The 144179-nt window shown below is 43.0% G+C and overlaps 5 protein-coding genes across 9 annotated transcripts in view; 3 read left to right on the forward strand and 2 right to left on the reverse strand.

The window, feature by feature from the left end:
* The first annotated feature begins 1022 nt into the window (after positions 1 to 1022).
* Positions 1023 to 34922, forward strand: GRTP1 (growth hormone regulated TBC protein 1). Of its 2 annotated transcripts, XM_084879884.1 has the most exons (8): positions 1027 to 1317; positions 1738 to 1889; positions 9006 to 9164; positions 15061 to 15185; positions 18385 to 18481; positions 29409 to 29581; positions 29663 to 29848; positions 33769 to 34922. In XM_084879884.1, exons 1-8 carry the CDS (start codon positions 1271 to 1273, stop codon positions 33856 to 33858), a joined length of 1029 nt encoding a protein of 342 aa, XP_084736010.1. In that variant the 5' UTR covers positions 1027 to 1270; the 3' UTR covers positions 33859 to 34922. The 2 variants fall into 2 exon arrangements, with proteins under 2 accessions (XP_084736011.1, XP_084736010.1); XM_084879885.1 differs by lacking the exon at positions 9006 to 9164 and having other exon boundaries at positions 1023 to 1317.
* A 1510-nt stretch (positions 34923 to 36432) lies between these two features.
* LAMP1 (lysosomal associated membrane protein 1) lies at positions 36433 to 59015 on the reverse strand. 2 transcript variants are annotated; one of them, XM_084879855.1, is made up of 9 exons: positions 58604 to 59015; positions 52640 to 52761; positions 50574 to 50790; positions 50309 to 50467; positions 42044 to 42357; positions 39085 to 39210; positions 38149 to 38215; positions 37910 to 38080; positions 36433 to 37410 (listed from the first exon to the last, which is right to left on the reverse strand). In XM_084879855.1, the coding sequence occupies exons 1-9, from the start codon at positions 58653 to 58655 to the stop codon at positions 37271 to 37273; spliced, it is 1368 nt and encodes a 455-aa protein (XP_084735981.1). In that variant the 5' UTR covers positions 58656 to 59015; the 3' UTR covers positions 36433 to 37270. The 2 variants fall into 2 exon arrangements, with proteins under 2 accessions (XP_084735981.1, XP_084735980.1); XM_084879854.1 differs by having other exon boundaries at positions 52640 to 52764; positions 58604 to 58848.
* Positions 59016 to 61245: 2230 nt separating this feature from the next.
* Positions 61246 to 69411, forward strand: LOC311618547 (large ribosomal subunit protein uL23-like; the record flags this gene model as incomplete). Its single annotated transcript, XM_084876171.1, has 2 exons — positions 61246 to 61339; positions 68872 to 69411. The coding sequence occupies 2 exons, from the start codon at positions 61246 to 61248 to the stop codon at positions 69339 to 69341; spliced, it is 564 nt and encodes a 187-aa protein (XP_084732297.1). The 3' UTR covers positions 69342 to 69411.
* Positions 69412 to 84233: 14822 nt separating this feature from the next.
* On the reverse strand, positions 84234 to 139989 carry CUL4A (cullin 4A). The gene is made up of 20 exons (XM_084879824.1): positions 139832 to 139989; positions 138699 to 138814; positions 124994 to 125098; positions 122217 to 122285; positions 120882 to 120955; positions 117518 to 117680; positions 116866 to 116955; positions 115397 to 115479; positions 113162 to 113229; positions 110462 to 110580; positions 106671 to 106863; positions 102450 to 102554; positions 102014 to 102124; positions 101822 to 101907; positions 101365 to 101472; positions 94351 to 94464; positions 89460 to 89565; positions 89096 to 89268; positions 87168 to 87320; positions 84234 to 85327 (listed from the first exon to the last, which is right to left on the reverse strand). The coding sequence occupies exons 1-20, from the start codon at positions 139986 to 139988 to the stop codon at positions 85232 to 85234; spliced, it is 2289 nt and encodes a 762-aa protein (XP_084735950.1). The 5' UTR covers position 139989; the 3' UTR covers positions 84234 to 85231.
* Positions 139990 to 140524: 535 nt separating this feature from the next.
* The window catches only part of PCID2 (PCI domain containing 2), a 25667-nt gene continuing 22012 nt past the window's right edge, over positions 140525 to 144179 (forward strand). For 2 of the 3 annotated variants that reach the window (XM_084879870.1, XM_084879871.1), the window contains exon 1: positions 140525 to 140648. In XM_084879870.1, coding sequence (XP_084735996.1) covers positions 140613 to 140648 — 36 coding nt within the window. In that variant the 5' untranslated portion in view covers positions 140525 to 140612. The remainder of the gene's footprint in view (positions 140649 to 144179) is intronic. The other variant, XM_084879872.1, reaches the window with a different exon arrangement.

Consider the following 144179-nt stretch of genomic DNA (forward strand, 5'->3'; position numbering starts at 1 on the left):
CCAGCCAGGAGCGGCTGATCCACTGTTTTTGTTTGGTGGTGCTTTCCTTCAGCAGTGAAAGGCAGATGAAGCTGCGTGATCAGATTGCTGTTCGTTTTGGGAGAGTCCTGGGAGTTGACTCATGCTCCCAAGATTCCGGACACAGCGTCAGGGAGGCCGCAGCCTGGGGAGTGGTGCAGATGCCTGAGCTGTTCACTCCCAGTCACCCCAGATGGCAATCCCGCAGGGCGCGGCCCAGCCCTCAAACTGCTGGGCTGTAACCGCCAAGGCCAGTCCGTTCTGACACCTCAGCTCCTGGCATTTTCCTGGGCCCGGCTCGTTGCAGCTGGGCTTGGGTGGAGAAGGGAGGCAGGAAAGAACAGGGCAGGTTCTCAGGTCTGAGCTGTAGGTGGTGGAGATCAAATTAAAAAAAGAAAGAAAGAAAAAAGACTTGCTTTTTCTGCATAAATCAAATAAAAAAGGTCTCTCAAGTCAGAACTCTGGCCTTTGGAATTGCTGGGCACTGAGGCTTGAAGGAATCTCGGAAGAATCCAACCTGGATGATCCTCTCCAGCCGACTCGACCGGCTCGACCCCGTTCCCCCCCCCCCCCCACACATTCCCCACCCCTTAGCCTGAGGCTGGCGCCTGCCCCCATCCCGCCCAGCACCACCCGCATCCCGCCCGCCAGGTCGCCCCCTATCTCGCTCCTCATCCGGTTCCTGCACCCCCACCCCGATCACCGGTTTACCCCCGCCCACTCCCATTTCCACCCCATCCCCTCCTGCACCCGATCCCCGTTCCCTGGCTCCCAGGCCTCCTCCCTGTAGGCCGGGAGGGAGTCGTGGGCAGGGCCACCCCCTCCCACGCTCCGGGCACCAGCGGCCTCGGACTACGTTGCGCCCTCCGCCCTCCGCAGGGGCCGCGGGAGCAGGTGCAACCCCGGCGCCGCCCTCTCCGCGCGCTCTGAGGCCCCACCCGCCCCTCCGCTCCCTTTTCCCGGGCCCCCGCCTCATTCCCACGCCGTTCCCCGTCCCCCGTCACCCCCGCACTATCTCCCCCGCTCTTTGCAGCACCACCCTCCCCTCCCCTCCTCCCCCTCCTCTGGCCCCGCCCCCTGCACCGCCTCTCCCCTCCCCCACCCTGCACCGCCCCCCGCCGCCGGCCCCCCGCACCGCCCCCTGCGCCCGCGGCGGCGGCAGCGCTCTGATTGCCCCGAGCCCCGGGAGGCGGACCCGGCACCCCCACCTGCCGCGGCCTGGCGGCTCCGGGCGGCCGTCCGCCTCCTCCGCATGGAGCCCTCGGAGCGCGAGCGGGCGGCGCGGGAGCGGGTCCCCAGGTGGGCGCGCAGGGCCGGGGTGCCCCCAGCCCAGCCCGGGGGTGCGAGGGTGGCGGTGCGGGGTTTGGAGGTGCGGGAATGGGACGTGGCGGGATGTGGGGGTGCGGGGAGTGGGACGGGACGGCGGCGGGGGAGCTGGCCCTGGCACGTCCCTCGGCAGGGGCGCCTTCTTGCTGCTCTCCGCCGGAGACCCCCTTCTGCACCGGGAGGGGAGGAGTGGGGGGGAGTCCGGGGCGCGTCCCCCCACCCCCCGCGGGTCGGTCACGGCTCCTGCCTGCCCGCCCTCCACGCCAGGGCCCGCGGGCGGGGGGTGGGACCCCGGGACCGGACCCTGGGCAGGGCCCGGCGCCCTGTGCCACCGGTCCCACGTGCGTGGGGAGCTTGATTCTGGGCTCCAGGGTGTTTCTTTTTGTACTGCAGGATTGACCCGTACGGGTTTGAAAGGCCCGAAGATTTTGATTATGCAGCTTATGAGGAATTCTTTTCCACCTACCTGGTGATCCTCACTAAAAGAGCGATCAAATGGTCCAAACTTCTAAAGGGAAGCGGCAGTGTCCAGAAAAGTATGAGAGGTGAGTTTGGAACATGGTCCACACACACACACACACACACACACTCCACAAACAGGTCACTGGCTGATAGATGCTCCCGGGGGAAGAGGGGTTCGGGATTCCTTAGACACCCCTACTCCAGGGAGGCTGGCTGCCTGGAGTCTGGCGTCTTTCCCGGGGATCCAGAGATTGGGAAGTGGCAAGGCAGGTGTGTGTTCCACGGAAGCTTCACGTGGAGGCTCAAAGCTTTGAATTCAGCTAGAAGTTGCACTTTTTTTTTTTTAATATATTTTTATTGATTTTGTACAGAGAGGAAAGGAGAGAGATAGAGAGTTAGAAACATCGATGAGAGTCATCGATCAGCTGCCTCTTGCACACCCCCCACTGGGGATATGCCCGCAACCAAGGTACATGCCCTTGACCGAAATCGAACCCGGGACCCTTCAGTCCGCAAGCCGGCGCTCTATCCATTGAGCCAAACCGGTCTCGGCTAGAAGTTGCACTTTTAAGGTACAGGGTGTTCTTTCTTTCTTTCCAGAAGAAAATTGGCTTTCTGCTTCTCAAAATGAGATTGGCCAGGGCTCTCCACTTGTCCATGCTTGTGACCAACTCCTCCCTGCCTGCCTTCCTGGACCCCTCCTCACCTGTGCTGCCCCAGCCCCTTCCCTTCCTCTCTCTAGTCCGGGCCCTCCTCCCTGAGTCCTCCTCTCTGTTCCTCCAGCGCACCCCTGGCTAGCACCTGCCTCTCCTCAGGGGCGTCCCCAGCCCCTCCCATCTTTTTCAGGCGCTGACCGGAATGCCACTTCCATGAAACCTTCCAGAGCTCCTGTCTAGAATGGCACTCCCGCATCACACCACGCATACCACTTTTCACCCCTTTCCTGCTCCTTTTGTCCTCGCCTTCTAATGCAATGCGGATCTTAGTTATCTTATTATTTGTTTCCCTTGCTGGACTCAAAGATCCCTCTCTGCTGGCAGGGATTAGTCAGGGTAATTGCTTCAGTGTTTTAATGAATGAATGAATGAATGAATGAGTGAGTGGGTGAATGAATGAATGACGTGTTTAGGTGGTAACTTCTGGGCAGGTGGAAGGGTATTGGTAGGAGTGTGCCCCTTGGTAGGAGGTAAGAGAAGTCAGATAAATGGTGCACAGAGGTGTGTAGGGGTTTCCTGAAATAGGACATTGATGACAATTAAGGCTGAGGACAGAGGTCAGAGGCAAGGGACAGAACTTGTGACTAGAGTATTAGGGGTACACTTAGCAAGGGCCAGAGATGGAGCCAGGGGACCCTGCATGTAGCCACACAGCACCAGAACCTGGCAGACAGAAGCCAACTGTAAAAAGAATTATGAGCAAGGGGATGGAGCGATCAATTTTTGCTTTTAAAGCAGTTAGTGCATCTGCCCAAAGTGGGCCCAGCACCCAGTAGGTGCCTGGAGTATATTTGTGGAATTGACAGAGGGCTGGGTGTAGCAGGTGGGTCTGGGAACTTGTCCGGTAGCGTAGGGGTAGGGGTAGAGAACTTGTCCCTACACCTGGGACAGCCCTCCCTCCTCCAGGCTATTACTGATGGGGGTGCTTAGTGAAAACTCAGGTAGCTCAGCCAGAATGGCTCTTTTTTTTGTGTTTTTTTTTTGTTTGTTTTTTGTTTGTTTGTTTTTTGCATCATCCTGTGCTCTAAAAGGCTGCTGGTTTGATTTCTAGTCATATCTGAGTTTCGGGTTCAATCTCTGGTTGGGGCACATATGGAAGGCAACCAATTTCTGTTTCTCTGTCACATCCATGGTTCTCTCCCTCTCTCCCTCCCTCCTCTCTCTAAGCATGTTCTCAGGTGAGGATTAAAACAACAACAACAACAACTCAGGGAAACTATCATTTCATAAAACTAGCTGGAAGGGACCTTAAAGTTGGTCCTTAGCTGCTTTACAGAAAGCTAATAATCTCCAATGTGCCATGTACCATCCTACATGAAACATGTCATCCCTGCATGGGCCCTGTGTGTTAATGTGTTTCCAGCAGCACATCTGCCTTTGATTTTTTTAAAAAATTCCTCACCTGAGGATATTTTTCCCATTGTTTTTAGAGAGAATGAAAGGAGAGCGAGAGCGAGCGAGAACGAGGGGGAGATCAATGTGAGAGGCACATCCATTGGTTTGTCTCTCGAATGCGCCCTAGGAAACACACCTACGACCCCCATACATGCCCTTGACCCTTGACTGGGAATCAAACCCCCAACCTTTCGGTGAGAAGGCTGATGCTCTACCACTGAGCTACACTGGCCAGGACTGCCTTTAATTTTTCCTTTTGATTTATTTTTAAAAGTTGAATAGTCTTTTTGTTTTAAAAAGTTACATACAAGGATTCAAAAATAGACAATTTACGTGCATGATCAACTGTCTTCACCATACTATTGTAAAAGATGAAAAGTGATACTAAGCTTCTCTCCTGCCGCAGGCTCCCGTCTCCAGTAAAAGTGACTGATCAATGGTGACTGTCCTTCCGTCCCCCAGGAGCAGGATGTGTACACACACGAGGGTGTGCATGCACACATGTGTATAAATGCAGCAGCCACACCCATGGAGCTGCAGTTTGCTTTTATTGCACAAGGCCTCCTGTCCAACATGGTTAACTCTGGGCTACTAAGCCAGAGGCAGTTAAAGCAGAGAATCACAGCAAGCTGATGTTTGTCACTCGATTCTGTCCTATCATCTCCTGTCCTTTGAATAGGGTGGGTCCACTAATTTAAATTTTGTATCACACTCTCAATTTATTGTCTCTATTTTCCAGTATTGGTTTTTTTTTTTTTTGGTTGTTGTGTGGTGCGTGTTTTTTCCACGTAGAGCAGGAATTGAAGCTACCTGAATACAGACTCCTCCCAGATGTTGATTCTTTTCCCCATCCTACAGTTATTTTAAACTGGATTCAAAGATTCAATTTTGCCTTTGCTTTGGGTACCTGTCTCTTTCAACTCTTTCTAAAAATTTAGCTTGGTTTTTACTGAAATAATTCTTGCTTGCTTGCTCTAATATTTCTAAGATGTAAGTCATATCAGTAAAACTGTGTGATTATGGTGACAAGTACCTTTACAGAAAGCTAGCAGGCTTGGATAACAGGTTTAGGTACAAATATGTTTGATTCCTGATGAGCCCTCGGCCGAGGGGATGGGATTCAGTGTCCAGGTGAACTAGAGAGCCTGGTGGCCTGATGTGGTTTCAGGGAATGCACAGATTAGTTCAGCGAGAGCGCGAGGTGTGGCCTCACACGGGTCTGTGATCCAGGATGTTGCCACTGGAGCTTGGTGCAGTTTCCGGGTGTGATAAGGAAGCAGTGAGAGCATGGGCCGTCAGGCATAAACACAGCTGGACAGGTTATTCCAGAATTGGGAACCCAGTTTTCTCCTGTCCTGCATCCTAGGCTGACTGTCGTGTCGTCTGGTACGTGACATCTCGAGGAAGAGATGACATGGAAGGGATGTTGGTCCTGCAGTGACCAAGCACCTCGGTCTTGGAGCCTCATCCTTGAGTATCAGCTAGCACACCTTGAAATCTCCCTTTGATCTTGTGTTTGTTTGTTTGTTTGTTTGTTTGTTTTCCACCTTATCTCGCTTTTGTTGTTGTTGTTGTTCTATATATTTTTTTCTCTTCGGGGGAGGATTTTCATCTGTATTGCCTATCTTAAAATCTTCAGTGACACAAGTATCTATAAATCTTGACATTCAGCCTATGTTCAGGTAACTTAGGCTGCTTGATTATGCTACTTGTGGATATGATGAATATTTTTCTTTTTCTTTGCCTACAGCAAATATCCACTAGGGGCCCTTAAGACAGCTTACTCTTCCTCCCACAACCTTGAAGACCGAGCTCAACAAGCTTAGCCCTGTCTCGACCTAGCTCCTATCCTTACTCCCGTTCACGCCCCATCATGATGTGAAGGGACTCCACAAGCCGAAAAGCCTCCTGGCCACTTGCTTCTTCTGGATCTCCTTCCCAGTGGCTTAGAGAATCGGCACCATATAAATTAGAAATAAATTACAAAGGCACATTTTCAAAGACAAATACCCAAAACTGGAGATTTGCTTAACTTTGTTGGGGCAGACAGTTGGAGGTTCATTCTCTGGGGTCCGGCTTCTTCTTTTCCCTACTGTTTTTCCTTTATATTTTATTCTTCTCAACTGTGCGCGCTGGCCTGTGGGAGAGCCCTGCCCTCGGGAACATGTTTCTGAAGGCAAGGAAACTATTTTCATTCTTTCCTGAAGACACATTGTAAGTTCAGATAGCAAACATCAAAAAGTAGCAAAGACATGTGTTCTCCAACTTGAGCTCTGACTGTATTTCAGGTACGAGGCTGAGTGCTTGACTTATATTTTATAGATGAGAAAGCTGAGACCTGCTCAAGGTTTGAGGCTAGGACATCACAGGAGAGCCAGTGTGTAACTCCATAGGGAGGGGGTTAGCCATTTTGTACTTTCCCTTTCTAAATTGCTTTTCTTTTTTTTCTATTTAAATCTTTATTGTTGAAAGTATTACACATGTCGTCTCCCCCCCATTGCCCCTTCTTAAATTACTTTTTAGAATTTGTAGTGAAATTCACTCTTATTGGTACACTAAGCACCTGTTGAAGGAATATTCCTGCAAGACTTCTGGCAGGCTTCCCTCCTGCCATCACCACCTCTCCTGCCCGCCCCATCTGCCACTACCGCCATTGTCTCTGCAGCTGCTGCACACCTCGCCCTGCCCTGCCCCGCCCCGCGTATGCTGCCAGTGCTTTCCCTCCAGCAGCTGCAGCCGCCTTGCTTTCCACTTTCCCTCCCTCTTCCTTCTATGCTGTCTTCAGCCTTCACTCCTCCCTCCCTCCATGTATGCAGATTAACCACCATCCTTGTTGGGTTAATTTGCATGCTCACTCTGATTGGCTGGTGGGTGTGGCTTGTGTGGTGGAGTGATGGTTAATTTGCGTATTACTCTATTATTAGGTTAGATAGTTCTATGAATTTAGACAAACCTATAGAGTCACATAACCTCACCACAGGCAAGAGTCAAAGTAGTCCATCACCTTCAGAATTGTCTCTTGCTGCCTGTTTGTGGGCAGTCCCCGCCCCCACCTCAGGACAACCACTGATCTCTTCAGCCATCAGGAAATGCGCTATAAGTGGGATCATGCACCTTGTGGCCTTTTGAATCTAGCTTCTTTCAGTTAACATAATGTATTTGAGCCGAAACCGGTTTGGCTTGGTGAATAGAGCATCGGCCTGCAGACTGAAGAGTCCCAGGTTTGATTCCGGTCAAGGGCATGTGCCTTGGTTACTGGCATATCTCTGGTGGGGATTGTGCAAGAGGCAGCTGATCGATGTTTCTCTCTCATGGATATTTCTAACTCTCTATCCCTCTCTCTTCCTCTCTGTAAAAAAAATCAATTTATAAATATTCACTTACAGTGATTTGCATGAAGTTAAGCTTTCATTTCTCTTGGGGGAAATACCTAGTCATATGGTAACGGTATGTTTAATTCTAAGAAATTTCAAACTGTCTCTCCAAAGTGGCTGTACAATTTTGCTTTCCTACCATCAATGGATGAGATTTCCTGCTGTGTCACATTCTTGCCAGCACTTAATATTTTGGGATTTTTTTATTTTGGACATTTATTGTAGGAAAGACTATTCTGTATCTGCATTGAAGTGCCTTTGCAACTTTGTCAAAAAGCAATTGGTTCTATTTATGTGGGTCTGTTTCGAATTTTGTTCTTTTCTTCTTAAAAACAATATATTTTTATTGATTTTGGAGAGGAAGGGAGAAGAAGAGAGAGGTAGAAACAGCAATGATGAGAGGGAATCATTGATTGGCTGCCTCCTGCATGCCCCCCACTGGAGATCAAGCCTGCAACACAGGCCTGTGCACTGACCAGGAATCGAACTGTGACCTCCTGGTTCATTGTTTGATGCTCAACCATTGAGTCACATCGGCTGGGCAGTGAATATTGATTATTGAAGTCACTCATGGTTTTTGGCTTATTTTCCTATATGTTTCTACGGTCATTAGAAAACTACGGATTACCTTTTCACATATTCGTTTTCAATAAAAAAAAATATTCCTCCCAAATGCTGTAGTTCTCAACTTAGAGAGATTAGCTGCAAAACAAGGCAAGGGCATCTGCAGCCGCAGCCCGCCGCTCCCAGCCCGGTGCTGCACACACGCTCACGGCTCCGGACCTGCTGTCCCCTGTTTTCAGTTTGTCCTCTCACTGGTCTCTGCCCCCAGAGGACTTTCCGGAACACCTGTGTGACCTCGGTCCCTACTCCTGCACCATCACCTCCAGGGAAGGACAGTGCATCTGAGCCTGGTGCACGAGGGCCTCAGGGTCTGTCCCTGCCCACAGCTGACCCTCCAGCCCGCGAGGCGCTGCTTGTAGCTCCCAGGACCAGCAGAGGGTCTCTTCCTGTTTCATGTCCCTTCACTTGGTGTGGCTTCTGTCCCTTCAGTTTTTCTGACCTTTCCTCCCCGCTGCAGTGCCTGGGTCGCAGTGACTATGTCTGGTCCACGTTGCTGAGCAGGGGGTCGAGGCTGGGCCTGTGGCTAACCCGTCTCTACATCTTTGGAGTCTGGCACAGTGTGTGTGGCAGGAGGCGAGGAAGGACCAGTGGGTGGACTTCGAAGCCCCTGTCTGGACAGTGAAGAAGAAGTATATGGGGTTATCGCAGCCTCCCACTTGGCTGGGCTAAGTTTGGGAGAGAGCAGGAAGCTAGAATGAGTGTATGTACCAGTTTCAGGGGTGATGTATGGAGTTTTGCATCTTTTTCATGTTTGATTGAAGGAGACAACTGGTGAGCTAAAGGCACTGAAATGAGTGCCATTTGCTCAAAGGGCCCTCTAGGATAGGGGTGTCGAACTCAATCAGAGAAGGGGCCAAAATCTAAAATCCAGCCTAAATTGCGGGCCGAATGGTTTACTGAACAGTCATAAACTGACAATGTCATAAACTGACAGCGGAGTGCAGTGATGACAGCTCGGTGTGGGCCACATTGCAAGGCCTGGCGGGCTGGATTTGGCCCGCGGGCCTTGTGTTTGACACATGTGCAGGAGGTTCTGACCTTGGGCTACGTCTGTCTGTCCTTCTAACACGGTCCCTCCTCTCGGTTTCAGTGAAGCGCTATATCCGGAAAGGGGTTCCCCTCGAGCACAGGGCCCGCGTCTGGATGGGGGTGAGCGGAGCCCAGGCCCAGATGGAGAGGAACCCTGGCTACTACCACCAGCTTCTGCAGGGAGAGAGGAACAACACCCTGGAGGAGGCCATCAGGACAGGTGAGCATGGCCTCCCTCCGGGGGGCCTGGCGCCCAGGCAGGAGGAGGAGGAGGGGCGGGAACCATCCCCAAACTGGGTTCGTACTCGGTCTTTGAAGTCGTGATGTTGACAAAGAAACAAACATGGTTAAAGATGCACCAACTGATTCCAGTTTGAAATTTTATTTTTCTTAAAGGAAAATCAAAACTTAAGTGTTCATGAGGGGAAAACAATGTCTTTTTATATATGATTTCAGAGAGGAAGGGAGAGAGAGAGAGAGAGAAAAGCATCCATGATGAGAGAGAATCATTATTGATGGGCTGCCTCCTGCTTTCTCCACACTGGGGTTCGAGCCCAAAACCTGGGCATATGCCCTGACCGGGAATTGAACTGTGACCTCCTGGTTCATAGGCTGACACTCAACCACTGAACCACACTGGCCGGGTGAGAACAATGTCTTTAATTTATTCAGCAAATATTTGAGCGCCCACCTAGCTAGTGAGGAAAATGACCATGGAAAGACCAGGCTTCTTCCATGAAGAAGCCCTCCAGGGGAATGAGAAGGGCACTGAGCAAGCAGTCATAATACAGTAGGTAACGAGGGATTTGTGCCTGCTGCACATGGGACTTACAGCTACACCTGTATCTTAAAGCCACACACCAGAGTTTTCTTTCTTTGTGTCAAACTCTTAAGACTTGTCTAAGGATGCTGGTATCTAGGGCCTCTGATCTCTTTTTTTTTTTCCTCCACTTTCCTCATAGTTCCATAGGCTCTCTGGACAAAGTTCTCAAAAACAAAGTTTAACCTACATTGAACAATTACACTTTAAGGAAATACATCTGCCATTCTGATTCTAACAGTTTTGGGAAAATAAATATGTAAATAAATAAATAAATATGTAAATATTTTAAAAAATGAACAAATAGTTCATTTAAAAAATTCAATTGCTTTCCGTGCTGGGAGGTTATCACACTGACTTGTGACGGCGAGAGAGTGGTGTGTCCCCAACATAAGGAATGGGGTCCTTCAGTCCTCAGGGTCTCATCTGCGCAGGGTTGGAACCAGTGGGGAGAGCTGGGGGTGCTGAACCCTCTGGCTACATCCTGATTGCACAGCAAACTGAGGTCAAAGGGCTCAGAACAGAAGCGGTTGCTGGCTTTGCAGGCACAGCCTGGGGTATCACTCAGCAGGGCCAGAAATGCTGAGTCAGGTTGGGAGGTCCAAGGCAGGCTGAGCATAGTAAACAAAATAGAGTGTTGCTATTTGTTTGACAAATGAATTTAGAGGCTCTATATAGTGCCGGTATTTTTGGATAGATTTTTTTTTATTGTGGTAAAATATACATAATATAAAATTTACCATTTTATCTTCCCAAACTGAAACTCTGTTCCCATTAAACACTAACTTCCTGTTCCCCTAGTCCCTCGTACCCACCATTCTACTTTCTGTCTCTAGGAATTTGATGACTTTTAAGTGTAAGCGGACAATCCATGGGTCTAGGCTGCCTGTCACTACTTGAGCCGGTTAAGCAGAGACAGGGTTGAGTCATAGATGAGCGTTTATTCCAAAAATGCCCACCGTATGGGAGAGCAGAAAAAATCTGCTCTGCACCCCACCGTAAGCCAGCTGTTTATATTGAGCAGGACAAAGATTACATGGTGACGTAAGAAAAAGTGTATGCCAACTGGGCAGTTTTCATGTAATGAGGGCTGGAGATCTGCAAAGGCCTGCAGGTATGCAAAGGCTGGGGGGTCTTCAAAGGGCTGGCGGCTCTGGTTTCTGCAACAAGGTCCTTCATCTTTCCATGATAATAGGCAGCTCCTGCATGGAGAGGATGGGCCGCATTCCCCGGTGAGCTCCCAGGCCCCACATGCAACTCCCAGTCAGGTTAGAATGCGCCTTCTTTTTCTCTCTCTCTCTTTTTTTTTTAAGCCAGAGATGCAGTTGTTTCTTTATTTTTTTTAAATATATTTTATTGATTTTTTACAGAGAGGAAAAGAGAGAGGGATAGAGAGTCAGAAACATCGATGAGAAAGAATCATCGGTCAGCTGCCTCTTGCACCCCTCCCCCCCCACTGGGGATGTGCCTGCAACCAAGGTACATGCCCTTGACCGGAATCGAACCCGGGACCCTTCAGTCCGCAGGCCTATGCTCTATCCACTGAGCCAAACCAGTATCGGCAAGAATGTGCTTTCCTTAAACAGAACAAAACAATCACAGTTAACAGAGCATGGTTAATATTTCTCACAATTATAGCTGGTCCCCACTATTCTATTTCTGACCCTATCATAAGTACCTTTTATAAGTGGAATCGTCCAGTATTTGTCTTTTTGTAACTGATTTATTTCCCTGAGCATAATGTCCTCAAGGTTCACCCAGGTTATAGCATGTGTAGAATTTCCTTCCTTTCATTGTATGTATAGACAGTTTTGTTTAAAATTCATCCATTTGATGGACAGTAAGGCTGTTTCCATCTCTTGGCTATTGTGAATAATGTTGCTATGAACATGGGTGGGCAAATATCTCTTTGAAACCTTATTTTCAATTATTTTGGGTTTATTTCCAGAAGTGGAATTGCTGGGTCACATGGTAATTCTGTGTCTTTTTTTTTTTTTTTTTTTTTTTTTTTTTTTTAGCAATCTGCACAAATAGTTTTATAGGATTAATAGAGTGGATGTTTCATCCCATGTAAGCATAGTCTGAATGTCCCTGTTCACATTCACTTCCACAATTGAAGGTAGCATTTTCCGTAGAAAGATTTAAAACTATATGAAAAAATTTCTCATAACAAAAAAATATTACAAAAAAAAAAAAAAAAAAAAAGCACAACTAGTCATTGTAGTCTGAATTAGTAAAAAATGAAAACAAGAGCACTCATTTTCTCCTGACCAGTTGCAGTTTTTGGAATGCTTAGAATTCCAGAAGAAGAAAAAAATTTGTGGAAATTAAAAAAAAAAAATCTGAATGATTCAAGCCCACCCAGAGACACAAACAATCGAATGAAAGGAATTTTAGTTAATGACAGCATATCAATTACTTTCATTAATTGTAACAAAAAATGAATCATGCTCATAAAAAATAAAATTAAATTTATCAAATAAAAAATTTTTTAAAAAATGTATTCATGGCTAATCAAACAGAGAAACCCTACATCTCCCTTCTTGGGGATGACATTACTCAGTCCTGAATCATTGCAAAGCTCCTTCTCACTGTCCCTGTAATACTGTCCATCCTTCAGGTTGTCAGATGTGAAAGGCATAGGCCGAGGCAAGGATGGAGAATGAGACAGACTTATGGGGGGCATTTAAAAAAGCAAAACAATTTTTTTAATAGAAAACAATAAAAAATAATGTGCTTTGGGACACTAAGCTTGTTGTTCAGCCCAAATCTAGTTTTTTATAAGCAAAGACAGGCCTGGGGGCCAGAGGATCATTGTTGCAGCTTTTCACAGAGGTTTGTGGACATCATGCTAAAATAGAGGTTGGGCCCTAGCCAGTTTGGCTCAGTGGATAGAGCATTGGCCTGCAGACTGAAGGGTCCCGGGTACGATTCTGGTCAAGGGCACATGCCCAGGTTGTGAGCTCAGTCTCCGGTAGGGGGCGTGTAGGAGGCAGCTGATCATGGATTCTCTCTCATCATTGATATATCTATCTTTCCTTCTCCCTTCCTCACTGAAATTAATAAAAATTAAAAATTATAAAAAATAAACTAAGTAGCCCAGCTGCCGTGGCTCAGTGGTTGAGTGTTGACCTGTGAACCAGGAAATCACGGTTTGATTCCGGGTCAGATCGCATGCCTGGATTGTGGGCTTCATCCCCAGTGTGGGATGTGCAAGAGACAGCCAATCAATGATTTTCTATCATTGATGTTTCTCTCTCTCTCTCTGTCTCCCTTCCTCTCTGAAATCAATGGACATATGTTTAAAAAATAAATAAATAAATAAAATAAGTAAAATAGAGGTTGGGTTTCCTGAGGTATAGAGGGGAGACACCGTGCATGCTTATCTTAGATCATGACAGAGGAAGCTAATGGTTATGTGGGTTCCAGAGTAAGATCTATGAGGGGTATGTGATTTGTTTTGGTTATCATACATAGCACAGTAGCAAACACCATGAATCTAAGTGTGGTCAGTAGAATCAGAAAAGATGCAAAAGTTCACGTTGATATCCTCTATGCCAGTGGTTCTCAACCTTTCTAATGCCGCGACCCTTTAATATAGTTCCTCGTGTTGTGGTGACCCCCAACCATAAAATGATTTTTGTTGCTACTTCATAACTGTAATTTTGCTAACGTAAATACCTGTGTTTTCCGATGATCTTAGGCTCTATACTCTTGCACCTGTCTACAGCATTCACTTATAAAATTCAGCTTTCAAAAGTCAGGCATCGGCCCTGGCTCAGTTGTTTGGGCATCATCCGTGCACTGAAAGGTCGGGTGCGTGGAAGAGGCAGTTGATGAATGTTTATTGATGTCTTGCTCTCAGATTGATGTTTTTCTCTCTATTTCCCTCTTTCTCTAAAACTCAATTAAAAAATCTTAAAAAAAAAAAAAAAAAAGTCAGGCATTGTCTTAGTGACCTCGTCCAGCACCCTTGTCCCTGCACTGGGCCCTGGTGCTCCGGTGTGGCCTGGCGGTGGGAGGGCCGGGCGGAGGAAGTCTGATGAGCAGGAAGAGGCTGGCCAGGAAGCCTTCTTGCAGACAAAGGTTGACAACCCGGGCATGTGCCCTTGACCAGGAATTGAACCGCGACCTCCTGGTTCATAGGTCCACATTCAATCACTGAGCCACACCAACCAGACTGTACAGTTCTTAGTTTTCAGTTTTGTCTGTTTATCTCTGAAAAGGAATCTTGGTATGTTCTGCTTCTTTATGTTTTCAATCTTCAGAACTGGGGAAAGTTTTTAGAGTTTTGTGTTAGATGTCCATCTGTCACGTGTTCTAGAGACAAGCGTCCCCTTAGCTGAGAGGGGGCAGCGGGAGGACAGGTGTGCAGGGTGAAGAAAAGTGAGGGAACATCTGGGCCTTGCAGGGGCCTGGCCTCCCCCAGATAAGCCCACTCTGCTGTCACTGATTTTTTTTTTTTAATATTTTTTTTATTGATTTTAACAGAGAGGAGGTAGGGAGAGAGATAGAGAGCTAGAAATGTCGATGAGAGAAAAACACCGACCAGCTGCCTCCTGCACACACCCCACCGGGGATGTGCCCACAACCAAGGTAAATGCCCTTGAACGGAATCGAACCCGGGACCTTTCAGTCCGCAGACCGACGCTCTACCACTGAGCCAAACCGGCTTCGGCTACTGTCACTGATTTTGAAAGAACTGCTCTTGGGGCCCAGTGTGCCCCCCTGGGTGTGGCTGGAGTGGGACGGGGGTCCTGGGAGTGCCATCCTCTTCCATCCCGATTCCAGTCTCCCAGGACCTTGACTGTAAAGGCTGCAGGTGCTCATTGCCCATGCCCTGGGTGTGGCTGGAGTGGGACGGGGGTCCTGGGAGTGCCATCCTCTTCCATCCCGATTCCAGTCTCCCAGGACCTTGACTGTAAAGGCTGCAGGTGCTCATTGCCCATACATGGGTGACTCAAATGCATAGCCAGGGATGACACCACTCCTTAAACCTGAGACGGAGCCCCGCACTTCACCAGGCGGGGTTTGGCACCTCACAGACGGTTCAGTTCCCACCTCCTGGATCAGGGGTCCTCAAACTTTTTAAAGTGGGGGCCAGATCACGGTCCCTCAGAGAGCTGGAGGGCCGGACTATATGAACTACTAATTTCTACTGTAACACCTCGGCTGCTCTCACTGCCCAAAAAACCTGGCGGGCAGGATCAGACTCCCCTGGGGGCTGCATGTGGCCCGCGGGCCGTAGTTTGAAGACCCCTGTACCTGGATAATCGTGTCATTGATTTCTCCGCAGATATGAACAGGACCTTCCCGGACAACGTGAAGTTCCGCAGGAGCGCGGATCCCTGCTTACAGAAGACCCTGTACAACGTGCTCTTGGCCTACGGGCACCACAACCAAGGTGTGGGGTACTGCCAGGTAAGCCCCAAGAAGGCGGAAAGGATCGGCACCCCACAGACGTACAGCAGCGATACTCTCGGGTCTCTGTGAAGTATTCTTTGTCAGTCTAGTTCAAAACTCCCTAAGTCGGCCCTAACCGGTTTGGCTCAGTGGATAGAGCATAGGCCTGGGACTGAAAGGTCCCAGGTTCGATTCCGGTCAAGGGCGTGTACCTTGGCTGCGAGCACATCCCCGGTGGGGGGTGTGCAAGAGGCAGCTGATCAATGTTTCTCTCTCATCGATGTTTCTAACTCTCTATCCCTCTCTCTTCCTCTCTGTAAAAAATCAATAAAATATATATTTAAAGAAAAAAAAAAAACAAAAAAAACTCCCAAAGTCATAGCGCCCGCACAAGAGGTGACTTCAAACATTTCCCAGTTACCAAAGCAGTGAGACCCCTGAGTAATGATTTCTTTTGGTGTCAGACGGCCGTGAGAGGGGGTGAAGGTGGAAAGTTGGGAAGCAGCTAGGAAGTAACTTAAGGGAACACAGGGCTGTGTTTTCTAGAACTGAAGGGGACAAACAGTGCCTTATTGCCTCAGAGTGCAGTGTGCGTGTGCGTGTGTGTGTGTGTGTGTGTGTGTGTGTGTGTGTTGGTGGGTGGGGGTGGGGGGTGTTCCTTTGACATTATTTTTGGAGGTCAGTCTTCCCTGCAATTAAAGGTAATGGCATGCCTCATCGCCTGCCACTTTGCCATTTTGTTTTGGATTTGCTGCATGAAGCACACGTGAGGTGGGAAAGAAACTTCTTGTTTCTCCCTGAGCAGTTCCGGCTGGAGTGCATCAGAGCCACCCTCTCATTCACAGCAGGGAAAGCAAGAAGCCCTGCGTGAGGAGCAGCTGCGGCGGTGCCCTCTGTGGCTGCTGCATGTGATTCAGGGCCACACTGCCTTTGAGATGGGCCGGTTCTGTCCCTGAGCTTGCTGAAGGCCTGTGAGGCCTGCGCTGCCATTGGAAGGAGCTGCCCACTTCCTGTTACCGGGAATGCTGCTTGTTGCCATGGCTACAAGCAGAAGCCCAGGGCTGTCATGGGAAGAGTGTGGCTCTCCCTGCCTCTAAGGTTGCATGCTTCTCATGCTCCTGGAGCCTGAGGCTCGTCTGTAGGCTTCTTGAGAGGAAGTGAGTAAGCCCATCGTTGTTGTTTTTATATATATATATATATATATATATATATATATATATATTTCAGAGAGGAAGGGAGAGGAAGAGAGAGATAGAAACATCAATGATGAGAGATAACCAGTCATTGGCTGCCACCTGCGCGGCCCTCACCAGGGATGGAGCCCGAAACCCAGACATGGGCCCCGACCATCAATCGAACCTTGACCTCCTGTATCATAGGTCAACACTCAACCACTGAGCCACGTCGGCCAGGCCAAACCCATCTTGATGGGACATATACATCTAACAGTCACGGTCCAGGGCTCCAGAGCGGGTCATACAGGCCATTTGGGTGTCCTTCCTAAGGTTTGAACAAATGGCTTGTGCAGCTGGGGTTGCTTTGCAATTTGCATTCCTGCATGGTCAGCATGTGGCGCGGCTCTGGGCTCAAGGGGAAATGGGAGAAGGAGTGAGGCAGATCCTTTTCAAAAGAGGCATCATAGTTACTCATATTCACCTGAATAATTCATCATTGTGTGTTTATACTGCCCTGTTGCCTGAAGGCAGTGCCTTCAAGTAGATGGAGCTGGGATGGGCTCATTCTTCCAGACAGAATTCCTGCCATTCTCAGCGTTTATTGCTATCATTAACTTGTTCTGAAACAAGGACTCCACCTGCCTTTTGGAGAAGGGAAGCAGGAGGCTGATAAATTGTCCTGAGAGTATTCTAGGTACAGTTCTTGTGAATTTTTTAAATGGCTTTAAAAAATAAGCCACACAATTTTAAATATTAGCATGATGTCAAAATTTTATTGGCTTTTAGCCGAAACCGGTTTGGCTCAGTGGATAGAGTGTCGGTCTGCAGACTGAAAGGTCCCAGGTTCGATTCCAGTCAAGGGCATGTACATTGGTTGTGGGCACATCCCCAGTGGGGGGTGTGCAGGAAGCAGCTGGTCGATGTTTCTCTCTCATCGATGTTTCTAACTCTCTGTCCCTCTCCCTTCCTCTCTGTAAAAAAAATCAATAAAATATATTTTTAAAAAAACTTTATTGGCTTTTCAAATATATGTTGTCTTTGGAATATATATGTACACACATATAAATACGCATACACATACACACATACACATAGATACACACATGCATGTTGTATTAGCTTCCTGGGGCTGCCATGACAATGCACTGTAAGCTGAGAGGTGTGAACAACAGGAATCGTCTCTCTGTTCTGGAGTTCGAAGTCTGAGATTGAGGTGTATGGATGGCTTGTCCCAGGCATCCCCCAGCTGCTGGTCTCAGGCAATCCTTGGCTTTTAAGCACCTCACCCAGTCTCTGCCTTCTTGCTCACATGGTGTTCTCCCAGCCTGGTGTCTCCATGTCCATATTTATCTTGTTGGTTGACAAAAGTTGGATTTCCCCCTTATTATTAGAGAAATGCATACTTATTTTAGAAAATACAGGCAAGCCAAAGAGAAAATGGGAATTCTGAAAGCACGTACCCAAAGATGACATTAACTCACTGTTGTTAAGCGCCCACCACCCTTGGTCTTCCCCCATCTAGCTGCTTCTCTCAGATAAGAGAGTCACATACACAAGTGTTTCAGCAACATCTGCCCTTTGGCCATGAATTTCCCCAAACAGCCTCGGTCACAAGAATCTCTTTCAACATTCCTGTGTGTCAGACTATGTTCCTTATGGACTTTATGAAATATGGCTATTGGGGTAGTGTTCCCTCTGATATAGCTTTTCATGCTATTAGATTAATTTATTTTTTTTTAGAAATCAATTTTAAGTTGCCTTCATAAGGTTGAAGGATTTTCTATTTTAGTTTTCTAAAGCAGTATTCAGAAGAATTTATTTTAATCATTTTCTTTTTCTTCCTTTTCTTGTAGACTAAATGCACCAGATGTCAGATCCTTAGTATCCCCAAAGTTGCACTAAAAGGTCACTCTAGAATTATGCAAGTTTTAGGGAAAAGCAAGGGAAATGGGAAGTTAGTAGTTAGCAGCCCAACGATTACAGAATCTTATGATGTTTTCAAGCTCAATATGGATTTCTGTTTCTCATTTTTCTAATTTCAGGGAATGAATTTTATAGCGGGATATCTGATTCTTATCACAAAGAACGAAGAAGAATCCTTTTGGCTATTAGATGCTCTTGTTGGAAGAATACTACCTGGTATGTTGAAAATCCATTCTGCATGCCTTTCACTGTCTTGTTTCTGGTGTTATCGAAACGATTCAGCTGGCAAGTCAAGATTTAATGAAAATATAACCGAGTTGTTTGGGGGTTGAGGTTTAAAATACTTTGGCAATGAAGTTAGAGAGAAGAAATACATTTCAGACGATCGGCTGCAGCTAGAGCAGCTGGTTATTTCTGCATCTCAGAGCTTGAATCTGGCTGAGACCGTGTGCTTGGCTCATCTGTTCCTTAGTTTGTACTGTTTGTGTTGAGACTCGTTTGGCCATAGCATGTCTTATTGACCAACAAGTCTGCGAGAAGTTCACTTGGTTACATGCATATATTTGTTACTGAGTTTGTGAACCAATGTAAGAGTGAAATAATTGTCAGCTGCTATTATTACTGTTATTAAGGTGAGAATCAGTCTTGTCATACCTTTCCACCTTTCTATTAATTAATAAGTATTGTTTTAATTACTAAATCATTTATTTGTTGATAGTCACCCTCTGATTTTGGTAATGCCCCATGTTGACTGTGAGTTGCAGAGTAGGATCACTTTGGAAAGAGACATGGCCAGAGCCATCCAGGTGGGATAGGGCTCGGTGGCGGGAATTGGAAACACTGAGCCTCACGTTTGTCCTGAAAGACTAGCATAGTTGCGAAGTCCTCATGACTGGAAGGTTACAGGCTTCCTACAGTAGTGAGCCCTGTGCTGGGTTGGTCTCGTTGGTCTTGTTTTCTGTTTGCCTCTGAGTTCCTTTCCTGCTCCTCCCTTCCCTCATGCATGCCTCCCTGAGTCAGGCCAGACCCACCCAGAACAGCGTCCAGGGACTTCCCTGGAGAGTTGGCTCCCATGTCTCCATGTTGAAGACAATGAGCGTGGTGTGCACACAGCACATTTCAGGTTCCGTGCTAAACTGTGCCTGCATTCTCATTTAATCCTCAGAGCAGCTACCCCACATTTACCCAATTATTAAACCCATTTTAAAGAGGAGGACACTTAAGGCCTAGATCCCACAGCTGTCTGCAGCAGAGGCTGGGTTCAAATCCACGGCTCTGTGGCTCTAAGACCTTGCATGTACCTCATGGCAGAGTGAACCTGGATGGCACCGTTAAAAAAAAAAAAAAAAAAAGGGAGGATCTGGAAAGATAGAGGGAAATGGGGCCCTCCCCATGCTCTGGAGCTGCCATTAACAAGGGCTCGGGTGTGGGCATGCAGAGGCCAAGCTGGATGAAGCTGCCCACGAGGAGAGGGAAGGTGCAGAGGTCCTGAGGGTGAGAAAAGAGCCGGAAGAGGAGAGGACTCCTTTAGTCCCAGCCTCCACGTGAAGGCCTGAACTGCAGTGGTGGGGAAATGAGGAGGAAGAGGGAGCCAAGACTTTCCAAATGAAATATCGACAGAGCGTTGTAACATATACATCGTTTGCTTCTGTTGTGTCCTAAGACTGAATTACAAGGAATGTTTATATCCAGGATCAGTTCGGTTCTGGGGGTGTGGGAAACATCAGCGAACAAACCAGAAAAAGCTCTGCCCGGAGGAATTCCCATTGTAGTAAGAGGTCAAACAAGGAGCAACAGCAACCGCAATTCAACCCATAATAAATAGGTAAAATATGTGGTGTTGATATTCATACACGCAGACCTAGGGAGGAGCCCCAAGGCTGAACATGTACCTCAATAAGTGGAGGACAGGGAAAGACCAAAGCAAGAGGCTTGCAATTGATAGAGTGTATTAAATGTAAGGGAAACTCAAACTTACATGTGAGGCATATCTTCTGCAGCTGCAAGACAAAATGGACCCTTGTGCCACTTGGCAGGTGCCCAAGAATTATATAGGGTAAAAGGGGGAATAGTGATGGGTACGTCAGTGCTGCCAGGTACAGGAAATTAATTTACATGCTTGACCAGGTCAGGACAATAACCTGTTCCAGGGACTAGCACGAGGCAGGAGGCAAGGAAGGGGTTCTGATTTATATCAGAATGAATGAACATCGATTACGATCAGAGAGCCTGTAAAGGGGATTTGCATAAAGCCACCTTCATTCTAGCCTGGGTCCAGCTCAAGGGACAGAGAGCAGTCATTTCTTGGAACAGTCTCTCCTCTATAGTTAATAAACAAAATTTAACTGAGTACATTTGATGATCTAATTGGCTTTATTAAATGATTCATGCATCAAGCAGCAACTCATCTAATAAGTAGAGATGCTACGAAGGGTTATATAAGATAGGCTTTTATAGAAAGGAGGGCAGGACAAAGAAGTCAGCAAAAGAAAAGTGAAAGTTCATTAAAGGAAAGTAAGAGTTCAGGTAATGATGGCTTCTCATTGGCTAAGTTGTGATGTATCCATTGTCTGGGCTTGTTGCTGGGCAGGGGGAGAATCTGCTGGAGTATGAAAGTAGTCACGTGTTGTGGTCTGTCATTGACTTTCTTCCTGTTGAGGTCTGCAGGTGAGGTCTTCCTTTTTGGGTAGTTGACCTCAAGTGGTAAGGTATGATAGCTCCCTCAGTAGGCCTTCCCACCACCAATTATAGTTGAGGTTTCCTTTAATTTTTGCAACAGAATATTAGCAGGTAAAAAAGGCTGACTTAGAAAAACATAAGGGGCAAGACTCCAGATTGCTCCTAAAGTGGCAGTGTCATTACAGAGACTTATTTTTAAGTCCATGAAATGTCATTTCCTATCCTTGTTAGGTTCAGTCAGACTAAACTGCAGTGCCATCAAAAACAAAAGAAAATATAAAAATAAAAACGTTAGGACTGTGAGAGAAAAAAGGGATTATTCTTGCCATTGCAGAGCTCTCCAAATGGCAAAGAGGCAGCTGCATGTCATGTTATCTGAATTCTTACTGCACAAACTAGGTCATTTTAATGCCACAGTTATTCTGCTTTCACTTGTTTCTTTTTTAATTATAGAAAAAAAATGCAGATATATTCTCTTTAAAAAGTTCAAAAATATGGTAGTGATTATAAGATAAAAAGTCACAGTCTTCCTTCACTAACACCCATTTCTCACCTACGCAGAGAAAATTGCTATCGTGTTATTATCAACTTGGTATATGTATTGCCAGAGTTCTTTCTATGTGTTTATATATAATGAAAGAGTGAAAATTAAAAACATAACAAACAACCAATAGAAAAGATGAACTGATACAAAAGCTGGTTCTTTAGGAAAACTGATAAAATAGATAAACCTTTGGCAAGATTGGTAAAGAAAATAATGGATAAGGTATTTAGAAATGAAAAATCTGCTGTAATTTGAAAATCTATTAGTTTTACTACAAATAAATGAAGACACAGATACTTTTGAGGAAAAGACAGTTTAACGAAGTTGAATTGAAAGAAAATAGAGCATCGAATGGGCATATGAACAGACATACAAAAATCTCTTCATGTACATAAAATCTCATCAAACTGAAGGGACAGATAGTTCTTATATGTTTTCTAGCTCCTATGTAGAAAATAAAAAATGATAACTACTCATTAATTTATGCTATGAAGCTGGTACAACCTTGTTGTCATGCAAGTGAATCTCACTGATGTGCACAGTTCTACAAATCCTAATTTAAGTAATAAGTTAGCAACTTGAATCCAGGGATGGTGATAGAGTATTATTTTTTATCTAAAGAGAGTTTATCCCAAGAATTCAAGGATGGCTTAATTATATGGAAGCCTCAAGAGCAAAGCCAAGCTAATAAAGGCTTGAAAGAAGAATATGGGAGGTGGAGGAGTGGGGAGAGAAGAATATTGGAGATTTATTATAATGTTACTAGAAGCCCGGTGCACAAAATTCATGCAGGGGGGGAAGAGAGGTGTCCCTCAGCCCAGCCTGCACCCTCTCCAATCTTGGATCCCTCTCACAATTCAGGACTGCTGTCTCCCAACAGCTCGCCTGCCTGCCTGCCTGCCTGATTGCCCCTAACCACTTCTGCCTGCCAGCCTGATTACCCCCTAACCACTTCCCTGCTAGTCTGATCGACGACTAATTGCTCCCCTGCTGGCCCGATTGCCCCAAACTGCCCTCCCCTGCTGGTCTGGTCTCCCCTAACTGTCTGCCCTGTATGCCTGGTCACCCCCAACTGCCCTCCCCTGATGGCCTGGTCACCCCTAACCGCCCTCCCTTGCCAGCCTGGTCACCCCTAACTGCCCTCTTCAGCTGGCCTGGTTGCCCCCAACTGTCGTCTCCTGCTGGCCATCTTGTCACGGCCATCTTGTGTCCACATTGGGGTGGCCATCTTTGACCACATGGGAGAAGCCATCTTGTGTGTTGGAGTGATGGTCAATTTGCATATTAGGCTTTTATTATATAAGATAATAATTAAATTGTGTGATATAAGCGTATTGATATATACATAGAAAAGGGTCCAGAAGTCATCTGGTCTACTGATCTATTAATCTATTAGAATCTATGTGAGATGTATCAGTTAATGGGGAAAAGAAAGACTATTTGAAATATCATTTGGTGACAGTTGACTATGGGGAAGAAGACAAAATTAGATCCTTATTTCTATTTCAGATGGATTCAGACTTGTGTGAAAAAGCAGATAGGCACTTTACAAAATAGGAAACCTGAATGGTCAAAGTTATGAAGAGATGGCCAAGTTCTCCTGTGAGCAAGGAAATGCAGATTTAAACAGCACTGACGTAGGATGTCAAAGCCAGCATAGCCACCCGATGGCCACCACTTCTAGGCAAGTGACACCCCAGTTTCAGAGCAGTTGAATTGGGGTAAAAGCCAGTGTTAGAACCAAAGACAGCATTGTGTTATGGACTCCTCACAGGGCACTCGGAGGCCGAGTACAAAGTCACAGGACTCGTGGTCTTGTGCGCGCCGTGGTGGCCTCCTGCCCTGGTGCCGGAGCCTTTCTCAGGCACTGCCACCTCTAGGAGTTGTACAAAAGTTAAGTCACTCATATAAGGTTTACTTAAAGGACTTCCCTTTTACACTTAAATGCCTCTTCTGGTCCCAAAGCAACAAAGCAGTAGCAAACAATGCATGCTAAACTTGGTCTCCATACATCCACACCCAGAATGCAGTCTCACGCAGACCTCCTGGGACCTCAAGCAGCCTCTTCGGGAACCTTGGTGGCTCTTCTGATTAGGCACCACTCACACCAAGGCATCCAGTGAAGGGGTGCAAAAGAAGAAACAGATTCACTTTGTTTTGTTTTTTTTTCTTTTAAAATATATTTTATTGATTTTTTTACAGAGAGGAAGGGAGAGGGATAGAGAGCTAGAAACATCAATGAGAGAGAAACATCGATCAGCCGCCTCCTGCACACCCCCCACTGGGGATGTGCCCACAACCAATGTATATGCCCTTGACCGGATTCGAACCTGGGACCTCTCAGTCCACAGACTGACGCTCTATCCACTGAGCCAAACCAGCCTCGGTGAAGCAGACTCACTTTGTGGATGGAGAGGATTCCTCCGGAGCCTTGCAGAGAAGCCAGGCCAGGACCAGGCTCTGAGCCCCGAGTGCTAATGGCACCCATCCTACTTTAAGAAGTCAAGGGGGTAATTGCATCCAGTAATGAATCAGTGCAATAATAAACTAATAATATATTAGCATCCTAAAGAGCTGGTCAAACCTGCTTTCCTTTGAGACACAGAGAAACAGGTTGTTAATTGCTCCTCACAGAATAACTCAGTTCGAGCTAGAAGGTGTGGCTGAGATGAGGACTGATAAGGCACATTCTGGGGGCAGTGAGGCCCACAGCCCCTGAGGAGCGGAAGGTGGAGCGGGCTGAGGAACACTGGACTCTCTTCGTCTCAGCTGCCCTTGAGGATGTGTTTCATGTGTTCTCTTGACTAACGTACCCATAGGGTCTCCTCCCTAGTGTTCCATAGCCTGTGCTCTGCCCCTGTGGGACCTGGGTGTGCTTTTTCACAGGCAGACATTCATCCCCGGGTTGAAGAGCATCCATTTGAAAATTAGACTTCACAGGATTCTACCACTTTCTACCCACACCCCCCCCCCTTTTTTTTTTTTAACCAATTCTACCTCTTTCTCCCCTTCACCTTTTTTTTTTAAGATATTTTTATTGATTTCAGAGAGGAAGGGAGAGGGAGAGGGAGATAGAAACCTCACTGATAGAGAATCATTGATCGGCTGCCTCCCACAACCTGGGCATTTGCCCTTGACTGGAATCGAACCTGGGACTCTTTAAGTCCACAGGCCAATGCTCTATCCATTGAACCAAACCAGCCAGGGCCCAGCCCTACCACTTTCTACTCATGTAGCAATAACCACAAGCATGTTTTAAAGCTGTACACCCCATCCCTACAGCAGCTCTCACACCCCAGACAGCACCCACATCCCAGACAGCACCCCAGCCCCAGCCCTGCCCCCGCAGCACCACGTAGTCTTCCAGTGTTCAGACACAGCCACTATGTTGTCTGCAGAGGTGAGTGTCCCCGGGAGAAGCATAACGAGGGGCCCCAGACAGGCGAGGCCAGGTCAGGGCCTACCTGGGATTTCTCTGTTCCTGTGCAGGGTGGAATGTGGCCTGTCAGGTACTCCTCGGCTCAGACAGGTAGGGTTATGCTGCAGGCGGGACGTACAGGGAACTGGTTTGTCTTGCTTACAACATTCAAGGGCAGAATGCATTGATGAGGGAAAATAGGTACGGAAGGTTTCAGGGATCTCCCCTGGTGACCGGCTCAGGCCTGCGGTGTGTGACTTTGACATCTATTTTTGGAAGCCACCGTAAGCGTCTCTGTAACCGAGAAGAAGGTCGTGCTGTGCTCACAGCTTAAATGTCCTTCTGGGCAAATCCTCTTATCACTGCTGCGCCTGAACCTGGCTCCCTCTGAGATGTCCCTCGTATCCCTGGGTTGGCACTTGAGGCACTATGGAACGGAGCACAGAGAAACTCTGCTTCTTTCTTCCTACAGGGAGCAGAAGATTGCTTAATTAAAAAGGAGAAAGAGCCAAAACCGGTTTGGCTCAGTGGATAGAGCATCGGCCTGCGGACTGAGGGGTCCCAGGTTCAATTCCGGTCGGGGGCATGTAACTTGGTTCCAGGCATATCCCCGATGGGGGTGTGCAGGCTGCAGCTGATTGATGTTTCTCTCTCATCGATGTTTCTAACTCTATCCCTCTCTCTTCCTCTCTGTGAAAAATCAATAAAATATATTTAAAAAACAACAAAAAACAAACAAACAAAAAAAAAAAAAAAAAAAAAAAAGGATAGAGTAAATGGCTCCAAGTTTCCAAATAAAGTCATGAAAGGGAAGAATTTTTTAAAATCCCTGGTATCTTATAACCAAGTTGGCTTCTATTAAATTATTTTCAGCGCACTTTAGTATTAAACATAGTTTATTGTAGCCTACACTTTGAAAATTAGCAATGTGAATGTGATACTGTGTCAATATTTATAATGATTATTTTAATCAAAACATTTGGTTTGCCATGGTGAGAGACTAGGGATGCACAAGGCAGCATGCTGAATGTGTCTATTCTATTGCATAGATTACCTGCTACATTTTTATAGCAGAAATTAAGTGTTAAAATTATTATAATACGTCACATTAACATATTAAAAATAACAAGGTATTTTTTTTTTGCAAGGCAAATGTCCGATCAAAAGATGGACATGCTGTTGGCAGTGCTGGTCTTTCTGTCTGCTGAGCGAGTGGTCACGAGCTGTAGGGACCACTGGCTGCCCACTGGCTGCCCACTGGTGCCCAGGGCCCTGATGGGAGAAGCAGAGCGACCATGAGGTTGCCTTAGCAGGTCCTGCTTTCCGTGTTCCGACAGCCTGGGGTCCCCAAGCTACTAAACTATATAGCATAAAAGAAAATTTTCCAAATTAAGTCGTCGGCCCTCTTTGGGAATGAACAAGAACAATTTTAGACTTAATCTTGTCTCTGCCTTCCTGTGTTTAGAGTGGTGGGGATATTTGGCTCCTTCTAGAATATCTAGTAAATAGAATGAAGTGTCCTCCACCCTCAAGTTGGAGAAAGCATGTAGGACTCCTTGAGACTTCAGCGAAGAGAGCTTTCACCAGCAGCTCGATGTGTAGACATTCCCCTGCACAGTGAGCACACGCATATGGGTTGACAGTGTGTGAACGCCCATCAGCCAGGAGCCGGTGAAGTGGGTTATGGCACCACACTATGTACACGAGGATGCAGAAAGGTGCTGGGGAAGACTGCAAAGGAAGGTATGACAGGATCCTCTTTGCGAGATATGTCCGTGTGTAACATGGCATTACAAGTGTGGAGGAGGCCCCTCAGGCAGCTTAGTGATAAGTGGTTACCTAGGGGACGACTTTGACTTTTCACCAGCTAGTCTCCTGTAGTGTTCAACCTTATCAGAGGCATGTATCATCTTCATAACAAAAAAACACCCGTAAAGAAGGAAGAGTGTGTCCGTGCTCAGAGGACCCCAGGATGCTCGGGAGGCATTGGCACGGTGCTGGAGGAGCCATCATAGGTGGGGCAGCCACTGTCCTTGAAATCCCAGGGCCACCCCATCAAGGGCACACATTTCACCAACCAGCTGTGGGATTAGAAATGATTTAGGCCAAATATTTTAAAATAATGTTTTATGGCACTAATTTGTGTGCCGAAACCCTCCACTCTGGGGGAGGTGGTGGGTGCAGAGGGACGATGTAGAGGGACCAGCGGCTTTGAGCCCCACCTTACTCCGTGTAGGTAGGGGGTGGCACGATGGCGCCACGTGGGCACTGGGGCCAGGTTCACTTGTGCCTGCTCCCTCATCCTCCATGGCCAGGCCGTGGACCACCTCGATCCTGAAGCTTCTCTAGCTCCCAGGAAGGACCTTGCTGCAGGCAGTGCTGTCCCTGCAGCTCGGGTGGCCCTGTGCCTGCTCCTCCTGCTCCCCAAGCCTCCTTTAGTCCCGGTGAGCAGAGCCACTGAGGTAGGGTGGCATGTCCATGGCTGCCTAACTCTCCTTCAGTCTACATGACAGGAAAAGGCAGCTGTCACCTGCAGATTTTAAAAGTTTTATTTTTTATTATGTTAAAATATACATAAAATGACATTTATAATCTTTATCATTTTTAAAAGATAATTTATATTGATTTTTGGGAGATAGGGAGAGAGAGAGAAACATCAATGTGAGAGTGAAACATCCATCGGCTGCCTCTTGCACCCCCCTACCAGGATAGAGCTACAACCCAGCCATGTGCCCTGACCAGGAGATGAACTATCAACCTTTTGGTGCACAGGACTACGCCTAACTAACTGAGCCACATCGGCCAGGGCAACAATCTTTACCATTTTTAAGTATACAGGTCAGTAGCATCAAGCGCATTCACATTGTTGTGTAACCATCACTGCCATCCCTCTCCAGAATTTTCTCGAAATCTTCCCCAATGGAAACTCTGTCCCCATTAAATATCAGCTCCCCTCTTCCAGCCCCTGGCATCCACCCTTCTACTTCCTGTCTCTGATTTTGGCGGCTCTAGGCACCACAGATAAGTGGAATCCTGCAGTGTTTGTTCACTTGTGGCTGGCTCTTTTCACTCAGCCCGATGTCCTCAAGCTTCATCCTGTTGCTGGACGCATCAGTTTCCCTCCTTTTAAAGCAGTGATTCCCAAAGTGGTCTATATCGACCCCCAGGGGTCTATGACAACCTGCAAGGGGTCTACGTCAGCGAAAAAAAATTTGGGGGTCCATGAAATGAAAATGGGGGTCCACGATAGTGGATCTCAACATACACTGATAGTACCTATTTACTTACATCATATTATCTTATAATATAAAAACATATAAATTATTTATAAAAGTACTTATGAAGTAAAAAATTTATTATACATGTTTATAAAATTGTGTAAGTTGTAGGATAAAAACCTGCACATAATGATATACCAGTATCATCTTGTTACAAGCATACGCGCAGTAAACATTCTTGCCAATTTTTGTCTCAAAGCTTCGCGAACTTGCACCGACTTGTTCAATTCGTCACTCTATAAATATGAATGTGAGAGCCGAGACCGGTTTGGCTCAATGGATAGAGCGTCGGCTTGGGGACTGAAGGGTCCCGGGTTCGATTCCGGTCAAGGGCATGTACCTTGGTTGTGGGCATATCCCCAGTAGGGGGTGTGCAAGAGGCAGCTGATCGATGACTCTCTCTCATCGATGTTTCTGACTCTCTATCTCCCTTCCTCTCTGTACAAAATCAATAAAATATATTTAAAAAATAAAAAAAATTAAAAAAATATGAATGTGAGAAAAATACGTTCATTCATTTCCTGAATCTTGAATAGGAAAGTGCTGAGAAAATATTTAAAAAATATATAAACTGGTAGTTTATCATACAAATTATAGTGAATCAGTGTTATTTTGTTTGAGAATGCCGGAGAAAAGTAGGTACATTATTTTTAATTAAATTTTAACACTAAACTTCACTACAGTTAGAAATTTACAAAAAAATCAATATCAGGTAAGTAGGGGGTCTACCCCAAACCGAAAAACATGGCAAGGGGTCTACGGCACAAACAAGTTTGGGAACCTCTGTTTTAAAGGCTGAATCCTACTCCGTTACGTGTGCAGACCACATTATCCACCTAATCATCCACAGGCACATGCTTGGTTATGTACTTTTTTGGCTGTTGTGAATAATCCTGCTATGAACATGGGTGTGTAAACACACTCCTGCTTTCTGCCAGCAGATTTTAACCGGTGCCCAGTGGGGCCTCACTGTCCAGAGCCCCAGGAACCCGGGAAAGCCTTGCTTTGGAAATCACTCTCAGGAGTCCCTTTCCCCACACGGCATGGCATCTCTCCCTGGTCCTCCCTCCACCTTTGCCCTCCTCTCCTCTGGAAAGGATCCTACGGGGATAGACCTGTTTTCTGTCCCTGGCTGAGAGGGAACGAGGGACGAGGCTGTCAGGGGCTGTGGTTGTGGAACAAGTGATACACGTTTTGGGGTTTTTCTCTTCATCCCCGTGGCAGATTACTACAGCCCCGAGATGCTGGGCCTGAAGACGGACCAGGAGGTCCTGGGGGAGCTGGTGAGGACCAAGCTGCCAGCGGTGGCGGCCCTCATGGACGGGCACGGCGTCCTGTGGACTCTGGTCGTGTCACGTTGGTTCATCTGCCTGTTTGTGGACATCCTGCCCGTGGAGGTGAGCATGTCACAAGCCTCGCTGGGCCCAGGGCCGGCTCCGATCAGCGTGCAGTGACGCGCCATTTCCGTTTCTCTGCAGACGGTGCTTCGAATCTGGGATTGTTTGTTCAACGAAGGCTCCAAGATTATCTTCCGGGTGGCTCTGACCCTGATTAAGCAGCACCAGGCTTTTATTTTGGAAGCCACCAGTTTCGCAGACATCTGTGAAAAGTTCAAGGAGATCACCAAAGGGAGTTTTGTGACCGAATGCCACACCTTTATGCAGGTGAGTGTGTGGGCGTGCTCAGCTGGTGCTCTGCTCTGCGGTTCCCGTTGCCTGGAATGGGTGTCCCAGCTTTGCACGTCTGTCTGGCAAGGCATCTATCTCTGTGTTTCCTTTGGATCTCTGCCTCCACTCGTCCCTTCACCCTCCGTCTCAAGCAAACCCTGAGGAGGGACTCCAGCCCCTCCAGGCCCTCTTCTCCTGGAGCCTTGTGCCGGAGGCAGGTGGGTGGGGCTGCCTGCCTGGAGTCCAGCAGCTGCTGCCCCTCCTCCAGTGCATCAGCCATGGAGTGGCTTGCCCCAAGGTGGGCAGGGTCCAATGCTTACAGGACCCCTTGTAGGGCCAGTTCAAGTTCCCTGGGAAGCATCAAGGTGTGAGTACACAACTCATCTAATCTGAACTTTAGTTTCTCCGTGTCTGGGGTCCTGGAAGGTGGCAGAGTTCCTGGAGGACTGGAACCCCTCCCAAGCCTGCCGCCTGTGTACCTGATCTCAAGTCACTCCTGATGGCCCTCCTGGTCCTAGTGGGGCTTCAGGCTCTGTAGATGACTCATACCTGGTGAATGAAAGAAGTGGAAGCTGCATTTGACAGGCCTTCTGAGGAGGCCTGGGAGCTGGGGCAGGCCTAGGCTGGTAAGGGGATTTTGGGTAGGCTACTGCAGTGGTTAGTAAACTCATTAGTCAACAGAGCCAAATATCAACACTACAATGATTGAAATTGCTTTTGAGAGCCAAATTTTTTAAACTTAAGCTTCTTCTAACACCACTTCTTCAACATAGACTTGCCCAGGCTGTCGTATTTTGTGGAAGAGCCACACTCAAGGGGCCAAAGAGCTGCATGTGGCTCGGGAGCCGCAGTTTGCTGACCACGGGGGTAGGGAGAAGAGGGCGCAAGCCCGGAGCAGAGCCCAGAGCTCGAATGGCACTGGAGGGAGGTGAGGAGTGCTATCGGAGCAGCCTTGCTCCACGGCACCTGGCCCACCTGGCTTTCCACCTTTCCATTTGAAATAATTACAAGTTCAAAGGAGGATGCAGAGGACATGAAGGCTGCATCCACGGGGTGCGCTGTTCAGATGCCTCAGAAAGCCAGGTAGCAAGCACCTTGCTGGGGCTGTTTTGCCTGGGAGCCACCAAGGGACAGCCTCCTGGGGGCCGGGACTATCTTAGAAAACATCTAGGGCTCTGAAACAGGGATGAGCACCTTGAACTTTCTCCACGCCACTCTGGAGGTGTGCTGGACAGCTGCTGAGAGCGAGAAAACCTGCAGAGGCTAAAGCTGGGGTGGGGTTCTGCTTCCACCTGGCCTACAAGACAGCCTCCCATTTATTTTATTTTTATTTATTTATTTTTAAATATATTTTATTGATTTTTTACAGAGAGAAAGGGAGAGAGATAGAGAGCCAGAAACGTCGATGAGAGAGAAACATCGACGAGCTGCCTCTTGCACACCCCCTGCCGGGGATGTACCCACAACTAATGTACATGCCCTTGTCCGGAATCAAACCCGGGACCTTTCAGTCCGCAGACTGACGCTCTACCGCTGAGCCAAACTGGTTTCAGCTAGACAGCCTCCCATTTAGCTGCTGTGGTGGGGACTAATGGTCATGAGGTCACATGCATCCTCTAAATGGCAGGCGGGTGGGCACGTGCGCTGACATAGCTGGTACCAAGCCCTGCTCACCTGCCAGCACCTCAGTGAGAAGATGAGGATGCTGGATAAGAAATGTCAGACAGAAAGCTGTACCGATTCCTTCGGAGGCTTGTCAGGTAGAGCTGGAGCCCATCACCTAAGTCAAAACTTGGAGTAACTCTTGGCGAGGATGTTATAGAGGAATTCAAGCAGCAGATGGCAGGATCCTGCTTTCTTAGGCCTCATGTGAGTCTGTGATTGTAGGTCGAGGAGTTGGTAGGAGCGGGACACTGAACTTGGAGATAGTCATAGCTTGCGCTCTCTGTATGACTGCTGGCAGGTTTCGGGGTTCTGTTTAGACTAAAGATGCTCATTTATCATAGGAAGAGATAATAGGTCCTGCATCCTAAGGATATTTAGGGCATTTTGTTTGTTTTCATGAGATACAATTCCCATACCATAAAATTCACCCTTCAAACATGAACAGTTCAGAGATATAATTCCACTATCTAATTTGAGAACATTTTCATCACCCTCCAAAGGAACCCCATAACCCCTACCCTCCCTCACCCCACCACCAAACCCTGGGCAGCCACCAGCCTGTGTTCTGTTTCTAAGGATTTGCTTCACATAAGGAGAATCATATAATGTGTGCCCTTTTGTATTGGCTTCTTGCATTCAGCACAATGCTTTCAAGGCTGCTTGGCTCTGGTATTTATGTCAGCGTCCAGCAGAGCGCCTTGCACACAGTAAGTGCTCAGTAAGTGCAAAGGGCAGTGAAGCGACGGCTCTGCCCACAAGCCAGCTGCAGGTGAGCAGCTGGGACCTTGGTGGGACCTTGCCTGCGTTGCTGCTCAAAGGCACTCCTGGGCCCTGTGAGCTTGGTGAGCTCGAGGGAAGCACAGAGGGTCATGAAGACACTGGGTTTTGCCAATCTCCCACATTGAAATAAAAATGTCGTGCATCGGTGCACAGGCTAGATGTAGCCATTCAAGGGAAGTTGGCAGGGAAAGAGCCCTAGAATGGGTGAGTTGCATTTGCTCAGTGATTTCTACAAAACTGTATACATGTCTCCGTATTAAGAGCACATCAAAATAGCAATTGCAGTTCCTACGTCACGTGTCTCTGAAATCCTAAACAAGAACCTCTGGCGGCGTGCCCTGGAGAATAGAAACTGATCTCACACTGGAGCTCAGTGTGACATTCATGGGCCGAGGACAGCTGAACGTCCTGGCACCTCTCGGTGGATGTGACTTACTTCCCCTTCTCAGGAACGTGGACAGTTAACACGCACACCCTCTACCCTGTCCTTAGGTGCTGTGTGTTAGGAAACTACAGAAGAATTTCAGAAATGCAGTTTCTTCTAACAAAACCTTTTTAATGACTAGCCTTTACACCTGGCCTGATTTACAACCGTGAATTTCTCAGCAGTAACTGCACAAATTATTAGATTACTCATAAATGATGCAATGGCGCCGAATCTGGTTTGGCTCAGTGGATAGAGCGTCGGCCTGCGGACAGAAAGGTCCCAGGTTCGATTCCCGTCGAGGGCATGTACCTTGGTTGCGGGCACATCCCCTGTAGGGGGTGTGCAAGAGGCAGCTGATCGATGATTCTCTCTCATCGATGTTTCTAGCTTTCTGTCCCTATCTCTTCCTCTCTGTGAAAAATCAATAAATTAAAAAAAAAAAAAAAGATGCAATGGCACATCCACCAGCTCAAAGTGTTTGTTCTCATGCCCGTCCTAACGCCCGGCCTCTGGAGTCACGCAGCTGTGGCCACCTGCCCGCTGCTCTCTGCTCTGCCTCCCTCCCAGACACCCTCTTCTCCTCATGGTGAGGCAGTTTCGTTACTAGAAATGAGTCTGAGTCTCTTCCTGCTTCCACTTCTCAAATCTGGTTTCTTATGCTTTGTCTGTTTATGAATGGCTTGACTGGCTTCAGAGCTACTAAGGGTACAACAGTTAAAAGGTCTAAACAATACATAAAACTCGGGCAACAGAAGCAAAAATACACACATCAAACTTAAAACCTTCTGCACAGGCAAGGAAACAAACAGCAGAGTGACAAAAATAAATAAATTATATATATATATGCAAATATATGCAAACCATATATTTGATAAGGGTTAGTATCTAGAATTTATAACTAACTACCCGGGGCTGAGGGCTGTCTTCCCTCGGAGGGTGTGGTCTTACGTCTGTCCATCTGCCACAGCCTAGCCTAGCACAGGAGGTGGCTAAGGTGAAAACCTACCTTTGGTTTGCTTTTAAACCATTTCCGTTCCTCTTCCAGAAAATATTCTCAGAACCTGGCAGCTTGTCCATGACCTCCATCACCAGGCTTCGAGAGAGCTGCAGGGCCAAGCTGCTGGCGCAGGGGTGACCTGGACACGCTCCCCTCTGCCCTGACCACGAGGCTTCATTCCCAGAGTTGACCAATTTGTACTGCTTTCCTTTTTAGTGCTGTAAATACTCGATGTCTCTACATTTTAGCCGTGAATTTTTTAAAAGAGCAGTTTAAAATCATGCCATTCTGTCACTGATGAGCTATGAAGTCAAATTCCTGAAGATATATTTTTACCTGAGACAATAATATATAAAATGTGAGGTGTGCGTTTGTATTTAATAAAGTTATGTCAACACCTATGAGTTTTGAGATGAGCTTGCCAGCCGACTGAAAGTTAAAACTAAAACTGTAAACTGTCATGTGACTGATGCCAATTAAATATTATTTTATTCCTTTCTGTGGCAGAACATTTACCTTCCTGTGAGGTTTGTAAATGTACCAAGGGATCATCCTTTAGAAAGGTCATTTTTTTAAAAAGGATTTTTTTAAATTTGATTTTTAGGTTTTTAGAGAGAAGAGGGAAACATTGATGAGAGAGTGAAACATCTATCGGTTGCCTCCTGCACACCCCCTACTAGGGATTGAGCCCGAAACCCAGGCATGTGCCCTGACCACGAATCAAATAGGCAATTTTTTGATACTCCAGAAAATGCCCAACCAACAGCCTCACTGGCCAGGGCTAGAAAGGTAATTTAAATTTTTTTAAAAATTGTCATGTCACGTAAAGAATGGGTACGATCGGAGCCCATGAGGGCTTGATGCAGCACCTTTTCCTGGACCCCTTCCTCTCGGGTCTTGAGGACACAAACCTCCCACCCAGACCCTTGACCCACCCTGAGCCCTGATGGTGGTGCTGCCTGAGAAATCTCACTGCCTGCGTAGACTGAACTCTGCATGGAGCAGGCAGGGGCAGACAGGGACACAGGGACAGGATGGGACAGGGCAGGGGCAAGGGTAGACAGGTGGAGACAAGTGGGGTCCCATGGGAGCAGGCAGATGGGAGACGTGGGGAATTCAGAAGCAGTTGGCCTGCATCCCTAGCACCCGCCCATCTAAGCAGCCTCAAGCTTGCCTGCTCTATTCAGCAGTGTGACCTGACAACACATTTCTCAAAAAAAAAAAAAAAAAGTCCTCCCACTTAATAACCCATCCTCATCCCACATCTATACTGCGATTGTGGGGAGTTTTACCCCCAAAGGGAGGCACAGGTAAGGGACCTGGGTGATGGCAGCCTCACCTGACAGCAGCACCCGGGCCACCCTCCTCTCCAGCCTGGGCCATCACAGAAATGCCTCCCTTCTCCACAGCTACTGATGAAGCTGGGCCTAGACCAGAACGGCATGCTGATGTCCCAATCCACCTTAGACGCTGAGCCTGGTGAGCCCTCCAACAAACAGCCAAGCATGCGCGTCACTGGCATGGGGTTGGCACAGCTGCCCGGAGTGGCCTCAGAGCTCCCAGTCCTGATACTTCACCAGCTGTGTGATCCCTAGCCTTTTGGTCCTAGGAACTGACACACCCACCATGGACAGGATGATGTCAAATTTCTGAAGGATATTTTTGGGGCTGTACCTGATGAACCAGCGGTGGGGCTTTCCCTGAAAGGAACTCAGTGATGGAGGTTCCCCTTCTTGAAAAGCAGCTGCGCCTCTAGGGCATGGTCTCATCATCCGGGCTGTCTGGGATCTTGGAAATTGTTGCCCCTCCAGGACCACACTACTTCTACTGTTCTCTAAATCCTAAAACACCTGCTAAGCCCCGACCCTCAGCCAACTGCTGGCTTCTCAGTTCTGCATCAGGCATAATGTGTCCGTACTGTTCAGACAGGGGAAATGAAAATCCAAGAACCTTATGGTGCACTACGGCTTGAGGTCATGCCGCTGCCTGCAGGCTCTGGACCTCATCCCCAGGCGGCTTTCAGATTGTCTAACTGCAATCCTGTTGCATCTTGGTATTTGTCACATGGCCCAAAACTGCTATGCTTGGTTTGAAAAGGACTGCTACCAAGTTAAGGACCGCCAATGGCTACCTCAGCTATGCAAAAGCAAGTTTCCTTCTGCCCATGTGGACAGCAGATTCTGGGGTGCAGGTGGTCAGGGATACTGCAGTCCAGGGTCACCCAGCAGGCAGGCTGCCCTCAGCCTGAGCCAACCAAGGCCCATAGATCCTTAGAGGGCACCAATCTGCTTAAAAGTTAAGATTAAATAAAACTTGAGTCTTGAGCGCCTGCTCTGAAAACTTCACACACAGCTGGCAGGGCCTGAGGCAGGACCAGATGAAGTCCATCTGCAGCAGGACCAGAGCCGCACGTCCCAAACAGTGCAGCAGTGCAGCGAGGTGCAGCGAGGGAACCCACATTCATTCTTCCCCTCCCCATTCTCACGGAGTGGGTAGGACAGCGCTATGGCTGCATTGTCACAACTGAAGACCGACATTTAGGCTCATGTTCTCAAACTGCCACCAGCAGACTGGCTACACGTCGGCTCTCCTAGAAGCAGGGTGGCTTGGGCAGATTGCCCACTTGCAGTTGTAACTGGCACCACACCACCCCTGCTTACACACTGCTTTCCACCATTCATCCCGAGAGCTGACAAAAGCACAAGGTCCAGACACGGAAAGAAAGAGACATTTTATTAGCATTGTTACAGCAATGCATTAAATGAAGGGATCCTCAGTGCACAGCCCACCCGAGCTGCAAGCGGATAAATCAGAGTGAAACCGATTATTGTACACAAGTGCAGACACAGGATCACCCTGAACCTCAAACAGAAGATTGAAAATCACTTTACAAAAAAAAAAAAAAAAGAAAAAGAAAAAAAAAAAAAAGTAAAAATAACACCCATTTTTCTATTTAAAAAAAATGCCATCTCTTGAATTTAGAGCATGGAAAGACCAATCGCTTTAACGCTCGGCTGTGCAGCCTGTGGGGGCCAGGCCTGTCTTGGCTTCTAAAGCTTAACTTAAGCATTCCAGAGTTTCCTCTTTTGAAGTACTTCTGTTTTAAAATTTTCTTTCTCTACTAATTTATTAACTGTGTCAGTCTAACAGTTAGCCAGCCTTCATCAGTTGTAAGTGTTAAGAACAGAGAACCCCCCTTCGTAAGGCTTATATCTGAGTCAAGAATGAAGAGAAACTAAACAACAGAACCTTAAAAAGTCAAATGATAGTGGAGCCAGTGCCCATTTAGAAAAGCACTCTTACCCTCCCCCCTTAAAGTTCTACTTTGGTAAATATTAACCAGTTAGCAAAATATTTAACCCCATTAGCAAAATTAACACCGTCATTGCAATAGTTACTCTTTGTGCATAGTAAATGTTGCAAGATGAACTTCACATTGGATAAAGCAGATCTGAAAATCAGTTTGCAATAAAGTGTGCCTCCCTCAATATCAACCTAAGCTCAGGGAAATGAACAGAGGGCCCTGCAGCTTCTGCTGGTCTCGGCTAGGCTAAATCGTCTGGTAGCCAGCGTGGCTCCTCTTCCTGCCGATGAGGTAGGCGATGAGGACGATGAGGACCAGTCCTGCCAGGGCCCCGCCCACGGCGATGGGGATCAGCATGTTATTCTCATCCAGCTGACATTCTTCCACTGAGGAGACAAACGGGAGCACACCATGTGGACCCCACAGGGGCCTCTCCCTCCTCTCTACCTCTGCCCGCCGCCACACCCCGCAGCAGGGGAGGATTACACCAGGGAGGGGGCTCCAATCCCAATTAATTATCACTTGGAGAAGCTCCTACAGAGGCAGGGCATTCACGTGGCTAGGAAATTATGGTCAGTGTGCAGTCCTAGGCGCTTGGGCCCTTCTGAACACTGAACTCACCAAACAGATACATTTTACTATCCCAATTTAATAGAGAAAAGAGCCACACTTGTTAAAAGAACTGCCTTTGCTCAAATAGTGACACGCTCACAACTGAGACATGCTGGGCAAGCAAGCTAACACAGGAAGGGGAATTTGCTCTAAAACTTAGACTGGGAAAGGGAACCTGCACTCCCAACCCTCCTTGCAACACAGAAGCTAAACAGAACCGAAGCCTGCCGAAGCCCACTCAGAGTCTGAAACGCTGCCTTCAATGCTACTTACCAGACCCAAACTTGTCGCCTTCTACCTGGAAAGCCTGGACCCACACTTGGAAAATGTTGACAGAAAAGGCATCTGTGACCCAAATGTGCTCCTCGGCGTTGCACTTGTAGGAATTCCCCATAGTGGCCTGGAGTGCTCTCAGCGAGTTATTGGAGGCCTTAAAGGTGGGCTCTGCAAAGGCAGGTGAGAATTAGTGTTCTGAGACACCGGGATGGGCAGGGGAATTGTAGGGATCTTACCTTTGGCGTCAGGAAGAATCATGCTCAACTGGATTTCTTTCAGGAAAAAACGGCTAGAACTTGCATTCTTAAAGAGAAGATAAAAAAAAAGAGAGAGAGAAGATAATCCTTAACCAGTCAACAGATTCACATATTTGTTGTAAAGTTTGGTGATGAATTTGATCTCTCATATTTCTAAGCTTTAGAATGAAACTGAAGAGTATCATGTCTATAAAAGGCATCATATAAATATCAAGAACACAAATTGTGATTTCCTTCAAGATCTTGTTTACATAATCAGATTTTATGCTAAAAGGACTGAGGAAGCCTTATTCTAAAAAGGTAAACCCCGCCCCCCGCCCCCCAAAGGTTTACTGAGCTTTAGGGAAGTTAAACTTTATTATGGGAAACCCAACTGTTAAACAGTTCACCAGCACAGTGCATTATAAGTATTCATACGTTATACTTCTTATTCTTCCCATGTTAACTTTGTGTATGATTCTTCCCAGGCAGGTATAAAGAAAAGAGGTACAGAATACAGAGCTGCTGCTTCTCGTTAAAGGGGTGAGGGAGGCTGACCTGAGCATCTGCCCTGAAGTCGCCCCTTCGCTCTCTGCAGCCAGTGCTAACAGTGGCAACTGGGCACACAGCAGGCACTCTCTAATGCCTGATGAATAAATGAATGAAGGTCCACTTGTAAACAAGAAAGGGGAAGAGGGAGCTAAGGGTCCAAAAAGACTGACAAAGGGAAGGCAGAGAAGACTCCTCCTTCCCAAGGCAGAGCTCTGGGTTTCATTCTGGTTTGCACAGGGTGTGCTCAGCTTAGGGACTGTGGCCATGAGACACCAAGTGAGTGAGCAAAAAGAGTAGGACAAAAACCACAGCGAGATGTGTGCTAAGATGCCAGGCAGGTCTGGCACTGAAGGCCCCCTGAGGGAAATGAACATGGACACTCACCATTCCAAATTGGAAGGCAAGGAAAGTGCTGTTCTCACTCTGGAGCTCCAGGGTCACCAGCTGGGTAGTGCAGCTCCCACCGGCTTTGGTGTTATTTGGGTTAATGTTGAATACTCTGGTCATAGTCTACGGGAGAAAAACAAACAAGTTACCATTCCATCTCCCACCCTGGGTTCCCTATTGTTGAAAAACAAAAGCAATCCTAAAAAACTAACCTCAAGGTCACTTTCACTTTAACCAAAACTGTAAGAAAAACATTAAAAGTTTTTTTAGTGTTTAAAAAACACTAGTGAAGATTTCTGGCACAACAATTTTTAGTGCTACTTCTGGTTGCTACTTTCAAAATGGCCCATACCCAGAGGAAAGGTGTAGTAGGTCCTAGTGCCTTTCTCACCCTGTCTCCCAGCGGTCACACACTTCACCTTCATCACAAGCAAGTTATCTGACACAGCCCCACAGTTTGTCATTAGGGAGAAATATTATTTCAAAGAAAAAGCATAAAAATAACATTTAAGGGGAGAATCCAAGATGGCAGCATGGGTAACACCTAACTACAACCTCACACAACAATTTCAATAAAATACAACTAAAATACAAAATGGACATTACCCAGAACTACAGGAAAGTCGACTGACTGGAAATTCTACAACAAGAAAGAAAGAGAAAACAAGAAGTAAAATCAGAGGAGCTGTAAAAGCCTAAAGTACGGAGACACGTTGCGTGCGTGGAGAGGACGGAGCTGGAGAGGAGGGAGAGGCTGAGTGCCTGGCTGGTGTTCCCTAACAGGAATGAGATAAAACCTCTGGAGTGCTGAACCCCAGATCCGACAGCGCTGAACCCCAGTTCTGGGCCAGACCCTGGGGACCTGGGTTCATACAGAGGGAGCCTGGGCTGTAGGGTGGAGACCCGGGGGAGCGACGAAAGGAGGTCCCAGAGGCGCGCACCATTGGATTGCCTGGCAAGAAGGAGACGGAGGCTCCAGACTGCTCTGAACCCCACTTCCAAGTGCACTGAACTCCAGTTCTGGACTCATTGGGGGAGAGCCTAGACTGTTTGGTAGCAGGCGAAACTCAAGGGCACCTTTCTCTCAGAGTACTGAAGGACCCTGAGGAACACTGAGACTCAGGAGCCTCATAGGGAAACTCCACCCCATCCAAGCTAAACAGAGACTTTTAAGGCTACCAACTCGGGGAAGCTGTGAAAATGCCGAGACAAGGAAACAGATCGCAAACGAAAGAAATGGAGGACAAAAAGCGACTGGATATAGAGTTCAAAACCACACTTATAAGGGTTTTCAAGAATTTCCTAGAAAAGGTCGATAAGACCTATGAGGATATGAAAAGGGATCAGCTAGAAATAATAAGGGATCAACAAGAAATAATAAGGGATCAACAAGAAATAATACATTCTCTGAAATAAAAAATATTATACAGAGTCCTAAAAACAGAATGGAAGATTGCAAGAATCAAGACAAAGATTTGGAACATAAAGAGCCAGAAGATACTCCTCCGCAGAAGCAAGAAGGCAAGAGAATCCAGAAAGTTGAAGATAATGTAAGAAACCTCTGGGACAACTTCAAGCAAACCAACATCAGAATTATGGGGGTCCCAGAAGATGAGAGGCTGCAAGATACCGAAAACATACTGAAAGAAATAGTGACAGAAAACTTCCCCCACCTGGTGAAAGAATTAGACTTACAAGTACAGGAAGTGCACAGAACCCCAAACAAAAGGAATCCAAAGAAGACCACTCTAAGACACATCATAATTAAAATTCCAAGAGCAAAAGACAAAGAGAGAATATTAAAAGCAGCAAGAGCAAAGCAGATAGTTACCTATAAAGGAGCACCTATACGATTGTCAGCTGATTTCTCAACAGAAACCATGCAGGCCAGACGGGAATGGCAAGAAATATTCAAGGTGATGAATAGTAAGAACCTACAGCCAAAAATAATCTACCCAGCAAAGCTATCACTCAGAATCGAAGGCCAGATAAAGAGCTTCACTAATAAAAAAAAGCTAAAGGAGTTCATCACCGCCAAACCAGAATTATATGAATTGCTGAAGGGGGTTCTTTCGAAAGAGAAAGAAAATAAAGATAAAAATTATGAACAACAAATACATCTAAAAACCAAGGGAATTAAAAAACCTGGTGAACAATATTAATTTGAATATAAGAGAATCAGAGGTATGGAAGGGGAGTGGACCGATGACTCTCAGGGAAAAGAGGAGTGGGGGGTGTGGGAAGAGACTGAACATAAACTGTGCACCTATGCCGGGACCGGTTTGGCTCAATGGATAGAGCGTTGGCTTGGGGACTAAAGGGCCCCGGGTTCGATTCCGGTCATGGGCATGTACCTTGGTTGCGGGCATATCCCCAGTAGGGAGTGTGCAAGAGGCAGCTGATCGATGACTCTCTCTCATTTATGTTTCGAACTCTATCTCTCTCTCCCTTCCACTCTGTACAAAAATCAATAAAATATATTTTAAAAAATAAATAAATAAAAAATAAACTGTGCACCTATGGATGAGGACAATGGGAGGTGGGGAAAGGGCAGAGGGTGGGGTAGGAACCTGGTGGAGGGGAAAAAAATGAGGAACTTTTGTAATAATATGAACAATAAAGGTTTATTAAAAACAACAATAACATTTAAATGTCTGAGTGGTAAAAATTATACAAAATTTAATATTTTCTCAGGGGTCAACAAACTTGTTCTATAGAGGCCAAACACCGCACGGCTTATGCTTTGTCTCTGCCACCATGACTTGATTCTGCTGTTTCAGAGGAAAGCTGCCATACTATGACAGGAGTGTGCCTGGCTGTCGCCAATAAGCTAAGTACAGATATATGCATACTGACTTTTATTCCCTCTGATTTATATTCTGAACGGCCATGCACACACACTGAATTCCCACACTGCAGCGCACAGAGAGAAGGGGCTCCTTAGGGCTCAGCCTACCTTGTCGTCCTTCTTCTTGTAGGTGACATTCAGCTGCAGCCCCATGTTGGCAAGCAGGCAGGTTCCGTTGATGCCACTCACGTTGTACTTGTGCACTGAGGGGCTCTCAGGCACTGGGGATGGTGAAGGGTGGGGAGGGGTTGGCGAAGGGTGGGGAGGGGAAGGGTGAGGAGGAGTAGGGTGAGGAGGAGTAGGGTGAGGAGGAGATGTTGAGGGGTGGGCAGATGTTGGTGAAGGGTGGGGAGGGGTTGACGAAGGGTGGGCAGATGTTGGTGTCATTGTTGGGGAAGGTTTATCTTGCATACAGCGAGTTTCTGGAGAAACAAGGAGGGATTAATCATACTGTTCACAGGAAGGAATTCTGATTCCTTAAAAATAAGAGCCACAGGAACCCTGAGCTCCTTGTAAACCACAGCAGACTTTCTCAAATAGCCCCACCCCTCAGAACAGGAGTAAATTATGCAGGCAGGCAGGCACTGTTGTCCCACACAGCAAGCCGAGGGGGGCGGCAGTGTCCAGTTCACCTGTCTCCACTCCTGCCACTGCGTGATGGTTCTAAGTGGACACTTCCATTTCAGCCTCGGGGCAGCCCCATGCTCACAGATCTATCCTCTTCTCCCTGACAAACCTTCCCTTCCTACTGTGTGGTCAAGTTAAAAACCATAACTCTCTCACATGCCAGTGGGACAGCCAGACACACACCACCTGAAATAGCTCTCTGAGCTATCATTGCATGATGCTGGAAACAGGCAGAGAACAGCAGAAGAGTGGCCTGGACCTCACAAGCTCAGGAGGGACAGACAGACACCAGACACACAACCCTAATGCCATCAGCACAAGGTCCATGGGAGAGCAGAGGAGGCCCTTGGAAGGACAGGTGGCAGGTGGCCCTGCAGGCTGAGACTAGAGCTGAGACTCAGTGCACAGGGTCCGTCAGCTGCTGTGGGTTTTTACTTGGGGCAGGGTGGTGAGGGCTGCAGCAGGCACTCTCCTGTAGGCAGAAGGCCCAGTAAGTGTGAGAGCAAAAATCCCCAAAGAGGAGACAACAATCCAGGACCTGAGGGAGGATGGAGTACAGACAGGCCATAGCAAAGGGACCTGGTGACCAGAAGTCAGGTTTGTGGGAGAGGTGTCTGTGGGGAGGCCACATTGTTCCCCCAGAGGAGATGTTGAGGCGTTTGAATGGGATTTTGTTGCTCAGAAATGACCCACCATGATTGTTTACAACAAAATTTATAATCAAAATCAAAACAAATGGAACCCACAGTGGAATAGCTCAAAATTTCCTACAGGGACAGGAAAGAGGTGCTTCCTGTGAAGATTTCAGATTACTTAACATTTTATAACACTGCAGCACTTCGAGGATACCACAATTAGATTCTTTCTCTTACCACTTTGTTTCTGTGGACTACCAACAAGTTGAATATAATATTTACACAATTTTCATCCAAGTCTGACTTCTCACAGTTTTGCTAGGCTGAGCCAAGGAAGCTGGTTCAGACATCCTGGTAGGGAGCCAGTCAGTAGTTTGTGTAACCTTACCCACCACCTGTTTTCACTTACTCTAAATTAAAATGAAACTTCAATGTAACTCTTTCAGTTGCCAATTCTGCCTCCATATCCCATCTACTGAGGGGAGGAGAGAGAGGATACTTCACTTCAAAAAACTGTAACACAGGGAAAATTCGACATACTTTCTGGAAAGTTCAATTCACCCAGTATCCCTTCAATCCCTTCCCACAATGTAATCTTAGAGAGTAAAATGCCTTTCTAGACAGAGAATCCCTAGTCAGAAAAATGCAGAACGTGAGAAATCTGTTAGGATAAAATGCCCTCTTCCTTCTGAGTTATACATGCAAAGTCCACTCTCTAACCAATACCAAAGCCCTTCCTGCAGAAGCCACAAGAGAGATAATCCTATCCTACATAATAAAACACTAATATGGAAATTGACCGAACAGACAAAACAACTGGTCGTTATGATGCACCCTTGGGGGAATGCTCAACACAGGAGCTGCCCCCTGGTGGTCAGTGCGCCCACAGGGTGAGTGAGTACTGCTCAGCCAGAAGCCGGGTTCAAGGTGGGCGAGCATGGCGGTGGGAGCCTCTCCCGCCTCTGTGGCAGCGCTAAGGAGCAGCAAGCAGGTGGGCGGTAAGGAGCGAGGGGTCCTGAACTGTGAGAGGGCACAGACCGGGCTCAGGGGAACTCCCCTCCAACTCCCAACCCCCCATGCACAAATTTTATGCCCCAAATTTCATAGTCCTATATAATAAAAGCTTAATATGCAAATTGACGGAACAGTGGAATGACTGATCACTATGATGTGCAATGACCACCAGGGGGGCAGAACTTCCACTCAGGAGCTGCCCACAGACCGCAGGCCCAAAGCCAGCCAAGGCAGGTGCCAGTAGGGAGCCCCCAATTTCCCCACCAGTTTCCCAGAGGGAGGCAACCGGTGGCAGTGGGGCGCAGGGCTCATGAGTAGGTAGTGCCAGGCTGGCCAAGGCAGGTACCAGCGGGGACCCCCCTGATCACCCCTGATTGCCAGTCAGGCCTAGGGACCCTACTGTGCATGAATTTCATGCACCGAGCCTCTAGTCACAAATAGAATGCACTGAGTATATTTATTGCCACCTGTGGGAAGGCCTCTGGAAAGACTAGGGCAGTGGCCAACAAACTGCGGCTCATGAGCCTCATGTGGTTCTCGAGCCATGGTTTTCTGCTCTGTTGACTGAGTTTGCTAACCACTGGATAGGGCTTAATCACAAGGAACAACAACAGCCTGTAATTACTGGAATTGAGAGTCTAGGTCAGTGGTCGGCAAACTCAGTCAACAGAGCGGCAAACCATGGCTTGCAAACCACATGTGGCTCATGAACCGCAGTTTGCAGACCAGTGTTTCCCAAAGTGTGGTACGCGTACCCCCAGGGGTACGGGAAGAGTTTGGTGGGGGTACACATTGCACCGGAGTTTGGTGGGGATATGCACTGCACCATGCTTAGCTGTGCCTAATTCTATGTTCTCATGAGTACGAGGGGTACTCAGCATTACGAATATTATAGAAGGGGTACACATATGTCAAAAGTTTGGGAAACACTGGACTAGGGGATCCAGAAGTTGCTACTGGGTCACCATTACTTTTCCCCACAAAGAAAACAATGGGAGAGGAGTGTGCAGGGCTGTGCAGATGCCTGCATGGGACTCACCCCAAATCCATTAATCCAGAGTGGGCTTGGGCCCAGAAATCCAATTTTGATTAACAGAGTGAGACTCATTCACCTGCCTTTCTCCAGCCTCCAGACAGAGCATTCCAGAATGATAAACATCTACCCTACTTTTGCAGACCTTCAGGAAAGAAGATACCTGATTTTCTTCAGAACTTATCCTCATCAACAAAACTGACTGGAAAGTCAGAGCAGCCTTGGCTTCTTATTTCCTTTTAAAATAAAATCTCTAAATAGGCGAGTTTTTTGTTGTTGTTGTTTTGTTTGTTTTTTAGGTAAAAATGATACATATGTAAAGGCAAAATGAACAAGGACTTTCTGTTAAAGGCGATTACTACACTACTGTTAAGTACAACCTCAGAAGCCCACTCTAATGACCTGAACATGCAATTTATCTAATAAAAATTTTACCGTGATACACCAAAGTTGTAGGTTCAATCCCTGGACAGGACATAGAAGAACCAACAAATAAATGTATACATGGGTTAAACAACTAATTGATATTTCCCTCTCTCTCTCTCTCTCTCTCTCTCTCTCTCTAAAAGTCAATAAATAAAAAAATAAAAAAAATACAAACTTTACCCAGGCTTTTATAACCAAAAATTTAATGATTGTAAACTTGTTAACCTAACAACTTATTAAGGATCCATGAGTAGAACAGAGTAGGGGATATAAAAATATGCATAACATATTTAGCATGGGATCTTTTCCTTGAAACAGGGAATTTAGTTGACATCACCCTGGCCAGTTTGGCTTAGTGGATAGTGTCAACCGGAGGACTGAAGGGTCCCAGGTTCAATTCCAATCAAGGTCACACACCTTGGTTGCAGGCTCCATCCCTGGCCCTGGTTGGGGTGCACGCAGGAGGCAACCAATTGATGTGTCTCTCTCACATCTATGTTTCCTTCTGTCTCTCTCCCTCCCCTTCCATTCTCTCAAAAAAATCAATAGAAAAATATCCTCGGGTGAGGATTAACAAAACAAAACAAAGTACCTAAGAATCAAAGGAGTGAAACTGGCACAAAAGGAGATAAAAAAATGAGAAATGGCTCAATTCTAATAAAAACCAAATATTTTTAAGCAATTTATGGTGTTATGGTAGTATATGAGGTTAGCTATGACAAATCTACTTTTAGGGGAAATGATGGTCTCTTTAATTACAAAATAACATTAATAGTAACCATTGTCCAAAAACACCCAGTAAGACAGTGAGAATAGACAAAAAGCAGTGGAATGACATACTGCCTTGCTAGGCTCCCAAAGATCAGAATCTGAGTTAGGGTCAAAATAAGTTGGATAACCTCACATGTTTAGCAGTTGAGTTTTTTTGTGTGTTTTTTAAAATATATTTTATTGATTTTTCCAGTGAGGAAGAGAGGTATAGAGAGTTAGAAACATCGATGAGAGAGAAATATTGATCAGCTGCCTCCTACACTCCTCCTACTGGGGATGTGCCTGCAACCAAGGTACATACCCCTGACCAGAATCGAACCGGTAACCTTTCAGTCCACAGGCCAATGCTCTACCCACTGAGCCAAACCAGTTAGGGCAGCAGTTGAACTTTAAAAACAATTCAGGATGCCTTGGCTGGTTTGGCTCAGTGGATAGAGCGTTGGCCTGTGGACAGAAGGGTCCAGGATTTGATTACAGTGCAGAAGGCAACCAATTGATGAATTTCTCTCACACCGATATTTCTCTGTTTTTGTCCCTCTCCCTAAAAAAAAAAAAAAAATCAATGGAAAAATATCCTCAGGTGAGGACTAAAAAATGCAGATCAACTTCATTAGGTATATAAAATGTCTAATAACCATGTTGTACACCTGAAATTAGTATAACATTCCACATCAACTAATTGAAAAGTAAATCTCAGATCATGTTATCAATTACTATTTTATACAGTATAGATAGACCCTTCCTTAGGGAGCATCAGTCCATAGTTGAGATCCAGAGGCTTCAACTTCTCCCCACCCAGCACCTCCATCCTGAACAGCTGCCTACGTATCCTAGGACCCAAATCCCATAAAACAGTGAGTCAATCAAGAAGTCACGGTTGTGTGAGAGGTGATGTAGGAGCAGCTCTTGACTTCCCCAGCCTTCCTGGCCAATGATAAGAGAAGGAAACTTCAATTTCTACAGGATACTCTTGTAACTTTAGGATGCTTCTTAATCCTCCTAAGCCCAGTAGATTTACTAAGGGAATGCTCTAGTGTCTTTGAAAAAGAAGTAAGATTTCCTTCCATTGGCACAGGTGGCTTTAACAAAACTGAATCAAGCTTTGTTAATTAAGAGGGGACCACCACGAAACATGGGGCAGTGGGTACGATGTCTTAGACCCGTCCCACAATGGGTGAGCTCAATGACCAAACTTCTTACCACCAACTTGAAGGAACATGGTGGGTGGCACCCATGAGCTCCAAATAACCAGGACTCCCAGGTTGGAAAGCCAAAACCCTAAAGCCCCAGGTGACCCCATGTAGGACAGGGGCATACCTCTGGGGAAAGGGCTATTGGCTGGGGTTCAGATGTCAGGATAGCCTCACATCTGTACCTTTTCCACTTGGAATCGCATGCATATGTCCTCCATTGGAAAAGTAATTAAAATGTAGGATGTTGGCAGGGGAGACAATGTGCATTTGTGGGAATGGGGGATATGAGAGAAATCTCTGTACTTTCCAATTTTATTTTGAAACTAAAACTGCTCTAAAAAATAGTCTATTAAAAATAAAAAACGAAGTAATTAATTAACTCCCAAACAAAATTAGACTCTCTACTGTCACATCTGTTTTTAGACTAGAAACCATAGTCCTGTTACAGGGCTCCACTGCCCGTGCGAACCCCAGGGGCGTGACACCTCACTTTCAAAGCACCATACTGGGGAGCTCGCTAGGGGAGGCCTGGTCATCTCTGTGTTCAGAAGCCTTCGAAGCAAAAGAAAACAAGTTGGAAAGTAAGAAGCTGTATCTACGGCCACTTTGAGGTCCAATTATAGTGAGGTCCCTGCACTGAACCAGTAAGCCAGAGATGCTATTATTTCCTAAGACCTTCTGACAGTTTTTCCTTTTTTCCTTTTTCTGCTCTTGAGACCTGAGCCAGAAGACTGATGCAACCCAGGTAGTTAGGAGATTTATCATGGTGCACACAAATAACTTGAAGTATTTAGCTTGTTGATCTAACCGCCCCTGGCTTAGCTAAAGTCACCTTTCACCTGCCTGAGGAGGTGGACCTTAGAGTATACACACACCTGGACCTACTGCCTTCAAAAAACACTCACGCCAGCACAAGAGGAAAAGTCCTCGCACTCCATCACCCGTTCCTTGGGAAGACGCGTGCTCACCCAGCCTGCCAGGCCCCGTTTGAGAAGAGGCTGCTTGGTGGGAAGGTCAAGCCCATTTCCTTCAGAATCTCCTGCTGCTCCAGCTTACACAGATCTCCACTGGTAAGCCCTGCACACCACTACTAGTTATACTTTCCCAGTTACACTTGGTTTCTTTTAGTCCCAGCCCTGTTACTAACACTCTTCCCATTAGGTCAGGGGTCAGCTAATTTTCTCTGTAAGGGGCCAGATACTAAACATTTTATTTATTTATTTAATTTACATTGTTTAATTAAATTATTATCTGTGTACATATTTTAACCTTGCCCCTTTCCCTCCCATACATACCCTCCCTCCCCAGAGTTTTGTGTCCATTGGTTGTACTTATATGCATGTATACAAGTCCTTCGGTTGATCTATTCAGATACTAAACATGTTAGACTCTGTGGCTGTTGAGTGTCTATTCCAACTCAACTCTGCCACCATGAACATGAAAGCGGCCACAGAAATAGGTGTGGATGATCATGGCTGTGTTCCAACAACACTTTAGTTATGGACACTGAAACCTGAACTGCAAAGAATTGTCACATGTCATGAAATATTCTTTTCATTTTTAAACCTTAAATTTTAAGCATAAAAACCATTCTTAGCTTATTGGCTATACAGAAACCAGAGGCAGGCTGGACCAGGTCTGCAGCCCAGTTTGGCAGCCCTGCTAAAAAGCCCTGTCTTTGAGGGCTGTAACAAGCTGCACAAAAGGGCCGACTGGTTCATCCTGCTAATTAGCTCTGGTGACGGTGCAAATTAGCCACTCTCCAACAGTCACTCCGAGCCTTCAAGCAAGACGCTAGGGAACAATGCAAATCAAAGGCCCAGCAGGTCTAAAGAGTAGGAGGAGGTTGGGAAGATATATGATGATGGAAGACCAGACTTGGGGGTGGAAAACACACAATACAATATGTAGATGATATATTATAGCATTGTACACTGGAAACCTACATAACCTGATTAACCAATGTTACCCCAATAAATTCAAAAAGGCTAGAATGAGAAGCTGTTCTTAACACACCCTCTATCTAGCAGGCAGAGACAACTTCCCCAAGGCAACCAACTCCTTAGAAAAATAACACTAATCTGTTAGTTGATTAGTAGAATTTGGGGGAGAGAATTTTCTTAAGTCTAAGTAAAATGACAGCCCTATTTCTTACTCTGTGCCAGGCACTGAGAGACCCACTTTGCATCAATTTCCTTTTAAATCCTAACAACCATCTAACACAAGTTATTTTCCTTATTTTACAAGTGATGGAAATGAGAGGTTGACTACCTTAGCCAAGTCCATGGAGCTAGGTTGGCAGGTAGCTCGTGGGGTATGAGTGTGTATGTCATGATCCCCTCAGAAAGGCACTGAGAGTCCTTTCACCATCTGCCCCTAAGGTCTGCCTGAGCTCCCCGGACTCCATTAGCTCTAACAAGGGGACACCCAGAGAGGCTTTCAACTCTTTGCCCTTTTACCCCTTTTTGATCAATTTTGTCCTAATCTAAAGAGGTCATCTCTAAAGAGAAAAAGAGTCTGGTGGACAGCTCTTCTAAGACAGAAGCTGCCTGCTCTGTCCCCAGCTACACAGATGCTCATCCATACCTAATTCTCTCGGGCACCAGAATACAAAGCCGCTTCTGCATTCAGTGAAGTCAGACTAATGACATCAGGGTCAAAGGCAGTGTCTTACCTTCCTTGCTGAAGCTATCAGTTGAAAGGTATGCCTGGATGGTGGCATCAATGAACGTGACAGTTACATTATTCATGTGGATCTGGTTGCTGCTCACACATCTGTATTTTTTATTTATGTCTGCCATGATGTCAGTTATGGATTCTGCAGTCTTGGGTCCTATATTAGAAAGGAATAAAATTTTAATTACTTAGTTAAAAGTAATTTTAGACACTACCCCAAACCAATTTTCTTCACTTCATAATCGGTCAATTTTTGTTCTTACCCTGGGAGCTTGCATTAGGAAAAATATGTGTGTCTGACAAGTTATAAACAAAACGCATCATCTGGACACTGTAACGTGTAGCATTTCTTGCAAAACTGAGGGTCAGTATATGTCCATTTCCAAAAGCAATCATGAGACTGGGGTTAGAAGCATTCCCTTTTCCGCAGGAGCTGCTATTTAATACTTCTGCATTAGGTGGCAGGGTGAAGGTCGAATTCTAGAACAAACACAAGGTTAACAGAACCCAATTAGAATGTAGATTATTAAAGGAATTTAGAAACACTAAATAAAGATATTTTGTAAGTATGGCATAAACTGTTCCTCAGTTCCATCTCAGATGGCACTGTTAAGGTATTTTTAATATAAACAAAAAACCACAAAGGAAATCAGCATTACATTTCAGTAAGAAAAACAATTCAAGCCCGGCTGGTGTGGTTCAGTTGGTTGGAGCATCGTCCCACATACCAAAAGGCTGCCGGTTCCATTCCCAGTCTGGGAATAATATACCTTGGTTGCAGATTTGATTTCTGGTGGGAGTATGTCGATGTTTCTCTCACATCAATGTTTCTTTCTCTCTCCCCCCACCCCCTTCCTCTCTCTCTGAAGATCAATCAAACCATACTCTTGGGTGAGGATTAAAAAAATAAAGGAATTCAAGTGTTAGAAAAGATGACTTAATTTTTCATATAATTACAAAATCTTCATTAATATAATTTTAACTTGCAACAGAACAGAATTAAAACTAAAATTATCTTAGTAAACTCAAATAATTCACATTGGGTTTCAAGATAAAATGTGTATTTTTATTTGAAAAAGGCTATTACTACTTGTTTGCCATAGAAATATTTAAAGAATATGTCTGTTTAAACAAAGAAAAGGTGTTTGCACAGAATTGCTTGAATTTATTATTATATGCAAAACAAACAACTGAAAAGAACCTACTGTCCATCAAAATGAACTGGGCTGACTAAAACAAAAGAATTATGGTTAAGCTGTATACAAATTCTGTCCTAAAAAAAAGACAGAACTACACAAGGTGATGAAGACATGCTTTGGGAAATAGCGAGGCACATGACTGCATATGGATGATCCCATTTGTGTAATAAGTAATATGTAACAAGACAATATTTTAAAAATCAAAGCACAAAATATAGTGAATAGAAATGAAAGTAAAAGGTGCTTGGCCAAGTCTTTAGAATTCGAGACTTTTCTACAGAACAAAACCTTCCCAGTTTTCTTCTGTTTTGACAGAGACTACATTTGTCTCTAGATCAGTACAAATGAATTAATGAGTCTGAGCAGCTGGCACAAAGTCCAGAGTGCGCTAAAGAAACTGCTGATCTCCCAGCAATCCTAGGCCCCGCCATTGCCCTTTGAGTGGTGGTAAAAAGATATGATGCTATTGAAATGGAGATAAAGAAAAATAGGAATTGAAAACAAAATTTGAATTAAGGATATATTTAAAAGAGTACATGGTAAATAAAATAAGTGAAATATCATTAACAGGTAACTGACTAAGAGGAAATACAAATGCTGTTTATTTGTTAGAAATGCAAAAGCCTATCCTGTAGAAGTACAGAGTTGTTTTAACAAAAAAACTAAAAACATTTATCAAATTAGCACAATACTTATGGCATTGCACATCAACTGTTTATATACAATTGTGGAGTGTGATAGTTTATAAAGAATAAATTCAACAGATACACTTAACAGTGGGATGGTTTAACACATAAGGTTGATTAACATAATGAAGTATTACAAAAGATAATTACAAAGAAAACTGTGAAAAAATGCTATACTAAAATAGTGAAAGCAGAGCACAAAATGGTTTGTATATTTTGACTGCAACTTCAGTATACAATACAACATAGGCTACTGAGGAGCTGAGAAGGAACTATGCACACATTAAGATAACTATGTAAGGAGGGATTTTTCAAACATTTACTTGAAATTTTTTAATAATCTTCTCTCTTTCGTGTCCACACACACACACTCTCTCTCACACACACACACACACACACACGCACACGCACACGCATGCACGTACACAATGGGCTGTTTCCTACCTTAGAGCCACTCTGGGTATCATAGTTGGTCACGAACTCAGCAGAGAAGTTGGCCATTATACAAGCTGTCCCGTTGCCATCCTTCACCTCTAAGAACACTGCTGATGTACCGTACACAAGGCCTGCTAAGTCCAGGAGAGACAAAAATTACCAAAAATCTTTAAGAAAATATCTGGGGTATTTCTATTGTCTTCAATTGCAATAATAGATTTTATCAGAATACTTATCAGGAAGTCACATGTTAATTTCTGGGTCACCACTGGTTCCTCAGGAAATTCCATGGGGTCATGGAGGCACAATTCAACCTAAATACTGACCTTCTACAGAAATCTATGGAAGATCTGATGGTATCTTCAACTATGGAATTAGACCGCTATTTAAGGTTAGATATGTTTTTACCTCCCATGGACTGGTGGTGTGGAAGAAAAGTCATGGTCTCAAAGATCTAAGATTTTTGCCCAATTTCAGAAAGGTTGTCAAAAAACAGTCATTAAAGAGAACCTGGACGTGGCTGTGTGATCTTAGGACTTCAGTCAATCTGTCGAGGTAGGGCTTCCATATGTCAGGGGCATGGGACAGAGGGAAAATGTCATGGATCTTTCTAGCTCAGTGTTTTTCAACCTTTTTTGGGCAAAGGCACACTTGTTTCATGAAAAAAATCACGAGGCACACCACCATTAGAAAATGTTAAAAAATTTAACTCTGTGCCTATATTGACTATATATAAAGTAATTCTCTTGAATAGGAATCAAATAAACACAAAGAAAGGATTTTATAATTACTTTAGTATGAAATATTAAGTAAACAAAATAGTGAAAAATTATAAAATTCTTGTCTTGTCTGCACCCAGGCTGTTCTAGCTTGAGAGTGATCACTGCTAAATATACCTCTTTAAGTAAGGTCTCAGAGCCAGTGCCACCTCTGGCTTCTTCATATCCCACCACCCTGATCAAGCTGTTTAGTAGCAAATGTAATCTGATCAGTATGGTTCAGAAGTAGGTAATTTTACAAGTGGTACATTTTGTACATGTTCTTTCATAGACGGGTAAAAATTGGTTTAAAACCAAAGACTGTCAGCCATCGCAGGGTACTATAACATTCAGGAGTGATGTGCTCCTCCCTGTCTCTGCTGCTACAAGCTCCTACATGCCCTTTACCAAGCAAGCATTTCCACACCTGGCTCTGATCACTCTAAGGGCAAAATATGACTTGCACGTTCTGAAGCAGCATACTCATAATAAAAAGTATGCTGCTTTTTATTCTAAAATCCCTTGTCCCTGGCGAAATAAATGTCTCCAATGAAACCAATTCATTTTATCCTTGAGATTTTCACAAAATAAAATCTTTAGAGCCAACAAGTCAAGGCTAAAGTAAAGAGTATAGCCAGAAACCTCACATATCTTCCCATAAGCCTCTGGTAAAGAAAATACCAAAACCTATGTGCATAAAGAAGAGTTGCACCCTAACTGGTTTGGCTCAGTGGATAGAGCATCAGCCTGCGGACTCAAGGGTCCCAGGTTCGATTCCAGTCAAGAGCATGTACCTTGCTTGTGGGCACATCCCCAGTGAGGAGTGTGCAGGAGGCAGCTGATCGATGTTTCACTCTCATCGATGTTTCTAACTCTCTATCCCTCTCCCTTCCTCTATGTAAAAAAAATCAATAATATATATATATATATATTTTTTTTTTAAAGAAGAGTTGCTACACCAAAATGAAGCAAACTATGGTAAACAGGAAAACCTGTGGACATTTTTGTTTTTGTTTTGTTTTGATTTGCAAAATTTTAACCCACCTCAAGAATACTCAGGCAAGATTACCCTAAAAGCATTTTCAATAAATTGAACATTTTACTTAAAATACTTAGAGAAAATTATTCCATAACTTGTTTCTGACACAATCAAGATTTTTTAAAACACATGCTTTCTGAGAGGATGGGTAAAGCATTCCAGAGGGAAAAGCAAGGCTGGCCGGTAGAAGCGAAAGTGTGTGTTAGCGCATGGCGCTGTACCTGGGCCACTGCGTGCCTGAAACACCCTCACCTAGCCCTGGTCCCTCGGCTGGAGAGTCTGTCACATTCGATCACGTGTGTCATGAGCACAGCAAGTCACTGTCTCCCATGGGAGCACACGTAGGTCAGTTCTCATCAAGCTGACCTTTGATAAAACAGTTCCTGAATCATTAAAAAAACAACAACACATAAAACTTTCTACTGACTCAAAGCACTTCATTTGTAAACATTTCACATTAAGTACCTTTCAATCATATAACTTTCTCGTTTGGTAAACATGTTGAGGGGCTGATCTTTCAAAGAAACCAAAGTATTACTAAAACATTATAAGCTTTAGCAGCACTAGATGCCCACATTCATTCTGGAGAGGCCCAGAAATGTTCAGTGATTAAAATAAGAAACTTACCCTAGAAGCCAATTTTGATCCTGAGAAAAATGTCTACAAGAGGATTAGAACATGATATTCGAAGAGATTATTATGTATGTAATGATCATAGTTTATTTTTTTTAAAGAATTCTGTAACAGTGGCAGTTGGTGAAGGAAAAAAAAAAAAAGACCCTTCTCAAGCCAGTTAAAATGTTTGCAGCAATTTGAGGGGTGTCCCTCTCAAAAGTCAGCATCCTGGCCTATTGGCAACTGCTAACCTCTAGCAGTACTTCACTCAGATGAGAACCCGATCATTTCTCTAGGGGTTACATAAAGGAGTAACTTTGTCCTGTTCCTTTAAAACATTCCTAATTGTTGCCCTAACCCGTTTGGTTCAGTGGATAGAGCGTCGGCCTGCGGACTCAAGGGTCCCAGGTTCGATTCTGGTCAAGGGCACATACCCAGTAGGGAGTGTGCAAGAGGCAGCTGATCAATGTTTCTCTCTCATGGATGTTTCTAATTCTCTATCCCTCTCTCTTCCTCTCTGTAAAAAATCAATAAAATATATTTTTTTTAAATCATTCCTACTTGTAGAAATTCCAATTTTTAAAACAAATGCAGCTATGGGAAACATGCCTGCTTGAGAGTAAGAGAGATCTTCATTCTATGATAGACTCCCCTACTACTGTGTGACTTTGGGCCAGGTACCTTTGGTTTATGTACCTGCAAATGGAAATTAGAGTGCTGACCCAACAGGGCCAGTAGAGCATCAAATTGAGCCAAAAACATTCAGAGTGTTCAATACAAGGTATTAGCACTGATTATATTAGCTATTATTTTTTATTCAATGCTATACAGACTTCATCTATCAAGTTCATCATTGAACACAAAATGTCAATTATTTAATAAGCATTTGTAATGCACTTGCTACATGCCAATTATAGCTCCAAGCACATCACTGATAAATTATCACGACAATCTTAATTGGTAGACATATTATGACTCTCCTTTACAGATGTAGAGACTAAGGCAAAGAGATTTTAACTAACAAGGTCACACAGCTAGTGAGTGGTACAGAGCCAGGTCTGCTGACTCAGAGCATGTCCACCCATGCTAGTGTGAGCTGGCTGAAGGTAAGTGCCATGGCTGAACCATACTTTCTCTCCAGCACTCATTGAGCAAGCAAATATGCTTTAAATTATGAAACACTCACTTTTGAAATGAACCACAACCTCTAAAGGCAGGGCATGAGTATGTAGATTTCTAAAATGCTGACTTATGCATGTTTGGTTAGAAACCATTACTGTAAAACTGAGCACTTACTATGTGTGAGGCATGAGCTGGGCTGTAAGATGGGGAAAGGAAATACAAGAGCAAAAATAATCACAACTCAGCTGAATCAATGTTCTAGTAAAAGAACATGCTATAGCATGTAGTCAAGTTCTATGGACACAAACAGAGCGAATACTAATACTGCCTGGAATGGGACTGCAATTTTGTAAATAGTATGTAAATTCAAACTTATGAACCCAAAACATTTCCATCTCAAATCTCAAAGAATTTGGTTGTAAACTTGAGACAATTGACAAAACTCCCACAAGCAAGTGTAAGATTAATTAGCATAAAACCCAATACTTCTTATCAGCAGTCGCTAACCCTTCAAACCTTATGGACCACCAGTTAGGCCAAGGACTACGCCTGGGGACTGCTGTAGTGACAGTTTTTCATTTGGAAAGTGAAAGGAAGCCACCTAGTTGACATCATGGTTTAAAGAGTTACACTCATTTATACTACGACACAAAAGATGCAAGTAGTTTCTACTCATTAATGTAGGCGGGATTAGTAATTTAGAAGCTTGTTCTATTTTTAGAAAATATGCTTTTTAGTGAAATTGTGTATTAAAATAAACATTTTTTTAAATAGACCTAAGCAGAGGGGGAAAAAAAAAACCCAGACCTAAATCCAAGTTAAAGGACCTTTTAAAAAAGATAGATTTTAGTTGAATTTAAAACTGAAAAGATACGATGCAATGGGCATCAAGAAGTTAATCGCACACACAATATCCCAAGTAATTGCCATGTAGAGGGTTATGAACTTTCTTCATTTTTAAGATGAGCTTTTAAACCATGAAACAAAATATTCAAGTCCTAATGCTTGTGAGCTCTTCCAATAAATCACAATGCAGCCGTTCTGACATGACAAAACTTATTCCAGCAACTCCTCTTGTAACACCTGCCAGTGAAGGGCAAGGCTTCGGGTTTACTGCTGGAATAAGGTCATCCCTTGTGGCTCGCCACGCAGCTCAAAAAACGAATTTTACATAACAGGCAACACAAAAAACGGCAAACCAAAATTTACTCAATCACAATAAACAGAATTTTAGAGTAAGATGAAACAAGAGATATTGGAAGAATTTATGGGCAGGAGGAGATGTGTATCTGTATCTACTTAACTCACGTGAACTCCTATCGTATTTCAGATCCTACCACTTAGATAAACCTTCCCGTATTATTTGGGAGTGAGTGAGAAAGAGTGCCATAGACAGATGGCCTCTAAACAGACTTAAAAATCAAACCACGCACTGATTACCGTTTAACAAAACAGCACAGATTCCTCTTTCTTATTAGGCCAGACAAATGAAAATAAAATCTCTCAAGAAAATGCTGAGCACCCACTGACTGCTTCTATGAACTATGCAGAGTGGTGGAGTGCCAGACGCTTCCCAACGTGTTGAGTCCCGCATTTTGACTCACAGGAACCCGCACGTAGAACAGTGGCAGCAGCTCTTTACTAGGATCCACCGGACAGGAGCACTGCCACTGAGAAGCGGAGGCCTGCTCCTACCTCTCATGTTGCCCCCTATGATTTCTCCTAAACTCCTAAAGTCATTCCAGCACAAACTTAAATTCGCGGTAACGTAACGCACGGCAGGCCATGCTGAAAAACAGGCAAAGGTCCTTTTAAACAGGCCAAGGACGAATTCTAAAAGGCCGGGGTCCCCACGCCGCCTTATTCTCTTCTGGTTTAAGACCCGCGTTGGAAGCCGCACCAGGTGGATCGCCCGCCGGCAGCACCGAGGGACCGCGCAGGTCCCGGCGTCTCGGGGCGCAGAGCCAACCCCTGCACCTCTGAGGCCGAACTTGCCCGTGTAAGTTAGAGAAACAAAGCACACCTTCCAGAAACCACCAAGTCACCCAACTCGGAATACACTTAACACCCCAGAAAGCGAGTGGAGTGGCCCCAGGGCGGAACAGGCCCTCGGCTGAGAATCTCCCTCGCCCACCTCTCCGCCAACTGGATCCGACTCCCCAGGCGGCGACCAGCGGGCTCCAGCCCGACCGTCCCCACGTGAGGACCTCGCAAGTGTGCGGGGGGGACGACTCGCGGGCCCGCCCGTCGCCCGGGCCCAGCCCGCAGCCCCCGGACTTTATAGCCCCCGTGACTCCGTGTAGTTTTCCTCCCCCCGGCCCCCGCGAAGACGCCCTCCCCGCAGGCCTCCCGCGCTCCCGAGCCCCACCGCGCAGCCCCCAGACCTCTGTAGTCCGCCCTCCCCGCGGCCCCCCGCTCCTGGCCTGACCCCTCTCTCACCGAGTAACAGCAGGAGCAGCGGCTGCCGCCGGGCGCCACCGGGGGCCGCCATGGGCACCAGGGCCGCCGGATCGGGAGCCCCGAGGGGTCGGTGGTTGGGCCGCCGGAGGATGGGCGCTGGGGAAAGCGCTGGGGGCCGGCGTGAGAGCGGCGGATCCCTAGGTCTAGAGGCCCAGCAGCTGCGGTGCTCGCGGCAGAAAAAAAGAGACCCTGGCGGCCGGCTGCGCCCCGTCACGTGAAGCGTCGCCTCACCCACGCCGTCACGTGACCTCACAGATCTCGCGAGAGCGAGCGGTTGCCAGCGGCCATGCTCGTTCCAGTGCGGGGTCCTCCCCGCGCCCAGTGCTCGCTTCCCATTTGACCCCGGAACCGGGTGCGTGAGACCGCTAGGCAGGTGATCGTGGTGTCACGTGACTCGGCCCGGCTCCAAGATTCCCTGGCCTAGTTCTCCGCGGCCGGAGGCGGAGAGTGGGCGGCGGCTCCGGGTGGAAGAGGCGGTCCCCGGGTCCCCGGGAAGCCTGCAGGTGAGGGAGCCGGGGGCGGGGCTGTGAGGCCTGCATCCGGGCGGAAGGGGTTGGAGGTGGGGCCCCTTAGGAACCAGCTGGGCGGCCGCCGGAGGTTAAGATGAGTTTGAACCCTGCCGAAACCGGTTTGGCCCAGTGGATAGAGCGTCGGACCCTGCGGACTAAAAGGTCCCGGGTTCGATTCCGGTCAAGGGCTTGTACCTTGGTTGCGGGTACATCCCCAGTAGGGGGTGTGCAGGAGGCAGCTGATCGATGTTTCTCTCTCATCGATATTTCTAACTCTCTTATCTCTCTCCCTTCCTCTCTGTAAGAAAAAAAAAAAAAGAGAGATGAGTTTGAACCCAGAGCCGGGCTGAGGGCCGGGCGCGGTGGAGGCACACTCCTCGTAATCTAGTGGCTGTTATGGGGCATCCTCGATGGTTGGGAGAGGACTAGTCCCACCGAGAGGAGTGAGGATTTCCACAGGAACCATTTTTTGGGGGGATTAGGTAGTTGTACGCGAAATCCTGACACTGTTAACTTTGGGACTCCTCTACCCCCGCTATTCTCACGGAGGATGGAAGGAAGGGTTATGAAAGAGGTGAGATTTTTGAACACGCTTTTTGAATATTACAATTCATATTTGAAATCAAAACAATTATTTTTTTAAACACTAAGTGCAGAATTTAAAGCTGAACAAAAATGGTACTTGGAGGAGAGTCAGAGGTTTCAGTGATCCCCAGCTGTGACACCCCACCTGAAGATTGGGGGTGGCATTTATCAAAAAACTTAAACATTAGTCCACTCCATATAATGCATACATTCCACAGAAAAGGAAACCGCAGTCTCTGTTTCTAGAACCTTCCTAAAGCACCTCTCCCCCTCCCCCCCCCCCCCCACCTTTCCCCCCTATTGCCTGAGGGAGGTTACCGCCCTTGGTTTGCCTGTCTTCTGTTCTCTTTCTCTTTCTCTTTCCTTTTCCTGCCCCCAGCGCCCTGGCGACAGTCACACTCAACCTCCTCTGATTCCAGCTTTTGCTGCCTTGCCCCTCGACCTGACCCTGTCATCTACTGACTGTTTTTGTTTGTTTTTAGTTCTTACATTTATTTGCTTTTTGTAGATTTTTGTCAGTTTTCCTTTCCTCCCGCTTTTAACATAGAATCAGCTGGAAAAAGTCATGAAGCTGAGTAGTACAAGAAAAGTGGGAGCAGATGGGCTCTGAGAGAAAGCAAAGACTTGTTGGCTTTTGTTTAATTGTTTGGGGCAGAAATCTGCTCTTAACTAAAGAGTAGATTTGGTGATACCTAGTTTATGATTTCAAGGATCTTTTTGGGTTTTTCGTTTGTTGTTGTTCCAGATGGGGCAATTGTTTAAACAGCAGAATTCCGCTTAGGTGAAGTGCTATCCGATTGAGGAACATTGTAGGAAAGAGAAAATATTCAGTCTAGGGTCTGTTTCTACTTTCACTGTGAAGTAGTTTATGAACAATAATTTGTTAGCATGTAAATATGTGAAAATGTTATTTGAGCCTGGGTTGTCTCTAAAAGTAAACTTAAATTAACATAAATTGGAAAAATTCTAAAATATTTTCATTTTCTTCTGATAATGAGAAGCTATCAAATAGCCCTAGCTGGTTTGGCTCAGTGGGTAGAGTGTCGGCCTGAGGATTGAGGGGTCTTAGATTCCATTACCGGTCAAGGGCACATGCCCTGGTTGCAGACTGGATCCTGAGTAGGGGGTAATGCAGGAGGCAGCTGATCAATGATTCTCTCTCATCATTGATGTTTCTCTCTTTCCCTCTTCCTCTCTGAAAGCAATTAAAAGTTAAAAAAACAAAACAAAAAACCTACCAAATAATTTTGAGTGTAGAAACAAACAAACAAAAAAACCCTCTGAATTGTCATTTCCACCTGAAGCTCCTTCCTATGTTGGGAGAATTACTTCCTTTGTGAATAAGGGTAGTAGACAAGGCTCCTAGTAGAAACTGAAAAACAAACAAACAAACAAAACACAACAACAATAAAACCAAAAACAAACAGATGATCACTTTTCCAGCCTTCCTAGCAGCTAAGGTCTGAACTTGGCCAGAGTTCAGGGTGTTAGACTGAATCAGGAATCAAGTGGTTGCAAAGAAGCTAAATGCCTGAGAATCTGGTGTTTGATGGTGATAGCAGCTGCAGCCTTAGCAAAATGGAATTTCTGGCGGCAGCGGTGAAGTGCTGGATCTCCCTGAGTTTGTAGTATGTGTTTTGCTGTGGTGCTCCTGCTCTCATATCTGCTGTTTCCCTGGTACTGTTCTGCATCCTTTTTGGAAATTCTGTGAACTACTCAAAGTCTTTGCAGCAAGTTATTCTTCTGCTTAGATCAGTTAGTTCCCATTTCTATGGTGTACAACTTAAGAGTCTTTGCCCAGGACATGCTTTGTGTACAGTCTTCTCTTTTAATATTATAACCTCATAAAAGACTAAAAGTAATGTATAGCTGCAATAGGACAGAGTATAAATAACAGAAAGTCAAAGACTGAAAATGAAAGCAAACATTATATGTTGCAACATTTTTTTTATAGAGTATGATAAAATAATATGGTGGATTTTTTATTGCTTGTTTGGTTTTGTCTTGAATCCTTGATATCGGCTGGGATCTAATCTATTTCTGATTGAAGGGAAGACATGGAAAAGCAAACCCAATGAATGACTCCATGTCTTCTGACTTCTTCCAGGGGAGCAGGGAGCTTTTTTTTTTTTTTTTTTTTTTTTTTTTTTTTTTTTTTTTAAATAAAGCAATGAGGGCAGTAAGCAATACAGAGATTTGCTTCAGAGTTGCTTTGCAGAGTTGAGGAGTAAAACTTAGACACTGCTTTGATAATAATGAACAGTATCAACACAATTAAAGACTAAAGCTCCAAAGCTGGGAATGCATATTTCCCTGAAGGCTTGTGCCACTAGGAGAGTCTGGTAACTTATAAATGGGCTCAGTATCTGAATTAGATAAATGGTTGATAGGAAGTAAAATTAAGATAAGCAGGCTAAGCAAGCAGTCTGAGCTTTTATCCTCCCTTTTGCTCCAAGTCACAATTTTTCTTGAGAATTGGTGAGTGAAAATAGTAATTTTGAATAGAGATGTAATTTTTAATTTTCTATTTTTTAAATATAATTTTTATTAATTACAAAGAGAAAGGATTGGGAAAGAGATAGAAACCATCCTATCTAATAAAATAGTAATATGTAAATTAACCATCACTCTGCTACATCCACAGGCCACACCCACCAGCCAATCAGGAGTGATTATGCAAATTAACCCAACCAAGATGGCTGCAGCCATGGAGAGAGTGGGAGAGAGGTTTGGGTTTCCTGGGCGATGGAGGAAGCCAAGCTTTCCGCCTGCCCTTGCTGGCCTAGGCCTCCACTTAGGGCTACAAAGTTTCAATTGTAGAAGATAAATAAATACCAGATACCAGGGCCTCAGCTTGGGTTGCTGGGGGGGCATGGCTGACCTGCAAACCAACACAGGCCCCTCACCCAGGCCACTCCACATTCCAAGCGAACCCCCACCCTGATCCAGGAAACCCTTCAGGGCAAACCAGCTGGCTCCCAACCATTCACAGCAGGGGGCTGTTTCTCTGTTTTCTGTGTCCATCTCCATCAAGGAAAAGGAAACAGTCAGGTTGCTGAGTAGAGGAGCTGGAGATTAAGAAATTGAAGAAAGAAAGAGACCAAGAGGCAAAAGTAGATTCATCAAGCTTGGGTTCTAGGTGGGCGCCATCCTCTCTGATGGAGAGGCAGCAAGCGGCCAGAGCCACTCAGCAGGTTTATTTTATAGGGTCAAAGGAGCTTATTTGCATTCTTAACTAGGCTCTAGCATTACTGGATTTACATATCTAGACCCGCCCCTGCTGACACCTGGACAATGGTAAGTAAAGGATGTCTTTACTTTTGGATGACTTGCTGCACTCCCATACGCCTTTTTACTTTTGGATTCATGTGCCTTCTCAGGTGGCCCTCTACAATGCACCAAACCTCTATCCTACGTATCTAATAAAAGAGTAACATGCAGATATATATATATATATATATATATATATATATATATATGTGTGTGTGTGTGTGTGTGTGTGTGTGTGTGTGTGTATCTGGAAAAAAAAGCAATGAATTCTGTTGACTATTGTGGTTTATTCTCCCCTCCAAACTTGTTTTGCTTTGGATTCTTGCTTGAATATTATAAAACAAACCTCAGACATCATATTTTTCATGTACTTTTTTTATATGACAATGCCATTATCTCATTTAATATAAAACCAAAACCTAATAATTCATTTGTAGTTAGTTTCTAGTCTATGTTCACATTTCTCCACTTGTTTCAAAAATATATTTTTATAGCTCGTTTGCTCAAATCAGATCCAATCTGGTCTGTATATTGCCTTTGATGGTAAGTCTCAAGTCCCCCCTCCTATTTTGCATATCACTTATTTGTTGGGGAAACTGGATCACTTTTCCTATAGGATATTCCAAAGTTTGGACTGACCTGATTGATTTCTTGAATAGTCATCTTTTTCTTTACTCCAGTAAACTGGTCGCTTTTGATCAAGAGGTTTGAGTAGATCAGGCTCGTTTTCCCCTGGAAACATGCTTCATAAGTAGCACTAGACTCTCACCACTCAGTGTTAAGGGTTGAAAGCGACAACCAGGGGGGCTGGGCTGCCTGTCACTGCTTGAGCCAATTAAGCGGAGACAGGATTGAGTCATATATGAGCATTTATTCCAATAATGCTGGCAGTATGGGAGGGCAGCAGGTCATCTAAAACATCTGCTCTACCCTTCCCCATAAACCAAAAATTATGGGGTGAAGGACAAAGATTACATGGGAAAGTAGGAATTACAGGCATGGGAAAGAGGCAAGGTATAAAGGTTACAGGTTATAGGCAGGCTGGGGGTGTTGCAAAAGGTGGGTGCCTCTAGGGCCAGATTATTTTAGCAATAAGGTTGTTAATCCCTCTGAGATGATAGGCATTTATCATCTTCAGAAAAGGAGAATGGACTACATTCCATGTTAACACCCATGTCCCGGGGCATACAACTCTGAACTGGGTTAGACTGTGCTTTCTCTAATCAGAACAGAGCAATCAGGGTTAACAGAGCATGATTAATATTTCTTATAATCCTAGGTATTCCCCAGTGTTTTATTTCTGCCTCTAACATTGTAGGACTGCAGCACTGGATTGGTTTTTTGGTTTTGCCTGAGAGCTTGTTAGAAGTGTACTCTCAAGCCCTACCATGGGCCTGAATCAAAACTTGCTTTCAACGAGCTCCTTGGGGTCTTTACAGGTGCATTCAAGGCTCTGCTGTGAATTTCTTTTCTTTTCTTTTCTTTTCTTTTTTTTTCTGCTGTGAATTTCTGACTGCATTGCATCCAGAGGCATTTGTTATCTGGTTGGCACACTTTAGAGAAGTTGTCAGCTGGCCCCATCTGTTACTGAGGAAGGATAAAGACAGGATAAATGCCTGATTTTGATTCTTTTATTTATCTGTTTTCAGAATAATGACTTAGTGGTGCCTAAGCAACTTCCAAAAGTGAAGTACAACTTAGGAGCAGTGGTCGGCAGAGCCAAATATCAACAGTACAACAATTGACATTTCTTTTGAGAGCCAAATTTTTAAAACTTCTTCTAACACCACTTCTTCAAAATAGACTCGCCCAGGCTGTGGTATTTTGTGGAAGAGTCACACTCAAGGGGCCAAAGAGCCGCATGTGGCTTGTGAGCCACAGTTTGCCGACCATGGACCAAGAGTGAACTCTAATGTAAACTGTAGACTGAGTAATGATGTATCAATGTAGGTTCATCAAGTGCAACAAATGTTCCACCCTGGTGGGAGCAGTTGGTAGTGGGGTTGGCTGTGCATGTATGGGGTAGAGGGTATAGGAAATTCTGTACTTTCCTCTCAATTTTGCTAAAACTGCTCTAAAATATAGTTTATTTTTTTAAAAGTGAACCATAACATGTAGAAAATTTGTTTGTTTTTAAAATATATTTTTATTGATTTCAGAGAGGAAGGGAGAAAGAAGAAGAGAAACATCAATAATGAAAATCATTGATCAGCTGCCTCCTACATGCCCCCTATTGGGGATCGAACCAGCAACGCAGGCATATGCCCTTGACCAGAATGGAACCTGGTATCCTTCAGTCTGCAGGCTGACATTCTATCCACTTAGACAAACCAGCTAGGGTTTGAAAATTTATTTTAAAAGTATTACCATGGCCGGAACCAGTTTGGCTCAGCGGATAGAGCGTCGGCCTGCGGACTGAAAGGTCCCGGGTTCGATTCTGGTCAAGGGCATGTATTATACCTTGGTTGCGGGCACATCCCCAGCGGGGTGTGTGTGTGTGTGTGTGTGTGTGTGTGTGTGTGCGCGCAAAGAGGCAGCTGATTGATGACTCTCTCTCATCGATGTTTCTAACTCTCTATCCCTCTCTCTTCCTCTCTGTGAAAAATCAATAAAATATATTTTTCAAAAAAAGTAATACCATGGATTCTTTTTTTTAAATCTTTACCTGAGGATATTTTTTTCATCAGTTTTTAGAGAGAGTGGGAGGGAGGGAAGGACACATTGATTGGTTGCTTCATGGTTGCATCCCAACCAGCATCAGGGGAAACCTGCTACCCAGGCTCGTGCCCTTGATTGGGAATTGAACCCTTGACCCTTCCATAGGTCCACAAGCCAATTCTCTAACTACTGAGAACTGTGGATTTTCATATGATCGATGTGTTTGAAATCCTTTGTGCTTATTATCATTTTGAAGTGAAAATCCTGTTGTCTTTACTAACGCAGTTTTTCTAGGTATATATACTTTGTGATACTTCTCTCTATGTGGGCTGCCCCCTGTTACATTTCTACCAGCAGTGCATGCACCAAAGTGCCTCTTCTCCCGCAGCCTGAAAGAGTGTTGTCACACTTTTAGATTGTGGCCAATCAGATAGGTAAGAAATTATCTGCATTTCCTTTATGAGAGAAGCTGAACTCCCTTTTATTTTATTTCATTTCAGACAGGAAGGGAGAGGGAGAGAGAGATAGTAACATCAATGACGAGAGAGAATCATTGATTGGCTGCCTCCTACATGCCTCACAGTGGGAATTGAGCCCTCAACTTGGGCATATGCCCAGACCGAGAATTGAACCATGACCTCCTGGTTCATAGGTTGACGCTCAACCACTGTGCCACGCCGGCCGGCCTACCATTACTTTTTAAACAAAATAACCTGCATTTTGTGCCCATTTTTCTATTGGGTTATAGAGATATTTGTGAAATAGGTCACATTTTTTAAGTTAGTTTGTCGTTTTAAAAATCAATTTGTCATTTGACACTTTTACTTGGCTTATGTTACTGTTTTGCAAAAGGTTCTTTTGTTGTTGTTTGAACATGGTTGAATTTATCACTCTTTCCTAATAGCTTTGGATTTTGAGATAGGACAGTCCTTCCTAGTCACAGGTTATGAAAAATACATCTTTTTTTTTTCTGTCAGCACATGCATAAATTCATTTTTTTACATTAACCGTATCTGTGATTCATTATGATAGATCCTCCCGCCCCCCAACTGGTGGTCGGATTATGACCTAACCTACAGCCCGGAAATACCTGAGTGACTAACCATGTACCTTATATGGGCTATACATTAAACCACCAATCAACACCTGTCAAATACCCTAAGCCAGTGGTTCTCAAACTGTCTAATGTTGCAACCTTTTAATACAGTTCCTAATGCCGTGGTGACCCCCAACCATAAAATTATTTTTGTTGCTACTTCATAATTGTAATTTTGCTACCATTATGAATCATAATGTAAATATCTGTGTTTTCCAATGGTCTTAGGCGACCCTGCTAACGATTCTCAACCACTGCTAAGCCCTTGTCCCTAAGTACTTGAGTGACTATGTACATTATATAGATCATACATTAAATCACCAATCAGAGCATGCGAGTTCACTAAGCCACCGTTCCTTCCCATTCCTCCCCTCAAAAGGAGTGCTCACCTCTGTTCAGGTTGCTGTTCTCCCATTTTGAGACAAGTCTTTTTCCCCTAATAAAGCCTGTAATCCTGGTTTTTGGCTCCTGATTGGTCTCTCACATTATCCTAATGAGGAGTGTGAAGAATGTAGATTGCCCCAAGCAAGTGTAGCTCAGTTGTTGAGCATCAATCTATGAACTAGGAGGTCAAAGTTTGACTCCTGGTCAGGGCACATGTCTGGGTTGCAGGCTCGATCCCCAGTGTGGGGAGTGCAGGAGGAAGTTGATCGATGATTCTCTTTCATCGATGTTTCTTTTTTTTTTTTTTTTTTAATATATTTTATTGATTTTTCTTATAGAGAGGAAGGGAGAGAGATAGAGAGCTAGAAACGTCGATGAGAGAGAAACATCGACCAGCTGCCTCTTGCACACCCCCTACTGGGGATGTCCCCCAACCAATGTACATGCCCTTGACCAGAATCGAACCTGTGACCTTTCAGTCCGCAGACCGACGCTCTACCGCTGAGCCAAACCAGTTTTAGTTCTCATCGATGTTTCTATCTCTCCATCTCCCTTCCTCTCTCAAATCAATACTATATATATGTGTGTGTGTATATATATATATATGTGTGTGTGTGTGTGTGTGTGTGTGTGTGTGTATATATATATAATTTTTTTAAGTGTGGATTGTGTTTTATCTTTTTCTATATAGTACTCCAATTATCCTAATACCATTTATTAAAAAGCTCACCTTTTTTCACTGATTTGAGATTCTATTGTATCATATACTAAATTTGAGACAAACTTGACTTTTTATTCTGTTTTAGTGCCATACTTTTATTTTTTTTTTTAAGGGATTTTTTAAATCCTCACCAGTGGGTATGTTTATTGCTTTTAGAAAGAGGAAGAGATAGAAACATTGAGGTGAGAGTAACGTTGATTAGTTACAATTAAGTAGAATAAATTACCAGTTATAAAAATAGTGATGAGGATGTAAAGTACAGCATAGGAAATATAGTCAGTATATGTGGTGTCAGATGGGTACTAGACTTACCAGATAATCACTTCTTAAGGTATCTAAATGTCTAATCACTATGTTATACACCTTGAAACTAATAATATTATGTGTCAACTGTAATTGAAAACTGAAGTAAGAGCAGGTTGGGAGAAGTCAATGGGATAAAAGGGAGACATATGTAATACCTTCAACACTAAAGACTTAAAAAAATAATACCACTGAGAACATCTTTTATACACGTCTTGTGTACATCTCTGATAATTCCTTGAAATACTTAAACCATGGTCACCTTCCTTTTAGAAGGTTATGAAAGAGGATCCCTCTCAAAAAAGAACCAAAACTTATACTTTCTTATAATTAGTAGATTAAGTTAATAGTTACAAATCTTTTGCAGCATGAGAAATTCTGAAATTTTAATTGTGCTCATGTTTCCAATTACTTACCTAGTTGTTGTCTGTGAATTCTGAGAGATGAGGTGGTATGAACTAGCTTATGCTTGTTTAAGAAATGAAATGTAGTTAACCAGAGCCATTGTAGAAGACATAAAATCAGAACTGAAATCAACATGAAACCACTTCAACATTTGTAACTCATGATTATAACTCAGAGGGGACGGAGAGGGTTTCACAATGGTTCTATGCTGCCCGTGCAACAAAGAATTTAGCAATAGGTGGGTGTATCAAAACCTTGTTGAAATTATGGCTGAGAAGACTGAAACAAAAGATCTTCAGACCTTTTTTTCACGAAGAGGCGCCGAAAGCGAAGAAGGAAGCCCCTGCCCCTCCCAAAGTCGAAGCCAAGGCAAAGGCTTTGAAGGCAAAGAAAGCAGTGTTGAAAGGCGTCCACAGCCACAAAAAAAAGAAGATCCGCACGTCACCTACCTTCCGACGGCCAAAGACACTAAGGCTCCGGAGGCAGCCTAAATATCCTCGGAAGAGCGCACCCAGGAGAAACAAGCTTGACCACTATGCCATCATCAAGTTCCCCCTGACTACCGAGTCAGCCATGAAGAAGATAGAAGACAATAATACACTTGTGTTCATTGTCGATGTCAAGGCCAACAAGCACCAGATCAAACAGGCTGTGAAGAAGCTCTATGACATTGATGTGGCCAAGGTCAACACCCTGATCAGGCCTGATGGCGAGAAGAAGGCATATGTTCGACTGGCTCCTGACTATGATGCTTTGGATGTTGCCAACAAAATTGGAATCATCTAAACTGTGTCCAGCTGCCTAATTCTAAATATAAAAATTTTACACTGTAAAAAAAAAAAAAAATATCTTCAGAGAAGTGCTTATATTCAGACATAGATGATATTAATATTTGTTATGATGGTTACATGGTAGCTTTAATCATCAGTTAATCTGGCCATTGTCTGTTATTAATTTTTTAAAAAAGGAGAAAAGTTTAGGACAAAGATAGAAACATTAAGAAAGACCACAGTCACCATGATTACAACTAAGATAAAAAGCCTGGAAAAGGAGCCAGTGTTATCTTGCCTTTTAGTTTCTCCAGGTAGAGCCAGGTAAAAGTGCCCCATTCATTTTCTTTTCTTCTTGTAACATTTACCTTTCCTTTTTTTTCTTTTTTCTTTTTTTTAAAAAAATATATTTTTATTGAGTTCAGAGAGAGAGAGAAGCACCAATTAGCTGCCTCCGTCACACCCCCCCACCAAGGATTGAGCCCGTAACCAGCATGTGCTATGGACCCGGAATCAAAACGGTGACCTTTTGGTGCATGGGTTGATGCTCAATCACTGAGCCACAGTAGCCAGGCAACTTTTACCTTTACCTTTTCAAATCAATTTTATCAAGTTAGTTTATATAAAATTAACATACCAAGGTATACAGTATGATGAGTTTTGACAAATGTATACACCCATGAAACCACCATCTCAATCAAAATAGAAAACATTTTCTTCATCCTGAAAGTTCCCTCGTGTCTTGTTAGTTAACCCCATCTCTAAATCTGGGTAGCCACTGATCTTTGTGTGTCTACAGATTAGTTTTTCATATTTTATATAGATGGACTCACATAGTGCATACTGTTTTGCATTTGAATTTTTTCTTAGCATAATACTTTGCGATTCATCCATGCTTTGTGTACCACTAGTTCATTCATTTTTATTGCTGATACCAGTTTATTCAGTGTATGCCTCTACTACAGTCTGTTTACCCATTCACTTGTTGAAGGACATTTGAATTGTTTTAAGTATTTTATTTGTTACCAATGAAGTTGCTATGAATATTCAGAACCAAATCATTGTGTGGATATATGCTTTCATTTCTCTTGGATAAATACCAAGCATAGAATGGCTGGGTAATATGGTAGGTGATATATGTTTAACTTTAGAAACTGTCAAACACTTTTCTAGAGTGATTGTACTAGTGCACACTCCCATCAACATTAGCTCCACATCCTTGTCAACACTTGATATTATCATTCTTTTCCATTTTAGAAATTATGATAGCTGAGTAATGCTATCTCATTGTGATTGCCTTTCCTGATGCCTGAGAGGTTGAAGATCTTTTTATGTGCCTAATCACTGTTCCCATACCTTTTTCAGGTGTTCAGACTTTGTCCTGTTTTTAAAAATGGCTTATTGGGAGAGAACCATGATGGCAGCGTAAGTAAACGCCAGTACTTGCCACCTCCCATAACCACTTCAAAATTAAAACTAAAATACAGAACAACCATTATTTGGAACTGTCTGAAAGCTGGCTGAATGGAAGTCCTACAACTAGAGAAGTAAAGAAGAAAGCGCACTGAGACTAGTGGGAGGGGAGGAGGCACACAACGGGCTGGGCTGGTACCCACACGGGCCATTATTTTTAATCCAGAGGGAGATTGTCCCTGCAAAGTCCACGGTGAGGAGCACGGGTCCTAGCCTCACACCAGATGCCCCACCCAGGGTCCGAGAGCTTGGAAGAGGAGTCCTCATAATTTTGGGCTGTAAAAACCAGTGGGGAACATAGAAACATGGAACAGACTGACAAATCTCCGAGGGAAGGGGGGCAGTTGGGGTGGGAAGAGATCAACCAAAAGATCTTTTATGCATTCTTCTAGACAAAGATAATAGGGTGGTGAAGGCCTGGGGTGAGAACTGGGTGCTGGGGGTCAATGGAGAAAAAAAGAGAGATATCTGTAATACTCTTAACAATAAAGATTTTAAAATATAAAAAAATAAAAAATAAAAATGGCTTGTTGGTTTTCTTAATTGAATTGTGTCTTTTTAATATTTTCTGGGTACAAATACTTTAATATATGGTAAATATTTTTTTCCATTAAGCTTGTCTTTTTTATTTTTTAGTATTTTTCAAAAAGCAAGCTCTAAATTTAATGAAAATCCAGTTTATCAATATTCTTTCATCATTGATGTTTCTATCTCTCCCTCTCCTTTATGAAATCAATAAAAATATATTTTTCAAAAAAAAATCTTTGCATATCCCAACATCATAAAGATATTTTTCTCCTACGTTTTCTTCTAGAAGATATATGGTTTTAACTTCTACAGTTAGGCCTATGATCAGATTTAATGGTGTCAGATAAGAATCAATGTTCACCCTCTCCCCCCTTTCCCAAATATGATAGCTGTTTGATGAAAAACTTTTTTTTTAAAAACCCCTTACAGTTTGGCTCAGTGCATAGAGTGTCGGCCTGCAGACTGAAGAGTCATGGGTTGAATTGCGGTCAGGAGCACATGCCTGGGTTGCGGGTTCAATCCCGAGGAAGGGAGAGGAAAAGGTAGATAGAATCATTCATTGGCTGCCTCCTGCACATCCTCCTCCTCTTTTAATTAATAACAACAATAAAACCCTCCTTTCTTAATTTCGATTTCACCTATAAAGAAGAATATGTAACAGTGATTATATGTGGCCACCCCTATTCTAGACATAAGGGAAGAGCAAAAGAGTTAGTGCTCTCAGAGTTTCAAAATGGTGTAGCCATTAAAAAAGTGTGCTGTTGAAATTGAGTAATCAGAAAACAAATGCTAATCTGATACAGAGGCCACCGCCAGAAACACAAACCAGAAACAAAAATAGAACCGTGCACTGTGGGTGGGGACTGTTGGTTTTCATTATAAGATCATCTGCCCTATTTGCTTAACAAAAATTCCTCTTAAAGAAAGTGAGAGCAAAAAAGTTTAGGAAGAAGGGAACATTTTCCAAAACAGAAGGAGGTCAGAAGTCTTCTGAGGAAGAGGTTTGCTGAGTCCTGGCAAGACAAGTAAAAATAGGCTCAGATCTAGATAAGTTCTTGTGAAATAGAAAAACACAGGAATAGATTTCTAAAGTTTTGTGAAGAAGAAAAACAGGTTAGTTACAAAATGGCGTCAGGCTTTAAGCTGTAAATTAGATGATGTAGCAATGCCTTCAAAGTTCTGAGGAAATTATTTTGAACCTAGACTTTTATAAACAGCCAAACAATTAAGCATAAATGCAAAGTATCTCAGAAAGTTTGTCTCCCAACATTCTCTCTGAGAAAAACAAGTCAGGAAAATAAGTAAAAGGGAGACTGGGGATCTGAGGAGTAAACCTAAACAGGGATGGAAAGAAAGGAAAATCCAGGACCAGAGCTATGCAAACGAACTGAATTGAAAACAATACTCTATCAGAGTTCTGAGGAAAATGTCTTAAGAAATCGGATTCGACACATATGTAATACCTTAATCAATAAATTAAAAAAAATGGATTCATGCAAATCTTACATAATAAACAGTAATGTGCAAATTGACACTAAAAGCGGAACAACCGGTTGCTATGATGTGCACTGACCACCAAGGCGCAGATTCTCAATGCAGGAGCTGCCCCTTGGTGGTCAGTGTGCTTCCATAGGTAGGGGGAGCGCTGCTCAGCCAGAGCTAGCTCATGCCTGGCCAGTGCAGCAGGCTCCCAGAAGGATGTCTGACTGCCAACTTAGGCCTGATCCCAGGATGCCCTCAGGGGATGTCCAACTTCATGCACCAGACCTCTAGTCAATGAGAAAGTTTTTCCCAGTGATAAGACAGAGCATACATTTCATTTGTCAACTCCAAGGGAAACAAAAAGCTGGACAGAAATACCATAGTTTAAATATAAAGTAAGCTGACATGAGCTTTGGGCATTTGATGGAAAAGATATTTGTCTCTGATGACTTTGAGTTGCACCAGTTTGGCATTACATTTCACACTCTGGGTTAGGCACAATCACTCCTTGCTTCTGAAGTAAATTATGCTATAAATGCTATTTCAATTTCCAAGTTTTAGGTAAAACATAAAAAGTTTAATTATCCGCCAGGACCGGTTTGGCTCAGTGGATAGAGCGTCGGCCTGCGGACTGAAAGGTCCCGGGTTTGATTCCGGTTGAGGGCATGTACCTTGGTTGCAGGCACATCCCCAGTAGGGGGTGTGCAAGAGGCAGCTGATCGATGATTCTCTCTCATCGATGTTTCTAACTCTCTATCCCTCTTCCTCTCTGTGAAAAATCAATAAAATATATTTTTAAAAAAAGTTTAATTATCCTATATAATAAAAGTCTAATACGCAAATAGACCAAATGGCAGAACAACCGAACAATTGGTTGCTATGACATGCTGACCACCAAGGGGCATGTGTGGAACATGGCAGGCATTGGCTGCAGTGGCTTGGTGGAGCAGGTAAGCAGGGGCTCCAGACCAAGGTGGGGCACTGGTTGCTGTCATTGGGGTGAGCCTCTGGTGGTTACTGAAAATTCGTTGCTCCCACACACTGCCGGTCCCACCTGACACTCACACCTGCTGCTGGCACCAGCCCTGCTTACACCTGCAGCCAGCACCGGAGCTGCCACTCGCACCTGCTGCCAGTGCCTAGCACTGGTCCCGATTACTCAGTGCTATCTGTGGGTGTGAGTGGAGGCTGCCAGCCCTGATCGCCCTTAGGGCTTCTTCACCTCTCCCTGCTCCTGAGGGGCGATTGGGGTGCTGGACTCGCTCCCGCCCACTGCTGGCACTGGCCCCAATCACTGTGTGCTGTCAGTGGGTGTGAGTGGGGCTATTTTTATATAAATATGGGTGTAGGGTCAGCAGCCGCAGGAGTGGCAGTGGCAGGATCAGGGGCTGTGGTAGAAGGGGCTGGGCAGGGGCACAGAGGATGGGCCAAGACCCACCCCTGTGCCCACCACAGCCTCATGGCCCACAGTTGCTTTCAAGGTGCACGAATTTGTGCACTGGGCCCCTAGTTTTATATATATATGTATGTATATATATATATATATATATATATATATATATATATATATATATATATATACATACATACATATATATATAAATGCAAAAGTAATCTGACAAGGGCTGTCAGAAATTGGGAGAAAGAAAAGGGAGGAAATCATGGGGAAAATATGGGCCCTTATTTCCTCATTTTCATAGTAAATATTGTTAAAAAACAGTAAATTCCTGGATCAAGCAAACAGAGGATTCAATATATTATTTACAATAAAGGTAAATATAAAAGAACTCAAAATGATACAATTTGGGTTGGTAGATTCCTTGTCTTTTATTGTAGGGACTAGAGGCCTGGTGCATGAAATCCATGCACCGGAGGGGGAAGGGAGTGGTCCCTCAGTCCAACTTGCACCCTCTTGCAATCCAGGACCCCTCGACTATCTGATCACCCCTAACTGCCTCTGCCTGCCTGCCTGATGGCCCTAACTGCTTGCCTCACTGCCTGATTGCCCCTAACCACTTGGCTGCCTGATCACCCCTAGCTGCTTGCCTGTCTGATCGCCCCTCATCGCCTCTGCCTTAGCCCCCACACCAGAAGAACCTGGATGGCTTCACCCAGGACCCTGGGTGGCACTGCCTGGGCCCCAGTTTTGTTAGGAAGGACTTCTGGAAGGCATCTGGTTTATCCAGTCTAATTAGCATGTTACCCTTTTATTAGTATAGATTATTAATATAGATAGGATGCTATAGAATATGGTAGGTGGAGCTATTTTGTTTTTCTTAACAATTTGATTATCTTATATTGTTTTGACCCAAATTTAAAAAGTACAGAAGGGTCAACAATTGAGTTTCCCTCTGTTAATGTAAAAACATTCAAACCTATAAAGAATTTGTGTGCATTTATTTGAGCCAAACTGTCAATTGCTGGGAAGCAGAATCTAAAGGGATTGGGATAATGCTCCAGAGAATGGTGTTTTTTTCCCCACCTATTTTTATACAATGTAATCAAAGGAGGGGATATAGGTGGGTTACATGAAATTCATTGTTGATAGAGAGGCAGGAGAAAGCAAAGCAGGGAAACCCCTGGGATTGGATAAAAAGTAAAATGATAAGACACATACTTAGGTGGGTGCAGGATAGTTAACAGTCAATAATTAACATATGATCTAATAAAAGAGTGATATGCAAATTAACCATCACTGTGCTACACCAAGCCACACCCCTCAACCAATCGTGAGCTATTATGCAAATTAACCCCAACCAAGATGGCTGTGACCACTGAGAGAGCAGGAGGGAGACTTGGGTTTCTCTGGCGATGGAGGAAGCTAAGCATTCCACCTGCCCTCGCTGGGCTAGTTCTCCACTCAAGGCTACAAAGTTTCAATTATAGAAGATAAATCCCAACAGAAATGGCTGCCACCATGGAGCAAGCAGGAGGCTTGGCTTCGCTCAAGGCTACAAAGTTTCAATTGTAGAAGATAAATAAATCCCAGATACCAGGGCCTCCACTTGGGTCACCAGGGGGTGTGGCCGGCCTGCAAACCACCACAGGCCCTTTGCCCAGGCTGCCTCACGCCCCAAGGGAACCCCCACCCTGATCTGGGACACCCTTCAGGGCAAACCAGCCGGCCCCCACCTGTGCACCAGGCATCTATCCTATCTAATAAAAGAGTAATATGCAGATTGACCATCACTTCAACACATAATATGGCCGCCCCCATGTGGTCAAAGATCCTGCCCCCATGTGGACACAAGATGGCCAGCAGGGAAGGGCAGTTTAGAGGAACCAGGCCTGCAAGGGAGGGCAGTTGGGGGTGATCAAGCCTGCAGGGAAGGGCAGTTAGGGGGACCCAGGCCTGCAGGGGAGAGAAATTAGGGGTGACCAGGCCTTAAGGGGACGGCAGTTAGGGGCAAACAGGCTGGCAGGGGAGCAGTTAGGCATCAATCAGGCTGGCAGGGGAATGGTTAGGGGATGATCAGGCTGGCAGGCAGAAGCAATTAGGGGCAATTAGGAAGGCAGGCAGGTGAGCAATTGGGAGCCAGCAGTCCTGGATTGTGAGAGGGATGTCAGACTGCCCGTTTAGGCCCGATCCCACCAGGTCGGACATCCCTCGAGGCGTCCCAGATAGGAGAGGGTCAGGCTGGGCTGAGGAAACTCCCCCACCGCCCCTTGCCTTTTATGAATTTCAGCCTTTATTGATGGTAATAACAAGGAAGGAATGTGTGGTATCTGTTCTGACGCCCAGGGCATTTGGTTCTGCCCTGAGGGGTCCAGAAAAAGGTAAGTTACAAGTTACCCAGACATTTCAAGGATACTGGTAGGTTATCGTAGGTGCAAAAAGAGTGATAAGCTCAGTTAAGGTAAAGGTTGACCTTGTCAGTGAAGATACCAGTCTAGGACATAACTATCCACCATATCTGCTTTAGTTAAAGTTTAATTTTGGACCATCCTTTGTGGTTACTTTAGGTCTGAGTTTGCAAGACTGCCACGCAGGCCTTCCCCGAGCTGGTCAGGTTAGCAGCTGGTCAGGTTAGCATGAAGCCCCTTTCGCCCTCTTCTCACCTGTTCCTAGCCGTCCAGAACTCCATTTTGGAGGGGCAGCTATCATTATATCCTGTCATTCATATGCATGTGTGTATATGTATATATACACACAAATAGTACAATAGTAGCACTGTAGCACTACTATATTGTTCTACGGTATACTGCTGAAAGACAAAAATTTTTTTTTTTTAAATCAATCTTTATTGTTCATATTATTACAAAGGTTCCTCATTTCTTCCCCCCTCCACCAGGTTCCCACCCCACCCTCTGCCCCCTCCCCATCCCCCATTGTCCTCATCCATAGGTGCACAGTTTATGTTCAGTCTCTTCCTCCCTCCCTTTCCCCGATAGTAAATCCCTTTTCAGATAGTAAATCTGTTACTTAGCATTTTCTCATATCAATAATACCTCCACATGCCCAATGATACACTTCACACAAAAGACATTTTCAAATAGGTCAACCAGCCTTATCCAGGCCCCACCCAAGGCACTCACAGATCAACACCCCAGCGCTATACTAACTCAACACATCCAGATCTAAGCCTTCATCGCTTGATTCAGCAGACCCTCAAGTTCCCGCAAAAGTTTCCAGCCATGTCTGAGAGGCAGCCGTGGGCAGGTACAGGCGAGGAGCGAGCTGTTTCGGGCCTGGCTGCTCCGGGCCTGGCCTCTGTTGCTCTGGTTCGTTCCACAACCAGCTGCTCCGGGTCTGGTCACTGCCGCTCCCGACCTAGTTGCTCTGGACTTGGCTGTTGCTGCTACAGGCCTGGCCGCACCCGACCTGGCTGCTCTGGGACCGGTTGCTCCGGTCCCGGCCGCTCCGGGCCTGGCCGCTCCCAGCCTGTCAGCCGCTGCTCCGGGCCTGGCTGCTTCCAGCCTGGCAGCCACTGCTCCTGGCCTGGCCGCACCAGACCCGGCTGCTCCGGGCCTGGCCGCTCCCAGCCTGGCAGCTGCTGCTCCGGGCCTGGCCGCTCCCAGCCTGGCAGCTGCTGCTCCGGGCCTGGCCGCTCCCAGCCTGGCAGCCGCTGCTCCGGGCCTGGCCGCACCAGACCCGGCTGCTCCGGGCCTGGCCGCTCCCAGCCTGGCAGCTGCTGCTCCGGGCCTGGCCGCTCCCAGCCTGGCAGCCGCTGCTCCGGGCCTGGCCGCACCAGACCCGGCTGCTCCGGGCCTGGCCGCTCCCAGCCTGGCAGCTGCTGCTCCGGGCCTGGCCACTCCCAGCCTGGCAGCCGCTGCTCCTGGCCTGGCCGCACCAGACCCGGCTGCTCCGGGCCTGGCCGCTCCCAGCCTGGCAGCCGCTGCTCCGGGCCTGGCCGCACCAGACCCGGCTGCTCCGGGCCTGGCCGCTCCCAGCCTGGCAGCCGCTGCTCCGGGCCTGGCCGCACCAGACCCGGCTGCTCCGGGCCTGGCCGCTCCCAGCCTGGCAGCCGCTGCTCCGGGCCTGGCCGCTCCCAGCCTAGCAGCTGCTGCTCCGGGCCTGGCCGCTCCCAGCCTGGCAGCCGCTGCTCCGGGCCTGGCCGCACAAGACCCGGCTGCTCCGGGCCTGGCCGCTCCCAGCCTGGCAGCCGCTGCTCCAGGCCTGGCCGCACCAGACCCGGCTGCTCCGGGCCTGGCCGCTCCCAGCCTGGCAGCCGCTGCTCCAGGCCTGGCCACTCCCAGCCTGGCAGCCGCTGCTCCGGGCCTGGCCGCACCAGACCCGGCTGCTCCGGGCCTGGCCGCTCCCAGCCTGGCAGCTGCTGCTCCGGGCCTGGCCGCTCCCAGCCTGGCAGCCGCTGCTCCTGGCCTGGCCGCACCAGACCCGGCTGCTCTGGGCCTGGCCGCTCCCAGCCTGGCAGCTGCTGCTCCGGGCCTGGCCGCACAAGACCCGGCTGCTCCGGGCCTGGCCGCTGAAAGACAAAATTTGAGTGAATTTTAAAGATTGCTTTAGTTAATGATTCATGAATTGGGCAGGATTCCATCTATGAGAAAGGAGCTCTGGGGAGCTGTACAAAATGAGACTGACAGGCAGAAGAGAATGGGTTGAGGAAGTTAACTAGCAAAAAGCATATTGTCGCAAGGCCTCAAGCAGATGACCTCACTAGATGACTGGTTTAAGATTCCATTTCCAGGAGAAGCCAAAATTAATTAAATTAGGTATTAAATCCAATTTTGGTGACCTGAAGCTTAGCATAAATGATTACATTTTGTGCTTGCTTCTTTTTTTCTTTCTTTCTTTCTTTTTTTTTTTTTTTTTTTTTTTTTTTTTTTTTTTTTTTTACAGAGAGGAAGGGAGAGAGATGGAGAGCTAGAAACGTCGATGAGAGAGAAACATCGACCAGCTGCCTCTTGCACACCCCTAACCAGGGATGTGCCCACAACCAATGTACATGCCCCTGACCGGAATCGAACCTGGGACCTTTCAGTCCGCAGACCGACGCTCTACCACTGAGCCAAACCGGTTTCGGCACTTGTTTCTTTTTTAACAGTACTTTTCTCACTTCACAATATATCTAGACATTTGCTCTCTGTCAGTGTCTAGATCTCATTTTGGTTAAAGCTTCAGGAACACAGATAGCATCATGCATGCACGGAAGACATCACTATCAGGCCTGCCCATGGACTGTTGGGAATTTTAAAATAAAAGCTGTTATAGTACATGCGTGGCAGTATTTCATAGGATAATTGTCTGGCAATGGAATTTGAGATCCTCCCTTTCCCCAACTGGTGGGAGGAGTATGAGGTAACCTGCAGCCTGGAAATACCTGAGTACCTAACCAGGCATCTTGTTTGGACATGTATATTGACTAACCAATCAGCACCTGCCAAATGCCCTAAGCCCTTGTACCTGAGTGACTAAGTACCTGAGTGACTAAGAACCTTATATGAACCATATATTAAGCCAACAATCAGCATGCGCAGAGTACCCTAAGCCCCTTTCCTTCCCATTTCTCCCCTCAAAAGGAGTGCTCACCTCTGCGCTGGTTTAGACACAGCTCGACAGGATTTTCCCCTAATAAAGCCTGTAATCCTGGTTTTCGGCTCCCGACTGGTCTTTCAGAATTTGTGGGATCTAAGGGCTGAACATTTTCCAATTTATTTTTATTTTATTTATTTATTTTTTTACAGAGAGGAAGGGAGAGGGATAGTTAGAAACATCGATGAGAAAGAAACACTAATCAGCTGCCTTCTGCACACCCCCCACTGGGGATGTGCCTGCAACCGAGGTACATGCCCTTGACAGGAATTGAACCTGGGACCTTTCAGTCTGCAGGCCGACGCTCTATCCACCGAGCCAAACCGGTTAGGGCAGCATTTTCTTTTTTCTTTTTTCTTTTTTTTCTTTTTTTTAAATAAAGCGTTTATTGATTAGTAGAAGCTTGAACAGTTCGCTTAATATTTTCAATACAATGTCTGGAATGATTGGAAAACCCCAAAAGAAGGCACTAGAGGAGGGCATCTTAAGACGGAATGTGTTGGTAGAGGTTTGGTGAGGTGTTTGAACTTCCGGCTGCGGGGTGGGGCACTTGCACCAACCACTGCCATCCACCCTGGGGTCCAAGGCCCAGGCCCCCGGAAAGCAGATCGAGGGGGGGTGCAGGACTGATTGGGGGCCCCACCCCGAGGACCCTCTCCTCCATGCAGCAGGGGTGGGGCCTCAGCCTGACCCTCCCCCCCAGGAACGGGGCTGAGGACAGTTGGCCCCCAGTGACTCACATTTGAAAACAGGCCTGGAATGTTTAGGCTGAGGTGACTTGGGGACTCAGGCAGCAAGGGCCGAGCCACAGCCTGACCCCAAGTCCTCAGAGCGGCTCGGGAGCCGTGACCCTCAGGAGCCCTGAGCTCCCGCTGCGGCAGACAGCTGTACCTTGGAGGTGGCCCTTGGAAGACAATCCACATCAGCTAACCCTGCCCTTGAGTGGGGCCAACGCCCTTAGCCCAGCCCAGCAGGCGGGCACAGGCCGAAGACAAAGGCCTCAGGCCAGCCCGGCCTCCAGCAACCTCAGGGCAGCATTTTCTAATTTAAAATATACTTGAGCCCTGATTGGTTTCTCTCTCTCTCTCTCTCTCTCTCTCTCTCTCTCTCTCTCTCTCTCTCTCTCTCTCTCTCTCTCTCTTCCTCTGTAAAAAAAATTCAATATATATTTATAAAGAATATATACTTGTAAGTTTATCTGAGACCCCATCTCCCCACCAACTGAGAGTCGCTTCCTGAGAGCCTATTAGGTCTGATCCCACTATACACTCTGCTAACCTTCGAGAAGGAGCACAACACTGTCTGCCCCTGTACCAGTTCCCCCTCTTCCAACCATAGCCCTTTCTGCTGGCCTCTCTGAAAGCACAATCGCTCATAAAACCCCCACCTGCCACATGTTTGATAGGTGGCCCTGTTTCCCCAGAGTTCTCAAGGGCCAAGTAGGGCCCAGGCTTTCTCCTTGGGGAGGAGCAGAAGAGCCTGTTCAGGAATCAGTTGCAGGTGGGGGAGCTGTGCCTGTCTTGTTTCTCATTTCAGACTAATCAGTTCTTCTCCCCCCCGGGGAGTGAATGGAAAGGGGCGGAGCGGAGACCAGAGATGCTGGCCAGCAGACTTCCTGCCACAGGACTGAATGCAGCAACACCCCCCTCCTACCAGCGCCCAGAAACCTGTCCTGAGGACCCTGCTTTCCCTGGAGCCCAGCACATGGGCCTGGAGGTGGGGCAGGGGCTTATTTTCTATTCATTGCTATCTTCAAGCACAAACAAGGGGCATCACTTTCCCTCCACATTGCTGTCACTGCCAAGCACTTGGGCAACGCCTATCCCTCGCTGGCAGTTCTCTACGCTGCTTTATCATCACTCTTGATCCAACTTTAGTCTCACTTCAGCCCCCTCTCTTCCCAGATTCTATAATTATGATACTGAGCTCCTTCCAAACCAATTCTTCAGCCCTTCAGTGAACACAGACCTGTTAATCCTACAGTTTCCCCATTCCAAGGTTCAGCCCTCATCCCCACCACTGCCCTCAGCACCTCACCCCATCAAACAGATCTGCCTTTGGCCTTTACCTACTCCCTCTCTCGCCTACCCCCCTCCCCTGGTGCATCCAAGCAGGGAAGGGGTGATGAGGGGCCTCCCCTGTCCTCTGTGCTCCCTTCTGGGTCATAGCTTTTCAGTTACTTCAGTTGCCTCTCTCCAGGATGACACCCAAATACTGGCAAAGTTGCCGAACAAGCTTTTCTCAAAATGATCCCCTTGGATTCCACTTTTCCTCCGTTTCATTTCTTTCTTGAAATCACAGCCCATTACTGTTTCTCTCTCCTGACCCCATTCTTTGAAAAACTAATCAAGAACACCGTCATATTTATCTCACAGGTTGTTGGTCTCACTCCTGCTAACTTGTAATTCTGTACAGACTAAAATAGTTAATATTGTCTTTTTATCCAAGTTTCCAGGCTTTAAAATTTCCCCCCATGTAGACTTTTAGAATGTTATCATTAAAAAAAAATCTTAATTTGTGATTAGACTTTTTATGGTTTCATTTCCTAACACTTAAATCTTTGACTACTTGGGACTTAGTATATTAATGTAAAAAATGAGTATAATCTAACTTTGCTTTTCTCAAGCTTTTGCCAGCATTATTTGTTGAAACGTTTCCTTTCCCTGACATGCCTCTTGATGTCACACACATTCTCAAGTATTTGGTTCATTTATGGATTCTGTTTGGTTCCAGAGATCCATTTATGTGTCAGCAGTATGGTGTTTTAATTATACCATGTTATAGGTTTGAAAACAATATTTGACTATTTTTTGCCTATTTGCTTTTCTGTTTTAACTTTAGGATCACCATGTCTATTTGTGTTTTAAAATAAGGGACATCTGACATCTTAAAATACTGCACAAATATAGAAATAAATAATAATGCTTTTCAGCTCGATTGGTATGGCTCAGTGTTTGAACTTTGACCTATGACCCAGGAGACTGGTTCAATTCCTGGTCAGGGCACATGCTCGGGCTGTTGGCTTGATCCCCAGTGTGTGTGTGTGTGTGTGGGGGGGGGGGGAGGGGAGGGGAGGAAGTGCAAAAGGCAGCTGATCAATGATTCTCTCTCATCACTGACATTTTAAAAAATATATATTTTATTGATTTTTTACAGAGAGGAAGAGAGAGGGAGAGTTAGAAACATCAATGAGAGAGAATCATTGATCAGCTGCCTCTTGCACACCCCCTACCAGGGATGTGCCCGCAACCAATGTACATGCCCTTGACTGGAATCAAACCTGGGACCTTTCAGTCCGAAGGCTGACGCTCTATCCACTGAGCCAAACTGGTTTCGGCATCACTGACATTTCTCTCTCTCCCTTCCTCTCTGAAATCAATAAAAATATATTGAAAAAATAAATTCATATAGCATAGATATTTTCCCATTACTAGGTATTATCAGTTTTTGTTGTTACTGAAAAAATGGTCTTCCATTATATTTTGACTTTTCTGTTAATTTTGTGTTTAATTAAAAACTTAGTAAATTTCCTTTGAGTCATAGATTTTCAGTTACTTCTTAGATTTTTCAGAGAATCATTTATCTGTAAATAATTTCACTTTCTCCTTTCCAATTTTATAGTTGTTTTTTTTTCCTCATTTAAGTGCCTTTTCTTTTTCTATAATTTTCTCTACACTGTTTTACTACATTAACATTTAACTATAGCAAAATTTTAAATGATACTGATGACTGAATGGATAGAAACAAGCACAATAAGAGGTACAGTATGTTGCTCACTGGGAAGCCAGACCAGTCTGCTGCTGTTTTGCTGAGTAGCTTGTGAAAGCGGAAAGGACAGAATCATTACCTGCGAGGGTGATGGGCATTTGCCCGCTTCTGGTTCTGTCTGTTGTATTAGTAATGAATTTCAAGTTGCTAAAGATTTATGAGGAATGCCATCTGCATACCACAAAGTTTTATTAATATAATTTTAAGGCCAATTTAACTAATTTTATTCAGAGTAAGTCTACATTAAATTACAATATTAATGTCTAGAGACAGTGAAATTAAAATATAAGTAGAAATCTATTCGGTGTTTTATAGACCATATATCATAGAACTCAAATGAAAATTTACAAATATAGAAATGATGATAGAGGATTTTCACATGGAAACCCATAAGATGTCATATTTTAAACACGCATGTTTCAAAAAGGCAGAATCTTTGAAAAATTTAGCACAAAACCAAATTATATAAACTTGTTATCCAGAAAATATTGCTTTAAACACTTTACCATGATCAAAATTCCTTTGGTAGTTTTTAATCAAAATGAAACATGCTATTATGTAAAATATAAAGTAGTTTTAAATGTTATCTAAAAGCATCTGTTATAGTTACCATACTAACATAATCTGCTATTCAACCTCACTATACATACACAACATGAAACCAGGTGCCAATGAAATCCTTTTAATCTTTTGACAAAATAACCTCTGCTTCACAATAAAGACTTTAAGTCTCCTATAAAACATTTTACAGTGGTTATGGCACAGAGAATGACGACTGTCCCTGTGCGTGACTGTAAGAACAAAACCAAACTTTATTATACCATTCATACAAATACTGCAATTAAAAAAAATCAAACAGCAGTTGCCCCAATGCAAAGTACAGGGACTGCTAGACTCAATCTTAGAATGGTAAACACAAACACACTACCCCCCCAAACCTTAAACAGAAAATTCACAAATAATTCAGTGGAAATAAAGACGCTGATGGGTTCATTGCTCCAAACACATCAGACCCGATGTCCTCTTGGCACATCAGAGATCTCACTGAGAAACCTCATTATAGAAAAATCAGTCATTAAAGTTTAAAACTTTTTGACAATAAATGAAAAATAGATGCCAGTATTTAGATTGCATAATTAATAAGCCAGTTTTTAACACTGACTTTCTTCTTAATGTTCACCAATTAAGGGTTCTTGTTTTAATCTGTGTTCATGAACTAAAATAGCTTATCTTCAGGAATACCTAAGTAATCTCTGTAGCTAAAGAATGCAGCATTGAGGGTCTTTTTATTGTGCATTCATGATCACACACACACAAACAACCAAACTTTCAGTTTTTTTTGCCACAACACCACCACCTTACAAAGGAACCTCACTTAACCAGTATCTTCTTGTCCAATCCCAATGTCATTCTGAACAGAGCAATGGAAACAACTTAAATGCCTAAAAGAACAAGAGGAAGAACTGGAGGGTGAAAAGATACATATGCCATTTGCAAATCCTTAAGCCTTGTGAAGGGTTATCCAAGAATCATCTCCTTTCCTTCGAATCCGAAGTGTCTGTGCTGGCTCAATCCCAGAAAGCCCTGGAAACAGCACAGAGGTGGTGCACTGTTTTGGAGATACATTCCAGTGTCTCACTGAAAGAAAACAGCTGGCCGATGCATCAGGCCACGTAATGGTACTGATTTGGATTGTCTTTATCTCTCTCCATATAGTCTCTGTCTATGAGAGATTCAATTCTCTTTTTCAAATCTCCAGGCTAAAAAAGAAAAGAAAAAACACACAATTACAGTGGAATTCAATTTACAAACATAGGGGAATATAACATCATGCACAAAATATGTGATTATAATTATGCTTATTTTACACAATTATATAAATATACATATTTATTATTTGTAAGTATAAAATGAATAGACTAAAACTTCCTACTTCAAAGACAATGTTAACATTATTTCTCAATCAAAGTGCTCCATGTGAATTTATTGTCAGAGCAGGGCTTCCTATGGGAAATATGAAACTTGTGAAATGTAAATACATTAATTCTGATCACTAATGAGTATATGTACATGGCAGATCCTATTAAGAAATACATTCTGTTTATTTGAAAGAGAAATCTGTCTCAAGGCACTTTCATCTGTTAAGGTATTTCTCCCTAAGAACTAATATTTACTATATATGCTATATTTATACAGTACAATCACAAATTCTGAGTATTCCTTTGCTGAAAGTAACCATGACATGTCAGCCCAGGAAGAGCGCCCTCTGGCTCTGCTGTTAGGAAGCGATTATGCTGACAATTATGAGCAAGTTTTTTACCTGTGTATTCTTTCTTCCAAACATTGTAACTTTCTAGTTAGTGATAGATCATACATTTTACAATATGTGGCTAAAATCCAATTACCTATCAAAGTAGAACTAGGCGTTATGGCTGGATGCACACCTTACTTGCTATTTAGTCTTTTAATTGCTGGGTCTCTCATCTGCAGAGGGGAAATCAACACTCTTTCTGGCTTGTGGTAGGGAGGAATGGTGTGAGGCAGTTCCACGACTGTGCAGAGCACTGTGGAGCACACATTGCCTCTACAGATATTTGCTGAGGCAGGATGGCATTCTCACCCACCATTTCAGTGACAAGACTTATTAGTCCACCTCAACTCCCTTGGTGAGAAAAAAGGGCCAGCTAATCTTTTATCAAACTGGACAACACAAAAAAAGGGTACTTCCAGCTCAAGAGCACATGTGGCAGGCTTAGTCACTGAAAGGCCAGGTGTTATGAGAGTCCCATATTTTCTAGGTGAATTAATTAATTAATTTTTCTAGGTGGATTTATACATGCATTAAAGCTCTTCATAATGCTCCCCTCACTTATCCTGTATTCCACATACAACAGGACAGGTCTCAGTTTTGGAAATACCCACAGACTGAAAGGTTTTAGGGTAGACTTTTTACTCAATAGCAATGAAGATGTATTACTGAGGTAAAGAATGCTTTGTAGTTTGCAAAATGATTATTAAATTAGCATGATCTCCTTAAAATCCTGGGATATAATTTGAATTGTTTTAATTGATGATAATAAATATCCATTTCCATGTAGTACCTTCTCCCTTCTAGAGTGGGAATTTTAGATATCTATCACTTCTATAATGGTAATGAAGAACATTTGAGATCAAGTTCCTACTATCATCATTTGCCAGGTTTTCTAGACTTAGTATATACACAAAGGTTAATTTGAATTTAATTAGAACAAGATATGATTCTGAAGGTAATGAGAATTGAACATGCTTCGCCATGGTCTGGCACAATACTACAGTGTTTTTTTTAGTAGAGGAGAGAGAGGATAAAGAATTAGAAACATCGGAGAGTCACCGATCAGCTGCTCTTGAAGAGAGAGGGATAAAGAATTAGAAACATCGATGAGAGTCACCGATCAGCTGCCTCTTGCACACCCCCTACTGGGGATGTGCCCGCAACCAAGGTACATGCCCTTTGACCGGAATCGAACCTGGGACCCTTCAGTCCACAGGCCGACGATCTATCCACTAAGCCAAACCAGTCTCGGCAATACTACAGTGTTAATTAAGCCAATATACATTTACCTTTACTGGAAATTTCAGCTGATTATACAATTCAGACACTAGAAGATTATGACCCAGAGTCTTTCTCATTTTCATTATTCTGACGATAGCAGCATCAATCTGATACTGTCTGTCCTGAAACACTCTCTCAGTGGTGCTGACTTGTTCTTCAACCTGCACAAAAAAGGACAAAAGTGAAGTGTAAAGATGTATTCTAGTATTAATTATGTCATACTGTTGACTTTGGCTAGAAACTTTTGATGCCAAGAAAGGCCAAACTTTAAATGAATCCTGTTCTGCTATGCATTATGTTCTAATAAAACCTAGCTTCCAAGGAGTACAACTTCAGTACCAAATACTGAAAAATAATTTTAAAAGTAATAGAAAAGCTGTAAATACCCTATATAATCCTAGATTAAATCCAGGAGCATAGTAATGAAAACAAAACAAAGCATACTAGCCATCAGAATTTATTCCAGAAATGTAAACTTTTCTCAGCATTGGGAAATCATCACAATAATTTCAAGGTTATAGATTATAATCACCTTGATAAGGCATGACAAAATTCAAAATCTATTCTTGATTTAAAACAAACTTGAATATATAAGGAGTAATGAGAAAAAATAAAAGAACTTGAACAGATAAAGAGCTTTTATCAGAAGCAAATAGTAAACACTGCAACTTGGTTAAAAAAAAAAAAAAAAAAAAAAAAAAAAAGCCAACCACAGTTGCTTAGTGGTTGAGCATCGACCTGTGAACAGGGAAGTCATGGTTTGATTCCAGGTCAGGGCACATGCCCAGTTTGTGGGCTTGATCCCCAATAGGGGGCATGCAGGATATATATATATATATATATATATATATATATATATATATATATATATATATATATATATATATGAAAACATAATAGAGGCCTGCAGATCAAAAGGGGGTGGGGGACAGGCAGGTCTGTGTATGTCAAACATCTTAAAAAAACAAAAACAAAACCCTTAAAAAAAGAATGTCTGTTTTCCCATATATTACCAGCCCTGGATATGACAAACTTTTAAACACTTCCCAAAGTGATAGATTAAAAATGGAATGTTACTTTAATTTCACAAAATTATCGGTGAAAATGAACATGTTTTATGTATTTATTGTTTTTTTAAATTTCTTTTGTGTAGTCTAAACATATTTTCTGTAGGCTACTTTGAACACCTCTATGTAAGTGAAGCAATCACTGTCTTCTGCTGGAGGTGGAGAAAGTATTTGATCAATGAAAGCTGTCCTTGTGTTGTCTGAATTGACCTCACTCTTTCAAAAGGCCTCTCTTCAAGTCATTAACATGTACAAGGGGGCCAGCTGGACACCCTGTTTTTGTATATAAATGGGGTGCCAGGGGTGGGCCTGCCCACCTGGCCTGTATGTTTGATAACAGCCCAGGGGTGCATTAGGAAGGGCCTGAGGGCAGTGGGCCAGAACCTGTTCTGGACACGAACCTTGAGAATCTGATCAAAGCTACAGATGCTCCACCTGTACACAGATCACAGATACAATGTCAGTGGGTCCTTGACACCCACAACTCTTACCACTTCCACCCCAGGACCCTGGCTGAGGCCGAGGCTGAGAGAATGGCTGAAATGTGCTGTGCAAAAATAAAAAGACAAGTCACTGGGTTTTGGAAATGACATGCTCTCTCCACTAACAGAATTTGATATAGGAAGCTCTGATTTATCACACCACTTTTGTGAATAACTGTTAAATGCATTTCTTTTCTGATTTTCATGCTTATGGTGAATATAAAGTTAGCAAAAGCTACATTAAAATGAGTACACTAATAAACACTGTATTCAAATTAGATACTTTAGAAATATGCTTCAGAACTCTCACAATCAAGAAATTATAAAAACCAGTGATTCCTTGGTGAACATCCTCCCTGTAAGTAAAGAGAGAAAGTTTATACATACGGTTTCCTTCATCTGAATTTGATTGATCTTTATTCGAAATAACTTGTGCTTGAAATCTCCGTTAAAAATGAATTTGTCTCCATCTTCTACCTCCTTTCCTTTGGGACTTTTAATCAGAACTCGTGCTTTGCCACAGGCCAGTGACTGTAACGTTCTCCGCAATTCACTGTCCTCTGGTTGAGGAGAAAAATGCAGGCACAGATTAGCATTAAAATGAATAATGACACTCAACAAAAATGAAAGAAACCATACTTTCAAGTGTGACAAGCAGAGACACGCAGAGACACAATCTACATCTTCTTTTAAATGAGTGTTTAGAAACAAGGCACTCAAAACCACACATTCATGAAGAGTGTTTTCATACCTATCCCAGTGGCCATTTTAATGTCTTCAAAGCTGAATCCGTCCCCTTCATTGAACATGAGAAGCACCAGAGTCTGGAAGAGGGATACCTGGAACTCTTTCTTTCCCTTAAAGAAAACAAACATATCATGCATGAAGCTATGTTAGCACCATCTTGAAAAACCTTAAGAAGCTCCTTTTTGCTCTCAAACTTTTGGGAAGAGGGTATAAGAAATTACTAATTAGCTACAAAAAAAAATTATGTTACTAATTATACAAGAATAAAATGACCTGGTATTAGGTATTACACTTAAAAATTCTTCTCTTGAAATATTTTTAAAGCAGTAAAAAAGGTCTTCTGTGTTGACAAAGGTGCTTATCATTATTTGAAGTCAGATGTTGCTGACACAAATCTAACAGCACCCTTGGTTCCCATTTTAGCTTGCCGAGGTTCTCTTAATGGTTAGGAATGCCACTGGAATGAGTGGACAGAGTATGAGAAGGCCTAGTGACAAAACCTGTATGGACCGGGAAGCTAGCAAAAGATCTAGCTAACATCACTATTAAAGAATGAGTAATGAAATAAACACATAAATGATCATAAATTGTTGGCCAGTTTCCCTTTATATGTACTTGTGATGTACATGACTAATGTAACCCAGTTTTGGACCTCATTTAATTCCCCACCTTTATTCTTTTAAAATATATTTTTATTGATTTCAGAGAGGAAGGGAGAGGGAAAGAGATAGAAACATCAATGATGAGAGAAATCATTGATCGGTTGTCTCCTGCATATCCCATGCTAGAGATCGAGCCCAAAGCTGGTCATGTGCCCTGACTGGGAATTGAACCATGACCTTATTTCATAGGGTAACGCTCAACCACTGAGCTATGCCGGCTGGGCCCCACCTCTATTTAAAAAGTCCTCATCACAGAGGCTTTCCATACATATTAGTTCTGTGTAGACAACAGAGCATGCTGTGAGTGATTCATCCTCAAGCCTCGCTATGAAAGGGAAAAATCGCAGTCTGGCGGACATTCAGTTCTGAAGCTGGCAGTGAGGGGATCATATCTTAATTTTTATAATACCTTAAAGACTAGTAGGTGTGGCTTTATGTGTATAACCTTGCATAACAACACAATGTAACATAAATGCATAATCGTATATAATAAAAGCCTTATACGCTAAGTGTCCAGTTGTTGATTCAACCAATCAAAGCATAATCCTATCTAATAAAAGAGTAATATGCAAATTGGCCATCACTCCAACACACAAGATGGCTGCCCCCATGTGGATACAAGATGGCTGCCACAGATGGCTAGCAGGGGAGGGCAGTTGAGAGGGACCAGGCCTGCAAGGGAGGGCAATTGGGGGCAATCAAGCTTACAGGGGAGGGCAGTTAGGGGTGACCAGGCCAGCAGGCGAGGGCAGTTAGGGGTTGACAGGGGAGCAGTTAGGCATCAATCAGGCTGGCAGGGGAGTGGTTAAGAGGTGATCAGGCTGGGAGGCAGAAACGGTTAGGGGAAATCAGGAAGGCAGGCAGGCAGGCAGGCAGGCGAGCAGTTGGGAACCAGCAGTCTTGGATTGTGAGAGGGATGTCCCAGATTGGAGAAGGTGCAGGCTGGGCTGAGGGACACCCTCCCTCTCCCGTGCATGAATTTTGTGCACCAGGCCTCGAATATGCTAATAATATGCTACGGCAGCTCAACTGCAGGCTATGATGTGCACTGACCACCAGGGGGTGGTGTAGAACAAAGGAAGGCCCCAGCTGGCAGTTGGGGAAGGGAGGCTCTGGCTGGAAGCCGAAAGGCCCTGATAGGCCCTGATCGCAGCCAGATTAGGGACCCTATCCTGTGTGAATTTCATGCACCAGACCTCTAGTTATAAATAATGTTGCAATGAATAAAAGGGTACATACATTCTTCAGAATTAGTGTTTCAGGTTTCTTTGGATTATATTCCTGAAATGGAATTGCTAGGTCCTAAGATAGTTCCATTTTTCATTTTTTTCATAGAGGCTGTACCAATCTGCATTTCCACCAACAGTGTACAAGGGTTCCTTTTTCTCCACATCCTCACCAACACTATTTGTTGTGTTACTGAAGAAAGCCATTCTGACAGGTGTGAGGTGATATCTCATTGTGATTTTAATTTGCATCTTTTCATATGTATATCCTCTTCTGAGAAGTATCTATTTTAGGTACTTGGCCCATTTATTAATTTCATTGTTTGTTTTGGTGTTGAGTTTTATAAAATCTTCATAAATTTTGGAATATTAACCCCTTATCGGACGTATTGGTGAATACGTTCTCCAACGCAGTCAGTTGTCTTTTTAGTTTGCTGCGCAGACATTTTAGTTTGTTGTAGTTCCATTTATTATTTTTTTCTTTGGTTTCCCTTGCCCAAAGATATGTATCTATCTAATAAAAGAGTAACATGCTAATTGACTGTACCTTTGCAATGCCCACCAGTCAATCAGGAGTATGCAAATTAACTTACCAAAGATGGCAGGTTAATTTGTATACACAGGCACTGAGCAGCCTGGGGCGGGATGCTTGTGTCATCGCTATGGCGACGGCTCAGGCTTTCCGCACCACCCCAGCTACTCCAGGCCTCTGGGCAGCATGAGAAGGCGGAAAGGCGGCTCCAGGCCGGAGTGAAGGCGGTATGAGCAGCCAGGGAAATGAAGGCCCATTCTTACACAAATCTTCGTGCATTGGGCTTCTAGTGTGTGTGTGTGTGTGTGTGTGTGTGTGTGTATGTGTGTATGTATAATATTGCTAAGAGAACTGTCACAGATTTTAGTGCCTATGTTTTCTTCTAGGGTTTTTATGATTTCCAGTCTTACATTTAAGTCTTTAATCCCTTTTGAGTTATTTTTGTACAGTGGTGCCTCACACAACGAACTTAATTCGTTCCAGGAGCAAGCTTGTTATACGAAAAGTTCGTTATGTGAAACACGTTTTCCCATAACAATACATGTTAAAAAAAATAATTCGTTCTGTAGCATAAAATATGCTAAGATGACATAAAAAAAATATGCTAAGATGACATTTTTATTTAGATACATCTAAAAACATAATTTTTTTTTAAAAAAAAACACATTTTTTTAATTTTAAGACAGACTAAGTAGAGTCTACCGAATCTTGCACATCTTCATCCATTTTCTGCTTTTTGGCCGATGGTTTCATGAAAAACCTGTCCAAAGTTCGCTGTGCGAGGCGTTCGTTATGCGAGGCACCACTGTATATGGTGTTCTAAGGTGATTTAGTTTCACTTTTTTGCAGGTATCCAATTTTCCCAACATCATTTGTTGAACAGGCTGCCTTTATTCCATTGTATGTTCTTGCCTTTTTTGTCAAACATAAGTAATCATAAAGGCATGGGTTTATTTCTGGGTTCTATATTCTGTTCCATTGATCTACATGTCTGTTTTTATGCCAGTAACATGGTTTTAATTACTATGGCCTTGTAGAATAGTTTAACAGGTAGCATGATTCCTCCAACTTTGTTCTTTCTCAAGACTTCTGTAGCTATTCTGGGTCTTTTGTGGTTTCATATAAATATTTTGGAATGTTTGTTCTAGTTCTGTGAAATACTCTGCTGGTATCTTGATAGGAATTGCATTGAATCTATAAATCACCTGCCATTTATACTTTTTTAAAAATAAAACCCCCATATAAGTGGACCCAAACAGTTCAAACTGTAGTTGCTCAAGGATCAACTGTATAATTTATGATAGTGTATTATAATAGTCAGCAAAATAAAAATTTTGTTTATTTTTGTTTGGTGTACATAAGTTTATTTATAAAATTGAAGTTAAATTTGAATATGTTTTGTGACATGCTTCTTTCATTTATCAATACATTGCATGCATTTCCCCTTTTAAATGATCACTTTTAACAATAGCACTGCAGCCTTGCTGGTGTGGCTCAGTGGTTGAGCATCAACCTATGAACCAGGAGGGCATGGTTCGATTCCTGTTCAGGGCACATGCCTGGGTTGTGGGCTCGTTCCCCAGAGTTGGGCCTATAGGAGGCTGCCAATCAATGATTTTCTTTTATCACTGATATTTTTATCTCTTTCTCTAAAATCAATAAAAAATGTTTTAAAAAACCATTAAAAAATAGCACTGCAACAGATATTTTTATTCATTAATCTGAGAAAAGGTCTTAAGATAAATTCCCAGACTTGAAGCTAAGGCAACAAAGCATGTGATTTGAGAAGTTTTGAGATACATTGTCAAACCACCCTTCATAAAGTTCATGTTATCCCACCAACAGTGGGCAAGAGTTGCTGTTTCTTTTAATTTTAGCCTTTATCAATTTCATAATCAAAAGCGGCACTTTATTGTGCTTTAATTTGCAACTCTTTGGTTGGCAGAGAAGTGGAACACATTTTCATGAATATTGATTTTTTAGTCTTGCTTTTATGAGTTGCCTCTTCACATCCTTTGCTCATTTTTCAATTAGGTAAATGTTTTTTTATTCCTGTTGACTTTTTTTTTTTTTTTTTTAAATATATACTTTATTGACTTTTTACAGAGAGAAAGAGACAAGGGAGAGAGAGTTAGAAACATCGATGAGAGAGAAACATCGATCAGCTGCCTCCTGCACACCCCTATTGGGGTTGTGCCCACAACCAAGGTATATGCCCTTGACCGGAATCGAACCTGGGACCTTTCAGTCTGCAGGCCGATGCTCTATCCACTGAGCCAAACCGGTTTTGGCTCCTGTTGACTTCTTATTGATTTGGTTATTAATCCTTCAACTGTTCCAATTTTATTGACCTACAAGAGCCAAAGTTGAATTATACTGAATATTTTCCTTTCCTTGCTACCAAAGTTCAATTACAATTTTAAAAATTGTTAACATACTTACAAAAATAAAAAGTAGATTTAACAAAGAACTTACTTCCTTAAACTCTGCTTTTAAAACAGCATGTCCCAATGTAGTCTGCCATTGAAGTTTTCGACCACTGTGCTTTCCGAGATAAAATGTCTTAAATACTTCCTGAAGTTTAATCATCTGTCAAGCAAAGGAAAACAATTTAACTATGCTAAACACCATTAATAATTCAATTTACAATTTTTCACAGCTAAATAAAAAGATCAATTCTGTTCTGACAGTTATTTTTCTGGATTCTATTACTTGTGAAAAATGTTTACCACCTAGGACATAGGGGTTTTCCCTCACACAATGGGATAACACTTGGAACTAGTTTTATGTACAAACAGGTTGTATTTTAATTTTATTTTTTAAAATATATTTTATTGACTTTCCATGGAGAAGAAGAGAGAGGGATAGAGAGCTAGAAACATTGATGAGAGAGAAACATTGATCAGCTGCCTTCTGCACATCCCCCATGGGGGATGTGCACAAAACCAAGGTACATGCCCTTGACCGGAATCAAACCTGGGACCTTTCAGTCCGTAGGCCAACACTCTATTCACTGAGCCAAACCGGTTTTGGCAAACAAACAGGTTGTTCTTTATACCCGCTACACTCCATACCCAGGCTTCCGTGGCTGATAGCATATGTAATGAAGACCACAGTGGCCATCCTCAGAGACACTGTCTAAGGCCCAGGTGTATCTTACCAGGCCTTAGCTCAAGCTCTCATTGACTCTTAATTACTCTTAGGGCCTTGGGATGCCTCATCTCTGAACCACGATCCATGGTAACAGCAAGACCTGGGCATCAAGCTGCTGTGAGGGGTAACATAAAACACTCAGGGAGTGTAACTCAGGAAACAAGACATAAGCTAGTCATTGTTTTCATGGAAGGTTTTTTACATTTTGCAAACTGTCAGCCAATATTGTTATTGCTGATATCTCATTTTAAGCCCCGAGCTCCCCTCTTCCAGGTGTCCACTCCTTTCCCACTTTTGTACCTGTTCCTGTTTATGGACAGACTGCCTTATTCCTCTGATAGTGTTTCTCTAGAATGTTTATGTGCATTACATCTGTTCCTCTAACTTCCTTTTGCTCATTATTTTCTTTAGTTCCTTTCACATGTGCTTTACTCTGCACTCAGGTAACCAGTGATCTGCCAAAACTAATGGCTCTCCTCAGGCTTCATCTTGTGAGATGATCCATTCTCAACAGCTTCCCATGAAGCAGGCTCCTGCTTCCTCCTAGTGTCTATTACACTCATTGCTTGGACTTCCTGCCTCTAGGTCTACACTTTCTGAGGCTTCTTTGGTTTGTCTTTCCACGCACTCCACACATGCTGGGATATCTAGGGCCGCCTCCTTCCCCCCAATTTTGCACCATTTCCACATTCTTCGTAGTAGTAACATTCTTCTGTGGCTTGCTAAGACCCCTTTCCTCTGAAACTTCTGACCTTACTGGCCTCTCCTATGCCTCCCACTCTTGATGCTCTGTAGCCCCATTTTCCATTTCACTGAGCACAGGGTCTCATCCTCTCAGGCTCTCTCACATCTCCTCTACCAGATCTGGGAAGCCACTTTCCTAATAATACCGACTCATTTTTCAGAACTGCTTCCTCAGAGAAGCCTTCTCCAACCACTCTCAGCTCTGATAGTAGTTACTGCAATTTGTGACTAGCTCCTCTGGACAGAGAGCTAAAGAGGGCAGAACCAGGTCTGAAATCTTTATTGCTGTACACTCTGTATAAAATACTTGTGAGTGCCTCTGTGCTTCTGACAAAGTGGTGTCCTCTGTTAGAAATGCCTATCTGTGTCATATCTATTTGGCAAATTCCTCTGCATGCTTCTAACTCAACTCTATAATCATACCCCATTACCCAACTTCAACATCAAATCCCAGGCATGGAATAATTTCATTTCTAAGCATTTTAGTGGATATTAATTTTTAACTATTTTATTGTATATCTAAAAGGACTCTTTTCAGAAAACATATCTACTAAATCAAACCATATGACCTAAAAATTAAGTCAGTAATGTGATAAAAATCAATGCATACCTTTCCTAAAAATTATTTCCTTGATATTAATTCCTAATGTGTTAATGATAATCATAATCATAATATGCCACTAAAATTGGGTGTTTACTATGTGCTAGTTTACAACTGCAGGCTCAAAATGGATCAAAGACCTAAATGTAAGAGCGAAAACTATAAAACTCTTAGACATCTTGGATTTGGCAATAGTTTTTTTTAGATATGATACCAAAAGTACTAGAAACAATAGAAATAACAGATTAACTAGACTATAAAAATTAAAAACTTTTGTGCAGAGGACATTATCAAGAAAGTAATAAGACACCTCATAGAAGGGGAGAAGATATTTGCAAATCACATACCTGATAAGGGTCTAGTATATAGAATATATAAAGAACTCTTACAGCCCTAGCCGGTTTGGCTCAGTGCATAGATAATTAATTAGCCTGTGGATTGAAGGGTCCCAGGTTCAATTTTGGTCAAGGACACATGCCTGTATTGTGGGCTCAATCCCCAGTATGGGGGTTGCAGGAGGCAGCCAATCAGGGATTCTCTCTCATCATTGATGTTTCTTTCTCTCCCTCTCCCTTTCCTCTCTGAAATCGATAAAAATGCATTTAAAAAAAACAAAACAACAGTTCAACAATAAAAAGACAACACAATTTAAAAATGGGCAAAGGGTTTAAATAGACTTCTTCAAAGAAGATCTACAAATGGCCAATAAGTACATGAAAAGATGTTCAATATTAGTTCTTAGGAAAAAGCTAACCAAATCAAAATGGGATATCACACTAAAATGGCTATAATCAAAGAACTGAAAATAACAAATACTGAAGATGTGGAGAAATTAGAACCCTTGTGTGTTGCCGATGGAAATGTAAAATGATACAGCTACTGTGGAAAACTAGTCAACAGAATTATTGCATGACCCAGAAATTCCTACTTCTAGGGATATATCTAAAGAACTGACAACATCTATTCAAACAAAAATTACACACAGCAGCATTATTCAAATTGCTGAAAGTGGAAACAACCCAAGTGTCCATTAACAGATGAATGGATAAACAAAGTGTGGTATATCCAAACAATGGAAAATTATTCAGCCTTAAAAAGGAATGAAGCAGTGACACATACTACAACATAGCTTAACCTTGAAAATACAGTTAAAGAAGTCAGACATAGAGGACCACATATTATATGATTTAATTTATGTGAAATGTCCAGTATAGGCCAATCCATAGACAGAGAAGGGATTAGTGGTTGCCAGGGGCTGGGGCAGTGTGTGTATGGTAGGGGTCGAATGGGAATGACTGATTAATGGGTCCAGTATCTATTTGGGATGATGAAAAAGTTCTGAACTAGACAGAGGCGATGGATGTACAATTTAATGCCACTGAACTGTACACTTTAAAATGACAAGTTGCTCAGCTGACATGGCTCAGTGGTTAAGTGTTGACCCATGAACCAAGAGGTTACGGTTCCATTTCCGGTCAGGGCACATGCTCAAGTTGTGGGATTGATCCCCAGTTAGGGGTATACAGGAGGCAGCCAATCAACAATTCTCTCTCATCATTGATGTTTCAATTCTCTCTCCTTCTCCTTTACTTTCTGAAATCAATAAAAATATATTAAAAATAAAATAAAATGGTAAGTTATATATTACCACTATTTAAAAAATACAGTATGGTAAGCCTCAAACACCTTTTGCCAGAAAATTAAAAAGTACTCAAATATGCAGGGGTGTTTTAAAAGGATAAGAAGGCAGCTGAAAAGTGCTCCCACCAGCCAAATAGGGGACAATTTTGGCATCAAATAAGTAACTAAGATTCCATGAATTCATACTCATAATGACAGAAAAAAAAAAAATCACTGTTCATCAAGGTAAAAATGGATTCAGGCAGGAATCAAGCCGGTGAGAGTCTGATGGGAAATAAGAGGTTTACATAGTCTTAAAATATCTCCCCATAATTTATTAATAATCACCAAAGGAAAATACCAGCAGTAGAGTGGAGAAACCAGGTAACACCTTAACCAAATGATTATATGGGAGCAAAAGAATCGTGTGTGCCTCTGGATATAATACTGAGAGGAAATGACATGTCCATGTGGGATTCTCATTAAATATGCATGAACTTAATCTAATCACACAGAGATAATATAAGAAAATTGGCCCGCATTTTAAAAACATGTCACTTTTGCTGTAATAAATCTTACCCTGAGTACAACTGTAAAAAAAATCACCAAATATAAAACAAGCAAACACATGTAGTGTCATGAAAGAAAAAAAAAGGTTGTGTAGCTGTTACAGATGAAAGGACAAGACTAAATGAAAATGTGGTGTCCTGAGACATACAGATGGAAGAAGATACCATGTTCGTGGATTGGTAGAATCAACATCATTAAAATGTCCATACTACCCAAAGCAATCTATAGATTCAAAGCACTCCCCATTAAAATACCAATGGCATATTTCACAGATCTAGAACGAACTCTCCAAAAATTCATCTGGAATTAAAAAAGACCCCAAATAGTTGCAGCAATCCTGAAAAGGGCTAATTTTTTTAAAAAGATTTCTGATTGATTTTTAGAGAGAGAGAGAGAGAGAGAGGAAGGGCATGTGTGTGTGAGAGAAACATCTATTGGCTGCCAATGCATGCCCCAGCCCGAGGATCAAGCCCGAAACCTCGGCATGTGCCCCGACTGGGAATCGAACTGGCAACACTTCAGTGCACTGGAGGATGCCAAACCAACTGAACTACAACAGCCAGGGCGGAAAAGACTGACTTTAAAAGTTTAATAAAAAGGGAATCTAACTGGTACTTTGATTACCTATTGTGTTAGGAAATCAATTAAAGTACTATATTTAAGCAACTATGAGCAAAACTTAATTATTTAACAGTTGGAAGAATAAATAACTGCCATCACTAAAATTTCTAATAATGAACACAGAGAAATCAAGTAAAATGCATTCTTAAAGAAAATAAAAATATAAACTATTTTATGCAGTATGATAATATTGTAAAATATGCTGATCACAACTGTAAACAAAGCAGTCTTTGAGAAGTATGTGAAAACAAGGAGTGTGGTGCTTTATGTTCTTTTTTTTTTTTAATGTGGCAACACTATAATTAATTTGAAGACATGAGAATTGAGAATAAAGAATCTTATGTTAACCCCCCCCCCCCCCAAAAAAAAAAATGTGGTGTCCTGGACTGGATCTGATTCCAAGATAAAAATGCTAAAAGATATAGTTGGGACAACTGACAAAAACAGAACTGGCTGTGTATTGATGAAAGTATTAATTACTTCATTGTTAACTAGCTGAATTTGACAACATTCTCTGGTTGTTTAGGGGAAAACCCCACTAAAGTATTAAGGGTAAAGGCCCTGTCCAAGTAGCTCAGTTGATTAGAGCAGCCTTTGCCAACCAGTGGTCTGAGGACCACTGGTGGTACATGAGGTCCGAAAGGTTGGTGACCGCTGGGTTAGAGTATTGTTCCCATATGCCAAGGCCACAAGTTCGATCCTGGTCAGGGCACATACAAGGATCAATCGATGAGGATGCATAAATAATTGGAACTATAAATTGATCTCTCCTCACAAAAAAATAAAAATACATCAATAAAGTATTAAGGATAAAGTGAATCTACTCTCAAATGGACCAGGAGAAAAATGGCACATATATGGAGAGGAACAGAATGATGAAGCATATAGAACAATGATTAAAAAAAAGTGAGTGAAGGGTACAGGAAATTCTTTAAACTATTCTTGATAATTTCCTCCAAGTCTGAAATATTTAAAAATAAAATAAGTGAATAAACATGCAGTGCCATGAGAGAGGCACGCCCAGGGTGGAGTCTGGGGTGAAAACTTAAGGGAGTGCTTTCTGGTGAAGGTGACAGGGGAGATAAGTCCTAACAGGCTTCATGTGCTGGGGATGGTTAAGGGTGTGGATGTTTTCTGGAGAAGGAGGTTCCATTTAGAGGGCTTTACATGGAGGCCTGAGAGGATGAGAGAAGTGGGTGGGTTTGGGGCCTACAACTAATTTAGAATAGAGGGAGCATGACATCTACGTGGGGAACTGGGCCATAGAGAGGCTTCACATCTCAGAAAAACTGATTAAGGTGCTATCCTCATTTCCCAAGGATAAAGAGATTCAGGGAGAGAGGGAGAAGGGTAATGAGAGAAATCTATGTACATTCAAGTGGACACACACGCTGGAGGCTGAGAGCCGATGTGGGCTGAGTTCAATGAAAAGGTGTGGAATGAGAAGGAAGCTGAAGGACGATTCTGGGCAATGTTAGCATTTAGGATATGGGTGGAAACAAAAAAAGAAAACAAAAAAGGCAAATGCCCAGTTTGTTCAGAAACAAACAAAATCAAGAAAAGATAATGTCTCGGAAATGGGAAAAGCAGCTTTAAGGGGACTATTTCCGACCCAGGCGGCCAGCTGCCATGAATCTGTACTTTCTTTCTCCCTTTCTGGAAGCCCCCTCAGCTAGAAGGCCTTCATCTCTGCTCATCTTTAATTCTCAGATTCCACACTGGAACCAGCCTTTTCCTGGTACTGTAATTGATGATGCTCCTACTGTTTCCACCACTGGATTTTAAGTTCCTGAGCCCCTAATTCTCCCTCATATCTACATATCCTCAGAGTACCCAAAGTTGTGGCTGACATATAAATAAGCCCTCACAGTACTATTCACGAAACTTCTCTCCCTCTCCCTTTCCCTTCCTCTCTGAAGTAAATAATATATTAAAAAAATAAAATAATAAAACAAGTGCCTGTGTATCAATTTCTTGGACATGGGTGAACTGTGGACAGGGACAAAAGCAACCACTTAGATTTTTGCTTAAGTGTATGATTTTAAAAAACCTTGCACTAAATAATTCTTGAAAACTAACATGTCTGTGCATGGTATGGGTGAAACAAAGAAAGCATTTATAATGTTTTGGAAGTACTAATATATTTAAAACAAAGAATGAAAAGTCTTTAAAACACTTACTTCTGGAGTTAAATGTACTTCCATAGGTGTGTATGTTGGCCAGTATCCCATAGTAAGTATATTGACTGTTAGATCTATGGAGCCTGGGTCACTCTGATTCTGCATATACTAAAAGCAAAGGAAACGAAGACAAAATAATTTTAGAATATCATAAAAAATATAAAAAGGCAAATGGTATGATCTTCATAATATTTTTTCTTTTTTGATTATGTCACCAATATAAGATAGCATTAAACTCATTTAAATCAAATTTTCATTAAACATATTTAGGGGTTATTTTTCTTTTTCACTTTGAACTTAGGTTATTTGAATACATGAGACATTAACAGTATAATATTTAAGGATGAGAATTTTACCTAATTTATGTAAGTATTTACATATTTTACATAACCATTTCACATACTTCAAAGTGGGACACTTTTAAAAAAGCTGTTTTACTTGAAAAAACAGAACTTGCCTGCTTGAAGTGAATCATGATGTCTTTGGAGAGCTCCATGTCCTTGAACATGCCTTCCAGTTTGCTGGTGAAAGCAGCACCACACTCTGGGACACAAGGGGAGAATGGGTGAAAAACACCAGGAGCAACATGTTGTTAGTGCAATACATTCCCAGCCCAGAGGTAGGACAGAACCCGAGTCCACATGCTTACCATGCTTTAGTTTTGACAACATAGATTTTTCAGCATCTACTGAGGCACTTTTTCCGACAAGGAGTCTTTTTGCCAAATCTTTTTTATAAAATGCTTCAAAGACATCTTTACCTATTTATAACCAAATGAAAATAACATTAGACAATTAATATGCAAATATTCATTTTAACTGCTAAAAAAAACCTCAGAAATGTTCATTCTGATGAAAGCCAGCTCTAATTTCACTGAATCCTTATGTTTAATTTCCACAAAGAAAATATTTTTTATTTAATCAATGGGCAGCCATCATTCTAGTTCCTGTATTAATATGAAAGTGGAAATGTTTTAGTCAATTTTTCTCAAGGAAAGATAGGGCCAAAATATGTATATATACATTTTTTTATCATGTAGCATTTTCTATATAGCCAATGTTAATAATAACAAGAGTATTTCTCACCATGAATAAACCTGAATATTATCATGATTTTGTCAAGGATCCTCTCCAGCTCTTCATCTGTTGCTTCTTTATTACCTGCTCTCAATTTTGAATCAACATGTTTTGCTGTAAAATTAAAGAGTTCAAATTATTAGAAAAATAATTATTTGTTATATAATACATTTTCTAAATAGAAAAAAAATTTAATTTCTACAAGTCAAAATTGGACATTTTCCAAAGTGATATTATTATAGTATGACATACAGGCAAATATCTGATATATGTCCTTTCAAATCATGTGAGAATAAATACATTAATTACATGCTTCAGTTACAGGACACATTATTGTTTCAGGAACTGGGATGTCCTATCTTCAAGATGTGGTATAAGAAATTTGGATAAGACTCTTAAAGGAATTTTTTTCAGGGCTTCATGTGATTATATCCATGGTGACAATATCTTATCCCTGAATGCAGGGATTAGGGCAATTCTACTCTAAGTTCCTGTTTGACACAAATCAAATCAACCATGACCTGGATTAAGGAAGGGAAAACCCAAGACTTTCATAAGCCCAGCACCCAAGAGCTAAACATTTATCTTTAGAGAAAAATAACCCATAAAGTGGCACAAAAGCCAAATTAAATTATCTTATGAATTTCTATTGTTGGTTTAATTCGTATTTTCTTTATAATTTTTATTATGAAATATTCTGAAAATATACAAAAACAGCCAAAGCAATCTTGAGGAAGAAAAATAAAGGAGGATGTATCATGCTCCTGGTTTCAAAATATACTACAAACCTAGAGTAATCAAAACAATATGGTATTGGAACAGAAACACACACACAGGACAATGGAACAGAATTGAGAGCAGAGAAACAAACCCACACATATATAGACAATTTATGACAATTTTTGAATATACAATATTGGAGAAAGGACAGAACATACAATACTGGAGAAAGGACAAAATTGTCATTACATGGTTTTGGGGAAAATGGACAACCACATGTAGACTTGCTACCTTACAACATACTGACAATTAATTTGAAATGGATCACAGATTATAACTATAAAAGAAAGAGCACAAAGTATAATATATATGTAAAATTGACTAAATGAAAAATTAAATTTACTTTTAAAACACACTTTTAAGGAATTAAAACACAAGCTACAAACTGGGAAAAATGTTTGCCAATGATATGTCTGATAAAAAGAGAACTCATATACAGTGTGCATTAATATAAAAAAAACCAAAACCCTCAAAACCTGTTTCATCTCAAGATATGTTTAAGATCCCATCCAATTTTATCCTATTTTAACACTACTCAGAGAATGCAAAGATCGTGACTAATAGTATCTCATGTTAAATATTATCTGGAGATTGATAAAGGTATAATACAGAGGCATTACATACAACAAACCTCAATCCAATTTCTGAGCAGAAATTACAAGTAATCAAGTCAGAGATTCAAGGTTTATTTCTATAAACTATAGTTTTGGGGCTGTTAGAACAGGAAATGCAAACTAGGCTAAATTTTTATTGACTCTTTTTTCTTTTTCTAACTTATCTTCATTATTGTAAGTATTATAGATGTCCCCTTCCCCCATCTACCCACTCCGCCCTCTCCAGCTCTCTCCCCAGCCCTTCACAGCACTATTGTCTGTCCATGGGTTATGTACATAAGTACTTTGGTTAATTTCCTGCCAACCCCTTTTTCCCTCTGAAATACTCCAGTATGCTCCATGCTTCTATGTCTCTGGATCTATTTTGTTCATCAGTTTATTAAGTTCATTAGATGCCACATACATGTGGTATTTATCTTTCTTTGACTGGCTTATTTCAACTTAACATATTACTCTCCAGGTCCCTCCATGCTGTCTCAAAGGATAAGAGATCTTTCTTTCTATAGCTGCATATATTCCATTGTGTAACGTACCACAGCTTTTTTAACCACTCATCTACTGATGGGCACTTGGAATGTTTCCAGATCTTAGCTATTGTAAATAATGCTGCTATGAACATAGGATTGCAGAATATTCTTTCTGATTGGTTTCAGGCTTCTTAGGATATATTCATAGAAGTGGAATGACTGGATGAAATGGCAGTTCCACTTTTAATTTTCTGAGGGAACTCTACACTGTTTTTCCATAGTAGTTGTACCAGTCTAATTCCCACTAACAGTGGATTACAATTTCTTTTTCCTCCACATCCTTGCCAGCATTTATTATTTGTTGATTTATTAATGGTAGCCATTCTGGCAGGTAAAAAAGGTGGCACTTCATTGTTGTTCTCATTTGCATCTCACTTATAATTAGGGAGGATGAGCATTTTTTTCTATGTCACTTGGACGTTTGTATGTCCTCTTTGGAGAAGTATCTATTCAGGTCCTCTCTCCAGTATTTTTAAAAAAGATATATTTTTATTGATTTCAGAGAGGAAGGAAGAGAGAGAGAAAGAGAGAAACATCAATGATGAGAGAGAATCATTGATTGGCTGCCTCCTGCACACCTCTTACTGGGGATCGAGCCCACAACCTGAGTACATGCCCTTGACTGGAATCAAACCTGGTAGTCTTCAGTCAGCAGACAATGCTCTATCCACTGAGCCAAACCAGCTAGGGCTCTCCAGTTTTTAATTGGGTTGTTTATCTTCGTGATATTGTACATAGAAAACCCTAAAGATTCCACCAAAAAAATTACTAGATTTAATAAACGAATTCTGCAATGTAGCAGGATACAAAATTACGATCTACAATAGAAATCAATGGCACTTTTATACACCAGTAATTATCTCTTAGAAAGAGAAAAAGAAAAAAAAATCCATTTACCACTTCAACAAAAAAGTTAAGATACTTAGGAGTAAACTTAACCAAGGAGGTAAAAGACCTATACTCAGAAAACTACAGGATGTTGAAAAAAAGAGACAGAAGATATAAACAAGTGGAAAAATATATCATGTTCATGGGTTGGTAAAATTAACCATCATTAAAATTTACATACTAGCTAAAGCAATCTATAGATTCAATGCAGTGTCTGCTAAAATACCAATGACAAATTTCACAGATCTAGATTAAATACTCCAAAAATTCATACGGAACCAAAAAGACCCAAAATAGCTGCAGCAATCTTGAGAAAGAAGTACTAATAAGTTGGAGGGAATCACAACACTGGATATCAAATTATACTACAAAGTCACTGTACTCAAAACAGCTTGGTACTGACATAGAACAGGCGTGTAGATCAATGGAAGAGAACAAAGACCCCAGAAACTGACCCAAGCTATTATGCTCAATTAATATGTGACAAAGGAGGCAAGATTATACAATAAAGACAATTATCTTCAATTAATGGTGCTGGGAAAATTGGACATGCAAAAAAAATGAAACTAGATCACTATCATACATCAAAATGGATAAAAGACTTAAATGTAAGTGTGAAGCCATAAAAATTCTAGGAAAAAACATAGGCAGCAAAATATCAGACATCTCACATAGCAGAATTTTCAGATACATCCTTAGGGCAAGTGAACAAAGGGAAAAAAAAATCAACAAATGGAACTATATCAAACTAAAAAGCTTCTGCACAGCAAAAGAAACCAGCATCAAAATGAAAAAGAAACCTACTGTATGGGAGATCATATTCATCAATAATACATCTGATAAGGGGTTAATTTCCAAAATATATAAAGTACTCATACAACTCAATAAAAGAAGACAAACAACCCAATTAAAAAATGGGCAGAGGACCTTTTTCTTTGTAAAGACAAACCTCATTTTTTTTTTTTTTTTTACAGAATTCCTACAGAATTACATTCACCCTATGGAAATGTCATGTACTTGTATACATACACATATGTATGTGAATATACAAAAAAATATATAACACACGTGTATATATGGTTTTTTGAAAATGTGTCCCCTAATAAGGTGTGATACAAACTCTTCCCCTAGCATGAGGAGTCAAAAAAAATAATTTTTTTTTAAAAATGCATCATCTGGGATTTTAAAGAGGGAGAGAACATCAATTTGAGAGAAACACTGATTGGTTGCTTCTTGTAGTGAACTCACAACCTGGATATGTGCCCTAACTGGGTATCAAACCTGCCACTCTTCAGTGGATGATGCTCCAACTGAGCCACACTAGCAAGGGCAGGAGCTTGAATATTCTGAGAAAAAATTTTGCTTGAGTTATGCCTTACTTTCGCATATTAAAAAAAACGTATAGAAACATGTTTCTCTACCGATCAGTTCTGCGGGCTTATTTGGCCTCTTGTTGATAAACGTTTCAAAGGATTCCTTCATCAAGTTGATGAACTTCTCATTCCTCTGAAAGCATACTTCTATCACATGGTCCACTCTGTCCTTAAAATCCAGCAGGTCCTGCACCATATCTTTATCTTTTTCAGGATTGATAACAATCGTTGTCCCAAAAGTCTACAAAAACAAACACACACCAAGTCATCAACAGGTTTATGATAACCACATATTATTTTCCGCTGCTATCAAACAATCATGATGGTGGAAAAAATTAATAAATTCAGCCTGCATTCTAAAAATTAAGTGATACTGTAATTCCCCCCTTATCTTTGGGGGACATGTTCCAAGATCCAAGTAGATATCTGAAATCATAAAGAGCACCAAACCATATATAAATATTGTGCACTTGTGTGTGTATGCACGCGCACACGCACGCACGCACGCGCGCACACACACACACACACACACACACACAGTTTTTTCCTATACATACTGCTCTTACACTTTGGGCCATTCTTAGGTAAAATAAGGGTTACCTAAACACCAAGCACTGTGTACTAAGTTACCAATGGGTGGATATGCTGAACAAAGGGATGACTCAGATCCCAAGTGGAACAGGTTGAGATTTCACCATGCTACTTAGAATGGCTCACAATTTAATACTTATTTCTGAAATTTTCCATTTAATGTTTTTGGAACACAAGTGACTACAGGTAACTGAAACCACAAAGTGTGTTACAATTCTACTTCTGAAAGGATTTATAAATCCCTCGAACATTTTCTATCTTTTTTTAAAGAACTTTTTACATATGACTTCCTCAAATATATATTAATTACCATCAATACACCCATTTGGACTTCTTGGCTAGTTTTTTTCTCCTTCACTTCTAACTATAAACAGCATGGTTTTTAGCCTGTATTTTTAATTCAAAATGCTATATTAAAATTAACATTACTAAAATTCTATGTGTGACAATAATAGTTAGCTGTTTGAGGATATAAACTAGCAGTTTGAAGATGTGCTGAATACAATTAATCAATGTAATTTTTGAAAAACTGGTCTTGCCCGGACATAGTGGCTCAGTGGGTTAAGTGTCATCCTGTGTACCAAAAGGTTGCTGGGTGGATTCCTGATCAGGGCACATATATGAGTCGTGCTTTTGATCCCCAGTTAGGGCACATAGAAAAAGTAACCGATGGATGTCTATCTCTCTCTCTCTCTCAACATGTCCTTGGCTGAGGATTAAGAAAAAAATAAATAAATAAATGGTCTTAAGTATATATTTGCACATCATTTATGCAGGTCGAGGCAGACTTTTGGCAAAAAGGTAGAAATACATTAGCATAAATACTTTCTAGAAAGGAACACTATGACCACAAAGGGTGGAGGGGCTTATATTTCACTCTACCCTTTGTACTGACTGCATTTAAAAACAATGTACACACACTGCCAGGATCAGCTTTATTTTAGTAACGACACACTGTGCTGAATTTAACTTCCTATTTTGTCCTTATCATTAATGAACACTCAGGAACAATGGTCACATCACTGATTTTTTACTACCCAAACTAAAATTTGCAAAGGTTTCCTGAGGACTACATGTAGGCAAAATCCTAAATCCCCATTAACCTTTCCTTAACATAAAGTTCCATCGCCAATCCAGCTTAAGTCAGTCATGAGTTTTAGCTCAATTATCATTATATAGAGTTTTGAGGTGATGGTGCACATGTTTGTACAAGCTTTCAACATACTATCTAATAAAAGAGTAATATGCAAATTGACCATAACTCCGCTACACCACAAGCCATACCCACCATCTGATCAGGAGCGAGTATACAAATTAACCCAACCAAGATGGCTGTGGGAGGAAGGCATGGGTTTCCCCTGCAATGGAGGAAGCCAAGATTTCCGCTTGTCCTGGCCTGCCTTGGCCTTCGCTTAAGGCTACAAAGTTTCTATAGCAGATACATAAATCCCAACAAAAATGACTGGAGCCATGGAACAAGCAGGAGGCTTGTATATAAAGTTTCAATTACAGAAGAGAAATGAATCCCAGATACCAGGGGCTCTGCTTGGGTCGCCAGGGGGCGTGGCCAGCCTGCAAACTAACACAGGCCCCTCCCCCAGGCCACCCCACACCCCATGGGAACCCCCACCCTGATCCAAAACACCCTTCAGGGCAAAACAGATCCCCCCCGCCCCCCCCCCCCCCCCCCCCCCCCCGTGTACCAGGCTTCTATCTAATGAAAGAGTAATATGCAAATTGACCATCACTCCAACACACAAGATCAAGATAGCTCTCCCCCTATGGCTGCCCCATGTGAATACAAGATGACCAGCAGGGAAGGGCAGTTGGGAGGGACCAGGCTTACAAGGGAGGGCAGTTGTGGGTAATTAGGCCAGCAGGGGAGGGCAGTTGGGAGGGACCAGGCCTGCAAGGGAGTGCAGTTAGGGGTGACCAGGCTGGCAGGTGAGTGCAGTTAGGGGCAAACACTCTGGCAGGGGATCAGTTAGGTATCAATCAGGCTGGCAGGGGAGTGGTTAGGGGGTGATCAGGCTGGCAGGCAGAAGTGGATAGGGGCAATCAGGAAGGCAGGCAGGCAGGAGAACAGTTGGGAGCCAGCAGTCCTGGATTGTGAGAGGGCAGTTGGAAATCCCTCGAGGGGTCTCAGATTGGAGAGGGTGCAGGCTGGGCTGAGGGACATCCCCCTAATACCTCTTGCATGAATTTCATGCACCAGGCCTCTAGTATAAAATAATAAGTAACTCCAGGCCTGATATTTCAAAAAGCAGCATGAAAACTTTTATCTTTTTATCTCATTGAAATTTTCCTTGTGATAGAGATTCTCATGCAGTAAAAATAGGACAGTCTATTTTCCTCGATGATAACATCTGGCAAAACAATGGGAAAGTATCACAACCAGGATGCTAGTATTGATACAATTTACCCATCTTATCCATCTTGTCCCATTTTTAACTGAAACTAACTTTTGTGTGGATTTAATTTTTTAGACTTTATATCATCTGAGCACATCTGTGTAACCTTTACCATGGTCAAGATACCACAAGGAATCCTTCTGTTGCCTTTTTTATAACCATACATGTACATAAACGCGTACTACAGAAACATGAAAGTATGGTTTTAATAATAAATCCTGGATTGTTAGGAAATAAAGTAGCACACTCATCAACCTATCAAAATATGTAACAGTTCTTACTGTGCAAAGATATGTTTAAAAAGCAGATTCACAAAAAATGACTACTATAGAATTAAACTCATGTACTTACGCTGATGACAAATAGTTAAATAGCCTTTCAAGTCATGTTTATACCAAGATGGTGTTTATCACTGTTGGTGTTATCTTAAGTTTGCACTGCCCTAGTCAGAGTGGCTCTGTGGTTGAGTGTCAGAGCACATGTGATTTTCAGTCAGGGCACATGTCCAGGTTGCAGGCTAGATCCCTGGAGGAGAGGAGAGTGTACAGGAGAGGCAGCCAATTGATGATATTTCTCTCATTGATATGTCTATCTCTCTATCCCTCTTCCTTCCTCTCTCTCTAAAAACCAATAAAAATATATTTTAAAAAAAAATTTGCACAAGTGATCTGGAAAGAAATGGAAGACTACTATTTAGCTGATCGCCTGTTATGAAAAAACAAAGGTACCTCCAAATAGTCTAGTTCACTTTGCCAGGGTATTGTAGTATCCTCAAGAAGGGCCACCCACCCCTTGTACAAAGCAGTCAGTATTTCTATCACGACAAACCCCACACACCTTGATGTACTCGCTCCAGTGCTGCAGCAGGATCTGCTGCCCGCCCTTTACTCGGCTAAACAGCTGGTACATCTGAGTGAGGTCAGGCACTCTGTTCTCATCAAGTAAGTGATCAAGTCCTGAGATCACACAGTAAATGTTAGCATATCACATCAGTAAGTCAATGCGAATAACACTTAAACTAGTATGCATCACAAAAAAATTAACATATAATATAAAAATTTAGGGAATATTGCTTATTTCTACACAGGCAAGTTGTTCTAGTGCAGTATCTGATAAACCCTATTAAGTGAATCTCATTTTTCTGACCATGCTGGGAGATGTATTCTTTATTTCTTCATGTCACTAAAGCAGGGGTAGGGAACTTTTTTTCTGCCAAGGCCATTTGGATATTTATAACATCATTCGCAGCCCATACAAAATTATCAACTTAAAAATTAGCCTGTTATATTTGGTCATTTAATTAATTCACCCATAAAGCCTTGGGAGGTGGGGAGGCAGACGAAAGAATTTCTCAGACCTTACAGGACCTGTGGGCCAGGTGTTCCCCACTCTTACACTAAAGCCTTTTTAATTCACTAAAGTAACAATAATCTGAAAAATGATCACACCAACTATTTGACCTGGGAGGTTCATGATTTCAAGTTCCTTCTGATTTAATCCATCATCAGTCCAAAAGTATATTATCAAAGAATATGCTATCAAATGTAATCTTTTAGATGGTTAATTTTATCCATATATATAATACACTGTGAGAGAAAACCATTTATTGTTGATTAAACATAGCATTTTAAAAGTTCCTCTTTCCTCCGAAACTGGTTTGACTCAATGGATAGAGCGTCGGTTTGGGGACTGAAGGGTTCTGGGTTCGATTCCGGTCAAGGGCATGTACGTTGGTTGCAGGCATATCCCCAGTAGGAGGTGTGCAAGAGGCAGTTGATTGATGACTGTCTTTCATGGATGTTTCTAACTCTCTATCTCTCTCCCTTCCTCTCTGTACAAAATCAATAAAATATATTGAAATAAAATAAAATAAAATAAAATAAAAGTTCCTCTTTCCTGTTTTAGGTATTTAGATTTTTATGAAGATTTTTCTAAAATCACACCATCATCAGAACTTTCACAGATTTCCTAAATATCTGCTTTATAACAACAACAGAGAGGCAGCTAAGTTAGAGAAGCAGCGAGCTAGTCATGTTACTTCACAAAGTCTCAGATTCTTCTATAAATGGGCACAATGCCCACCCACTGAAGGTGGTTTACAGATGCACATGATGCACCGTAGGTTAAAATTACAGATCCTTAGTAAGGGCTCCAATATTTGTTATTTCTCTAAATTACATTTTGGTCTACTATTTCTCTAAATAACTTTATACCTTTACTGAAACACTAAATAATGTCTTCAAGAATTAAAAAATTACAGCTATTTTTTCAATGCCTCTAAATTTAGATTAAGCTCTTATATATACTATGTAATTCATTTTCTTGAAACAAAGTATGCAAACTTCTACTATTTACATGAATCCCTTTTTTTTCTTATAAAATGACTTATTAAACAACACACACCTAGTATGAATTCTGAATGCATTTGTTTTACGTAGACTATTACGTTGAGGCCTCATTCATGAGCAAGTATACCAGCTTTATAGTTTTCAGTGAGGTTTAAGTAGAAACATCCAGGCTGGCACTGCCTCTCAACTTAGGAGCTGTGACTTGAGGTGTCATATTCAAGCTGTTGTTAGCCTCAGTTTTCTTACTTGTAAAATGGGGGTAATGATTTCACCGGGTTGTTCAAGGACCAGAAGATATTTACATGAAGTACAATGGATGGTCAACAATGCAATTTTCTCTTTTTGGCATTATATTGTGTTTTCACTTGGAAGTTCCACTTTGACTATCTGGCAAAGTAGAATCCAAACCAGAATATATTTGTGTGCTTATTTAGGGCCTCCCCTAAGTTAAACTTTAAGGTTTTCAATACCTTGAAACACTCTAGTTCCAAAATGACTTTCAAATGGTAACATTAAATACTTAAGAGTTATAAAAAGTAACAAGTACCAGAGTGTTATAAATAGTCTCTTTGTTGCTGCAAAGCATCAACATTTAACTTACCCTTTAACAAAGCTTTAGGATCACAAGGGGAATGTAAAATAAACAATATAATGTGTTCTACTTTCTGTTTGCTTATTTTTCCAGGATATCAGGGTAGAATAGTGTACTCTGGCTTATGCTGACCACACACCTGGCAGTTTATCTGACACTCAGCTGCTCGAAGGGCAAGGGAAGAAGTCCATGAAAATCTAACAGCCTGTTCAGTGGTGTACATCTACACCTGCATCAGTGTTCTGAGCATCACCGGTATGTCAGTGTACAATACAGTGGCACATGGACTATGAGCACTGCACAAGGACCCAGCTGTAAACTATCTGTTGTCTAGAGGAATCTTTAGGAAGCTTTCAGCCTGGACAGTATTTAATTTGACTTCAGCATAAGCTGATGTAGTTCTACCATATGCCTTTTAATATTTTTTTTAACTAATTTTCTCAAGGGCTAATATATTCATTATTTTTAATGATTTTTAGAGACTGTCTTATAATAAATAACAAATGTCCTTACATTGCTGCTTATGTTTCACTTACTATCTTAATGCATTAAGGACTATCATTCAGTTTAATTGATACAAGAGTTAGGAAAATTTACCTTTCTGCAGAATTGCTGTTAAATGTTCTCCTAATAGCTGTTTCTCCACACAAGCAATCAGTGGTTTTCTATAAAAGGCAAAAAGAGAATGTGTCAGAAATAAAGTTAAAGGAGATACTTTGGTTAACTGCAAGACTGGGAGCTTACAGTTTACACAGATACTCTATGGAGCCAATCAGAAACCAAAGAGTCACAGAACAAGCATTCTGCTCACACGTGGACAGTCACCACTGCTATTAATGCAGAGTCTGAAATATTTCTGAAAACAATTTACCTAAGAACATAAATAGACCAATAGATGCTGGGACACCAGCAGATAGGCAAGCATGCCATTCCTTACAATAAAAGCAAGCCCCACAGTTGGCTGGCAATTGGTACACATGCTGTAGTCATTTTTTGAATTTAAGTTTTGCCTTCTATTATGCACATTACTTCTTGGATTGCTGCTGTGAGTATGCTCTCTTCTTCCACACCAATTACTTCCCTTGGTTGCATAAAACCCTCTCATTTACTGTTACAGCTATGTCTTTCTGTCCCCGCTTCTGTTTGCTTTTTTCCATAACCATTTATCAAAATCCAACTTAAGAAAGCACTTTCATAATGACCAAGATGCATGTCACCAAGACGAGAATATTTGAAAATCTGGAAATTCAGCAAGTGTGACTGCCATAATCATAGGGACACAATCATTCATCTTGGGTTCATTATCTATAGTTCATTAAAAAAAAAAGAAAAAGATCAGAGTATTTGTTTTATTCTGAGCTTATTAATTATGACCATCTTCCCAAACCTTAATTTTATAAGGAACTTTTCAATGTATCATCTTAATTAAACTCATAGAACCCTAGAAAAAAGCACAGCAGACATTCTGGCCTCCATCCCACAGATCAGAAAACAAGAGTTCAGAGATGGTGTGACCTGCCCAGGGAGTGGTGAAGCTGAGAGTTGAGTTCAGGGGGTCATTCGTCAGCACCTTTTCCAGTCTGCATCCAGGAAAAGGAACAGGACCCAAGTGAGGAGAGGTGGAGGATAGAGAGGAAATATGCCATAAAATCCATCCATTTAATGTGTGCAGTTCAACCGTTGTTAATATATTTACAGAATCATATAACTGTCACTATGATCTAATTTTAGAACATTACCATCATCCTAAAAGAAACTTCACACCCATCAGCACTTCCATTCTCTCCATCTACCCTCCCTGTCTCCTAATCAAAAATAGACAGTAATTTCTACAGATTTTCCTATCCTGATCCTTTCCTATAAATGAGACCGCACAACATGACTTGTCTGGCTTCTTTCATTTCCCAAAATATTTTTATGGTTCATCCATGTTGTAGCATGTGTCAGTACTCCCATTTTTTTTTAATGCTGAATAATATTCCATTGTTTTTTTACACATTCATCAGTTAACAATGTGTTGTTTCTACTTTTTCACTATTATAAATAATGCTGGGCCAACTGGTGTGGCTCAGTGGTTGAATCAGGAAGTCACAGTTCAATTCCTGGTCAGGGGCAAATGCCTAGGTTTCGGGCTCGATCCCCAGTAGGGGGTGTGCAGGAGGCAGCTGATAAGTGATTCTCATCATTAATGTTTCTATCTATCTTTCCCTCCCTCTCTGAAATCAATAAAAACATATTAAAAACAAAACAATAACAACAACAAAAATGCTGCTGCATGGACATTTGTGTACAAATTTTACATGGATGCATGTTTTCATTTCTTTATATATTTAGAACTGGTGTATTGGAGAAACATATGATAACTGTTTAACATTTGAGAAAATACCAAATTGTTTTCCACAGTGACTGCCCCATTTTACATTCCTACCAATTATGCATGAGGGTTCTAATTTCTCCACACCTGAGCCAATGCTTTTGACTGCTTGCCTTTTCGTATTACAGACATCTCGGTAGGTACCAAGTGGTATTGCATTGTGATACAAAGATATAGTAGTAAATGGTATCTTTGTAGACTCATTCAGTACTCAGAGTATTTTTGCTCTTAGCACATTTTATATTATTTGTGATTACTCAGCACTTGTAAGATAAATTAAGTGTTTTGTTTATGTAGTGTCAGATCTTACCAGTAGGTCAAGTCAAGGAAGGATAAAAGTCTCGTTGAGTATCTTGCTACAAAGCTTAATAATAAGCAGGTCTATTATTAAAAAACCAGCCAGGAAAAGGTTTCACCTAGATCGAATTGCAAAAACTAAATAAATGAATAGTACTTACTGTGTACTGTGGTCTAAATACGTGATTACTCGGTCTCCTTCTTCCTCTAAACGTTTACTTACATGGTTAAGATATTCTGGAACCTTCCAAACAAAATATTTAAACACACCATTAACAAAAAGATTCTTGATTTTACCCAAGAAACTGAAATATCGTTTTCCTTAAAATTTTTATTTAAAAGCAGAATATTTCAAGCCAAATATGAACACAGATTAATGGGGGTGGGGTGGTAAAGTGGGAAGCGTGTGCAGGGTGGCTGAGATACACAGAAGTTTCCTTAAACTCAATGGTGGAGATGAAACTTAACCTCTAGAAGCAGGGCTAAGGCAGCACTGCATTGCTGTGCCCTATTCACAGTGCAGTCCTGTGGTCCATGCCACAGGGCCCTCCATCACCGAGGGGCTGATGTCATATGTACTCTTCCCGATCATTGAGGCACCATGAACAGGTAAGCAGAAGCACCTGGGTCAGAGGTTATAGAGCCTAATGGCACCCCCTGACCCACACACAAAGGATGTCAGCAAAAACTATTCAACAGACTGGTCATCATATGGGGACACCAAACAGCAGAAGATCTCAAAATGTACACCGTTTCCAGGGACTTAGGGTATCCCTGCTATCATATGATAGCACAAGAAAGGCCCCACAACACAGGTCTGTGGGGTTCTGATCTAGTGGCAGCAGCTAAGTCTGGTATTTGACGCGAAACTCCCTCTTAAAAACTAGGATGAAGAAACCAATGGTGTTTCATCCTGCACAATAACAAGTAACATTTGGGTGGATGGTCCCCAGGGGCTTCCTCCTAGACTGTGCTATAACACCTGCAAACTGGCTGTCAAGTTTTTAGGTTCATATAACTATGTCTTTCATATGTTTTTTTGGGAAATTTTTTCATGTGGTTCACATAGATAAAATTATTTCATGTGTGAGATTTTATATTTAAAATTTACCTCTGGCTTCAAGTTGAGTTCCTTTATATACTTCCTTCAGAAGCTATCTTACTGGCATCTGTTTTTTTTTTGGAGGGTGGGGGGAGAAGGGCAAAAATGTTTCTACAGTAAAGAAATTAAATCCTTACTATAATAAGAACAAAGCTCATTACTGGGATGTCAGCTACATTTCAAAAATTTTTCAATAGCCGAAACCGGTTTGGCTCAGTGGATAGAGCGTCAGCCTGCGGACCGAAAGGTCCCAGGTTCGATTCCGGTCAAGGGCATGTACTTGGGTTATGGGCACATCCCGGTAGGGGGTGTGCAGGAGGCAGCTGATCGATGTTTCTCTCTCATCGATGTTTCTAACTCTGTTCCTCTCCCTTCCTCTCTGTAAAAAATCAATAAAATTAAAAAAAAAAAAAATTTCCCCCCAATAAAATGTTTGCATGTGTGAAAAGACAAACATTTAGAAATTACACTTAGATGCACATCTATAAAAATGAAATAAGGCAATTCAGAAACATTTTGTTATCTCACCTCTCTTTCTTGCATTAACCTTTGTCCTTCTGCAGCATATAAACAATTAGTTTCTTCCAAAAATTTCAGTTCAAATGAATCTTTATATACCTAAGAAATGAGCAGAGTTATTGACCAATTACAGTAAACAAAACTACCCTTTGAAGTGTTGATGTACCCCAAATATTGAGGGATCAAGGCCGCAGTGACCTGTACTAATTCCTTCACTGAAACCTCTCAGGCCAGGCCAGCTGCCTCCTATGTAGCTGACCTCAAAGGCATAGCTGACTTCTGCTTAGCTGACCTTGGGTCAGCTGATTCCTGGCTAGCTGACCTCTACTCAGCTGACGGGGGCAGCCTAGACCACTTTTACTGCTCTACTTTGGAGTGCCACGATGCTTTTGTCCTTTAGGGAATATTGGGTCTATGTTGTAAGGGATATTTCCTGTTGTGGCCCTTGGTGTGGTGTTACCTGAGTCAGTGTCCTTTTAGTGGTTAAAAAAAAAAAAAAGCTTCCATATTTTCAACAAATACTTCTATGATTTCATTTTTTGCAAAGATTTTACCTTTGATATGTCCATTTATTTTGGTTCAAGTAGTTAGGCAGGGATCCAATTTTTTTCTTATACACTATGAAAAGTTACTGGTAAATTTAGAACAATAAGATATTTACCTGAAGATCAGAAAGCATACTCAGCAGACTTCTCAGTAAGCTTCGGTCAACAGCTTCACCATTTCTTTCTTGTTCAATCAACAGCAGAATTCCATCAATAGTTTTACTCTGAACCATTTTATCACTAATAATATGGTTTCTAAATAGTTCTAATCCCATATCCCTGAACAAACAATAAAAAAGTAAACTATATTTTAGTTTCACTTTATAGAAATTTTAGGTGAAGCTCTAGCTACATTATATCATCCCAAGTCTGTTCATTTGCTAATTCTCTAAATCCAGGTGTCAGGAATTTTTAATTTTCATTTTGGGCCAGTCTAATTGTGCCTTGTATTTCCTTCTTTATCAAGGCTGTTATGTTTTCTGGAAGGGGTCAAGCAACTGTTAAATGAGGAATGTTGCGGCATTAGTAGGTCAGGGATGTCATTGCAAGTATCTTGGAAGACCTGCTATCCTCATTCCGCAATTCACACCATTCCTCCTAGGCATGATGCTCAAGGCTTTAGGAACCTACTCTGCTCCACTGCCCTCATCAACCCCTCCATGTCCTTCCCTTTTCCAACTCTGTTCCCTCATTCAACTGTTCCTCCCTGGAACCTGGTTCTCTCCTTTATTTGGCCCTTTCAATGGGAGAGCTGGTATTAAAATATGACTTTAAGAGTCCATCATACTTCTTCAGCTCACGGCCTGAGGAATTTAGCGGTCAGCTACTATCCATGTGATAACAAACAGACTCTATGCTTTGCCAAAACACCTCCCCAAATCCCCAGGCGCCAAATACAGAGGGAGCCAAAGTTCAGATCCCTGAGCCGAGTCAGGTCTCCTGAATAGGCAGCTCAGTGGTGGTAGTGGGGTAGTACTAATGGTATGTAGTGGTGGTGGTGGTGGTGGTGATGGTGCTGAGAAGTGAGTAGTGAGCAGTGGTGGTGATGGTGTGGCGGCAGCAGTACTAATGGTGAGTGGTAACAGTGACAAGCACTACATATGCTGGTGGGTGTGGTTCTGGGGAGCCCAGTCTGTGTTGGAGAACCTTTTCCTCCTTCAGTGTGCTCCATAACCACAATGGCCCTCTCTTGTTCCCTGGAGGAGCTGCAGATTAGTCTTCCGTGAATTTCAAAGACAGAGCAGTAAAGCCCAGTGGGCAGCATGTGGGCTCAAGCCAGTCACATGGACTTGAATCTGCCCTCCCCTAACCCCATGCTTGCTGTGACTCTGAGGCAAGGAACTTAACCTCTCTGTGCCTGTCCTTCCTTAACACTAAATGGAGACCACGTGAACTGTTGTACATCTGTGAAACAATTCACATCGGACCAGACAGGTACCCAGTGCATAGGACGTTATCTGTCTGCTAGAATCTCTTCCTAAAATCTAAATCTCAGTTTAAGGCTTCAGAAGCAGCCCACTAACACTTTCTCATCAGCTTCATCACCCCGATTCTCACACACTGAATATTCTGGAAATGTTGTTGTCCTGTCATCAGAGTGGATTTCTCTTCTCTACTGCCTCTTTCTATCTCAGCTACCTAACCACTCCTGCTCATTCTGCAGAGACTGGGCCAAGGCTTGCTGCTTCTCTCGTCTTTCCCTATGAGTTTCTCCCACATTTTCACCGTGATTCTTGTACTATACTATCATCCTCAGTTTTTCTGCCTGCTGCAGTGGACTGAGTGTGGTATGGTACACTTTATACTATAAGCAACATTTATAGCCTATGTTATAAACTACATTTATAAATTAAGAGTTCAGGCTAGGAAACCTGACAACCCAGGTATAGCAAGTTATTTGAACTCTGCCTTAGTTTCTCCACATATAACATGGAGACAATAAGAGTCATTCTTTACAGAGCTGTTCTCAGGATTAAATCCTTGAATTTGTAGACATTGAAGCACTTAGAACAGGGCTTTGTATAGAGTAGAAGCTATGCAATTTGCTGTTATCAGTTTTACCATCCTTATCATTTCTCAGAATAAAGGCTATCTTTCTGTGCAGTGTCTGCCTTCCTGTGGCATGCGTGGATATCTAGCACGAGAAGTGTAGGAGTCAGAGGAACAAAGGGGGAAAGTGGTACTAAGGAAGAGGAGAGTTTCAATACAGTGTCCAAAGCTACACAGATGTCAGGTCATATAAAAGAAAGAAGGAAAAAAGGTGACTATGGGATCTGATAACCAGGAGATCATTGATGTCTAAGGCAAGAGTAGTTTCCACATGGTGAAAGAAGAAACCACACAGTTTAGGGTTAGGGTGAAAAGATGGTGAGAAGTTGGAAAAGAAAGCAATTAAAAAAAAAAAAAGAACTCATGTTTAAAGGTAATGAGAAAGTACATCACTTCTCAATGGGAGAATGAACTTCTGCACCAACAAAGGAAGAACTCAAGGATGGGATTAATGGCAGGCTTTTGTTCATGTCAATTAGGGCTTCTTGGAGGCAACTCTGGTTAGATTTAGGGCAGGTGGACACAGAGGTGAAATGCATTAGCAAAAGCTGTGGAAGTTAGTAACTAGGGACAATATTTACCATTTGAAATATGATGTGTGATGAACAGACTGAAATGACAGACCTCAATATCCTGAATAAAACTGGGCCCCTGTGCCCTTGGATAGTTGGTGGGATAGAGGTTTTGGTGTGTGTATGTGTGGTGGGGGGAAGGGGAAGAGAGTCTCAGGGCTGATAACCTCGCCTGCAGTTGTAGACTTTCTCACGGTTTCACCAGACCACTGGAGAGAGCCACGCCAAGTGAAACTCCAGCCATCAAAGAGAGTAACTGAGTCCCTCTCCCTCACAGCAGAGGTGAGCTGTATGTGATCACTGGCTCCAGAGATCATGAAGTCCGCAGCCATTACAGAAATGTGGTGTCACACAGCTTCCGTGCTTGCCTGGTGCCTCTGCTGGGACATTCAGTGCAAGCTGGGGGACGTGCTAGAATTTGCTCCCCTAACTCGGCCTGCCCCATCTTCACCCTGTCACTTTCACTGGTGATGGAGACACTCTAGGCTAGGGGTGTCGAACTCAATCAGAGAAGGGGCCAAAATCTAAAATCCAGCCTAAATCGTGGGCCGAATGGTTTACTGAACAGTCATAAACTGACAATGTCATAAACTGACAGCGGAGTGCAGTGATGACAGCGCGGTGCGGGCCACATTGCAAGGCCTGGCGGGCTGGATTTGGCCTGCGGGCCTTGTGTTTGACACATGTGCTCTAGGCTAACATCTACCTGGGCCCAGGTGTGTGCACTAATGATCTGGGCTGACATAAAGGACCACAGACAGATGACTACATACGCCATCAAATTAACCAGCAGAAGACAAGTCAAATGGGTGGTTTCAGTCACAGCAGCAGATACAACTCTACTGACTAGAACACTCACCAGATGGAAGGAAGCATGGAATTCTGAAGTACATAAGTGCGATCCAAAAACAGGAAAATACTTCGGATCATGATCTAGAAATTAGAAAAGAATTTATTTACGTATTTTGCTAACAAAATATTCAAGATTAGGCCATTTGTACTATCATTGTGCTAGGTACCTCAAATCTAATAACTGTTTCTTGATGAAAGATGTTTTCCACCAAGACCCTTATTATTTATTTTACCCATCTATGCTTGTTTTTCATCTCCTTTATCCAGAAATTCTGATTGCAGGGATTTAAAGCATTTAGCCTAAAGTATACCTTTGAAATTTGGTTATTTCCTAACTTATGTGACAAATCTCATTATATTGAGGAGATGCTTTAAGGGCTTTCTAAACAATTAGTTCTTGTTACATTCTTGGCCAGTGTATGTATTGGACTGTACTCTGCAGAGCGAGGAGGACGAAGCTGCTCCCTTTGCCATGCTGCATACATACTGTAACCCTGTAATTCTCCCATCACGGAACTTACCAGACTATCATAGAGGTTCACTTACACACGTAAGCAAAACCTTTCCAACAGACTTTTATCTATTTCTACCATCTACCAGGTGCCTGGCCCAGAACAGACACACATTCATTATCCCCTACTTACTTCATTTAGGAAACAAAAGAATTCAAGCTTTTGTTTGAAAAGATAGTTTGACACTATCTTTTCTCTCACATAATAAACAATTTGGTCACACTAAAAACTCATACACATAAAATCAAATCAGAATGAATACATCTAACAAAGTCTAAGATTTTGGATGTTTAGTTACAGTAAAGTTTTGAAATTCAGGCTTATTGATTATAAATTGGGATTAAGGAAAAACTTTTCGACCCATTCAGGAATTATGAGTACTGTGACCTAGCATCTGTCAGATCGGGTTGAAGGCCCAGTTAGCAGCCAGCCCCGTTCGAGAAGAGCAGAGTTCACCTTCTCTGATTTTCTCTCCTGTTGTCCAATTATGTTGGAGCTGGAGAGCAGCATTTGACTCCAAAGAGAATCTTGAACAGAACTTTCCTATCTTAGTCCACATTCTGGCCCATCTACCTTAGGTAGGTGAGGGGAGATGGATGAGACTGTGCTTTGATAAAAAAAGAAACAACAACAACAACAACAACAAAAAAGATAGCTGGATTAAAAGAGGACACCTACTCCCCGATACTAAAATCTCTTTGTAACTAAGCCAGAGGCAGACAAAGACAAAAGAGGAAGCGAGATCTGACATAAAAAGCAGTAGTTGATGAAGTTTCAGGGATAGTGCACCATATATAAAACTAGCATAATAGAAAAATCAATATGCTTACCATTTGTCTGCAGTGATCTTGCCAGCATGTGTTAATCTTCTTTAAAAACAAAACACTATCTAGTGAGTCTGTGCAGACCTGCTAAGGAGAACTTTAGATATCTTGGGTAATTTATTGCAATATTAACTTCAGCTCTCTTCACCACAGTATACTACATACATATCAGTTAATAAATAGAATACTAAAAGAGCAAAAGTTCAAAAACCATACATGCAGTTTTTCTACTTTCCACATCTCATAACTTAGCTGTAATTATTCCTGACTGAACTCCCCCGTTTTTCATTTTTCACCGCCCCTTCTTTCCAGTTTCCCTTCCTGCTGGTAGCACTTTATTGCCCTATGATTCTCAGAGCCCTGCCAGCTGAAACTAACCACCAGGTCAGAGGCTTCCGGGGCCTGGGTGACAGAACCAAAAGCCCTACCCCACAAAGGGCAGAGCCTAACCTACTCTTGTACCTGAGCTCCTGGAGACACTGTTCCAGTGGGGAGGAAGCAGGTCTATTATTAATAGCACTGAAGGATTGGCAGCTGCAGGGAAATTGCTGAGGTTTAACTTTAACCTCTTGTCTCAATGAAAACTGACAATTCGCATTCACACACCAAAGTAGGAACACTCTCAGCTTGACTCTTGGAATATGTTTTTAAAGAAACACTCAAAATGCTGTTCATAGAGGGGAGGTGGGGAACCTGAATGCTGGTCCCTAGAGCAAATCATGTTTAAGTGCCTTGAGCACGGCCTTCAAAAGGTTTTTGCAAAATCCAAGAGTCATAAATGTTTGCAAAATGCTTGGTGGTTTACAAAGCACTTTTAAAAAATATATATATTTTATTGATTTTTTTACAGAGAGGAAGGGAGACTGATAGTTAGAAACATCAGTCAGCTGCCTCCTGTACAACCCTTTCTGGGTATGTGCCCGCAACCAAGGTACATGTCCTTGACCAGAATCGAACCTGAGACCCTTGAGTCCACAGGCCGATGCTCTATCCACTGAGCCAATCTGATTAGGGCTTCAAAGCACTTTTCATACTTGTGCTCATTTAATATGCATACAGATGAACAAAAACAACTTGAAGTGGAAGGACACAGGTTTCCTGGGCATCAGTCCAGCTCTACCACTTCTCAGCTCTATGACACAGGACAAATGATGAAGTTCCCTAGGCCTTAGTGCCTCTATGTGGAGAACACACTCCTGAGAGTTATTGTGAGGTTACACATAAAATTCTTAGAATGTAGTGAGGACAAAAAACACACCAGCTAGGGTGTGACATGTAAAATCAGATAATCGTTGGAAGTCTTCAGCGTGTGAAGGTCTGGCAGTGGGAGGGGTAGCCAGCAGAGGATAGGACACAGCTAGGACTTTAGGAAGGGGACAGGTGATCTGGAGAGAAGTGGATGGACTGAGGGGTATATCTGAATCCTTGTCACATCAGTAAGGGTAGCTGACCACAACCACAGTGGTCCTAGCCAAACATCTTAATTTCTCTTGAGGCTTTGCCAATACATTAAAAATAGTCATAGCAAAGACCTAATATTTCAATGGTTAACAAGTCATTCTGGAAGAACTCTGTTATAATTGCTCAAAATGAACAGCCTGAAAAACACACACAAAAAACCACAAAGAATCAGTCACAAGCACATTTAGACAAGTACTACCATGGCAGCGACACAGCAGCTCTGGCACTCAGTGCTGGACAGGAGGCACTTGCCCTGTGGGTGACACCCTGGCAGGTCTCCATAGGCTGTCAGTCACACACTCTGCAAGGCTGCACAGGGATAAACCCACACCAGCCAATCTGACACCACTGGTTGGCTCAGGAGCTGTAACTAAGCAAGGCACAGTTCCACCTGGTGCAGGGTTTAGTTAGGATAGAAAAGTCACTGACCCATTTATAAGGGAGAACTACAAATATTATCCTAAACTGAGACATCTAACTATGGACCTACACTTCATCATCATGACTAATAAAGAGCCCCAATACCAGACAACAGAACTGCTGCAAACTGCCAAGGGAAATTTCAATGAGCTCTAAATGCTTGTTTCTCAATGGAAGAGAAAAAAATTCTTTCAGCTAGGGAAACACCTAGAAACAAGTACACTCCAATTATCTAATTTCACAAATGAAGAAACAGAGGCCCAGAAAAGTACAGTCACAAGTAGATTGTCTTCAATTATAAGTCCACTTTCTGAGATATGTGGGTGACTACAGTAATGGAAGGGAGTTGAGGAACTATGATAGAAGGAAGCCAGGTGATAAGGGATTATCTACAACATGCTAAGGAGCTCAGAGTTTCCCTGGCCGTCATACAGTCACAGATGGCAAAATTAGTGGCAAAATTCTATACTGCCTCTGCCTATAACTTCCTCCTCAATTGTGAGTGGGGTGTGAATACAATGGGTTATATCATATAAAACTCTATCTTACCTGACCAGAAAGGCAGACTTTTCTGATCAACTAGAAGCAGCAAATAACCATATGTTCAGAGAGGTGACCTCGTGACAAGAAACCAAGGGTGGCCTCGGGGAATGAGAGGGAGCTCGGTTCTGTAACTGAGTGAATTCTGCCAACACCTGAATGAGTTTGGAAGAGGAGCTGACCACCGGCCCAGCGGACACCTTGATTTCAGCTTGAGACTCTGAGCAGGAAACCCATTGAGCTAAGCCACAACTCTTGAGTTTACTTTATGAGCTGGCAAATGGGTGTTGGTTTACCATTATTTCTTTATACTATTAAATATTTAGGTAACGAATAGAAACTTCATGAGACAACAAAGGATATTCTCTAAACTGAAGAATTTGTGCTTGGACATGATCTTCACAGACCTGGCGGAGCTGCTTGTAAAGCGTTGGGGAAACTTTATGAGAACAGAGGTTTTCAACAGCCTAAAAACAAAAGGAATAAATGAATTACTCACTATGAATAACAAATGAGTTCTTTTTAAAAAACTACCTTATTTGTATATATAGCTATAATCATAACAGAAGCACTTACATATTTATATGTAATCATTTACATGAACTCCCTCCCCCATACTTATGCAATCTACAAATAAACTATTATTTTTAGGGCAATTACTGTTGGAACACTTGAACCCAGTACGAGTTTGATAAAAAAGATAATTCCCAATAGTTAATATTTAACACAGATTCAATAGTGAGCCTATGACAGTCCCATGATATATAGGATCCCAGTTGGTGTGCCTGTATCCTATTTGAGCATCTCACAATATTCCATTTCCCTCCCTACTAAAATAGTCTCTAAGCCTGCTGCATACCAGTCACCAAGGAGCTTCAAGACAAGTTTGATCCCTACAGCCCCGTTTCTAGATGTTTTAATTCATTAGTCTGAGGCTGGAGCCACAGAAATGTGTGAGTTTACTGTGATGATAATATGAAATGGGCGTATGAAATCACTGTTCCAGACTCTCAGTGAGCACCTTCCAAACAGGTGAGAGAACAATAATCCTTTCACTTTTACTAGATCAATGATCCTATATAACAAAAGGCTAATATGCAAATAGAAAAAACGGTGAAACAACCGATTGCTATTATGTGCGCTGACCACTAGGGGACGTGTGCGGAACATGGTAGGTGTGGGCACCAGGCAGTACAGCACAGAACATGGTGGGTATTGGCTGCGGCAGGATAGTGGTGGAGTAGGAGAGCAGGGGTGCCAGACCAAGGCAGGGCACCGGTCACCATCATAGAGGCAAGCCACTGGTGGTTACTCAAAATTCTTTGCTACCATGTGTGCTGCAGTCCCACCCGACACTTGCACCTGCTGTGGGCTCTGATTGCCTCCGAGGGCTTCTCCACCTCCCCCTGCTCCTAAGGGGCAATCAGAGCAGCAACTGCTGCTCACACCTGCCTCTGGTGCTGGCTCCAATCGTTCTGCACCACAGTGGGTGTGAGTGGGGTCGGCATACGGGATAGAGGGCTGTGGTGGGAGGGGCTAGGCACAGGCACAGAGGATAAGCTGAGACCTGCCCCTGTGTCCACCCAGCCTTTTGTCCCACAGTTCCTTTCAAGGTGCACAAATTCCTGCACTGGGCCCCTAGTTCTGTTTATAATGAGCTGAAGGAAAACAAATCCCAAGTGCCTGGGTGACACAGACCAGATTGAATTGTTTCCTTTTATTTTTTTGCAGGTGAGGTTTGCAATTTATCTAAGTTTGTCTTAAATTAATGATGACGTAGAAATGGATTTTCTTAAAATACTATTACCCACATCAAAGAAATGTTTGTACATTCTTATTAGTTGTAATAAGAATTAACTTTCAACTCTTATGTACAAAAACAACATCTCATACAATCCAAATATGCAAAACTATTAATAGAACTGTAGTTTTTCTGACTAGTTTTGAAGCATTTTAAAAAATATGAGGAGGGGGGAGAAACCAAGATTGTGGCATAGATAAAACCTGTATTTGCTCCCTCTCACAACCACATCAAAACTACAACTAAAAGACAAAACAAATTATCATCCCAAACCACGGGAAAGACGTCTGAGTGAAAGTTCTACAACTAGAAGGAAAGAGAAAAGAGCATTGAGACTGGTAGATGCGGAGGTACAGAGGTGTGTGCAACGGACTGGCAACTGGGTGTGCTGTTGTTTTTTTCAATTGGGAGGGAGATAATATCTCCTGATTGCTCTGAACTCCAGTTCCAGGTGAGATTCTGGGGACCCAGACTCATATAGGGAGAAACTGGACTGTTTGGCACCAGGCTGGAATGCAAGGGTGGCTCACAGCAATCATTGTTCCTGCATGGGGGTGCAGGACTTGGAGACACAGGGATCTCCCTGGTTCAGGGCTGACTGGCAGCCATTGCTGTTTGCTCCGCCCTGATGATTCCCTGAGACCCCGCCTCACCCAATTTACAACTCCATCCAAGCTGTGTGCAGTAGCTTTTGCATATGAATGGCCTGCCCTTTTGCAACCTAACAAACTGCAGCTGGATCAGAGAGCTCAAAGGCTTCCAAAAGAAGGCCCAAGGTTCAGCAACAGCAGCCTGCTGTGCTTCACAGCTGGGCATCTGGGCACTTCCAAACCCTAAAGAGGAGAAATCTGCAGACCTCACTGTAGCTCCTACTGGGTGGCCTCAGGCAATGGCTGACTTTGCACCTCCTTGGAGATCCAAGAGCCAGTGTACCCAGTGGTCAGTGTGAGACCATACCAGATTACAACTCTTCAGATCCATAAGTGAAACACTGAAGGGGCAGACTCAGTGAGCACCACAGCTCCACTGAAGCAAGTCCTGCCCTATAAGGCTGTCTCCAGCACAGCAGTTCTTCCATTGTAGATACAGCTGGTCCTCAGAGCCAATTGGCCTGGAGGTCAATTCCTCCCAGTAATACCAACAGCAATCAAGGCTTAACTACAACAAGACTGTGCACACAGCCCACAAAGGGGTACATCAAGAGTGTCAACCTCAGGTGATTGGGAAGGCTGAGCCACTGGGCCTTATAGGACACCTAGCACACAAGGCCAGTCTATAACTCAAGAAAGCAGCCAAAATGCAGAGTCAAAGAAACATGTCACAAATAGAAGAAATGGAGGAAAGCAAACTACACACACACACACACACACACACACACACACACACAGGAACATTATTCAACCTTGGAAAAAGAATGAAATTTTGCCATTTGCAACAACATGGCTGGATCTAAAGGGTATTATGCTAGGTGAAATAAGTCAGAGAAAGACACATATTGTATCATTTCACTTATATATGGAATCTAAAAAGAATAAACAAATGAAGAAACAAAATAGGCTCACAGATACAGAGAACAAACTGATAGCTGCTGTGGGTGGTGGGAATGGGTGAAAAGGTAAAGGGGATTAAGAGGTACAAACCTATAAGTCACAGGGATGTATAGCAAAGCATAGAGAATATAGTCAATAATCCTATATAATTAAGAGGCAATATGCAAATTGACCAACATTCCAACACACAAGATGGCCACCCCATGTGGTCAAAGATAGCCACCCCCATGTGGACACAAGATGGCAACCAGGGAAGGGCAGTTGGGAGGGACCAAGCCGGCAAGGGAGGGCAGTTGGGGAGGAACAGGCCTGCACGGGAGGGCAATTAGGGCAATTAAGCCAGCAGGTGAGGGCAGTTAGCGGTTACCAGGCTGGCAAGGGAGGGCAGTTAGGGGTGACCAGGCCAGCAGAGGAAAGCAGTTAGGGGTGATCTGGCTAGCAGGGGGTGGGCATTTAGGGGCAATTGGGCCAGCAGGGGAGGGCAGTTAGGGGTTACTGGACCAGCAGGGAAGGGCAGTTGGGGGCGAACAGGCCTACTGGGGAGGACTGTTAGGGGTGACCAGGCCAGCAGAGGAGGGCAGTTAAGGGCAATTGGGCCAGCAGGGGAGCAATTAGGCGTTGATCAGGCTAGCAGTGGTTAGAGGCAATCAGGCAGAAGTGGTTAGGGGCAATCAGGCAGGTGAGTGGTTGGAAGTCAGCAGTCCTGGATTGTGAGAGGAGTCCCAGATTGGAGAGGGTGCAGGCTGGAGTGAGGGGGCCCCTGCCCCTGTCCTGCGCACAAATTTTGTGCACCAGGCCTGTAGTGTCAAATAATTTTTTATAGTGACACATGATTATGAGACTTATTGAGGTGATCACTTTGTAAGATATATTCCAGAATTAAACGTTTTAAAAAAAGGACGAGGAAAACAATTTATTATCTTTACTCACTACAAGAAGATGTAATGTATGTGGGAGGGGCAGGGAGAAAGTATACACTTGAACAGGTTGTATGAGCCAAAAGAAAGACTATTAGAACATGAATATCTTAGCATCTAGTCAAGCCAGATTCAGTGTTCTGGGAAAATTCATTTAAATTATCTACACATAATTTTCTAGCTGTTTGCAACTACATTCTTTTTTTTTTTTTTTTAAATATATTTTATTAATTTTTTGCAGAGAGGAAGGGAGAGAGATAGAGAGCTAGAAATGTCGACGAGAGGGAAACATCGACCAGCTGCCTCCTGCACACCCCCCCCACCGGGGATGTGCCCGCAACCAATGTACATGCCCTTGACCGGAATCGAACCCGGGACCTTTCAGTCCGCAGACCTACGCTCTACCACTGAGCCAAACCGGCTTTGGCTGCAACTACATTCTTATTTGAATTTTACATAAATATTGTGGATTTTGGTTATAAGTTTATACTATATTCTAAGTCTTTTTCCAAGTATATTAACTTAGCAGCACTAATGAAGCCTTTCATAAGTTTATAAATCTCATCACACATTTTACTTATGAAATAGAAATAATAGGTTTAAGAGATATACTTAAATTAATTAATTTCTCTCTTATTTGGATTTGACTCTCAACAAGATATAACACTAAAAAACAAACAAAAAACCCAGGAAAATTTCATGACAAAGGTTGTTGCTACAGTAGTTAATCATTAGAGAATTCCACAATCATAATTACTACAAAGTAGGTTTTTAACTATTATACACAATGAAAATCTATTTGCTTTGGTAAAAATTAGGATAAGCTTGGTGGTACATGTCCTTCACAGAACATCTTACTAGATCCATTTTCTGAATGCTCTAATTCCTGTATCAGGAGTCAATATCCTCAAAACAATCCTTTCCCAATTGTGACAAGTTGTCATTGTTGAATTTTAAAACCAACTCTTTCTTATCCGAGTCTTATTTGGCACATACTATTTAACATGAAGCACCTGAGACTTATTTTATTTTAAAATTGAGAATCTGTAGACCTTGTAAAACAACTAGCCAAACCCTGAGGTGACCCAGGTTTGCTGTGGGTGCCGTCATTTCTCCATGTCTTTTGCTGAGTCACCGCTAGTGTCTTCACGTTACAGGCACCTCACTACCTTAGAGGACAGAGGGCAGCCCTGCTCCCTACCCACACTGGCAGGGATTGTGGCAAACTTTTCTGTAGTTACAAGGAACAGCACAACCCAAGAATCCCCCCTCCCCAAAACAAGTTTTGGAGATTTAGTCCTGTTCTGAGGTTTAGAGGCTTTCTGAGGTGTATAGAGTACTGAATCTGACCTGTATTGTGTGCTTCATATTTGGATGCTGTTGCTGTTCACATTTTTAGAGCCATCACAGAGAAAATGAATTTAATCCAATAACTGGAGTTAGGGAAGCAGTAGCACTTGGGTTCTACTTGTATTACGATAAAAATGTTAGCCAAGTGGGAAAACTGTGCTTGTCTGAATTTTCACATCACAGCTGCTCTCTAATCAGGTCTGTCATGCCACTGAGCCCGAGATGGTTGACTGTATTAGGACGAACCAGTGTATTACAGCAAAACAGACAAGCACATCAACATCAACCAATTGTCTATTTGAGTGTCAAACCCTAACTCCCAAGTGCACTCATTACTGCTAAAACAAAATTCTCCTCAAGTGTGGAATACCAAAACAGGAAATTAAAGTGAGCTTTGGGGTAAAAAGAACTTGAAATTAGGGTGTAAAGGAGATTAAGAGGTACAAACCTCTTAATTCTGGAAGACTATTTTATGTAAAGATTTTTAGGGCAATCAAGTTAAGACAAGAGAGAAAGAGGAGTGAAACATATCACATAAAGAGTAAGAAATTATAAAGAGAAAAAGCAGGTAAGTACTAAGAGTTATTTATGTAGAGCCAGGGGAAAATTAAAAACAACATTTGTCCCTGGGAAAACCACACCCCCTGCTCGTTTATCATAATGAAAGATATACTGACTGAGGCACAAGGCAAAACTCTCACTCTTCACTTCATAGTTAAGAGGCCAGCACAGTGTTCTTAGTGATGAAAGCACTAAGATGAACAATTTCCTCCACAGCAATGGTTCCTTGTTAAGAAATAAACAGTTGTGGACCCTACTCAAAAGCAGGTCTATTAAATTACTATCTTGCCACACAAGAAGAAGGTGTTAAAGGGCTCTACCCCTCCAGCTTCCTACCTCTAAGAAATGAATTGATGTAAAAACTAAATTAGGATTAAAATCTGAGTGAGAGGATAAATTTCGAGAGGGAAGTTTCATAGAATGAGAGCTTTCAAAAAAAACCCAGGGACAGTCTCTTGGCTGTATTTACCAACACTGACTGTACAGTAGATTCTCAGTTCCAAATGTTAAAAGTAAATTACCTAATACAAATAACGAATTTTTTTTGTGAGTGATGAAAGTTGTTGAATTATGAATTCCTTTCTATTAGGCCTGATATATTGAGTCTGAATGTTTTTTGCTCTGTTTCCCTGGCACCCTCCAGATTAAATGACTTTCCTTATGTATTAGATTGATTTTCAACCTGTTACTTTCTCAAATTGTTCATCAAAGTGTCTATTTGTCAACCATTTTCTAGGCTGGGCCTTTTCACTTTTTCTAATCAATTTTAGCAATCCTATTAATACATTGAATACCCAACTCTACTTCATTATCCTTTATTAACTTATCAACAGGTAGGAGAATTTCGTAGAGATATTATCCTGTGACTCAAGATAAATAGCATAGCTTTTCCATACCTGCCAATCCTCTGTAATAGGTTTCTGTGCATCAAAACTAGTCTGAAATCATGTTCGCTTCAGCAGCACATACACTGAATAGCCAGATTATTATGACCTCTGAACACATAATAATTTGGCCACTCAGTGTAAATCCTATATAATAAAAGGCTAATATGCAAATTGTCCCCTTGACCAGGAGTTTGACTAGCAGGCAGGCCGGCCAACCGCCCACATCCCTCCCCATCCCTCCTCCACTCCCCACCAGGCTGGCTGGACTCCACACATGCATAAATTCATGCACTGGGCCTCTAATACACACACACACACACACACACACACACACACACTCTGAGTGGCCAGATTATTATGCTTTCAGAGATCATAATATGGCCACTCAGTGTATACTAAAATTGGAACAACAGAGAAGGTTAGCATGGCCCCTGTGCAAGGATGACATGCATATTCATGAAGTGTTCCATATTAAAACAAACAAAACTAGTCTGAAATCAAAACATATGTGTTGATTCCCCTGAAACCTTCTTTAAAATGTAATCTTCAGTTTTCTGTTGTCTCATTAAGCCAACAAGTAGGGCTAAACGATACAGACAGCCCTGGCCTGTTTGGCTCAGTGGATAAAGCATTGGCCTGCAGATGGAAGGGTCCCGGGTTCAATTCCAGTCAAGGGCACATTGGGTTGTGGGCTCGATCCCAATAGGGGGCATGCAGGAGACAGCTGATCAATGATTTGCTCTCATTATTGATGTTTCTCTCTCTCCCTCTCCCTTCCTCTCTGAAACCAATAAAAAAAAAAAAAAAAAGGAAAAGGAAAACAGATAAAACACACAAATATACTTTCTTCAGCAGGCAGTTATTACAAATTTAACCTCAAATCTTCCACGACAGATAAGGTCTCCACATTCAAAATATTCTCCTCCTCTATTATAGGAGGAAAATTACTATGGTTGTTGTGTGTGTTTAAAACTTTTTCATCAGCATACTTTGAATCTCCTTTTTTACCAGACAAGAATAAAATAACAAACAATAGACAATAGACACACTGTAATTATTTCTCCTTTAGGAAGGCCTCTTAAATGTCTGCATGAGGTAGAAGATGCTCTGACAGGCAGATAAGAGGCCTCGACCGGGGAGATACTAGACCTCACTTTGAGGAAACTGTTCAACATCAAAACATAAGAGGTTCTGCATCAAATCATCCTGAAAACTTCTTTAAAAAAATAAAAATAAAACTTCGGTGAGAATTGTTACTTTCACATAAGAAGAGTCTTTGACAAAATATATACCACACCAACTCAGCAAAAACTTGACTTTATTTTTAAACACCAGGGCAGATGCATTGTCTACTTGATCAGAGATCAGAATAATGCAAGTGGCCAATAATTTAACAATGACGTCACTTACTATTTCTAACCCATTTGCTTCCCTAAGATCTGAGCATCTCACTACAGAAATAGTACTACTCTGTGAGTGATTAGGAGTCTTCCTATGCATATGCCCGTCCATAAGGTGATCAATTGATCCCCACATGGGCCCTCCTGAGATATTCCCTGGAATGTGATATCATTTTGGGGTAAGCATCCTCAGTCCTGAGGACCACAAGTCACACACGTGGACACTCAAGGCATCTAGAAACATTACTTACAATACTATCTATGGTGACTATTATGAGCCAAATCGCTGGGTAAAAGGTATGGCAAAGTCCTTCTACTAGGAAAGTGAAACCAGACAAATCTCCAGGAAAGGAAGAATAATAAGCCCTAGCTCTAAGGTATAATATTTTATTAAATTAAAAATATCTGAGAGTTTAGGCTCTGGTAAGACTCTTACTTCTGATAAAGATGAAGTAAAGAAACTAGACTAGCTCCGTCAGTGTGGTTTGGTGATTAAACACTGACCTATGAAGGTTTGATTCCAGGTCAGGGCACATACCCAAGTTGCGGGCTTGATCCCCAGCAGGGGGTGTGTAGGAGGCAGAGGATCAATGATTCTCATCATTGATGTTTCTATCTCTTTCTCCCCCTCCCTTTCTCTGTGAAATTAAGAAAAAAATTTCTTAAAGAAACCAGACTAACCCTTCCGCTTGAAATAACCAACTAAAAAACACACACCATCAACCCACAAAATATACAAAACAGCATTTTTCAAAGAGCAGTGAACATTGGGCTATGAAAGACAGTGAACTCCCGAAGATGGGAAACAAACCCCCAACTGCTCTCTGGCTTCCTGCATAGAGTTTTCCAGGCTGCAGAGCAGGTGCCCTGAGCTGAGGATGGAGTCAGCAAGACGAAGCCCAGAAGGGAGAAATGCAGCCAGAGTGGAGCTTGGATATCTGCAAAGAGACCTAAAGGGTACCCTTAAGAAGAGTATTCAGTAGAGCACTTACCAGCACAAACGTGTGAGGAAAAGAACTGAAGCCAGGGAAAGAACCATCAAAAAGTTTAGACAATAGTGTTTGGTGCTCACACAGGGCCTGGAATGGCACCTTCCCATTAGCCAGACTAGAAAACCATAGGACACAGGGTATTTTCAGGAAGGTTTTGCCTCAGTAGCAGGGACAGTTAGCCCTAGACAAAATACTGCTCTAGTCTTACCTAACAAATCTTAAAAGCAAGACTTTAAAAGATCAAACAGTAATTATCAAATCCAATAATTTCACTATGTCTGGAACAAAGCTCAAAAACATTTATAAGGACACAAAAATACCACGAGTCAAAAGTCACAATACCAGATACCCAATCAAAGATGATCAGACATGCAAAGAAGGCAAATACAACCCTTATAGGGGAGAAATTCAATCTGTCAAAAGCAACCAGAATTGACAGAGATGAGGGAATTGCAGGCCAGAACTATAAAACAGATATTATAATTATATTCCATATGTTCAAAAGTTAAGTAGAGCCAAAAACGGTTTGGCTCAGTGGATAGAGCGTCGGCCTGCGGATTCAAGGGTCCCAGGTTTGATTCCGGTCAAGGGCATGTACCTTGGTTGTGGCACATTCCCAGTAGGGGGTGTGCAAGAGGCAGCTGATCGATGTTTCTCTCTCATCGATGTTTCTAACTCTCTATCCCTTTCTCTTTCTCTCTGTAAAAAAATCAATAAAAATATATTTTAAAAAAAGTTTAGAGACAGGAAAGATACAATAACAATTCAAATTGAACACCTAAAGAGGAAAATAACTCATGAGTTAAAAATTATACCAAATGGTATTAATAGCAGATTAGATACTGCAGAAGCTTAATGAACTTGAAGAAATGGATAAACTATGTAGTTCTATTATCTACTGAAGAAATTTGTAGTTTAAAATCTTTCTACAAAGAAAGCCAAGATGACTTCACTGGGAAATTCTCTCAAATAGTACTTAAGGAAGAAGTAACTCCAGTTCTATAAAATGCTAAAAAATGAAAAGGAGGGACCATTTCCAACACATTTATGAGGTCAGCATTACTCTGATATCAAAACCAAAGACATTCTAATAGAAAACACACCAATATCCTTTGGTATCACAGATGCAAAAATTAACAAAACGTTCGCAAATTAAATCCAACAATACATACAATGATAATACCTTGTGACCAAGTAGGATTTGTATTTCTACATACTAGCAAGAACCAGAAATTGAAATCATGCCACCATTTCTACATACTAGCAAGAACCAGAAATTGAAATCATGCCACCATTTATAACACACTAATACATAAAATAAGGAATCAATTTCACATAAGATATACAAGACCTATACACGCAACTAGAAATCATTGCTGAAATTAAGGAAGACCTAAATAGAGAGCTGTCCCTTGTGGTCAACTGGCAGATTCTGCACTGTCAAGACATCAGAATCAATTCTTTCCATACGTATCTATAAATCGACATATTGCCAATCAAAATTCTAGTAGGCTTTATGTTAGAAATTGATGAACAGATTCTAAAATTCATATAGAAATATAAGAGACCTGGAATAACCAAAACAATTTTGAAAAAGGATAAATTTGGAGGGCAACCTCCTAATTTTGAGACTCATTATACCCAAGCATATATGGACAATGATTTTTAAAAATATATATTTTATTTATTTTTTACAGAGAGGAAGGGAGAGGGATAGAGAATTAGAAACATCAATGACAGAGAAACATAGATCAGCTGCCTCCTGCACACCTCCTACTGGGGATGTGCCCTTGACTAGAATCGAACTTGGGACCTTTCAGTCGGCAGGCTGATGCTCTATCCACTGGGCCAAACAGTTAAGGCTGGACAATGATTTTTTACAAAGACACAAAGAAAATTCAATGGAGAAAAGGACAGACTCTTTAATAGCAGGGGTGGGGGACTTTTTTTCTGCCAAGGGATATTTGGATATTTATAACATCATTTTCAGGCCATACAAAATTATTAACTTAGCGAGACAGGTTTGGCTCAATGGATAGAGCATCGGCTTGGGGACTGAAGGGTCCCGGGTTCGATTCCGGTCAAGGGCATGTACCTTGGTTGCAGGTATATCCCCAGTAGGGGGTGTGCAAGAGGCAGCTGATCGATGACTCTCTCTAATCCATCTTCCTAACTCTCTATCTCTCTCCCTTCCTCTCTGTACAAAATCAATAAAATATATTTTTTTAAAAATTTATTAACTTAAAAATTAGCTTGCTATATTTGGTCAAATATTTAATTAACTTACCCCTAATGCCTTGGGAGGGCCAGACCAAATGATTTTGTGGGCCTTATATGGCCCTCAGGCTGGACATTCCCCACCTCTGAATAGGGAAGACATTTAATTTAGATTTATACCTCACAACACATACAAAAATTCACCCAAAACAGATTATAGACCTAAATGTAAAATCTAAATCCCTAAAATGTCTAGAAGGAAACACAAGATAAAATCTTTATGATCTTACATTAGGCAAAGTTCCTAAGATAGATACTAAAAACACAATTCATAAAAGACTAAACCAATACATATACTTATTCAAAAATTTAAAACGTGTTTTCTGAAAGACATAATTGAGAAAATCAAAGGAAAAGTTGTGTGTGTATGTGCGGGGAGGGGGGGCAGAGGAAGGGTAGTGAATTGTAATGGGGGTCAAATACATGGTGACAGAAGGATATTTGACTTTGAGTGGTAAACACACAATGCAATATACAGATGATGTATTACAGACTTGTACAAAAAAAAGACAAGCTGCAGACTGGGCAAAAATAACATTTGCAATGCAAATGTATAGGACTTATACCCAGAATACATAATAAACTCAAACAGAACATATAACAAACTCATACTAAATAAGCAACCCTATAATATATGAGCAAAAGATTTGAACATAAACTTTATTTAAAGAAAGTATATAGAATGGGAATGGGCACCTAAAAAGATATTTAGTATCATTAGGGAAATACAAATTTAAATCACAATGAAATTCTACTATATTCCCACTGGAATAGCTAAAAATGAAGACAGATAATACCAAATATTGGCAAGGATGTGGAACAACTTGAACTTTCATACACTGCTGATAAATATGCAAAATGGTGCAGACATTTTGAAAAGTAGGAAATATCTTATAAAGTTAAATATACGCTTCCCATATTACTCTGAGAACCTACTTATAGATATTTACCCAAGGAGATGAGAATATATGTTCACACAACTTATTCATTAATGTTCACAACAGCTTTATTCATGATAACCAAAAATTGGCATGAGCATTAGCTGGAGAAAGGGTAATCTTTGTGGTATCCCTACCATGCAGCAACAAAGAAACAATTTACTGCCTCAGTATCTATGAAGCTCATAGCATTATCCTAAGTGAAAGAAGCCAGGCATCAAGATTGCAAAATTTATGGTTCCATTTAGATGAGATTCTAAAAATGGGAAAATATACCGACAGAAAGCAAATCAGTGAATGCCACGAATTGGAAATCAGGGGAGAGGACTGAATGCAAAGGGGCCTCAGGAAACTTTTTGGAGGTACAGAAAGAGTCTATCTTGTGATTGTGGTGGTGGTTATACAATTGTATATATTTGTTAATACTATTGAAGTACATGGTATATGAAAGTATACATTAAAAAAGTTAACTAAAACCTATAATAATCTCACACAAACAAGACAAAGAAGAGACACGACCATCAAACTGTCAAGAGTAATCTTCTTTGGGTGGCAGGAACATGGGTAGTTTTAATTTTTTCTTGGCACTTTTTTGTGGTTTTCATATATATATTTTTTTTTATCAGTTGTGTAAACAAAAACTTTTAAAATTCATGCCTCTTAACAGGAATTGTGCTATCATATTGCTACCCAAAATGTAGATATTAGACTACTTAACAAATGCTACTCTTTAAAAATAAGATACAGTATCAGGAAAACCAGCCTACTTGTAAATAGAATATCCAAATAGTAAAATTACTTTTGACCATTTTTCTTATGTTAGAAATGGAACAGCATTACTTTAAAATGTAACAAAATTTGCATGTTTTAATATCAGCAAGTAATCACAAAATACGATGAAGTAGGAGAAAAACCTATTAACAAGTGAAGTTATAATAAATCTTCTATATAACAGAATTATAACATTAATTTGCTGCATATTTGGAAAACATACAGTCACATGGCTCTTAGAAACATATCAATCTCCTGTAAAGGAATATCTTTAAATATCTTTCTAGGAGCTTAAGCCTGAAAAGGAAATAAATGTCTCACCACCACCAAAAAATGCGAACACTCATTGATTTGGGGTATGCTGTCATAGGATTTCTACTGTTCTTGTTGGAGGTATATATTGCATTTCTATTATTTCCTTCACTGTTGACTCAGAAACACGCAATATAAATCTGTATCACATTTCACTGGAGTTGGGTAACTGTGTTTGTTTAGACAACTATAAAAACCAGGTAAGTGAAAGACAGGATGCTGGCATCATCATGGTTTACAGTCTCCTCATCTAAGAAAATTCCACGAGGACCCTAACAGGCTCAACTTTGTTGTCACTGGTGGAGCCTTACCTGGTAGAGCTCTTCCAGGTTGTATCTGATGGAGGTACTGCCTTGAATGGCTTTCACTGCCTCATGAAGCTTCTGCCAGGTGTCCTGAGTGTAGTTATCAGGCAATTTCGGTCTGTCTGTAAATCCAGATAGTCAGTGGTGAATGAAACCCATGCAAACAGTCATACATCTTTCAAAAAAACGGCCTACAAAAAGGTACTTTAAGAAACATAGAAATTAGCTCTTTTCTCATACAAAGTATTGTATTTATAAATGTGTTGCATTACAAGACTATGCAACCACAGTACATTCGTTTCGCTAAATACACTTCCTATTAAAACTTAGGATAAATACACGGGAAATACAAGGTGGGCAAAGTAGATTTCCAGTTGTGAGTATGCAAACAAACAATTTATTCTTGTATTACTAATTATTAGTTATTTCATTTATTTGTATTGTTATTTCTGAACCTACTTTTGCCCATCCCTGTATACAAGTCTCCCTTTAACTTAAGCTGACTTTATAAATGTACAAACGTGTAATAGTTAAACTCTATACAACACGTAACGTGAAGACTGAGCTTATCATTTACGCTACCTGCACCGAAGATGCTTACTTTGATAGACACGGTGCTAGAGCCGGCGGAAAGTGGAGGAAGTAATAACAATTACATCACGAGGAGCTTCCGTGCTTGCTCCTCAGTCTCGCTCCGCCATGCGAACCCAGAGGAGCGCTGAATATTTGGCCTCATTTATTCCAGTTGGAAAGCTGTTGCCCGTCAGCTAGGCCCACAGCCCTCCCCGCAGGGCCGACCGGCCGGCGGTTGGGGAGGCCCAGGCCCGCGCCCTCGCCGGGAGGACCGGGACCTCCACCCGCGCCGAGGGCCCCGGGCCGGACCCAGAGGCCGCCGCCCGGGGAGACTCCCCAACAGCTGGGGGAGTCCGGCGACAACACCCCCTCCCCCCGCCGCTGCCACGGGCGCCTGAGGCCACTTGGCCCAACGCCTCCGCTCCCGGAGCCGCCTCCCCCCTCCCACCCCCACCCCCGCTCCATCCCGGCCCCCAGAATTCCTCCCCGTGGCCGCCCGCCACCCCCCCCACAACTCCCGCCCGACCCACAAGGCTCCCCCTCCTTAGGCCGCTCCGGGCACCCACCTCGGAAATTCTTGATCACAAGTTTCTTCGAGCCGCCGCCGCCGCCCCCTGGCTTGGAGGAGACGGCGGCCGCGGCGAGGGACGCCGGCTTGGTGAGGCCATTGGTGTGCCCCACGAGCGCCGAGAAGTTGCCCTTCCTGGGGGTCTCGTCGGCCATGGCTGCGGCCGGGAAGCAGTGGGCGCCCCGCCCCGTCCGGCCGCCTTCTCCGCCTCCTCCCGGAGCCGCGCGGCGGGGCCTCTCTCCTCCGCTCCGAGCCTTCAGCGACTCCCGGCCTCGTCAGCGCCGCCCCGGCCCGGCCCAACCGCCGCTCGGCCTCCCTCCGCCAGGCCCGGCCCCGCTCCGCTCCCGCCCCGGCCGCGACCTGGCCACCGACCCGAGGCTCGCGAGCGCGGCCAGTCCGTGCCCGCCGGGGTCCGTGTGGAACTTGCAACAGCCAAGGAGGTGGGGGGGCGGGGGGGGAAGCAGCGGAGCAAAAGCCCTATCAGGCCCGGGGTCCCGGCGCGCCCTGGGCTGGTCGGAGCACCCAGGGGGCGCGGACCAGGCGTCCCCGTCGAGGGGTAGTTGCTGGGGGACTTGCAGCAGAGAGAGCCCCAGCCTTCCTCAGCCCGGGCACATCGCCACACGGGCCCCGGGCTCGCGCTCCCACGGACACGTCCTCCGGAACCAACATGCGGGGGAAGTTGGGTCTGGGGAGCAGAGCTGGGAACGGACCGAGCCGGAAGTGGCGCGCGGCCTGGCGCGCATGCTCCGTCGTCTGGTTCCGGCGGGGTGGGATCCCCGATGGCGCACATCACTATCAATCAGTACCTGCAGCAGGTAACGCTATTCTGCGGCGGCGGCGCGAGGTCTGCAGGATCTTCATCTCTTTCCTTTGGCCTGCCGGATTTTGGGATCGTGGGTGGGTGGGCAGCCGGCTCGTGTCTGGCTGGGATCTGGGATGGACACTTCCCGTCCGTCTGAGTCTCTTCGCGGGCACTTGGCCGCCAAATGGGAAGCAAGGACGATGGAAGCCAGACGCACCGCTGTGATTCTTGGTGACCCAGGGATTCGCCGATGGTCGCTGCTCTCAGTTTAGGGACGTCCGTGTGTATGGAGGAGGGGTCCCTAGTCCTGGGGGATGCTGAAGGGCCCGTTAGCCACGCGAAGGAGGTGGGGTTCAGCCCTTAATGTAGTCAGTGAAGAAGGCCTGACCCAAAAGCCTGACTTAGAGGTTTTGTTTTCGGATAGAGATGGTGGTGGAAGCAGGAGATGGAGAAAGCAAGGAGTTCCGACTGCGAGCCTCTAGTCATAGCTACCGTTCAGTACACTGTGTGTGTTAGCACTTGGCATATATATATATATATATATATATATATATATATATATAATCTCCTTCGGGAAATGTCTCTCAAAGGGGGTTCGACCATACAGCAGCCAGTATACGGCAGTAGTATATTTTGAACAGGTATGTATGAATTCAAAGTTTGCACTCTTTCCACTGAACTAATTCGCAGAACTAGTACCGTGGTAATAAGGATATGGAAAAAGAGAAAATGGTTTTTTGTTTTTTTTTAAGTATCCGAAGGGAACATTATCAAGACTTGGTAATAATGTGTGGTTAAGGGAATGATAGGAGTCAAGAATGGTTCCCAAGCTTCTACCTTAAGCAACAGACGAGCAGAGCAGATTTGTAGGGAAAAATAAATTTTGTTAAATTGAAAGCCTCAATAGATAACTAGGTGAAGATATTTAGTTGGATATAGAGGTGATTAGGATCATTAGTTGCTTAATTGAGAAAATTGGTTATAACAGGAATCATGAAAAAACAGATACATTCTTTTATTTTAACTTAAAACACAAAAATACATTCATTTGCTAGTCTTTTCATTGAGGCCTAAGACCTTTTCTTAAGGATAAGTGTACTGTGGCCTTCTCTTTTCAGACTTAAGATTTTCAAACATCAGTTTGTTTGTTTAAACTTGTTTTTATTGATTTCAGAGAGTGGAAGGGAGAGAGAGAGAAGCATCCATCAGCTGCCTCCTGCATGCCCACTACTGGGGATTGAGCTGGCAACCCAACCATGACCCGGAAACCAACCATGACCTCCTGGTTCATGGGTGGATATTCAACCACTGAGCTATTCCAGCGGGGCAATATCAGTTTATTTAAGTTGAGCAAGGACTTAGACACTGAAAAACGAATATGAATGTGTTTGGTTTTTTTCATCTTTTACATTCTCTTGTCCACACATAGTTCTGTTTCTTTTTTCGTTTTTCTTTTTTTTTTTTTTCTTTTTCTGTTCTGGGTGCCTTGAATGGTGTCTGACTCATGCAGATGCTCAGTACAGTTTGTCAGCTGGATAAATGGAGGCAGATAGAAGGGGGTGAAGCTGGTCTTTAGGCTGGATGGTAAAACAGTGATTTGCCAGTGCTCAGACCTACTCATTCTAGTGAGGAGTAAAGGTAGGATTCGTGCTGATCTACCTGACTCTTAAGTTTCATATTCTGTTTCACCAAACTACCTCTCCGTCCTGTCCTTACATTATCAGAGGAGCACTCTGAGAATCTTCTTTAATTGTCTATCCGTGGTGGGCAAACTGCAGCTCACGAGTCACATGCAGCTCTTTAGCCCCTTGAGTGTGGCTCTTCCACAAAATACCACGGCTTGGGCAAGTCTATTTTGAAGAAGTGGCGTTAGAAGTTTAGGTTTAAAAAATTTGGCTCTGAAAAGAAATTTCAATTGTACCGTTGATATTTGCCTTTGTTGACTAATGAGTTTGCCGACCACTTGTCTATCTTATTTGATTAAACAGTTTGGGGTGATGAGAAGAATGATTAGTGCTTGTTGAATGTTTATTATAAGAACCAGGCACTGTTGTATATAATAACGCATTATTACTGTTTTTGTAGGAGGTAGGTCATTTCAAGCCCTATTTTACCAAGCAGGTTAACAGCTTTCCAAAGTCACTGGCAAGTGAGGGGCACTTTAAAACCAGGATTTCCAGCTCCAGAGTTCATGCTCTTAACATAAAGCTCACTGTCTTTGTTGTTCGAAGTTTCAGCCATTTGTCCTGACCTTGTCAGAACCTGGCTGTTTCCTAGTTTCTGAAGTATATTGTTTCTTGAATCTCAGTATCCCTTTCAACTTGGATAATTTCCGTTCCTTATTTGACATTCACAACATCCTCAGCCAGTGGACAAATGGTATATCTCATTTACCATGTTTTCTGTGACCACTTCCTTATAGCTGATTGGCCCGGGTTTGTTTTTACCCTCTTCATAAGCTAATGGGTTTCCTGTTTCATGGATGTTGGCAGAACACATGCGATTCCTGAGTTAGAGACCACTGACCTTATTACTCAGCATAGCAAGCAGAATGGTATTAGCATGATGGTATTGGTCCCCCTGGTATTATTCTTTTAATGTCTTTTATCCATTTTGCAAAATCTTATTTTAAACGGCAAGTAACTTTTTAAAAAAATTATTTTAGAGAGAGAGATGTGAGTGAAAAACATCAATTGTTTGCCTCCTTCACGTGCTCTGACAGGGGTCGAACCCACAAACTAGGTATGTGCCACGACCAGGACTCATACTTGCCATTTTTTGGTGTACAGGATGACACTCCAGTCAACTGAGCTATACTGGCCTGAGCACAAGTTATTTTTTAAAAGTTGTTTACATTTAAAATATTCATTTTTCCTCCAACTTTTCTGAAAATTTTCAGACCTACAGATAACTTGAAAGAAGTAGAATGAAGACATATAACACCCCTCACCTGGCCTACCCACCATGTTTATTCTGGGCATGTGTACTCCCCAGACAATTTGAAAAAGTGGATGACACTATGGTCCTTTACTGTGCCTAGTACCAAGGCTGTTCCACTGTATAACTGCAGTGACTATTGCACTCAAGAAATTTAACATCAGTATTAATGTCAGTATTTTTCTAATATAGAATCTATAGTTTAATTTTCCATGTTCCCTAAACTCTTTAGAACTTTTTTAAAACCCAGGATCCAGACAGATCGTATATGCCATTTGGTTTGTTTGCTCTTTAGTCCTTTAATCTAAAAGGGTCCTCTTGCCATTTTGGGGGGTTGGGGGTGAGGGGGCTTTTATGACATTTAACCTTTTTTGAAATGTCCGGGCCAGTTGACTTGTAGATGTCTCACAGTCTGCCTTTGACTATCCCTTATGATTAGGTTCAGGTTAAATTTGATAGTGTGAGTTTCCTATAGCCTCACCTCAGGAGGCACATTGATAATACTGATTCATTTGACATCCATCAGATCAGTCCAGTGTTGAGGTACCTTTTCCCTTGTTATTAACTTGGAAGCTGTTGGATGGATTAGGACAGTGGTTGGCAAACT

The sequence above is a fragment of the Pipistrellus hanaki genome, assembly GCF_964339955.1.
Source record: "Pipistrellus hanaki genome assembly, chromosome: 3".
NCBI lineage: Eukaryota > Metazoa > Chordata > Mammalia > Chiroptera > Vespertilionidae > Pipistrellus > Pipistrellus hanaki.

Coding starts and splice junctions, on each gene's coding strand:
- GRTP1 (XM_084879884.1), top strand. CDS start 1,271: ATGGAGCCCTCGGAGCGCGAGCGGGCGGCGCGGGAGCGGGTCCCCAG. Junction 1,318..1,737: donor GCGCGGGAGCGGGTCCCCAG/GTGGGCGCGCAG, acceptor TTTGTACTGCAG/GATTGACCCGTACGGGTTTG. Junction 18,482..29,408: donor TGTTGGAAGAATACTACCTG/GTATGTTGAAAA, acceptor TCCCCGTGGCAG/ATTACTACAGCCCCGAGATG.
- LAMP1 (XM_084879854.1), bottom strand. CDS start 58,655: ATGGCGGCCCCCGGTGGCGCCCGGCGGCAGCCGCTGCTCCTGCTGTTA. Junction 50,468..50,573: donor TCCTAATGCAAGCTCCCAGG/GTAAGAACAAAA, acceptor TTTCTAATATAG/GACCCAAGACTGCAGAATCC. Junction 39,211..42,043: donor ACAAGAAGAAGGACGACAAG/GTAGGCTGAGCC, acceptor TTTCTCCCGTAG/ACTATGACCAGAGTATTCAA.
- CUL4A (XM_084879824.1), bottom strand. CDS start 139,988: ATGGCCGACGAGACCCCCAGGAAGGGCAACTTCTCGGCGCTCGTGGGG. Junction 117,681..120,881: donor TCCATGCTTCCTTCCATCTG/GTGAGTGTTCTA, acceptor TTGTTTGTTCAG/GGATATGGGATTAGAACTAT. Junction 102,555..106,670: donor TAAGCCCGCAGAACTGATCG/GTAGAGAAACAT, acceptor TTAATTTTACAG/CAAAACATGTTGATTCAAAA.